This window comes from Drosophila teissieri, chromosome 3L (genome assembly GCF_016746235.2).
Source record: "Drosophila teissieri strain GT53w chromosome 3L, Prin_Dtei_1.1, whole genome shotgun sequence".
NCBI lineage: Eukaryota > Metazoa > Arthropoda > Insecta > Diptera > Drosophilidae > Drosophila > Drosophila teissieri.
Window position 1 is genome coordinate 3,401,345 of NC_053031.1, and position 115,902 is coordinate 3,517,246.

At 44.2% G+C, this 115,902-nt stretch overlaps 25 protein-coding genes and 2 non-coding genes across 45 annotated transcripts; 13 read left to right on the forward strand and 14 right to left on the reverse strand.

The window, feature by feature from the left end:
• Positions 1-1,147: 1,147 nt before the first annotated feature.
• On the reverse strand, positions 1,148-4,616 carry LOC122616874 (homeotic protein antennapedia). Its single transcript, XM_043792452.1, has 3 exons — positions 3,494-4,616; positions 2,249-2,519; positions 1,148-2,088 (listed from the first exon to the last, which is right to left on the reverse strand). The coding sequence occupies exons 1-3, from the start codon at positions 4,453-4,455 to the stop codon at positions 1,705-1,707; spliced, it is 1,617 nt and encodes a 538-aa protein (XP_043648387.1). The 5' UTR covers positions 4,456-4,616; the 3' UTR covers positions 1,148-1,704.
• Positions 4,617-6,608: 1,992 nt separating this feature from the next.
• On the forward strand, positions 6,609-7,232 carry LOC122617823. The gene is made up of 2 exons (XM_043793813.1): positions 6,609-6,890; positions 6,943-7,232. Exons 1-2 carry the CDS (start codon positions 6,653-6,655, stop codon positions 7,191-7,193), a joined length of 489 nt encoding a protein of 162 aa, XP_043649748.1. The 5' UTR covers positions 6,609-6,652; the 3' UTR covers positions 7,194-7,232.
• Positions 7,233-15,420: 8,188 nt separating this feature from the next.
• On the reverse strand, positions 15,421-16,296 carry LOC122617388 (signal recognition particle 9 kDa protein). The gene is made up of 2 exons (XM_043793232.1): positions 16,076-16,296; positions 15,421-16,011 (listed from the first exon to the last, which is right to left on the reverse strand). The coding sequence occupies exons 1-2, from the start codon at positions 16,214-16,216 to the stop codon at positions 15,919-15,921; spliced, it is 234 nt and encodes a 77-aa protein (XP_043649167.1). The 5' UTR covers positions 16,217-16,296; the 3' UTR covers positions 15,421-15,918.
• A 286-nt stretch (positions 16,297-16,582) lies between these two features.
• LOC122615994 (JNK-interacting protein 3) lies at positions 16,583-26,744 on the forward strand. Of its 13 annotated transcripts, XR_006325889.1 has the most exons (17): positions 16,583-17,322; positions 19,059-19,079; positions 19,660-19,896; positions 19,950-20,105; positions 20,176-20,572; positions 20,742-20,846; positions 21,083-21,118; positions 21,618-21,635; positions 22,134-22,191; positions 22,271-22,449; positions 22,519-22,741; positions 22,806-24,416; positions 24,477-24,697; positions 24,768-24,968; positions 25,060-25,120; positions 25,296-25,385; positions 26,023-26,744. XR_006325889.1 is itself a non-coding variant. In XM_043791211.1 (16 exons), the coding sequence occupies exons 1-16, from the start codon at positions 17,221-17,223 to the stop codon at positions 26,027-26,029; spliced, it is 3,633 nt and encodes a 1,210-aa protein (XP_043647146.1). In that variant the 5' UTR covers positions 16,583-17,220; the 3' UTR covers positions 26,030-26,744. The 13 variants fall into 13 exon arrangements, 10 of the variants coding, with proteins under 10 accessions (XP_043647146.1, XP_043647142.1, XP_043647143.1 ...); XR_006325890.1 differs by lacking the exon at positions 19,059-19,079; XM_043791211.1 differs by lacking the exon at positions 25,296-25,385.
• Positions 26,745-27,466: 722 nt separating this feature from the next.
• Positions 27,467-31,663, reverse strand: LOC122615654 (serine/arginine repetitive matrix protein 1). Its single transcript, XM_043790695.1, has 4 exons — positions 31,209-31,663; positions 29,812-31,049; positions 29,131-29,741; positions 27,467-29,066 (listed from the first exon to the last, which is right to left on the reverse strand). The coding sequence occupies exons 1-4, from the start codon at positions 31,218-31,220 to the stop codon at positions 28,063-28,065; spliced, it is 2,865 nt and encodes a 954-aa protein (XP_043646630.1). The 5' UTR covers positions 31,221-31,663; the 3' UTR covers positions 27,467-28,062.
• A 537-nt stretch (positions 31,664-32,200) lies between these two features.
• Positions 32,201-39,654, reverse strand: LOC122615543. Of its 2 annotated transcripts, none has more exons than XM_043790500.1 (5): positions 39,553-39,654; positions 33,255-33,442; positions 33,012-33,169; positions 32,707-32,890; positions 32,201-32,556 (listed from the first exon to the last, which is right to left on the reverse strand). In XM_043790500.1, exons 1-5 carry the CDS (start codon positions 39,586-39,588, stop codon positions 32,373-32,375), a joined length of 750 nt encoding a protein of 249 aa, XP_043646435.1. In that variant the 5' UTR covers positions 39,589-39,654; the 3' UTR covers positions 32,201-32,372. The 2 variants fall into 2 exon arrangements, with proteins under 2 accessions (XP_043646435.1, XP_043646434.1); XM_043790499.1 differs by lacking the exon at positions 39,553-39,654 and adding an exon at positions 35,682-35,855 and having other exon boundaries at positions 32,202-32,556.
• Positions 39,655-42,347: 2,693 nt separating this feature from the next.
• On the forward strand, positions 42,348-44,052 carry LOC122615542 (zinc finger MYND domain-containing protein 10 homolog). The gene is made up of 4 exons (XM_043790498.1): positions 42,348-43,113; positions 43,174-43,363; positions 43,435-43,874; positions 43,931-44,052. The coding sequence occupies exons 1-4, from the start codon at positions 42,443-42,445 to the stop codon at positions 43,983-43,985; spliced, it is 1,356 nt and encodes a 451-aa protein (XP_043646433.1). The 5' UTR covers positions 42,348-42,442; the 3' UTR covers positions 43,986-44,052.
• LOC122615544 (40S ribosomal protein S12) lies at positions 44,047-45,454 on the reverse strand. The gene is made up of 4 exons (XM_043790502.1): positions 45,430-45,454; positions 45,298-45,340; positions 44,954-45,088; positions 44,047-44,441 (listed from the first exon to the last, which is right to left on the reverse strand). Exons 2-4 carry the CDS (start codon positions 45,312-45,314, stop codon positions 44,174-44,176), a joined length of 420 nt encoding a protein of 139 aa, XP_043646437.1. The 5' UTR covers positions 45,315-45,340; positions 45,430-45,454; the 3' UTR covers positions 44,047-44,173.
• On the reverse strand, positions 44,511-44,581 carry LOC122618686. The gene has a single exon (XR_006326056.1). It is a non-coding gene; the product is annotated as a small nucleolar RNA U18 (small nucleolar RNA).
• On the reverse strand, positions 45,171-45,241 carry LOC122618688. Its single transcript, XR_006326058.1, has one exon. It is a non-coding gene; the product is annotated as a small nucleolar RNA U18 (small nucleolar RNA).
• An 805-nt stretch (positions 45,455-46,259) lies between the features above and the next one.
• Positions 46,260-49,069, forward strand: LOC122615824 (adenosine kinase). 2 transcript variants are annotated; one of them, XM_043790966.1, is made up of 3 exons: positions 46,260-46,515; positions 47,344-47,827; positions 48,217-49,069. In XM_043790966.1, the coding sequence occupies exons 1-3, from the start codon at positions 46,499-46,501 to the stop codon at positions 48,751-48,753; spliced, it is 1,038 nt and encodes a 345-aa protein (XP_043646901.1). In that variant the 5' UTR covers positions 46,260-46,498; the 3' UTR covers positions 48,754-49,069. The 2 variants fall into 2 exon arrangements, with proteins under 2 accessions (XP_043646901.1, XP_043646900.1); XM_043790965.1 differs by lacking the exon at positions 46,260-46,515 and adding an exon at positions 47,178-47,285.
• Positions 49,070-49,170: 101 nt separating this feature from the next.
• Positions 49,171-50,998, reverse strand: LOC122615825 (protein-S-isoprenylcysteine O-methyltransferase). The gene is made up of 3 exons (XM_043790967.1): positions 50,636-50,998; positions 50,202-50,573; positions 49,171-49,978 (listed from the first exon to the last, which is right to left on the reverse strand). Exons 1-3 carry the CDS (start codon positions 50,873-50,875, stop codon positions 49,691-49,693), a joined length of 900 nt encoding a protein of 299 aa, XP_043646902.1. The 5' UTR covers positions 50,876-50,998; the 3' UTR covers positions 49,171-49,690.
• Positions 50,999-51,376: 378 nt separating this feature from the next.
• On the forward strand, positions 51,377-52,100 carry LOC122616333 (39S ribosomal protein L20, mitochondrial). The gene is made up of 3 exons (XM_043791748.1): positions 51,377-51,567; positions 51,631-51,839; positions 51,894-52,100. The coding sequence occupies exons 1-3, from the start codon at positions 51,481-51,483 to the stop codon at positions 52,048-52,050; spliced, it is 453 nt and encodes a 150-aa protein (XP_043647683.1). The 5' UTR covers positions 51,377-51,480; the 3' UTR covers positions 52,051-52,100.
• A 264-nt stretch (positions 52,101-52,364) lies between these two features.
• Positions 52,365-53,256, reverse strand: LOC122616334 (10 kDa heat shock protein, mitochondrial). The gene is made up of 3 exons (XM_043791749.1): positions 53,097-53,256; positions 52,753-52,914; positions 52,365-52,684 (listed from the first exon to the last, which is right to left on the reverse strand). Exons 1-3 carry the CDS (start codon positions 53,097-53,099, stop codon positions 52,538-52,540), a joined length of 312 nt encoding a protein of 103 aa, XP_043647684.1. The 5' UTR covers positions 53,100-53,256; the 3' UTR covers positions 52,365-52,537.
• A 641-nt stretch (positions 53,257-53,897) lies between these two features.
• LOC122615900 (MICAL-like protein 1) lies at positions 53,898-57,216 on the forward strand. The gene has a single exon (XM_043791075.1). It carries the CDS (start codon positions 54,097-54,099, stop codon positions 57,142-57,144), a length of 3,048 nt encoding a protein of 1,015 aa, XP_043647010.1. The 5' UTR covers positions 53,898-54,096; the 3' UTR covers positions 57,145-57,216.
• Positions 57,217-57,443: 227 nt separating this feature from the next.
• LOC122616855 (cullin homolog 1) lies at positions 57,444-59,879 on the forward strand. Its single transcript, XM_043792428.1, has 3 exons — positions 57,444-57,585; positions 57,650-59,331; positions 59,391-59,879. Exons 2-3 carry the CDS (start codon positions 57,679-57,681, stop codon positions 59,763-59,765), a joined length of 2,028 nt encoding a protein of 675 aa, XP_043648363.1. The 5' UTR covers positions 57,444-57,585; positions 57,650-57,678; the 3' UTR covers positions 59,766-59,879.
• A 715-nt stretch (positions 59,880-60,594) lies between these two features.
• On the forward strand, positions 60,595-64,044 carry LOC122615582 (major facilitator superfamily domain-containing protein 8). 2 transcript variants are annotated; one of them, XM_043790583.1, is made up of 6 exons: positions 60,595-60,744; positions 61,973-62,261; positions 62,322-62,828; positions 62,898-63,049; positions 63,116-63,712; positions 63,777-64,044. In XM_043790583.1, the coding sequence occupies exons 2-6, from the start codon at positions 62,070-62,072 to the stop codon at positions 63,964-63,966; spliced, it is 1,638 nt and encodes a 545-aa protein (XP_043646518.1). In that variant the 5' UTR covers positions 60,595-60,744; positions 61,973-62,069; the 3' UTR covers positions 63,967-64,044. The 2 variants fall into 2 exon arrangements, with proteins under 2 accessions (XP_043646518.1, XP_043646519.1); XM_043790584.1 differs by having other exon boundaries at positions 60,612-60,715.
• On the reverse strand, positions 64,038-66,341 carry LOC122615583 (RNA-binding protein lark). Of its 2 annotated transcripts, none has more exons than XM_043790586.1 (4): positions 66,188-66,341; positions 65,016-65,830; positions 64,673-64,911; positions 64,038-64,584 (listed from the first exon to the last, which is right to left on the reverse strand). In XM_043790586.1, the coding sequence occupies exons 2-4, from the start codon at positions 65,715-65,717 to the stop codon at positions 64,467-64,469; spliced, it is 1,059 nt and encodes a 352-aa protein (XP_043646521.1). In that variant the 5' UTR covers positions 65,718-65,830; positions 66,188-66,341; the 3' UTR covers positions 64,038-64,466. The 2 variants fall into 2 exon arrangements, with proteins under 2 accessions (XP_043646521.1, XP_043646520.1); XM_043790585.1 differs by having other exon boundaries at positions 65,016-65,924.
• Positions 66,342-66,984: 643 nt separating this feature from the next.
• LOC122615915 (N-acetyltransferase eco) lies at positions 66,985-70,488 on the forward strand. Its single transcript, XM_043791092.1, has 2 exons — positions 66,985-70,046; positions 70,109-70,488. The coding sequence occupies exons 1-2, from the start codon at positions 67,078-67,080 to the stop codon at positions 70,311-70,313; spliced, it is 3,174 nt and encodes a 1,057-aa protein (XP_043647027.1). The 5' UTR covers positions 66,985-67,077; the 3' UTR covers positions 70,314-70,488.
• A 313-nt stretch (positions 70,489-70,801) lies between these two features.
• Positions 70,802-71,771, forward strand: LOC122617136. Its single transcript, XM_043792852.1, has 3 exons — positions 70,802-70,936; positions 71,132-71,487; positions 71,577-71,771. The coding sequence occupies exons 2-3, from the start codon at positions 71,194-71,196 to the stop codon at positions 71,769-71,771; spliced, it is 489 nt and encodes a 162-aa protein (XP_043648787.1). The 5' UTR covers positions 70,802-70,936; positions 71,132-71,193.
• Positions 71,772-71,777: 6 nt separating this feature from the next.
• LOC122617137 lies at positions 71,778-72,534 on the forward strand. Its single transcript, XM_043792853.1, has one exon. It carries the CDS (start codon positions 71,778-71,780, stop codon positions 71,949-71,951), a length of 174 nt encoding a protein of 57 aa, XP_043648788.1. The 3' UTR covers positions 71,952-72,534.
• Positions 72,535-72,592: 58 nt separating this feature from the next.
• Positions 72,593-76,596, reverse strand: LOC122618552 (structure-specific endonuclease subunit SLX4). 3 transcript variants are annotated; one of them, XM_043795078.1, is made up of 5 exons: positions 76,456-76,596; positions 75,854-76,377; positions 74,857-75,795; positions 74,751-74,795; positions 72,595-74,695 (listed from the first exon to the last, which is right to left on the reverse strand). In XM_043795078.1, the coding sequence occupies exons 1-5, from the start codon at positions 76,500-76,502 to the stop codon at positions 72,792-72,794; spliced, it is 3,459 nt and encodes a 1,152-aa protein (XP_043651013.1). In that variant the 5' UTR covers positions 76,503-76,596; the 3' UTR covers positions 72,595-72,791. The 3 variants fall into 3 exon arrangements, with proteins under 3 accessions (XP_043651014.1, XP_043651013.1, XP_043651015.1); XM_043795080.1 differs by having other exon boundaries at positions 74,554-74,695; positions 74,751-74,790; XM_043795079.1 differs by lacking the exons at positions 75,854-76,377; positions 76,456-76,596 and having other exon boundaries at positions 72,593-74,695; positions 74,751-74,790; positions 74,857-75,034.
• LOC122618556 lies at positions 76,502-76,963 on the reverse strand. Its single transcript, XM_043795083.1, has 2 exons — positions 76,729-76,963; positions 76,502-76,664 (listed from the first exon to the last, which is right to left on the reverse strand). Exons 1-2 carry the CDS (start codon positions 76,851-76,853, stop codon positions 76,502-76,504), a joined length of 288 nt encoding a protein of 95 aa, XP_043651018.1. The 5' UTR covers positions 76,854-76,963.
• Positions 76,964-77,292: 329 nt separating this feature from the next.
• LOC122618555 (major facilitator superfamily domain-containing protein 1) lies at positions 77,293-79,892 on the forward strand. The gene is made up of 2 exons (XM_043795082.1): positions 77,293-77,436; positions 77,649-79,892. Exon 2 carries the CDS (start codon positions 77,816-77,818, stop codon positions 79,256-79,258), a length of 1,443 nt encoding a protein of 480 aa, XP_043651017.1. The 5' UTR covers positions 77,293-77,436; positions 77,649-77,815; the 3' UTR covers positions 79,259-79,892.
• LOC122618554 (RINT1-like protein) lies at positions 79,578-82,521 on the reverse strand. Its single transcript, XM_043795081.1, has 5 exons — positions 82,303-82,521; positions 81,420-82,247; positions 81,137-81,362; positions 80,290-81,082; positions 79,578-80,217 (listed from the first exon to the last, which is right to left on the reverse strand). Exons 1-5 carry the CDS (start codon positions 82,441-82,443, stop codon positions 80,031-80,033), a joined length of 2,175 nt encoding a protein of 724 aa, XP_043651016.1. The 5' UTR covers positions 82,444-82,521; the 3' UTR covers positions 79,578-80,030.
• A 263-nt stretch (positions 82,522-82,784) lies between these two features.
• LOC122616476 (guanine nucleotide exchange factor DBS) lies at positions 82,785-85,039 on the forward strand. The gene is made up of 4 exons (XM_043791939.1): positions 82,785-82,991; positions 83,053-83,610; positions 83,667-84,220; positions 84,277-85,039. Exons 1-4 carry the CDS (start codon positions 82,859-82,861, stop codon positions 84,955-84,957), a joined length of 1,926 nt encoding a protein of 641 aa, XP_043647874.1. The 5' UTR covers positions 82,785-82,858; the 3' UTR covers positions 84,958-85,039.
• On the reverse strand, positions 85,022-86,057 carry LOC122616477 (uncharacterized protein F13E9.13, mitochondrial). Its single transcript, XM_043791940.1, has 3 exons — positions 85,936-86,057; positions 85,781-85,863; positions 85,022-85,711 (listed from the first exon to the last, which is right to left on the reverse strand). Exons 1-3 carry the CDS (start codon positions 86,009-86,011, stop codon positions 85,043-85,045), a joined length of 828 nt encoding a protein of 275 aa, XP_043647875.1. The 5' UTR covers positions 86,012-86,057; the 3' UTR covers positions 85,022-85,042.
• Between the last annotated feature and the right edge of the window lie 29,845 nt (positions 86,058-115,902).

Below are 115,902 nucleotides of genomic sequence, written 5' to 3' on the forward strand. Positions count from 1 at the left end.
AAGCATACTTCAAGGCAAACCAACAGCGTCGATAAAACCCGTAAAGTCCGTCGTGTGCGAGTCCATGAAATACTTGAGAACTACGTGATAAAGTGGACGGACGAGTTCTCTTCACGAGATTGGAAGTGGAAATGGTACTGGGCATGGGAAATGGGAAATGGGAAATGCAATCGAAAGTGGCAAGAACAATACTAGGTGATTTCATACTTTATGTCATCTTTTGTGAGCAAAATGCTAGTAAAGGTTGTTGTAGTAATTAGGAAACTGTTTTAGAAGTTATGAAAGAAATTAATATTGAAAATCGTTTAGTTAGGAAATCAATATATATAAATATAAAATGATCTTTTATGTAAATACTTAGCACTCGCGTTAAACTGAATTCAAGCGGTTATCAAACCTGTTGTACTGAGTTCCTTGATAATAGCACTTTATATGGCTCTTCTTCTGGCGGAAATCGAAGCTCACCATGATTTTTTCAATTTGCCACACAAACAAACACAAAATCGATATGAACAAGCCAAGAAACTAAGAAGTGCTTTCGTTGTTCGCCCTAAGTTGGCTACATTTTAATTAGCGAAATAATTTTGAAGTGATACTATAAATTTAGTCATAATTATTGTCTCAGCAATTAACTTGATTATCTGCGCACATTTTGATTTATTTGCAGCGATAAGCACTATCGCAATGGCGAGAAGTTCAGAATTCAGAAATTGAGTAGAATTTTGATTGGTAGTAACGAATATGTGGCTAATAGCTCTTTCTTTATGGTCGTCGTGTATTTATAAATTCCAGCCACAGACAGCTCTCAAAGCCAGCCAGATTAGATATTTGCTTGAATATATATAAATTATATATTTATTTTTACCTTTTTTTTCGTTCTAAACATTTTTTTGGTCATCGTAATCATTGCTTTGCTTTTTCTGGTTTAAATTAGTTTATGGTTTTATTTAAACTTTAATTTAAACTTCCTTTTTCTTACCTTTCCCACATTTATGATTCACTTTTCCATTTTTTAGTTTACCCCAATTATTAAAATGCATGTAAGTTTATGTTTCTCGTGATTTATTTTTTCCATTTTTGATTTCGAAAATAAAATCCAGAAAATTAACTAATTCAATCGCAATGCGTTATTATACATTTTATATATATGTTATTTTTTCTCAATGGCTCTTGTTGTTTCTGCTAATATTAAATACTACAATTACATAATTACAATTATTTACACAAATTACACAAGCAAATTGCAAATTACCAACTAAACTAATCGCATTTAACGTAATTTATTTACTTAGGCATTACTCATTTAGTTTAGATTTATGTTTATGTTGTTATTTATGTTCGTGTTCCTATTTAGATTTATGTTTATGTACATACAGTGTCTAGAGAGGGGGGTGGGGGGCAAGGGGTAATGAATTTAATTTATATTTCTTGTTTACATATATCACACAGTGACCAGTGGTTGTGGCACACGAAAAATAATAAAAATAATAAAGCGAAATCAATGTGAAAAAACCCAAAAAAGATTTCGACCGATTGCGCGTATGAAACTGGGTGCTAGAAAACAGGGTGTCTCGTTTTGATGGTAGGACGGCGGTTTGATCGCGGCATGACTAGATTGGAGACCACTCCTCCAGATCTCACAGATCGTGCAGAGTCTACAGATCCTCTAGATCCTGCAGATGCTCCTCCTTAATGCTACTCCTCCTAACTGGCTGCACTGGGCGTGGGCTGCTGCTGCTGCTGCTGATTGGCCTTTGCCCGCTCCTTGGCCTCCTGCTGCGCCTTCTTGGAGCGCTTCCACTTCATGCGGCGATTCTGGAACCAGATCTTCACCTGCGTCTCGGACAGCATCAGACCGCTGGCCACCTCGAATCGCTTGGGCCGACTGAGATACTTGTTCTGCTTGAATTGCTTCTCCAGCTCGAGCAACTGCTGCGATGTGAAGGCGGTTCGCGGTCTCCTCGTCTTGCCCAGAATCGCATGATGCGGATAGGCGGCCAGTTCGGGTATCCGATGGTGCAGCATGCCGGCGCGGGCCAGGAACTCAAATTGCAGCTGCGAGGGCATGAAATTGTGACCCATGGGTATCTGCAAGGAGGAGCAAGAAACAAAATATGATTATTATACCATAAGAAAGCGGTGTCACTTTAGCTACTTTTAAATAACATATGAAGGTATCTTTTGATCTATTTCTTATACATTGCACTAGCTACTTTGTAATATTTAGATATATTTTAGTTTTACTTACGGGAATGGGTTTGCCTGAGGGATCCAGCGGTCGGTGGAACGCGGATCCGCCCTGGGCCAGCAGCTGGTAAGGATGGCCGCCGGCGTAGAGGGGGAAATCCTGTGGCCTGATGGGACTGTGGGGTGGAATTGGCTTCTTGAACTCGTCGTGGAAGTCGGACATGCGCATGGACAGATGCTGGGGATGCATGCCACCGTGGGGCTGCTGCTGATCCTCGCAGCCGGGACTGATGGGCGGACTGGAGCGGTGCGACGAAGTGGGCGATTCCGATCTGCAAAAAGAGCACAAGTTGAAGACAGAAACTTAATGGGGGGGTTGGGGCACCCTATATGCTGAATTATCTAACCCATCGATGGCAATCGAAATTACGCGACACATTTTGAAAACAATTAATATTACCGCCACCCGCCCTCTCATTTGTTTGCCTCTTTCTACACAATTCCCACTTCAAATTAGCCACTCACTCACACACTTGTGACGGCAGACACATGGCGTATACGTAATCTCTGCGGCTGATGACCAAACTGGAATTGACCAATTGAATTGGCTTTGTTTTCATGCCATGTTTTCGAGTGCCAGCAAAGCTGCTTTGGAGCTTCACTGGGGCTTCGCTGTGGCTTTCAGAATGGTTTTCCAGCAAGTGCCACGGTTTTGTTTGGTAGCCAGCCAAGGGATTACGACCAGAAGTTGAGGGACTTTTCGGTAAGAGCTGCATTTTTATCCGAATCGTTTTTAAATTCTGGTATTAGCGCACAATTAATGCAAACGAGTAATAACGTCAGACAAGTATTTGTATTGCGGAAAGTCAGGTATCATTTAACTATTGAGTTTACCTAATTTTGTGAAGCAACCTAAAGCCGTTGGTAGTACTTTTTAACAAGTGACTAATTAAGTTGTCAGGACAGATAGTATAGGCTATCAAATAAATACTTTTGAATCATTCACTCCCCTAACCAATTGAAATTTATTATGAGTGTTAGTTAAGTGATTACATTACAATGTTTTTAATGTATTTCACCATAAAAAACTGTTTGAATTAAGGAGGAATTAACAATTCTTTTCGGTAACCAACAATTAGCGATGATTAACTTTTCTTAACAAATTTAATGGTATAAAGGTTCTATCCATTTTAAGGATATTAATATCACTCATTACACATTTTGAAAGCCTTATTCATATGTTTTTCTCTTTAAACCCCCTTCGAAATATTCGTACTAGTGAACCCATCTAGATCTCTTCACTCACCTTGACATGCCGTCGGGACTGGGTGAGTCGTACTCCCTGGAGTCCCGGATGCGCTGCAGTGCCTCCTGCTCGCTGATGCCGCCGGCGGCCGTGGCAGCCGCCTGAGCAGCTGCCGCCGCATTGGAGGCGGTCACGAAGGCATGATTGAGTTCCGCCTGATCCCGGGCATAGTGCAGGGCGGCCAGGCGATCGTCCACGATGATGGGCTGTGGCTCACCCGACTGGTGCTGACTCTTGGCCAGCAGGGCATCGATGCAGAAGGATTTCTTCGGCTGACTTTGGGCGGGTGGCAGGAGTGTGGTTGTGGCCATGGTTGTGGCACCACTGTGGCTCAGCTGATTGGCCGCGGGCTGTGGCGAAACGGGCGGTGGTGCAGCTGCTCCTGATGGCACACCTGGCGGATTGGCCGGCATCATGAGGGGCAGTCGTGGCAGGGGATAGGCGCCCAGGGCGGGATGTGGATGCGGCACGTGATGCGGTGGCGGGAAACCCTCCACATAAAGACGAGGATGCGGCGGCGCGGCATGTGGATGTGGCGGACCCACTGTGCCCACGGGCATGGGCGCCACTAGCAGAGGCATCTGTGACTGACTACAGTGACTGTGGCTACTCTCCGTTTGGCTGCTATCCTGGGCGGCACCGGGACTCAAGGCCGGAGCGTAGGTGCTAACTGGTGATCCTGTGGTGGCCGCCGAGTGCGTGGGACTCGCTGCCGGCGGACTGGGCGTCAATTGGGATCTGGGCGAGAGCGTGGACTGATTGCTGCCCTGATCGTAGTCCTGGGCAGGTGGCGAGGATCGCTGATGGCTGCGCTGGTGCTGCTGCTGGTGCTGGTGCTGCTGGTGCAGACTGCTGCTGTGGTGCTGTATGTGGCTTAGCAGCAATTGCGACGGCATTGAGTTGCTGCTGCTGGCGGTCAGCGGCGGTGGTGGCGGCTGTTGCGACACTTGGGCACTGGACATGCTTCACTCGGTTCACCAATATGTTCAGTTTCTCTATACTCTTCGAAATACAATATATATTTTCCTCTTCAAATTTCCAAACACTTTCCAACACGTTTCGAAATCGAACCTTTGCGAACGCGTGCGCAACCGAGCTGTGATTTCCTGCGAAGCGAACTCGACGAGCGCTCATTAACGACTGTGCGCTGCTGGCGGGCAAACGTGGTATATCATATCACAGACGCGCTACGGAATGGAATGCCAGTATAAAGCACCACCGGTGGTGCAATCAGCACCGCTCTGCCTCTCTCTCTCTCTCTCTGTCTCTCTTGCTCTCTGAAAAACCTGAAAAGCCGCTTTCAAGATGGAGTATCTGGCAGTGGCCGCTGACAGTGCGACAGAGATGGCCTGCTGGCATGGGGCGTGGCCAAGTGGCTGAAAATGTCCAACGAGGGGGCGTGGCTTGGCCGAAAAAAAGAGAGAGTGTGGACAGCAGGGGAGTGAGGGGGTGAGGGGGGTGATGGGTGAGCTGGGGAGCAGCAAATTTCATATAAATTGTTGGAAAAACGAGGCTATAATTGCCATCATTATGGAGTGTTGAGCAACTAGCAAGTTCAACGGCAAAAGACGAAAGAATCTTCATAATCAACTTGAGTGGAGCGTGGAGGGAGAGGGAGTGCTGGGCGGAAGGTCATTAATGGCTCCTAAAGGGAGTGCGGGCAGGGGGCGGTGGGATGGAGGGGCAATAGGTTATAGGACGTCTGGCGGATGATTAGGCCAGCAATTAAGGCACTCGAGCAGCGATCCAAACACTTTAAGCGGCCCAAAGGCAGCTTTAAGCCGGGGCCAGAAATCAATAATCCCGATAACGTCTCGTTTCATTGGACTTTTATAACTCGGTTGGCAGTTTGACGCTACCCGCCGTAATGCCCGTATAATGCATTTTCTTTACGACCCACGCTCAGCCCGATGAGACGATGATATTAATGTTCCCTTGATGATGGATTACTAAGTGGACATGAATGGCGGCCACCAAGTGGCTCAGACTACAGGAGGGTAGCGCGCTATAAATGGATTGAATGCGGAAGCAAAGGACATCAAATCGAATGGAAGTCCAAGGAATACATTAACATAAGCTTTATTACGTTGTGAGGTATAATCGATTTTGTGCATTTCAGCTTGATAACTTGATATTGGGTAGATTAACTAGGGATGACTAAATGGGAAATAATGTTTAAGGTGTTATTACTTTTCTTGTTAACTCAATCCTAATCTCCTTAACTTAATCAAAGTAACTCATTCCCAATTTAAAGCCACAATCCCTGCCCAAAGCAAAGGCAAACGAAAGCAGCTGGCAGAAAGACAAAGAAGTTGAAAAGGTGCAGACTTTAGAACCCGAATAAATAGAACCCATAATATGTAGTACATACATATATAGAATGCAATGTCCAGACAGGAAGAGAGTTAAAAGTAGCCGAGGAAATGGGGAAAACTGTTCGCTAACAAGAAACGTGCCAAAGTGTATTTTCCTTGGCCACGTACAAAAATTCAGCCCCCCCCACCTCACTCCCAATTTTCCGGGGAGAAAAAACCCAAAACTCAAGCCGAAAATGTTTTCCCAACAACTAACTCAAAATTAGTGCGATGTCTGCAATGACGACTGATTGCTGTTGTTTCTATCGCCCCGCCCCGCGATCCCCGCTCCTCCAGCAAGTTTCTATCTGGTTCTTATTTTATTTTCATTATACCATATTTATCTACTCATCCACGTGCATTTAACTAACATTTATGGGTGGGGTGGTGCTCAGCAGTTATGGTGGAGCATGACCTGGCAATGGTCCAGCCTCGTTTGTTCTGGCCCAGTATGATTTGTGTTATTCCAGAATAGTTTATTTTATATAACAACACAAACACAGATAGAGGGATGGGATTGTATGGATGGTTCGGTAGGTTGGGGCTTTTATGTGGAAAGGGTGCGGATTTGGATTGGGTTTCAGTTTTAGTTGGCATTTTGTCTATCCGATTCCATTTTGATTTTGGCCAAATGGCTACGTAAATATGCAATTAGAGCTAAAATGTTGTAAAGGAAAGCGTTGTGGGTAAACTTGATTTCATTCATCAATATATTATCAATTTAAGCTTATTATATTAAGTAAAAATCTTGTATATAAACCGATCGCAGCAGTCGCTGAAGAAAAACACACTTTTGACAGCCGAGATGTTTGGAAAACTCGTTTGGATGATAGCCGCTTATACCAGCACCGCCCAAAGTTTCTATGATAAGATGCAATGTGCGAATTGCTCGAAGATAAACCGCAATTGCGAAGTTAAGACAACCGGATGGAGTTGTGAATTTGAAGTTGATGCCCGCAAGTTTGGTACTAATGTAAATTCGTCCGAAGTACCGCCATTTCTACAGACTTGCATGCCTGCCGGATTGGCTTTTGTAAAAGAAAGTGAGTGTTTACTATTTACTTATTTACTCATTAACTATTTACCAATTTATAGAGCCAATTATCGGGTATTGCTGTTTCTGGTCGCCGGAAACGGGATGTCAAAAGATCATAAGAAAAGGCGTAGATATTGAAAACAACAAACGTTGTCACATGTGCAGTCGGGCGATTTGGTCATCTTTGATGGAAAATAAGACGTGTCCCTGCGGAAAATGGTTTGTCGACGGAGAAGAAAAAGGCACCAATCAAAGGATTTCAAATTTAATAGTGTTCTGGACATTAGTGTGTACATTACTATTTTTGTAAGCCAAATAAATATTAAAATACATTTTTGTAATCACTAAACACAATGATCTCTTCAATCGAAATTCGAATTGATAAACCCTTTTTAGAATTTACAGCAGCAGCACCATAAATTCTGCCTTAGATCAATGATAAATTGTCTGACATATTAGGCTAATCAGGCGTTAAATTTGCCAGCAAATATCACTAATAGAAATCACCAAATCACCAATAAAAATAAATCGTCACATATGCCACTGCAATTTAGCTGATGTGGTCAGCATATAAACCGGGAAAGAGAGGGATGAGCCGAGTTGGAAAGAGACGGGTAACACATATCCTGAACCTGCCATTTCTCCCTTTTTGTCGTGTTAATTCAGCCGATAAGTGAACAATAATGCCAGAAAATTTCAACAGATTTCCAGCGCCTTAGTTAGCTAAGTAAACAGAAAGTTGCAAGGCTGGCAAAAAAAAAGGGATGAAGGCGGAGGGTTGATTGAGTTGACTTTGCCACTTGTGTTCGATGCCTCAATGCCAATAGATAAATCAAAAAGGTCAAAGACTTTGCAAAACATTTTAAAACAATAACCGCAAAAAAGTGAAAAACAAACCAGCACCCTTCATCGTCATCATCATCATCAATATCATTGGATGTGCTCATTAATCACAACATCACAACCGCACCCAAGTGAATTGCAGTTGATAATTGAGCAAATATTGATGTGCAAATAATTGGCATTAAATTGCGTTATCAATAAATAATTTTTACATATCAGCAGCAACAAAGATACACAGATACGGATACTTCGCTGAGTTGTATCTGCAAAGTGCCTGCCATTCCAATTGGCTCATTATGTTGACAGAGTTGTGGGCACAGCGAGTTCACTATACAAATGTGTGAATGCAACTTATTACTGCACTTTGATATAATATTTATTATTTGCATGTTTTTTTTATTCAGGATTTTCTCCTCTTTCGTGCAATGTTTTAAACAAACCCAGACGGGTCATCTTTGCCTGCCCCCAAATGATTACCAAATGATTGCCACACTTTCCAAGGAGGTCAATTAATATGTTTGCCTTTCAATTGCAAATTGAATATTTCTTAACTGGTTTACAGACACCTAAGACTCAGCTGCTGATTTTTCCATAATCCCAATCGTTAAATCATTCTTAACCAAACCCATTTTTCACAAAATTATCCATTGTAAATCAACGTAAGTACACAGACGAAATGGGATAAATATTTTATGTTATTTTATTTATTTACACACAATTTGTAATGGAATTTTCGCATTGAGAAAATGACTTTTAAATGACTGCGAGAGTCCAGGCGAGAGACCAGCCCAAAACTCCGCCCCAAAAACCACTGATAAAGTTTATAATTGAGTTGTGTTTTTTCATTAAGTGCGCGAATTGATTTGCTTTTGTTATTGGCTCGCCAACGAAGCAAACTTATTAAAAACTGATAAACTCATTTCTGTTACTCGCTTCCTCGTATTTCTTTATTATTTTTAATTGCCATATACAGAACGTCAGAATTATGGGCATCGTTAATGAGATAATACCGATACTGATAATCCTTAGAGAGGAAATGGTTTACTGAACGATTGCAAATTATTATTTTTATTAAAACACGTTAGAATACCATTTAGATTAGCGCTTTAGGTTTTAGGGCCGTTTGATAACAATCAATGCATCGTAAATCTTGCTGATAGTGCTGATGAAAATAAGATTTAAAGAGGTGCAAAGGGTAAAAGGTACTTTTGAATGAACTCACTTAACCGTAAGAGACGATTGCAGCTTAAGTATATCTCAGTAATCGCGCAATCTTAAAGAAACATGTGATATCTGTATATTTATATATACAGCTACATATGTGGATATAGCTTCTGTATCTGCATTGCCTCATTAGCCACAGCGCAAACAAATTTCCAAGCCGTTGCAGACCGAAAACCAGAGCCAAAACCGAAACCGAAACCAAAACCCAACCAAGTCGAGTTTCCAGAGGTGAGGAGTTGTGTGGAGTTGTGTGGATTGGAGTGGGTTCTGTAGGTTCTGTTTGCACACAGTTGAGATACATTTAGCTGCCGTGGCGACATCGCAGTTTTTTAACCTCTGCAGGGAGTACTTCCTGATATATACATATACATATATACAATGTACATACATATTATTATATGGGACCATATAGTGAGTGCGTTGAAGCGCCAGACGATTGGAAGCGAAAGGTAAACGTGCACTTTCCGATAAGAAGGACGCACGAAAATCGCATTTTGATTTGTGCTCCTTATTTGTTCAGATACTCGGCTTGAGATACAGATACACATACAGCTACAGATACAGATACACGGCAGTGCTGTTTGCCTGGCAGTTTGTAATTGTTTGCATAAGTGCATTCAATTGCCAGATAATGATGCCACCTCTGCCATCCTGCTTACAATATCAATTCATTTGTATTTATAAAATATACGATTCCTTTTTCATTTTTTCATTTTGGGCCTATTTACCTTACCTTTTTCCTGGTCTTGTTTGTGGCCACATAATTTACTATCTCCGCTTATCGATTCATATTTTATTTGCTCCCTTTCTCCGGTGATTTTCTTAAGGGTTCGAAACGGAGGGTCGTACTTCAGTTTTAATTTCTGCGCTGACGTCTATTATGATGGATTAATTTTCAATTATGAAAGAGTGTTCGAAATAAAAGAAATCGCTTATCTTTAGCTGCCTTCAATTTCGGACGTTCTTATCGGCACGCTCATATATCGCTAATAATCAATTTTCAATTAATTCAAAATCCCTTATCAGACGTCGCGCCCTCCGCCCCGCACTTTTTCGTATACCCCTGATATTTATGAAGATGGAAAAAATTATAAAAATTTGTTTAAAGCCGCTTAAATGGTCGTCACATCACTCGAAAAGTTAAGAATTTGAAGTTTTTGGAAAGAAGAAGTGTCGTCGTAATCTAATCGCTGACGGGGCAGCGATTTAATTTATATAATCAACTTGTTTTCATAATTAAAAATATTAAAATTGTTTATTGAACACACACACAATCGGACTGATAGCGCGACCATTGGCCCATTTGATTGGATTGAATTGAATGCCTCTGCCTCTGCCTCTGCCTCTGCCTCCTTAGCGCTTATCTTGGCCTAATTGAAATTGCATTGAAATTGATTGATTTGCCCATAAACGTTTGACAAAATATCAAAGTTTCTTTCTTTCTTTCCTCTACACTCACACTTGCACCAAGCCACTCACTTCTTCACGTTTCCCTAATCGTTTTATTTGGTCTGGTTGATTTGTGGTAATAAAACACGGGCCATTCCTGTCCAGATGCCAGCTCAATGGGGCAAAGACTTCCTCCGGGGGTGTTGTAAATCATTAAAAACCGAATCCGCCTGCCAATTGTGAATTTTATTTAAATGCGTCAGAAGGGTTCGATTAATCTGAAGAGGTGTGATTGGAGCAATAGAATGCTGAACTTGAGACCGTCTGGGGGGAAAGTGGCGAAGCTCTTGAGAAGAATAGCTGTGGTAAATAGTTTGTATTGATGGATCGCCATTGCTTGTGAAGTTCTCTTATAACTAAAATAACTTAAATATCAATTGGATAATCAGAAATTGGATAAATACGATGTTAGGAACCCCCATCAATCCGCAATCACTCCACCCATCGCAAAATGTCAAATGCCCTTAGACATTCCCACGTTCCTAATTAGCCGCTTGGCCATATAGATAAGTAATGCCAAATAGCAATGAAATGAAAACTGAGCAAATATCAAAAGTTGTTCAAAAACATTCAGCAAAGTCAACAAATCGCCGCAGATCTGGAGATGCGGAGCTAAAGGAGCTAAGAGGCGCCTGGGGACAAACGTATTAATCTCCATTAAAGGGGAATTTCTGTGAATTTATGATGGCGCCACCTAGCTTTCAGATGTCTGTGCCACGCCCCCTGCCAACGCACCGACTACCTTACTTACGCATTGCGTATTTAACATTTTGCCAAAACCAAAATAATTCGAAAGTAAACAAAAATGCCAAAAAAAACCCCACAAAAAGACGATTGTATACCTTGGCATGCCCCTCCCAGAAATTCCACCTTCCCCTCACTGCTCACAAACAGCAACAGCGTCTTCGGCGGCGAGCCGAGTAAACATTTTAAGCTGCCAGCCCGAAAAACGCTAATGGGTAAACACAGATGCGGTTAAAGCGACGCCGGAGATTTGAACTTTGCGGAGGAGTCTGGAAAGCGCGATTTAAGGCGCGAAAATCCTTCAGAAATGAGTCTGCAACTTATCATTTCCGGTTAACTGTAGAGTACTAACTGCCGGTTAAAGTAAGTATAGGTTAGCTATGGCTTACTGACTTTTTGTAAGCCTTTTAAAGTCAAGATGGGCTCATAAGGGTTCATCAGCTGACCCGCCCGGCGGAGTCACGGAAATGGCCACTTGAACCGACCAAATCTCTCGATTAGCCATTAGCTGTGTAATCAGCCAAATTGGGGGATTAATCAAGAGCGAGAGAGTTGCCAAGTGAAGCAAATGAGCCAGAAGAAGACGAGGTAGTGGCATTTTTGATTTATCAATAATTTGTATTGCGAGTTCAACCTTATAGCTGCCTCCATTTATGGCCGCCCACCTTATCAAGATGTATTAAGCTCTAATCATAGACGTTGATTTACCAGGCCAAAAGCAGGCCCAGTTCGCGCAACCCAAACCCTATAAATAAGCCATTACCAAGCCCATCGTATATTAGTAATAACAATTGCCATTTATCAACGGTTTTGAAATCGCCCTCTCGCACCATTGCTATACATATGTTTGATTTGTGCACCCCGATAAGTCGTGAATCGCAGAGATATTGGTAGTATTGGTAGTATTGGTAGTATTGATAGTATTGTTATATTGGTAGTATGTGGTTGTTAAGGAGCGGCCCATGACAAATCTGCGGCTCCCAAAACTTGAGTGGGCAATTGCTTCCGTATCTGGAACGCAACTCGTATTTTGTCATCGATTCCGGGGCATTGCGAAATTTCCGGCTAACTCCTTGTGATTCAATTATAATGAAAGTGATATAATTTGTACACTTAGTTTCTTATAGACATGCTGTCACCGCTTCGATTCGATTGTGGCCTCTTTGATGATTATGATATATGCCGAATTACTAGGCCCATTGACGTAGGTTCTGTACTTCCGGTTCGGACAACTCATTTCTTTATTGCATTTAACTGGAAAACTTTATTGTATTGACAATGAAATCATGGTTGTAATTATGAATGGGTGTAATCTTAATTGTGATTCAAAAGTTCTATGAGTGTGGCAAGAAAACCTTAAACCTTAAAAATTACTTGCAATTTTCGGGGTAACTTCCTTGATAAGCCAGGTGAAGTGATGCAATTATTGATTATTATATTTCTTTTATCAAAGCTAACATACCTTCGGCGAAGGGTATGCCATGCAAAATGGAATCGAATCGACTGGGAAAAGAGGAAGCGGCTTCTTTTGGAGTTCTTCAAAGCGATTTCCCTTCACCTGCAACACCTTAAGGCCTCCATTACCACTCACTCACCTCAGCGCGCCGGCCAGGTGAACATAACTCACCACTTGATTTATGCAAATAAGCCACGTTTAATTATGACCATTAGCCACTGTTGAGCGGCTACCGTTTTGAGTCAATAGAGCGGCCCAGGGGGCGGCAAAGGGGTGGCAAGTGGCTTTTAGTCGGTTTGCATTTCAATTTCGCTTTGTTGTGACCCCCTCCCCCCTCAGTTGGGGGGAAAGGAGGGGGGAGAGATGGTGGGGTTTGGGGGGTCTGAGACAATGATACCTGCCTTTAATGAGTTTTTTATTGACCCAAGCTGTTGACCGAGTTATAAGACGAAGCGGCTGAAATGTGTGACTAATATCAAAGGGAATTCGCGGGATAAATCCATTTATTCTGCCATATGTGGCAAACTATGTATAATAAAATAGATATTCTACTTTTATTTAAGTAAACAAATCAACTTTTATGTAAAAACTTTAGAGGATGCAACTAATGCATCATGTTTAGGTTCCAAAAGCAGGCTATGATATTTTTCTTAGGTAAGTAGTTATACTCATAATATGTAAAGTACTAGAGAACCTTTTAAGATCATAAGCCCTCTATTCAACATCCATATCTACATATATAGCTCTACTTCTTGTCTTAGAGAAAATCCACAACATGCGCTGGTTTTAGATTGTGCAAGAAATCGGTGGTCTTAATTTATAACTAATTGTCATATGACCAACTAGTTATGGCAATCAATGGGACTTAGTTATATGGCCCTGCCCGGCCGATACTATATAAAAGTATATACATATGTATATATATTAAATCAGAGGGATTTTCATGGCGGTCTGACCATGGCGATAGAGTCAACTGTGGGCCGTCTAATTGCATGCTAACTGTACTTAAATATCTTTATAATTGACGCCACAGTGGGTGTCGTAAAAAGCACGTACCGCCATGCTTCGCGTAATACTAGTAGGTCTATTTGAGAAGGTCTTACGCCTGGAGACACCGAACCCCCAATCAGACCCGCACCCCAGCCAAATCGACCCCACATCCAAACCACCCGCAATAAAAGGTATTTATGTTATTTGTCAAGTTTATCGCAACACTTTGAGTAGGGGGCGGCCAAGAATCGCTGGGGCCTAATTAAACCATGAGCTTTATCGTCTTGTAAAGATCGAAATTATTGCCACCGTTCTCGCGCTGCCATGCTTCCAGTTTACGACCCCCATTTTCCAACACCAGTAGCCCCCCACAATCGCCCACCCATCTATATAAAAATATATGTTTTTCCAATGCATATATACATATGTATATGTATATGTATAGGGTGTATATATGAAAGCGTTACAGATTGCCGGTCGTGGTTTCTGTCTTTTGATTTGTTGATTTTGATAACTGCAACTTGTTGGGCTGCCTATAAAATTTATAGCGTTTTTATTGCACTGTGCAGGCCCCTTGGACGGATTGAAAATGGAGATCTATATGTAAGCATTATAGTTTTGCTTCGATTTTTAATACCATCTCGAGTTCTACTCTACCCAAATGTATACCCTTTCCCCAGCATTTGAAAACCTAAAGTGATTGTGATTGCAATGCAATGCGCTGGGCAAACAAAGCCAAACAAAAATCGAGTAAAGCACAGAGCCGGGCAAACACAAACACAAACATCCGATGGGATGGGCAGAGGATCGCCAACGATCCCCGCCAGCCAACATCAGCATCGCCTCCTTCAAACAGAAGCCAAATGAGCTTGTCGTGGAGCTATGCATCTTGCTGCCGGAAACTGACGGTTTCTTCAATAGATTGGCCAGAATGGCCAAGTGAGATGGAGTCCGCTTGAGCTGCAACTGTAGGGTTGGAGGGCTGATCAAAAGGTCCGCTCGAGCGGATCTCTGTGGGTCAAGCAAACGCTTCGACTTAATCCAAAGTGGCTACTGAGTTGCCTCCCCGTTCAACAGGTAGATCCCACCTCAAACGGAGTCAGAATGCACTCATTCTCAGCAAACACTTGTGGGCTACCGATCTTCCAGTGTCCCAATGTCCCAATGTCCGATTGTCCAATCCGGTGGCCATTGGCCATTGGGCAGCGGTTGCAGTGGTTCCATCAATCTTTTGCGGCGAACTGCTGTCAATCTCCTGCGGCAAATAAACTCGAGTGCCTCTCGCAGGCAAATAACCAATATTTGCTCTCGGATTATTAAGTGAGCCAGCAGCATCCCATCCCATTCCGCTTGTCCATTTCCAGTTCCCATCGGTGGTTCTTCGGTTGCTCCTCCTGCTTTCAGGTGGCTTGTTAACTGTTTGCTCGGGCTGTTTAATCGCTTTAATGGTTAGGCAATTAAGAGTTCTTCGGAAAGCGTCTCCAAATGCCAGCTACTTCCTCTCCTCGTGCTGGAAATTCAAAAAAATTCTTTTGATATGCTCCGAAAGAAATTCAATTCATTCCTTGTACCGTGAGTTATGCTAAGGATAACTCAGACCACTAAATTACTATTTTGAACAAATAATATGATTATTCTATGAAAAGGCTTACATATTATTTACAAAATAGCTTTTTTTTGTATTAGATAACTGGAAAAATGTGGCAAATTTCTTTGCATTTCCTATGTACAGCTTGAAAATTTGAAACAGTTTGATGGAGTTACATTGAAGTTTACTTAAAGAAGTATGAAATCACCGCATTATATAAACATACACCAAAAGATTCATCAATTTCATTGCATTTATCATTTCTCCCTTGATTTATTTCATGCTGATCATTTCATGGAAATGTGTGGAACGACCAATTGACTCTTACAATAAATACAAAACCGTATGGTTAACTTTATGAAAAACATTTTGCACCGCCGCCGCTGCCTGCAGATGGGATTTGGACCACCAGAAGAGGATTATGATGATATTGATTCCATCCGCAGCTCATTCGCAACGTGTACAGAGCAGACATTTATGAAATGTCGTTTAAAAGCAGGCTAAATGCAGCAGCTACTCTGATCGCCACATTCGAATTTCAAACACTGGGCGGTTTTTTTGTTGGCGCTTAATAACTAAATTCAATGCGGGTGTTGATGGCACACACACACGCACACACCTGCTCCGATCAGACAACAACACTTGTGGCCAATTTACATGTGCATGCATGTGCTGTGTTTTTTGTTGTTTTTTCTGGGCAGAAGTGTCGCCGTGGCCAAATAGTTTCGGTTTTTCTGCGTTTTATTCCTTGGAGGCCATGTGTCCTACCAAATTGCTGGTGATCTTCTCGATTTTCTTTAGGTCCGGCATATTCTCCGCTTTGTACTGCACACACTGTGGTTTTATAAAACTACAAGTTAATAATGTAATTGAAATGATAATGGAATTGGGTGCAAACCTTTACGTTGTCCGTCATTTTCAGCAGTATGTGGCCCTTGGAGTGCACGTATTTCATGGTATATCGACAGTTCTGGGGATTGGCCAAATACATGTTCTCGGCGGCAATCTCGAAGTCTTCCCAGTTCTTTACAAAAACCATTTTTTATTTAAACTAATGGAAATCCAGGCGAAATTATTAAAAACAACAACAGCAACTGGACGGCGTGACGTTGAAGCTATCGAAAAAATACTAACTCTCATTTCGATAACGATAGGCTCAACAGCTGCTATAGGAAGACCTATTGTGAATGGCTTAGTATATTTTAAAACATATATTTAAGGTCTTCAACGTAGTGTGCTTAAAACCGTTGTTTGATTTTAACTTCGCAAATTGATAAAATTCTGGAAATAAATATGATACAATGTAATAACATGTAAGAGGTAGTATTTGGCAAGCATTACTTAAGTGTGACCATAAAATACATGATTAAGAATACCACTTCGTTACTGCAAGGAGATTGGTATTTTACGGTTAACATTGTCACACCCACACCCACACATCGTAGCTCCGCTGCAAAGTGTTTCAATATTTATTGCAAAAATGCTGTGAAAATCCACTGATTCGTTTAAATTTAGTGCTCAATCATACGCAACGGATGGCCGCGAAGGCGTGGGCAGTGAAATTCGCGAGTAACACTCCTGAAAAGGCAGCGAAAAACAAACGCGAAAAACGATGAAATCTAGTCAATCAAATATTGTGAATGGAAGGGAAAGAGAAGAAAGAGGGGCGCAAAAGGAAAACGCAAATAAAAAGTGACACGCAGAAGCCAGCTAAAGTGCAGTTTATTTAAATATACTAGAGATTTGTTCAAAATATAAATATAATCACAAATCATCGAAAAGTCAAGTGTCTGTGTGTGGTGTGTGCGTGTGTGTGGGAGTCTCTCTCTCTTTCTCTCTCTCCCCTCATTTTCTCCCCCAACTACATTGTTGTTGTTCTGGTGGGGTTGAAAAGCCATTGCCTGCATAACGGTTAACGCGTGACGTACGACCCACCAACAGCAGTCAAGTGCAGGCCCCTCCCCACCCCTCGCCCAAAAAGGGAGAGAGCACACGTCCTTTATAAAGAGAGGGATCTTGCGATCCACCCAAACACGATTCATCATGATGGACAACGATGATGCACTGCTCAACAATGGAGGGCCACAGTCCGGAGCAGAAACGGTCTACGGCACCGAGGACAACAACATGGTCATGTCGGAGAAGGTAATAATGCATCCACAAAAGACCCCTTTCATCTTAGTCTACTGATGAAAGACCAGATCACTTGGAATGGGAATAGCATAAGCTCACCGTTTCAAAGCCATTTGTTAACTTGAGGTTTTTTTCAATAAATCTGTTCTTATTCTGCAAAGTTTCAATAGCAGTCCATTGATTCTGGATTCTTAAAACAGCTTGCTTAAATAATTGGTATTGTAGTTTTTAGTTAGGAAAATTCAATGTGAAACCATTGAGCACTGACTAATTTATACTATTCACTGAATCATACGGGCGTCTCTGATTCTCCCTTAATTTTGATAACGCACAATAAGTAGGTTTAATCTGTTCTGGGTCTCTGCTCCTTAACATCCACATTCCGACCCACTCATATCGTACCAGCAAGACAAACACGAGATAATGAGGCTATAAAAGTGTTCCAAGCGGAAATACAATCGGAGGAATATGCTTTCTTTGCACATCATTCTTACTCTCTTCATATCTCTATCTCTATTTCATGTTTATAGACGTCTAATTATGTAAAAAAACGCATCCAACAATTGTTTATTATGCATCAGCTGACTTCTCTGGTCATTGACATTAAAACTGGCGAAAAATATCAGCCAAAAATGGGTAGAAAAAGAGAGTTAGAGAGAGGAAAAGAGGGTAAAGAGCCGGGAACCAGAAATCAATAAAGTCAGTCAGCCGGCCCACACATTTTATGACCACCTCACGCAATATTCTGCAGAGAAAGAAATTATGGGAACACCACATGCCATGTTGTTATGAATTTGTTTAATATTTATTATCTGATAAGCTACCGAAATGTCACAACATAGGCCACTTTAATTGTAACTTTAGAATTTATACTTATATGCATCTGAGATTTAAGAACCAGAGATGTAAGAACCCTTTTCATAAAATTAGTTCAATAAAATGGTATGACACCATAAAAGCTTATCGATTCTTATAGCCATAAACCCAATATATTGTATATGTACATATACACATATATATTATTGGATTCCCCAAGTGCCCCATCTGCAGTCTGGTCTATTTTTATTGCTCACCCCAATTCCCCGATTGATTTTGCACTTTATCAGCTTCGCCAGCTTTAATCGGTCTATGCAAATCAAATCAGAGGGCCTTCCCTCGCAATTTTGCACTCATATACATAGGTGTTATTTCGAACCCCTCCCCCTGCAATGAGCTCATCAGGTTCCCCAATTCATGGTTCTTGGCTGATAAGCTACCTGCTAATTGAGTAATTAGTTCACAGCCACTTTCAAGCGGGAAGCATTGCTGGCACACAGAAAGAAACTTGTTTTTTTTTTGCCCAACAAGCGCCAGAAACCATTTGTGAAACAAGTCTGGCCAAAAATGTTTGAATACCTTAGCTAGTTGGCCTTATAAGTATGCCCAACCTTGGGCTGCTGACGGGTTTTTATTAGAGAAGTGCCCTCTTGCGCTGTAAATGCCAAGAAACGCTGTGTAAAAACATAAAAATGCAATGAAACCCCAGTTAAAATCATTTAAATAAGTCCAAACGCATGGGTTTTCGTATATCTTTTTATTTTAATTTCCTATTTTGCACATTTACCGTTAATAATTTGCACACAACTCACCGATTCATCATGCACTTATTCATAAGATGGGTTTTATTTCCACATTTTCATTTAATTTGTTAAAATTTTGTTTTTATGTGTCCTTTACACCATGTTTTTGTTCTTTTCTTTCTCTTTCAGAATGAACAGGTTGTCAGCATCGTGAGTTATCAAAATTTTTCGTTTGTGGTCTATTTAATTTCTCCTATAATCTTTTGTTGTTACACACATTTCGATACGTAAATGCACGATATATTATTGTTTAAACCATTTAGTTGAGTAGCATTTTGCACGCTTTCCACTTGTTTTTGCTTTTAATTTTTGTTTGTTTTTAACTAACAGATGAAAGCTGAGAAGGTGTCAACCTTAACCTTTCTCGGTTCTATTATTTACCGGAAATAATCAAGTTTTCTCACCCAGTTTTATAACCAAATGCACGCGTTTTTCATTCATTTAAACGGCGGCCACAAACCGCAATTATGTTAACTGATTTAATGAAGTCATTATATGGCAGTTCCTTACTATCTCTACTTGATGCTCTCTTTGTTTGTGTGATTATGTTGGTTCTTGCGTAAATGAAAGACTTTATAAGAATGAAATACCCTAGAAAAGTGAAACTAATGCTTTTATAAAGGTTCCTACGGTTTTTTGTGCCACCTCTACTAATCAATTGCACTTTGTTGTCCCTGTGACGCGCCCAAAAAGACGAAGCTCAAATGAACTGATGCAAATCCTCTTGCAGGTCCAACAACTGGCGGGCAGTATTTATCAGGAATTCGAGCGGATGATCAATCGCTATGACGAGGATGTGGTGAAGAACCTGATGCCGCTGCTCGTGAACGTGCTGGAGTGCCTGGATGCCTCTTATCGCATCAATCAGGAGCAGGATGTGGAGGTGGAGCTGCTGCGCGAGGACAACGAGCAGCTAGTCACACAATATGAGCGGGAAAAGAGCGCCCGCAAACAGTCCGAACAGAAGGTGAGTGCATTGGGAGCCCAATATGAATCATATATTAAATCATATGCCCACAGCTATTGGAAGCGGAGGATCTGGCCGAGCAGGAGAACAAGGAGCTGGCCACGCGCTTGGAATCGGTGGAGAGCATTGTGCGAATGCTGGAACTGAAGCACAAGAACAGCTTGGAGCACGCCAGTCGTTTGGAAGAGCGGGAGGCGGATCTCAAAAAGGTGGAGCCCAAAGAGTTAAAACCAATAATACAGACAGTAAATGTTTTGCTTATGTATTCAACTATCCTAGGAGTATAACAAACTGCACGAGCGGTACACTGAGCTGTTCAAGAACCATGTGGACTACATGGAGCGCACTAAGATGCTGATGGGCTCAACGCATTCCCAAATGAGCACCGCCTCCGAACGCATGGATGTGAGCCGAGCGAGACTGAATCCCGTGGCTCGCAGCTCGGGACCCGTTTCCTATGGTTTCGCCTCGCTGGAGAATTCGGTGATGCTGGACACCGAGACCATTTGCAGTGTGGGCAGCCAGTCGGATGACTCCGGTCCGCCTTCACTGCAGAACGAGCTGGACAATCTCGGTGGGACGGCGGAACGTGGAGCTGCCAACGTGGAACAGCACCAGGCCACCTCGCCCCAGAGTCCCGACAGCAGTCCCGTTGTGCCAAATGTGCCTCCAAATGGTAGGTGCTGGGTGTTTATAAATCACTATCGTCTGCTTACTACTCATCCGCTGACCGTACTAATTCTTCCTCTCTTCTTTTGATTTTTGTGTTAACTCAACTAAATACAAAACACCAAAACACCGCAACTCCGAACAACCCAATCCAATCCAACCAACCCATACCCCAGTTGGTCGCTCGACTACCAAAAAGGAGCAGCGCTCGGATAACAATCTCTACCAAGAGCTGTCCTTCCAGGACAATGAGGAGAGTGAAGAGAATGAGATTGTCACAGGTGAGATGTTCGGCTCTATTGCACCATATACGTTGCTAATCAGAAGGGTATGGGTATTCGAACGTTTTTTGAGGATACGCAAAGCGGGGGATTAACTATTTTCCATTCAAAGCCAAAAACAACTCAACCAAGCTGTACTAATTGTCAATATCCCTCTTCTTCCTATAATGATTTGCTTGCCCGCGCACAAAACAACACTCTCGTGGAACTAAACTCCTTGTGGCCGAACCCTTTAGGCAGCTGGGTCCATCCCGGAGAGTATGCGTCCTCAGGTAGGTACCACTCAAGCACTCAAGACCATCAACCACAGCAGCGCGAGCAAAGACAAGTACAAGAAACTCAGCCACAAACGCCATATAATTCCTACATATATGGATTCATCTATATAACCTGTAAATACATCAAATATCATGCGAGATTCGACTGAACAATCTCAAAAAGAGAAACAAAGATTTTAGGATCTTCACTAGCCGCGTATTGTGTGTGTTTGTATTCCATTGTGATATCTGTTGGAAATTATGAGCTCGAAAGTGTATCAGTCATGCTAAAGAGCATTAGCAAATTAGAAACATTTAATCAAATTTAGAAAAAAGCAAATAAAATTTTATAACATCAACTCTAATTAAATTTCTCTTTCTTTTATGCCGAATTCTACTTGCCCAATTCCAAAACCATTTCGTTTCCTCCCACAACACAAAAATCAAATTCCACTTGCAATTACTAAACACACTCCACAAACAACAATATTTGCATTGTATTGATCCTTTGAAGCTAACGACAACTATTTTGGTAAGTCTAAAACAACGCGCTGCAAACATCCACATATCTATCGATAAAGTAGCTCCCAGTTATTACAAACGTAGAATTAGTTCATTACTCTTTAACCCTCGTAAGTAGATATATCCCAAATCGCTAAGCATATGAAAAATGTATCTCTACAATATTTTTGGTGCTTGTGTGTACTGAAAACATCCTTCTCCGTTTGGATTTTGCCATATCATTTGGTTTTAGCTCTTCCATGAGTTTGGTAGTTTTTAGTTTGTTTTTTGATCTGGTTCTGGATTTTTAACGAATGCAAAAATGTGGAGGTTGCCTTCATCTGACCATTGATTTTAATTGGCTTGATTTCACTTATTTCATTTGTAACATCTATGAATTAACTCCTAATTGAGTTCCATTACTTACACTTGAGTTTCACTTGAATTTCCCAAACGCTTTTACACTTGTTTTGTCAATAAAACCTATACAAATTGCCAATTATTGATTATGCTCTCAACCATTTTGCAGGCATGGGCAAAGAAGTTGAGAATCTTATCATGGAGAACAATGAGTTGCTGGCCACCAAGTGAGTGTCACTAATGATGTCCCCAAGCGGGGAATCAATTTGCTTAAAACCAATTATACCCATTTTCCACATCTTACAGAAATGCGCTCAATATTGTCAAGGATGATTTAATTGTCAAAGTGGATGAGCTCACTGGTGAGGTCGAAATCGTTCGCGAGGAGCTCAATGCCATGCAGCAATCGAGGACCAAGTTGCGGCAGCGCATCAGTGAGCTGGAGGACGAGCTCAAGAAGGCCAAGGAGCAGGTCAAGCAGCAAAGTATGTACTCGCAGACATTTAGGGAATGTTGCCGTTTGATAATTCTGTATGTATTATGCCTCATTTTAGACACTGAGCAAGAGGAGAACGATGTGCCGCTGGCACAGCGCAAGAGATTCACCCGTGTGGAAATGGCCATGGTGCTAATGGAGCGCAATCAGTACAAGGAGCGTTTAATGGAGCTGCAGGAGGCAGTGCGTCTGACAGAAATACTCCGCGCCTCGCGTACCGTAGATAATTTAGACAGAAAGTCCAAACAGAGCATTTGGAAGTACTTTAGTAATCTTTTTACGTGAGTCCTATCAGTATCTTTTAGAAAGCATTGTATTAACATGTTAACCCCTCTATATGGACAGCCCCTCCAACCGCCCAACGGAACGCGTTGCGGATGGTCTCGGAGGGGGGCCGATGTTTCGTCACACCGGCGGAGGAAGTCCTGCCCACAGTCACGGATCCCCCAGTCGAGGAAGTGGAAGTGGCGACAATCGCCTGGCCCTAACCAGCGGCCAACCGCCCGTGCATCCGGCCAGCGCTGGTCTTGCCAACGCACTCATTATGCCGAAAGACTATGCCGAGGAGGGCAGTTCGGAGAGGATCAGTGCGAGGAGAAGGGAGCAGTACCGCCAGCTACGTGCTCATGTCCAAAAGGAGGATGGCCGGCTGCATGCCTACGGTTGGAGTTTGCCGATTAACAAGGCCAGCCAGGAGGCGAATCCCAACCGCCATTCGGGAGGTGTACCAGTTCCCGTATATTGTAATCCCCTGGCGGAGGCATCGCCCCACATGAAGGTATTTTGTGCGGCAGGCGTTAATCTACACGGCGGCTTCACCAAGAATGGGCAATCACTGATACCTGCCAACTCACCATATGCTCCGAAATCTACGCTCAAAATAGCTGAGATAACCAGTCCCACAGCGGATCAGAGCATGGAGGCCTTGGACAGGCAGATGGCGAGGGTCAGCCTGGAGACACTGGAGCCCGAGACGCAACTCAGTTCGTTTGTGTGGATATGCACAAGCACACATGCTGCCAGTACGGTCAGTGTGGTCGATGCCAATCAATCGGCCACTGTGCTGGACGCCTTTCCCATTTGCGCATCGCATTTGCTTTGCATTGCCTCCGTGCAAGGAGCGATGGAGAGTGACTACGCGTTGCTGGAGCAATCGGAAGTGGTCAAGGCGGGCGAGATGCTGCAGCGGCCGGGCGAGGGAGTTGAGCTATTGGGCAAAGTGGAGTTTGTACGTGTAAAACCAAAGTCGGACGATGAGCAGAACAGCAATGCAAAGCAACAGCAGGAGGAGGAGGAGGCCAAGGAAGCCACTGAGAAATCCAACGAGCAGCTCCCGGCCGTAAACGCCGAAGAGCCACTTGGCAATGTGGAGGCCATCAAAATACGCCAGCCACTGCCAGGAGCTCCCCAGCGATTGGCCACAGATGGCAACCAGACTAACAACAACAATAACACCAGCAGCAATCTTTTGTTTACCACGAAGTCGTTGAACCCCATACTGGAGACCAAGGATCGTGATGAACCGGCAATGAGCTCGGTGGGTCCCACAATGTGGCTGGGCGCCCAGGACGGCTGGCTGTATGTGCACAGCAGCGTGGGAAGGTGGCACGAGTGCCTGCACCGAGTTCTCCTGCCGGATGCTGTGCTAGCGATTGTACACGTAGAGGCGAGGGTCGTTGTGGCGCTGGCCAATGCCCAACTGGCTGTGTTCCGCCGCCAGACAGACGGCCAATGGGATCTGAATAGCTATCACCTGGTGACGCTCGGTGATCGCAACCATTCGATACGTTGCCTCTGTGTGGCTGGCGAGCGCATTTGGGCCGCTCACCGCAACAAGATCTTTATCGTGGACCCCGTATCGCTCAACATTGTGCACTCGCTGGACGCGCATCCGCGAAAGGAGAGCCAGGTGCGTCAGATGGCGGCCACGGGAGCTGGTGTCTGGGTATCGATCAGGTGTGTTTCTTCACCATTCATTTGAGTGCTTGTTACTATATGGCTTCTTATACCTTTAAGACTGGACTCCACGCTGCGGCTGTACAACACGCACACGTTCGAGCACAAGCAGGACGTGGACATTGAGCCGTACGTCTCCAAAATGCTCGGCACCGGCAAGCTGGGCTTTAGCTTCGTCCGCATCACCGCTCTAATGGTGTCCTGCAACCGACTGTGGATCGGCACCAGCAACGGCGTGATCATCTCAGTGCCACTGGCCGAAGTGCAGCCCAAGTCATCATGTAAGTGAAATAAAAAACGTTTTGTTTTAAAGCCTCCGGATGTTATTACTTGTATATTTCATTTGGACAGCCGATCCCCATGGCCAGATGCCGCTGTGCTGCATGGCCAACGCTCAACTTTCCTTCCACGGCCACCGGGATGCGGTGAAATTCTTCGTATCGGTGCCCATGCTGCAGCAGCCCAATCTGAACGGTGGACTGACCTTCACCAACAAGCGACCCGATATGCTGGTCATGTGCGGCGGCGAGGGCTACATCGATTTTCGCATAAGTAAGTGGCCACCGCGTCCGCCGGATGAAACGGATTGGGCAGCGAAGCTGTGAGCCGTGTATAACCATTCCATATTCCATCCCATCTGCAGGACATGATAAGTTTGATGCTAGTGATAATGCAGCGCACTTGATAGTTTGGAAAGTCGATACGTAAGCTTTGATTTCTTATCATTTTGATTTTCCTTCGTTTTTTGCTTTGCTCTTTTAGTTCTCTTTTTATTTTGTTAAATGCTTAGTTTTTGATTATTTTGTTTGTGTCCTTACCTAATTTGTTTTGTTTTGCCTTCAATGCGATTAAATTGTGTGATTTCTGCCCCACACCTAGAACGTTCAATCTGTAGCAGGATGGGATCCCAAAAGTGGATTGCAGCATTTCTCTCAGCCGTGACCTGATCTGAACTAGCCCACTAAGCAGGTTTACGCAAGTCACCATTTTAATTTCATTTATGTTTTTCTGTATGTTCCAATCGGCACCAGTTTTACTGCCCTTGCAGTGCGTTTCAAGGCCAGAAGACTGTTTAAATAAGCATACCCATCGGTATTTCGAATTTGAAGCACTTTATCTATGGTTCAAGCTCACACGATATTATTTTCCCGCACAAAAACCACGCACACAAAAATGAATTTATTGGCGTACGATGTCCCTTGTCCTAAACATTATCTGTATTCACCATATTTTTTTGTTCAGGGTTGGCCATATGTGGAAATTCTGTAAAATACTCTTGAATCGTGTATATGAATCAATTTAAACTATGCCTAATTTTCTTAACAGTATTATTTAACTTATTTTAATTATATTAAAATTAAAATGTATTTTTATTTGCAAAAGACTTATAAATAAGTTGTGCAAAGTTCACCAAAACGCTTACTAAAACCCTAAACCAAAGACTTACCAACTGTATTGTGACCTGTATAAGCTTTGTAAATGATCGAAATCTAGTAATACCCTGTAGTCTTACATTTCTGCACTAATCCATCTTTCACATAGGTCATTCTTGTGCACAACACTTGAAAACTTGAAAAACTAATGCAAATTAATGGACTCTTTACAGACGATAACGACATGGAAAACAGTATTCAACTGGAACCAAACCAAACGATCGAGAATCGAGGCGATAAGAGTTACTTGATCGTGTGGCACGTTAGTCAACGTTAAAACCAATTAATTGGTTAAAGTGCAAATGAATATTAATAGCAGTTATATAAATGCATACATGTATAATCTAATAATTGGATGTGTAACTACACAACTGCAGGCTAGCGAAAAGATTACCTTAAACTTTAGTATTTATCTAACTAATCTACCTTAACAAAAAACTACCACGATGACAAAATGGGTTCTATAAAATAATTTAGTTAAACAATTTTTTAAATTTAAGCCGCGAGGCTGCTCCAATTCATTCTTATTGCTTCAGTTAAACCAAAAAAGATAACCTGCACATTTATTTGTCAGTGATAGCCAGCTAAATATTTCAAGGTATATAAAAAAATATATATATAATACGAGTGTAATAAGATTGAAATTTGTAAATTTTATGCGCTCTCCTGGCAGCAAGTTATGTATTTTGCATAGACACAACAACACCACATTTACATATAAATATAGATATATCTAAATCAGATATAAGAAAGTGCGCCTTGTCAAGGGAATTTCTGCGTGATTCTTTGTCCAAAAATGTAGTAGAATCCTAATTTCATGTATCTATATTTTTGATTTTATTGTAAAGTGCGATCATGATGAGCAATTTATTTTTAGTTATTTTGTTAAATAATTTTAAACGTTAGCAGAAAAATTTTCAACCTTAACTTTGATTGTTATTCATTTGTTCTGTAAGCCTATGTTTAGTAATAAAACAAATCTGACCAAAATTCACGCTTGTCCATCACATACAAAATTAAATCGCTGCGATTTTGAAAGAATTCTTATGGCGCATGTTCAGTGATATTTTCTGTTTTGCAATGGTGTGACATGAAAAACAAGTTAATAAATTATGCGTATGTAATAGCTTTGGCTTCACTTGTAAACGCAAATCATAACAACAACAACAAAATAATTTAAAAAAATGTCGAAAGTTATTTACTGTAAATAAAGACTCATAAAATAGCAAATATATTAAAGTTATATGAATCAGGCACGCAAATTTGGGTGTTTTAAAAACAATAACAGCGCTTATTATTATTTTCCTAAATCTTTATTTTTGCGATTTACAAACGTTGGTTTCCTTAAAAAATGATTTCTCAGATAATTTGAACGTTCAAAAAGTAACTTTAAAATTAATGTGTATTTTATTTTCCAAGCAGTTTGTTTTTAATGTTCAAAGTGGGAAAATACCGCATCGGACATACCGACTTTATCGTGTCTTCACCACTTGGGCACACTTAAAATTAGGTACAACAACCCGCAATAAAAAAATACCAGAATTGGCAAGGCTGCATTTGGCGCCAGCAATCGATTTACAAAAGACGTAAGCAATCGAAATTTGAACGAAGCATCAGTTAGACTTTTGGTAATTTTACAATTGTTTATTTTCTCATTTAGTTAATGCCCCTCAGACACACAATTCGCGCTCTAGGCATTATTAATTACATTCTGTAAAACCTACTTATAAATTAAACTGCGGCAACAATACAATTTGCCAAACGGATTTACGTTTGTTTAGGTGTATCCTTGCTTTGTTTTTTTTTTGTTTTTATGTTTTTAATGTTTTTTGTTATGCTTGTATATGGGAATCTATGCATTTAATTTAAAACCACTGGGGGCTAAATAGTTATGTTGGTTAATTCAGTTTCTCATTTTTTTTGTACATAATACAAATTGTATTCATTCGCTTAATGTTGGCTCGCTAATTTAATCGCTACTATTTTTGTTAGGCGAAAGAACTTAACGGTATGTGAAATACACTTTTAGAAATACAATGTATGCAATTGATGAATGTTTAGTTGGTTTAAATGTATACTTCTATTTTACTGGCTACGTACGTCTGTCTGTGAGGGCGAGCAATTCACGATTCAAGATGAGTGGATGATTTGGGGGTCAGTATGGGGGAGTAATGTGGGCAATCATTCACGCACAACAGTCGCTCATGTCTCGTTCAGTCCAGCTTCTTCATCGATTTGAGGGCCCGTTCCCGCAGCTGCTTTTCGAGGTCCTCGTTGATGACACCGGGTCCGGAGGCGCCCGGCAGCAGAATGGGCAGCTTGCCTGCGTTTCCATTCCGCTTTACCGCACTCGACGGCGGCTGCTCATCCTCATCGCTGCTGCCCTGGGAACTGCTGTCCGCCCGCGACTTGCCGGCACTGCTCTTCCGCTTGTGCTTCTTATGCTTCTTGCTCTTCTTGCTGTGCTTCTTGTGTTTCTTATGCTTCTTGCGCTTGGAAGAGGCCTCTGAATCGCTGTCGCTGGATTCCGCCGCCTTCTTCGCCTTCTTGCGCTTCTTCTTGGGCACATGCTCGTCCTCGGAATCGCTGTTGTCGCCGGCCTCATCCCGACGCGTCTTCTTGTGACCACGCTTGCGACTGCTCGTCGACTCCTCATCGCCACTGGACGTTGCACCCCGCTTGGACTTCTTGTCCGAGCGCCGCTTGTCCTTTTCCTTCTCACGCTCCTTCTCCTTTCCCTTCAAAGCCGCCACCTCCTTGCCCTTCTGTTGCTGCAGCTTTTTCTTGAGCCTCTCATCCCCACTGGAGTTTTCCTCGTCGTCACTCTGTTCGCTGCTGGTTGAGCTTTCCGAGCTGCGCCGCGCCTTCTCTTTCCTGCCCTTGGAAGTCTCCTGGTTGGGTGCCTTTTTCTTACGACGCGGTTGCTCCTCGCTCTCATCACTCTCGGCGCTGCTGTCCGAACTGCTGCTCTGGCTCTGATCGCGGGATTTCTTTGGTACCGCCGCCGACGCAGCAGCAGCTGCCTTGGCTGCGGCTAAACGCTCGTGGGGCTTAAGGAACGGTGAGGGCGTGCGGGACAGACTGGCGTAGCTGCTGCGCACGGCTGGACCCTCGTCCAACACAATGATGGTTTCTGGCTTGTTTTTGCGCTGCTGCTCCTCGCGACAGAGATCGATGGTGTTTACCGCCGGACCAGCATATTCCACCGAAGAGCGCCCTGTTAAAAATGGAGTCGACACTTGATTACCCATTCTAAATTCAATCATTTTCTTGTCACTTACCAACTGGACTCTCCCGCTTGCGACTGCGTCGTGAACTGGAGCGACTACGGCTTCGTTGGCGGCTCAGGCTGCGACTGCGACTATGGCTACGACCCCGTTTCTCCGGCGGACTGGCGCTGCGCTGTCGCTGCTGCCGTCCACCTGCCGAGCTTCCCGATGATGAGCGCCGGTTTCGGGCAGGCGGCTGGTTGTCCCACCGATTCATGTGACCGCCACCACCCGGTGAGCTGCGCCGTTCCCTTGAGTTCGGACGACGATCCCTTGAGTTTCGACGCTGCTGCGGCGACGAGAAGCGACGTCCCGGTCCCTGATGCGGGGAGAATTGCTTGCGGAACGGCTGGTTTTGCTGCATTGGCGACTGGTGGCGGTGGTCGCGATTATAACGATTCTGTTGCGGCGACTGGCGTCTGTCAAAGCGACCCATTCCGCCGCCACCTCCACGTCCACCGCCGCCAGGACTGTGCCTGGCCTGCCAGTGGATGCGCCCGCCACCACGGAAGTTGGGCGATCCGCCGCGATGCTGCCACATCTGGCGATGTCCGCCGCCACGTCCGCCACCACGCCCTCCACCCCTAAAGTTCATCATGGGCGAACGCCGACGGTTGTTGAAGCTGCATGGAACGAAGTTAATATGATTTAATTAGCTAAGGTATTGGCCATGATGTGATAGAGTCTACTAACCGTCTGGGAGAGCGAGAATACCGCATGGGTGAGCGTGATAGCCGCCGGGATCTCGACCTGCGACGCGAATTGGATCGCTGAAAGCGATTGCCTCCACCGCCGCCGCCACCTCCCCCATTATCCTGTCGCATGGGACTGCGTCCGCGCGGTGAGAAACGTCTGCCACCTCGGCGACCACCTCCTCCACCGCCAAACTGCCTGCCTCGATCGTTACCGCGCTCCATAGAACTAACCGAGTCACCGCGATTGTTGCGATATTGCCGCTTGTTCTGCACACTGTTCTTGTTGCGCCGGTGCTCAAAGTGATCCTGGTTGCGCTCCGGCGACAGCGATATGCTGCTGGAGCGTCCTCGTCGGCGACTACGTCGCGAGGAACTGCGGGAACGTGAACGCTTGGCGCTGGGCGATCGAGATCGACTGCGCGGCGACCGAGAACGCGAGCGCGACTTGTTCTTTGAGGCCGGCGGTACCGGTGAGGACTTGTCCGTCGAATGGCGGCCGTTAACAGTCTTGGCGGGTGCGGGCTCCACCGAGCCCGTCTTTTTGCCGGAGGTTCGCGAGCGGGAACGGGATCGCTGATTAGAGCGCGAACGTGGTCGTCGGCTGGATCTCCGCTCCCTGGAGCCGGGACGCGCAGCCGAGGAGGAGCCGCGTTTACGGATTTTGGCAGCCGCATTAGCGGCCGCTTCTCGTGCGGCACTGGGCACCGAACCGTTGTTGTTGGCCGGCTTCAGTGATCGGGATCTGGAGCGGGACTTGGATTTTGAGCGGTCACGCTGGCGATCTCGCCTTGAACTGCCCCGCTGTGAACGGGAACGCGATCTCGATCGATCCCGCTGTCGCTGCTCCTCCTCCCTTTTGAGTATCTCGTCCTTTTTCTGCTGTATAAACTCCGCCGGTATACCCGAATCGCTTTCCTGGGCAGAAAGCAGCAGGGCCCAAAGTTCGCCCATAAACTGGCGGGCATTCCGCCCGTTCAAGAAGCCCGTCATATTGATCTGCATCTTCTTGGGACACGGATACTTCTCCTCCTCCAGCTGATTGTAGACAAACTCGACGACCACGTCGTCCTCGATGTGCAGAATGTCGGTGATTTTCTTGCTGATCCACGGACGCAGTACGTCCAGCTTGACTTTCGACATATCCACCCTCTTGTTCAGGCAATCACCAAACTTCATTTGCTTCATCAGTTTCTTCTCCTTGTCGCTGAACCGCGTGTCCTGCTGCTGGTTGGTGCCCTATTTTTGTGTTTTTTTTTTATTTTTCGTTGGGGGAGAAGGGGGGAAAAAGCACATTTGCAGGACATTACAAGAAGAAAATCAAGAACGAATTTGTAATAATGTATGAAAAAGCATTTATCGATTAGTTTGCGGGGGGTGTCGACGCTTTTGACTTACCGTGAACATCATCTTGGCTGCGTTTTGGTGATTAGAGTCCTGCGGGAATTTCGGTGCACTGCCGCCAATTTGTGGCCCGACTTTAGGCCAGGCACATTTGTTTTCTAGCGCAGCGAGGGCGAGTCAGAAATCCAATAAAAATATGTAACCCGGCACCACGCAAGTCGATTGTCTACAGGAGCGCACACACACACTCGCGCAGCGTCTTTTCGCCGTGTGTGTGTGTATGTATGTGAAATGGCCGGGGAGATGCGCTGCCTTTACCCGATTTAATCGCTATTTTAGCACTCTAATAGCGCGTTTATTACTCTTGTGCACCTGTCGTCTTCGCGAACAGCTTTTATAGCAATTTTCTGATTAATTTGCAGCACTTTACCTTCGCAAAATAAAAAATATATTCGTGAAAACGGTCTGCGCCAGTGATGGCAGCAGCGGCCCAAAACACGAGTAATCGGCACGAACGCAAAACTATCGACTCTTGTAATCGGCGGGCATCTGGCAACGGTGCCCACAGGGTGCCAGCAGCCTTTTTCATTTAAAATGCGACCGTTACATTTTAAATTTGTATTATACTTAAAACAAACGATTATTATTTACTACAAAATTATGTATTCTTATTAGTATTATAACTTTCTTTTTATAATGAAATTATGATTATTTCTTATAATTTTCCAGTCAAATGTCGGCTTGTGTGTAACCAAGCAACTACAGTCTATTCCAAAAATGAATACTAATATTTATTCCACCCTTTTTTAATAAAACACCTGCAATCACATTTCGAAACGAATGTTTTTATTTAGCATTTTCGAATGCCGTAATTAGGGGTTCTAATAAATACACACTACAAACGCACAGAGGCATTTAATCAATTTTGTTTAAATTTAGACTTAAAATTAGGATTTGATTATTTTTCGAGCAAAATTGCATTTCAATTTTATACAGCTGAGAAGGAATGAAAGTAAAGAATGAGAGATGGGGGAAAACATTAAATAACATTGCAAAATTGATTTCGCTACAAAAAATAATTCCTTTTAATTAAGCCAGCCAGCCAGCCAGCTCAGCCCAGCTCGGCTTGGCTCCGATCTGCTCCGACCCAAAGCTCGCTCAGTTCTTTTGGTTGCTGTTGGTGTTCCTGGTGGTTACCGCCTCCTCCCTCTCCTTCCCCTACGGTATCATGTTGGGCTCCTGGGCGGCACCCGTCGAATACTTGGGCTTGCACACGCATCCGCTTTCCACTAGCACGTAATCCTGGCCAGTCAGCGTCACCGGGCCGAGGGGAATGACCAGGAACAGGTAGGGCACATAGGTTTGCGTACACTCGCCGCGCACCACGTCGCACTCAGAGGATCTGCAATGGATCACAAAATTGAGTTTCAGAAGATGAATGATGATGTTTGGCATGCGAAAATTTGGAATAAAACCAGTACGTTAAGAAAATGTATATAAGCTATTTCCTCATTTCTTAGACCGAACTTTGGGACTCTAGATCGTTACTCACTCGCACACTTCGAAGACCACCTGCTGGAGGAGATCGGGGAACTTCTGGACGATGGTCACCGGCTGACCGGAGGTCAGACTCACTCCGTACATGGGCGCCGTGGTGTTGTAGCGCGTCTTGCAGAGGCGCGCCGGCGTCTCGCTCTTGCACTGCTGCGCCGGCGTGGCATTCTTCAGCGAACGACCTGTTAAGTTGCGATGCGATGCGATTGATTAATCAATCAAACAATCAATCAATCAATCAATCAATCCATCAATCAGGCGTTGATGGTTTGGTCAATCAGGCAGTGGTGGTGACCGACTTACCATAGCGACTGCTTCCGACGGCCTCGTTGTTCACCTCGTCGTAGGCCCTCAGCAGAGCACTGGTGGTTATGGCGGGGTCCAGTGTGCTGGGCAATTTGCTCTGGCGGCCACGTCGCGAGTTTCCGTTCCAGTTGGAGAATGTGCGCGCCACGGCCGCGCTGCAGAGATCCCAATTGGGTGGTCATATGGTCAGATGGGCGTTAGAAAAGAAAGTTACTGCCATATCATCACCAGCTGACTCACCTTGGATATGGCGCATTATTGGGCCCCAGGCAATCGAGCGAGTCCGTCAGCGCGTCACCCGACAGGTACTTCAGGCCACGCCCACCGCTGCAGCGGCTGGGGGGCGCATCGTCGCTGCTGTAACTTGGCCACAATGCCGCGTTTGCGCAGGTGAGTGCGATGCTGATGACGCAGAGAGCCGTTAGGTGCTGCAACGGATACGAAGCGACACGGATATGGGTTATGAAACGGGCCAAAAGAGATTATTCACACGGCTAACTGTGGCTCTTTTGTTGGCTCAATTATGGTTAGCTATTGTTAGACTGTAAAGTACTTCATCGAATTTATGTTGTGGATGTTTGTATTTTAAAGTTTAATACAATAGGAACGACATCAACAATATCAAGGAGAAATGATTTACTCTATCTACTGGCATAATAGTTTATGTTTCTATTATTATATTTCTTAACCATGATTAACTTTAACAACACGGAAAGACTTGTCTTAATTTCAAAGAATAACAACTTCTTGGAAAAAACAAATACTTAAAAGTCGAGTGACAAGCCCTTAAAAATGACTTAATTCGAAATAGGAATTTGTAGTACTTTTCATTTTTACTGCGGGTTTCTATTTCACTTTGATTAAAGTTGCCGAAATGTACTTTCTAAAATTGTCCCACGAATGCGAAACAAAGACATAATTAAGTGATGAAAATACCGAAAATAATTTAGATTAAAAATAACAATTAGTAACTTGCGTGGAAGAGATAAATTAAAAATCAAATTTCAATGATCACGTAGTAACGAAACGCACCCACAGAGTGTGAGAATAGTCTACAGAAACAAACACAGGAGCGTAACTATATTAAAGCCATATAATATCTTTTTCGCTAGCAATACAATAGTATTCAAGCATTTATAAAGACAACTGTACTTTAAAAATCATTTCTTGAAGTGCTGAATATGCTATGTTGTGATTAGTGGAAATATCAGTGACTTTAGAAATGTTGTATTTCTGTTGTTTGGTAGACTCATGACTTTAGGCCCGTGCTGATAACGGGTAATCGGCGGTAGAAGGAAAATTTCTGCCTCATGCACAAAGTACAACTAGTCTTACTGAACTGGGGTTCCGTAAGAGTTGTAACGTGTTTTATGGCCTGTCGTTGAACCGACGACCCTGACCATGGCCCAGCTATATACATATGTACATACTTGTCTAGTAGTTCGTTTTGGCTGGGGACTCTACGGAGTTCTGGGAAAAGGTTTAAAAGTACGCCACTGCAGACGATGGCGATTACGCGTTACAAGGGCTACTCTATTTGGTTTTGAAGAATGAGGGGATGTGGCCGATGAAAAGTTTCTATTTTCACATGCTTGACCCGCTTAGCCACGAAATCCATAAACAAATTAATTAAGCTCATAAATAATCATCTTGCGGGGGGGCAGCGCACGTGAAAGTAAAAACAGAGACGAAAACCCACATCGACTAGGAATGTTGGAAGTAATACATACGGACATACAGACATACGGACATACAGACATACGGACACTTTTCAGTGGCTTGGCATGCAAAGCTGACTTCTAATATGGTCTGAACTTTTTATTGCCTCTTCTCGCGGTTTTTATCCATCAGCTCGCATGTAGATATTTTCTTTCACTTTCTCCGTGCAGATTTGGCTGCTGATCAAGTGTCTGATTCGTGCCGAAAAACCCGTTTCGATTGAATTAAAATTGCAGCACAAATTTTGCCATTTTTTCTGCTTTTTTCTTACTTCTGTTTTTGGAAATTTTTGCATTTGACTTTCTGTCGAGAAAATCGCTGCACGTATGTACGATAATCGTTGCTTTTCTTCAAGCCTTTGTGCGAATGTCAATGGCGAAATACCGCAAATATTTCTTAATTGATATAAATATTTTCTTTCTGCTATTATTGTTTTGTTTGGTTCGCACACTTGGTAAGTTTGCTAGCCAACTTTCTTTTCAGTTAGACATTTGACAAAAAAAAAAATTACTGAAGAAAAACGAAGGGGCCATAATGGTCATTGCATGTGCGCTGCGGTGGTGGGAAAACAAAAACGAAAGCGAAATTCTATTATTTAATTCTTTTCCCATTCATTACACGAATTTAATGGGTCTGTGCGAGCGGAATAGGGGGCCTACACACGTGCAGACCAGTTGGGTCTTCAGGTTTGATGGTGCAACTATGGCCACAAGCACTTCCACTCTCACCGCGTCTTTTGTCGAATTCTTCTGAGAGGGGGCGGGGGGCTCATTAAACGCGCTTTTCTCGACATTGTCATTTCGTTGGTCGGACTTTCCGTTTTTTATGAGTCTTCAGCAATTTCGTTTAATAAATGCTCGCTGTCCCCTCTTAATTTAACATTAAAGCACTTGGGACCAGGAGAAGCCATTGCCATTTGAACCTGTCACTCACTAGACGCATTTCTACCTGGTAATTGCCCTCTTGATTGGGCCTTCGTTGTCTCCTAATGAGGCGACTTTCTTGGCTCTGTGGAGGGTTCATTGTAGTGATTGCGGCATGACTGTACCGAATGCAAATAATTTCGAACATAATTGGGCTTTGGAAATCGGCAAATCACGCATTAATCAAAAACCCATTGACTATCCGATGACAATTTCAGTTTGCCTTGTCATTAGGCTTACATAACAAAAACAACAATAACAACAGGGTGCACTACAACGATTTTCTATGCTCTGCTTTGTATTTGCCCGCGAGGAAAAGAAAAAAGAGACGAACTAAGCAAGGCTTGAAAGAACTTAGAGATGGCAGCGTGATTAATATCGCATAAACAGCAAGAAGAGCATAGACAAAAAGAGCAGACACACAAAATAATTAAAAAGGTATAAATACCAAATGTAGGGTTACAAAATAACAAGCAATTGGAAATACGTACTTGTGTGGTTATAAAAACATGATTTTTAAACAATGAAATAACGCTTTGATTAATAGTAATCACTATAACCATACTCATTAAAAGAATTGAATTAAAACAAAGTTGTGAAGATTTTATCCTGCGTTAAAGTATTGTGGAATTTGTTAGTATTTATATTTGTCAAGTGGCGTAATCCATCCTTGCAATTTAAGGAGTCTATAATACAGATTAAGTCGGCTTTAATCTAGTCGACTTCGTGTCACGAGGTAAGCACGACTTATACCATCCCTATAAAGAACCGATGGCAAAGAGACGCCACAACAGCAACAAACGGCAAAAAGAGACAAAGCGACGGGCAAAACTGTCAAGAGCAGCGGCTCTGTTCGTGGATCAGGTGCCGTTATAACGAGGTTAACGACCCACATCGCCATCTCCCTCTGATGCCATCTCTCTATCTCGCTTTCTCACTCGCTGGCATAAACAAACATTGGCGTTTAATAACAAATGAAATAAAATTCTAACAGCTCAGCTGCACGGGTGAAAATTGGTTTTGGGAAAGCATGACAATGTCGACAGATTATTGACAGCCAACAAATAGCCGCCGGTGACTGTGACTTTGCCTGTGACTGTGACTTTGACTTTGACTGCGACTTCGATAGCTGGCGTTGCACGCGATGTTGTTACTGGTTGAAACTAGGAACTGGTTTATTGATAAGCGTAGCCCATAGCCCCGGGCATTCCCCCTCCCTCGGAGTTCCATATTCTCAATGGATGTCAGTGATAATGCATTGTGATTGAAACGAATCGAAAGAGAGAACTGTGCTTGGCCGTTGGCTTTGACTTCGCTTGACTGACACAATTTCCCAAAGGCCTTTGTTCGCCGATTGTGGATCAGTTGGTCAGGAAAAGCCGATGAAAAGCAAAGGCCAATTGTTATTGTTTGGAAGAAGCTGTCAACAGCGAGGCGTGTCGAAGAACAGGTATAAATTGATGCTAAATGATGTATGAGGTTTCAACTCTTCAACCGAAAACTCGGTGTGTGCCATGTTGACTTAATGCGTGATTGGTTATCCATCCATAGGATAAGATAGGATTATCTACAGAAAACATCCTAGTAAAACATTGAAACTATTGATTGGAACACCTTGATTATGCAGAAGTGATTTTACCATTTATCGATCAATTACATCGCCTCAAGAACAGTTTCTGTGCAACTCTGTATCTTTTTTTTTTTTTTTTGCTACTTTCCAGCACCGTTGCGCATTAGACCGTTGTTTTATGTTGTGTTTTTCATTATTTTTTTTCGTTCCGCGACAGACAACAAAGCTCGATGCCGTGATAACCCCGAAGCGACAAAACTTTCAATGGGTTTTTTCCCTGAAGAAGCAGCCGCTATGCAGATCACGTTTTCCCAGACCAATACCAATACCCAGAGCAAGACCAAGACCAGAAAAGGCCAGGCCAGACCGCAAAGTTAGAGCGGGACAGGTGCAATGGACCTGGCTTATTGCGCCTTTGGCCATCGCCGCTCCGTTTCACTCCCCCGCACTTGGGACTTGGTCGACGACAGCGGCGCTTTCATTTTTGGACCGCGTCCATTGTCCAGATGGTGGGATTCGAATCGAGGAATCCATGGAATCCATGACGTCCGTGGAAACGGGGCTAACTATGAGGCCGGGCTGACCAAAACTAGAACCGATGTATCTCAATGACAATGGGCAACACTTTTACTCATTACGCTCTCGGTTTTAATGCCACGGATCTAGATACATATCTGGGCAGAAGTTTCACTGGATGATTCGCATCATTATCTTCTGGGCAACCCAGTAATGTTAGCTTTTGGCGCTACATTCAAGTCGGCAATTAACACAATGGTATGACAATACTCTCCTGACAATCAGAACAAAGCTGTTGTAATGTTGGAAATATTTGACCCAGAACGCCGTTGTGACTAACAGTTTATAACTTCGTTTCGCAAATAGTTATAGGCACCTAAGAATCCCCGTGTTAAACCAAAAAGACCAAGAATACCGGAACATGAGACGCTCGAGTGGGAATCTTTTACCTGTAGGGCAGAATCAGAGACTCCGACGGCCGCAACCCATAAAAATCAAAGTATGAATATATTTAGCCTACTTTTTATAAAATTTTTATTTTGCTTTTGCCCACGGCGTGCTCGGCACTCGAGCATTTAGGCGACGCTTTGAATCATCGCTACACTGTCCACAAATGCACACTTTTTTTTATTCCCAAATAAGCAGTTTTTTTTTTGAGCGTTCACTGGCAGAATGAATCACTTATCGTAATCATATGTTAAATGAACACATGTTCATGAAGTAAAATGTACAGAGTATCACACATTTTGAACAACTAACAGTGCTTGTCAGAGATATATCCATTTGTTTCTGTGTGGATTATGGGTTAAATCGTTAAATTTGCTGGGCAAGCAGAGAAAACAACCGATCGAAAACCAAAACTCCTCCATTCAAGGGAAATCGTTGACCAAGCGATTTGATCGAGTGGGCGTGCTTTTGGCTTTCTCGCCATCTGCCTGATTAGCATTCTCATGAATCCAAAGTCGGTCAAGTTCACAGGGATTGCTTTGGCCCCTACGGGCTCATACCCAACATACCCTGCAACTTAGGGCTCACAAGCGGTGGTAGTAAAAAGAAAAGTATTTTTCCCACAGGAATGCAGCTGCATTCCGCACTCCACCGTGCCCAATCGCAGGGTCAGATCTCCTGCCGCATTCCTCGACCTGCCGAGAGGGCCATATATCATTGGAATGTATGTACATACATATGTATGTAACCATAACCGCGAGAGATCTCTAACTCGAACTTTTGCCAATTCAAGTGGCAGGGCCTAGACGTGAGTCGAATACCCGAGTATACCCATAGATACACAATTTGGGGGGTAACGCTGCCTAGTAAAAGTTATTTGGCCATGGTAAATTCATTAAAAATGCGTCAAGACCGGCCAAAAAGAAAGTCCAAGAAAGGTGCTAATTCATGCCATCGGCATCGATCGGGGCTACACAGAAATGGGTCGAAGTGGGCGAAACGCCGGAGCACCGAAGAGCTGCCCAATGTGGAGTGCCATCCCATCAGAACCCAACCCATGCCATTACTCCGCGCTCCAGGCAGGCACTTAGTGGACCACCGAAGGTGTTGCCTGGCTGCGGGATGCACACACATGTGTGTATATAGCCATATTATATGCGTTCTTTATGCCATACTATACTGCTATACTGGTTTCCAAAAGGAACACGACGTCGCAGACGAGAACAATGCCAAGTTCAGGCAAAAACATATAGAAAGAATGAAAAAGAAAATCCAAGACGTGTAAGAGATCTTGCAGCTGCCACTCCTTGTGGGCGCTACGGCTTTGGTGTCTTTATTTTTTGTGCTTATTGGGGTCACTTACTTTGACAGAACTTCTACTTAAGCACCGGTATTCCATTTTGTAGCTGCGTGTGTTGCCTGGATGGTTGCTTGGATGGATGGTTGGTTGGTTGGTTGATTGTTGGCTTATTGGCTGTACTTGGGGCACTTGAGGTGTTCTGTCGAACGTCTTGTCTCGTATATCGTGTCTTCTGCCGGCGACTTGTCCGATTCGAATTGCCTTTTCACTACACTTCACGAAACGAAACGAATAAACTCGCACACGGAACGTATCGCCCAAGCCGCTGATTTCACTTGAATGCCCCTGTTCGGAAACTCTTTGTGGAGGTAACGCGCGTCCAACAACCGAACAACTCGAGCGCTCAACCTGAACTGACGGCCCAGGTAACGTTTACCATTCCTTAAGCACTTGGTGTCTCGCTGCTGCTAATGGGATCTTCGGATTCGGCTACATCGCACTCGTAACCTGTTGCTGTCGTGCCAAGTGTTGCTGCTGCTGCTGCTGCAGATGTTGCTGCTGTTGCTGCTGCTGCTGCTGCTGCAGATGTTGCTTCTGCCGCTGCTGCTGCGACTGGAGAGGATCGGGTTGCCCGCTGGCATTGTGGGTGCCGATCTGGATACATGTGCATGCTCCGCAAGAAACAATCGAGGCAGAAGCAAGCCAGGAACATCAGGCTGTAGCAGAGGCACACGAAAAGCACAAACCCGACCAGAAATGACAGGATTATGGAAAGGAAACTCATTATGCTGCCACAGCTCAATAAATCAAATCAATACTTTATTTACTTTTTGAATTTCAACGAGTTAGTTAATTTGTAAACCATCTGAAGATCATTGGATCCACAGCATTCTAGGGATGCTACGTCCAACAAGACTAAGCTGCCTTCAAGAAAGTGTCTTCACATTTTTTTTCAAACATATTACGTTCTTTTTGATTGTTGGAAATAGATCTCACACAATTGGTTAAGTTAGCAATGTAAAGAGGATCAAGGAGGCTGCCATCGTAGACTTTAATGTTTGACATTCATAAAAGATTGTTTTAGTGTACTATACACATGGGATTTTGCTTTGGCTGGCATTTTGAACACATCCTCTTGGCTCTATACTATCTTCTATGGTTGCCACTGCTTGCTGAGTCATGGGTGATCCAACTGCCATCATTTGTCGAGGCTGAGGATTCTCCCGGGGCACACGTGGTTCCAGATGAAGGGCTCGCATCAGTAACGCGCAGCACCCGCAACAGATGAGGCAAACGAAGCAGACACAGCACAATATAAGAAAGGTTGCTATAATGATCGGAATGAATGCCAGTCGAATGCCTTTAAACATGTTTTTTTAACGATTTTTTCTACTAAAATCTGTCTCAAAATATGCTATTTGAAGTTAAAATATCAGCAATACAAATAAAACTTGCTGAACTTTCAGAATGTAAAGATGCCATGATTATCAGGGGGAGCAAATGAATACCGCGTTTTGAATGATTCAAAGTGGATCTGGTGTTACATGGCTGTTTCAATCAGAAAAATCACAGAAAGCAAAAAAGGTTGAAAAATTGTATTTTGTTTTTAACTTAAATATGCATGTTTACATCTTAATGCAGCTATAGTATTTCGTGTTAGCGCATCATTTAATTTTTTAGGTTTTTGAAAGTGTAAATAGTAATAATGACGTGAGAAAATAAATTTTAAACGGATAAGACAATACTGGCGGGAAAGGGTTTCCACCTTCACACGAATCTGAAAGCATTGCAAACAGACTTATCGGTTAATTGGTTATCGATTAATGGCATTACGCAATCGCGCATTTTGTAAATGCCCATCGCTCCATTTCTTTCACCGCGTCTGGCAATTAAAAGGCGCTTTTCATTTTCTTTTGGGAAAGTTATCATGCCATGGGTACATATATATTCGTTTCAATTCGCTTCGGTTATTATCGAAAAATGAAGAAAACGCCGAAAGGCCACAGAAACTTTCATAGTGGTCGTATGTAACTTTTTCCCCATCGGCCAAACGACATTTGAAGTCAATTGTCGTCGCGTCGTGCAGAAAAAGCGCTCGACCGCTGCTAGGGGTATATAAATAAAATTCAATTAAATGAATACTAACAATTGAAACAAACGCACTGCCACAAAGCGGCGAAAGAAACATGAGACCCCCGCCCCGCTGCCTCGCTGCCCCCCCATCCACACATCTCTTTTCTCAAATGACACGCTACGCATGCGCAGTGTCAACGCAACTTTTCAGCGAAAGTGACTGAACGAGTTCCAATTGTCCACGGCCGACGCGCCAAACGCCTTTATCGGCGCGGTGGCCAACAATTAAGTGGCCTGCCGTAATATGTGGCTGCCAAAATAAATGAAAACTGCCCAAGTGCCAAGTGCCTGCGGGACTGCTGCCGAAGAGCACGTTTATTTTTTAAAAAAGTTTACTAACTTTATGCGTCTAGACGCCCATACTTGATTCTGCAGTTGGTTCGTCTTCTACGTCCCCAAATCTAACTTATTACCATCCTTTGTACATTATGATGATAAATACATATGCATATGTTTGGTTGTCAATAGTAGAAGCTATTTTCAGGATTCCTAAACGTTTAACTGTTTCTATACCACCCAATAGTTTCCTTCCATGTTTCAAAGACCTTAAACAAATGTTTAATTTGCATTCATGATTTCTGTACAAAAAGATTGATATTCAAATTTAATGCATTAAATGCAACTTTCAGAAATGCTCAATGTTCCCGCAGATACATATGTACATAGCTTTTTAGAATCCTAGCAACCGCTGCCTGCCATGGCAACCGAATATGTTTATTTAACTCTGTCAATCTGTAGTTGTCATTAACAAAACGAGCCGGAAAAAACGTGTATTGAAATTTTCCAGAATTATTGAAAACTATACAAAAAAGAAACGAAAATGGTGAACTTTGTGTATCCGGAGGAAATGTATCTCTTTGTGGAGAGCATTCGTCCGTTTGAGGTGCGCGAGGTGGGCAGCTCGAAGTGGCTGGAGGTGCACGAGATGATCATCAGGCTCAGTCAGCAGGCCGCCTTGGAGCTGACCCAGAATCGCGAGGAGGAGGTGAAGGAGTTCCTCATCTCGCGCGACAAGTTGCGCGTGCTGATCCACGAAGCCTATTGCGTAACCCTGTGGAAGACCCGTGTTCTGCCGCATCTGCTGGAGATCGATCCCAATCCGCAGGCCACGTTTCTTATCTACACGGTGCTCTATCATGAGGCTGCTTTGGTGGCCCTCCTGGATGTGTGCCTCTACCATCCGAGTGGCTGTGAGACGCTGCAGGAGTCCGTGCTGGATTTGATTGACTATTGCGCCCAGGCCGTTTCCCAGGTCATTGGCTTGGTCAGCATGGGTTACCACGAGAATGAGACAAAGCTGGACGTGGACGAGGCAGTGCTCACGGAGCTGGAGCGCCAAAAGCGCGACTTTATCTATAAGATTGGGCTGCGCTGCATCTCAGTGCTGAATTACATAGCGGACAATGTGTCACTGTTTCATCTAAGCGCCGCACGCCGTTTACTGGTGACCCATGATATTCCGTGGCTCATGGTCGATGTGCTCTGCTTTCGGTGAGCAGCAAGGATCATTGAGCTGTTGTTCTTAATTCACATACTTTCTTATCATCTTAGTCCGTGGCAGAGGAAGACCAGCAAGGGAATTCAGAAGTTCATCGAGGAGAAGTGGACCAATGTGGACGACGTCACCAAGATTGTCAAGCCAGAGGCGCAGGCCTGGTTTTGTGTGCGCCAGCTGCTCCTAAACGCCCAGATCATGGAGAACTATGCATTCAACGAAGCACGCTGCAAGCAGTTGGCCAAGGTTAGTGACGACCTAGTTCTCTGACCAGAGCGCTGACTTACCAAGATGATAACTCACCGCATTTTCCTTAGCTTTTGGGTCTCATGCACGAGACTTTGCTGGACCAGCTGCCACCGCTAATAGAGCTGAAGGTGTTCCTCAGCCGGATGACGCTTAGCGGCAATACGGCCAAGTCGCAGCCGCTATTGCTGGAGGACATTCCGCAGATACAGGAGGATCTGCTTAAGGATGTCGATGAATGCGGCGGCTTCTATCAGATTGCCCAGGATCAGGACGCTGTGTTTCTTAGCAAGAACAAGGAAAACATCTGCGCTTTGGCCACTCGTCTGAGCAAAGCATACGGCACTGACTTGCTCTGTGAGCTGGAGCAGAATTTAGATGATCTTAAGGTGGGCGAAGAAAAGGATGACGACGCTGGTGGCGATGGAGACGCCGACCACACTTGCGCCACTTGCCAGGCGAAGGCCAAAAAGAAGTGTGCCGGTTGCAAGAAAGTGCACTACTGCACCCGGTGGGTTAGACGCAACTTTTATGGAGTTCGCTTTATCTATAACTTCTTTCTTTCAGTGATTGTCAGCTCAAGGACTGGCCGCAGCACAAGCTCGTCTGCCTTAAAAACTAATTGTAGCCCAGCTAATATACAGACAAAAATCGTTTCATTAGAATAGAACATTCCAAAAATGTAAAAAGGTCAACTTTCTTTTATTTTTTCATCTGGATTCAGGTGCATTACGTTTTATTTTCAATTAGCGAATAGCTTAAAAAAAAACTTTCACGTAGTCTCTCATTCAGCAAGCAGGGTACAGCTGTTTAGCTGTTCTGCCTGAGATGGTCCTTAACCACGTCCAAAGCGGGTGTCTCCTCACCGAAATCCTTGATCACGACCACGGAGCAGCCGCACACCTTGCGGGGCTTGCCCTCCTTGTCGATCTTGCACAGACCGGACCATTCGCCCAGCTTCTTGTGCGAGTCCACGCGGATCAGGGGGATCTGGTGCTCGTTGCACAGGGCGGTGACCAGCTTCTTGTAGTTGGGCTCGTCGAAGGACTCGGCCAGGATGCACAGGACAGCCTGACGCCTGTTGGGAACACAAGAAATTAAAATTAGTAATGGTTCTTTTCATCTAATGCAACTCTATTCGCTTTCATTTGCTCAGTAATTGGAAGGTTTTTAATCAATATAAATTCATAAACACGGACCAATTAATTTCATCATAGGCAGATCAGCAAAAACAATTTGATTTCACGTGGAAACACTTCTTGGGATTTAGTGTTAAGAATCTTAGAATATAATAAATGCTAAATAGTTTTACAATTGATAAACGATATAAAAAGTCAAGGAAATATAATCTATTTGCAGTAAATAGGTTAAGTTGAATGAAGACCGGTACTTTTTAAAACGTGGTCTATGCATTTTAAGAGATTTCAATTTAATTATTTATATATTCCCATCTATCAATCATTTAAGTCGTTTAAAACTACAGATTAGTTGACTTTGATATGTATTGCTCCCATTTCAACCCTCTGCAAACGCATCGACAACCCCAAGAAGTGAAAACCACATTGATGTCCAGATTGTGGGATTACTTACTTGTCCAGGGCCTTGCAGGCCTGGTGGATGCCATGGACGAGTCCATCGGCGATCAGGGACTTCTTCAGGACCTCCTGGAGGGCAGTGTTAATGTCCATGGCGCCATCGAGCACGGGGGCGGCGGAGGGAACATCACTAGATGGGAAAACATATACTATTAGTAATCAATAGCACCAAATGCCATGTTGCATCGCACAAAAAATTCGATTTAGCCTTGCTTGTTCAGTAATTGGAGAATTTATAATCAATGGAAATTCATAAACACGGACCAATTAATTTCATCAACAAGAGGTTTGCCGAGCAAGGCGAAAAATGCATTTTTCGTATATGAAACATCCACTTACACATCAACGTCGGCCATTGTTCTGCGGTAAAGGATGCACTGCACTGGAAATGAAAGTTAAAAGTTTATATTTATTACATTTTCGATGAGAAAACCTCTTTATGTTGGCGAAATAAATTTCACACATCTGTACCTTTTGACAACCGGAAAGAAAGAGACCAAAATCGGCATGGCTTTGGAGATGTGACTTTCCTGCTATCGATAGTTTAAGCAGGGCTGCACTTTAAAGCGATCGATAATGGTCTAAATGGAAATTGATGCCAAGTTCGCACTGCAGTCAACATAACTATCGCAACATATTTATTTATTTAAAACTAACTTAAAGTATAAAACTATAAGGCAACTGAGCATTTGCAACAAAGGCCTTCCGCTCGTCTAGGGTGACAATGGATTAAACAGAGCGAGCGGAAAATATATTTTTATATTTTTCGCCTGTGCGGTTATTGGTTGGGTCGCAACATATTAGTTACACTATTATTTACATTGATGACTCAAAAAAGTGGCTTTGTTAGTTTAATTAATTTGGCTGGGTTTTCAAGCCTTCTGGTAAGTCAAATTATTTATGTTTCATATATATATTTCTAAAATTAACTTGTTTGCTACAGTAATCTATTTAATTCCAGGCGACATTTTCACAAAATCCTAAAACTAAAACTAAAAAACTAATTTGACGGGTTTTCAGACCGTCTGATAAGTCAAATCGTTAAATTAAATATTTATATATATGTATAAATAGTGCACAGAAATAAATCTGTTTTATCTTAACCCTTTGTTTTTGCATGATTTATCTTTTGGTAAGTAAAGTTGGTACATTTAAAAATGTATATTTGTGCTACTCAGATTTTTGCTCAGAAATCTTGTTCAATCCAGGGAATTTTCTCGAAGTGCACAGAAATATCACTGTTTCGCGTGTGGCCACGCGTTAGTCACAGATACTTGACCCGTGGCACCTGGTAACACCGAGATAAACAATCCCGATTTCCCAAACGCCCGCAACTCGCGCTTCCGACGACGGCAGCCCGTGCTAAAACGCCTATAAATACACGCGACTATATCGCCCGATTCGATTCTCCGCCAGATAGCGATTTGAACCAGTTGAGCGCGCACCCGGAGATCTGAAGTGCAATAGCTTGTTTATGTTTACATAAGAAGCCAGCCGAGCCAGCAGCAGCAACAGTAACAGCAACAACAACGCGAGAAGAATGACGAGCACGCTACAGTAAGTTGCAAGTGTAGTTGTGGTGTTTTATCATTAACAAAATAAAAAAGAATATGAAGAAAATAGAAAATAGCCGCCATGTGCTCCCGATTCTCGTGTCGCACACACGCACCATACACACAATATAATTGCCGAAAATTTACAGCGGCATGTGAAAATCGTGTGCCTTGCGTGTCTGTGTGCGCGTGTTTGCCTTCGTTATCTGGAACTCAGAAACTACGATCTCCAAATGTTGATTCGTAAGATACAAAAAATAGCAGGGGTGTGCCGGGGAGCGTGTGAATGAATTAGTACATATATCATCCGGCCGGGTTCTTCGACGCCAGAATCTCTCGAATCCGAAATATGCGACTGATAAGCAGGTCGAATTCTTGCCAACAACTATAAGCATTATCGTAAACAAGAGCACACTGGCGTCCCGCAAATTGATGTTGCCTAGTTAAGCTGCGATAATTTGATAAGCCCTTCATATATTTATGCCTATCCGAACATTTATAAGTTTGTAAGATTAATATTAATGAGGAGATGGAATAAGCTTTAAGTTTTAAGTTAAAGATTTTCCGTGCACTACATACCGGGCGTATACGGAATATTTCAACAGCCAGTCATCTTCCACTGGGGGTAGGGCTATCTCTGAGGTTCATCGCCAGCTGATTGCGCTGAAAGCTCTGACTGAACACTAGTATTGTTGAGTGGCATTGTTAATTGGGCGCATTAGCGTCAGGCCCTCAGACGAGTAACATGTGCGATCGTATCAGCAGTAACATTAGGTTTGGGGAAAGTGCTATGTACTGATCGAAATAATACAAATGATTTTCTGTTCCACAGAGAAGGAATCCTGGTCGGATGCGGCAATCCGCTGCTGGACATCTCCGCCGTTGTTCCCCTGGACTTCCTGCAGAGGTACTCTATGAACGAGGATGATGCGATCCTGGCCGAGGACCGACACATGCCCATTTACGGGGAGCTGGTCGAAGGCTACCAGGCGGAGTTCCTGGCAGGCGGATCCGTGCAAAATTCTCTAAGGATTGCCCAATGGATTCTGCGTCAACCCAGGGTTGCAGTGTTCTTCGGCTGTGTCGGCGAGGATAGGTACGCCGGTATCTTGAAGGAGAAGGCGCAAGCCGCCGGACTAGATGTCCACTACCAGGTGAAGCAGGACGTGCCCACGGGTACCTGCGCTGTACTGATCACCGGCACTCACCGATCGCTCTGCGCTAATCTGGCGGCGGCCAACAACTTTACCATCGATCACCTGGAGGAGCCCAGCAACAAGGCTCTGGTGGATAACGCCCAGTACTACTACATTTCGGTGAGTACATGGCTTCTGCTTTGAGATTTGGGAATGCAATCGATGCAGGAAGTAATAACTAAATGGCACAACGGGATGTGAGTTGTTATAGCGATTGCAAACGAGTGAGAGATATGCCATATATGTATATGATAACAGTCGAGTTCATTAATTGCACATTAGTGTAGTTCTTACCCTTCCAAAATAACTTTCCTCATTTATTACTTATAACTTCTTAACCTTATCAAGCCTTACTAAAACTGTTCATGAATAAATATGCATAGTAATGTGGAAAATGTTTTTAGAACAATTCATATCCTAACCACATATAAGGATACGAAGTATATGAAATGTTCTCATTCCAACATAAAGATCAAATGTATAATACTTAACCTATTCCATTTCCCCAGGGCTTCTTCCTCACTGTGAACCCGCCCAGCATTATGCAGGTGGCGGCCACCGCCCACGCCAAACAGCGACCGTTCCTAATGAACCTCAGCGCACCATTCATATCGCAATTCTACATGGCACCGCTGCTGGCCGCCCTGCCATACGTGGACATCATCTTTGGCAACGAGGCGGAGGCTCAAGCCTTCGCCGAGGCCCAGCAGTGGCCCAGCGGGGACCTGCGCGAGATTGGCAAGCGACTGGTGGCGATGGAGAAGAAAAACCCGACGCGGCCGCGCATTGCCATCCTCACGCAGGGCTGCGATCCTGTGCTGCTCATCCAGCAGGATTCGGTGCAGGAGTTCCCGGTCACGAAATTGGCGGTGCATGAGATTGTCGATACCAATGGCGCTGGGGATGCATTCGTTGGAGGTTTCCTCTCGCAGTTTGTGCAGGGCAAGTCGCTGGACGTCTGCATCAGGTGCGGAAACTATGCAGCCGGGCACATTATCAAGAATCCGGGATGCACATACACCGGCGAACCGGAGTTCGTCGAGTAAATCCGGATGCGGAAGCTACAGAAACCTTACACACACGATGACATAGAAGGAGGCAGGCAAAGCGCAGCAAGATTTGCTATTGTTAATTAAGTAAATGAGAGTGACTAAGACATTTTGTTAACACTGATAATTGTTTGTACATATAACCCACACTCAGACACATACAAAAGCATACACATGTGGAATGACATGGACAAATAGCGAGAGTGAGGCTTGTGTCTTATAGATAGAGCAATATTCGAATTTAAATTGATAATAAAACAAAAGTGACACACGCGAGCGAAACACAAAAGTCAACAGTTTGCACAACTTGAAATCGTTGTTTTCTATTTCAGATAAGAGGTGGTTGTCCCAAAAGGAGGCACATTTCTTCATCCCTTTATTAATGGGGTTTTTTATCAAATCGTAATTGAAATGATTCATTAACTGATTAGCCCTTTCTATTCTAGATCTGATAATATTATATAGCTGACGTAAAAGTGCTATTGTGCGATTCCTGAAAAAGTTATTTAGCAAATTCTTGTATAACGACCTTTACACATTGTATATAAAACAAGATACAAAGATCTATTGATGTTCAAAGTTACAAGCAGACTCATCAGCAGATAAGATTATCAGCAACATTAGATAGAAAAGTTAAACATCAAATAATCTCTGAAACACGCAGCTGTTACATTTCGTTGCTAATACGACCCATAAATTCACAATCAACCTAAAAATGATAAGATTATGAGCAACATGCTTTGACTAGTTTATGAATACAAAACAACATGCTAAATATTAGAAAACTTATTTTGAAAAACAATGTGCTCGTAAATCTTTCTTTTTTTTTCGCTATACAAAAGAGAACTGTTGTGTACCTTGTATACCTAAACCTAAAATAGAATTCTGTTGTTTGCCATGGCGACTTGTGACATTGAACCTCAGATCGGTGGCACTAATCGATCAGATAGCCCCGGATGAAGGGCAGGCCCGTTGGTACCCGCTTCTGATAGCGCACATAGTCGGACTGGAAGAAGTTGAGCAGGGAGTACTCCTCGACGTAGATGCGATCGTGGAAGAACAGCCAGCTGACCAGTGTGTAAATGCAGATGCATATGGGATTCAACAGCACAATCTGGGTGCCGATGGACCACCAAAACCAACCGACATATGACGGGTGACGGCAGTGTGCGTAGATCCCGCTTGTTATCAGCCTGTGATCCGAGTGTTTCTCGTTTTGGACCTGTAGAAAATTAGGAAGTTTGTAAATTAGATTTATGTGGTAAGAAGTTTAAAAGCTACTTTCCATATTAGGTACTAACTTCTCTAATATGCATTTTAGTTAATTTAAATTAGTCTTTATATAGACATTTCTGTCGTGGAAACGCCATTGCTGAATAATAATGTTATTATTTCTTAAGTGCAATATTTAATTGTCCCTGTTGTGAAAAAGTAACCCAACTAACCAAGTGAGTGAAGCTGCGACCAGCTGTGATGATGGCTGCCTTGCGAACCACTTCGCCCAGCGCGCACAGGACCACGCCCGCCAGCCATATGTATCCGTATCTCTTGAACTGCGGAAGGAAGTACACCTCTAGTGAGAACTCAATCCAGCTGGCTGCCGCAGCCAGTCCGTAGTGCACGGAGTGATTCAGCATGAAGGAGTCGAGACTAAGAGTGCGAGGATTAGCGAAGGCGATAACGAGGAACTCCGAGTAGTGGAAGAGGGACATGAAGCAGCCGTAGACGCCAAACTGCTGCCATTCGGTGGGAGCAAAACAGATGACCAGCACACTCACGGCCATGGCAAAGCCTAGGAAGGATGCCCTAATGGCCACCTATGGGGCAAGAATAGTTAATACCACTGATAATGTTTATCAGGTTTCATCGAGTGACTCACCTGGTAGTCATGGTTCCTCAGCACAAACCGTATTATCATGTTAATCAGGGCGTAGTAAAGAAAAGGACCCCAGAGCACGGCGCCCCACACTTGTGGCACCATCCCATAAAGGATCTGAGGCACCGAGGGGATCAGGACTAGAGCTGCGGTGATCACAAAACAATATAAACTGATGCGGCCTTCGGAACACAGGCTGGATCCTCCGGTCCCAGGAGCAGGGACTCGGCTTTTTGCACACATGGCTGAGGAATCAGGACACTTTTTGTGCTGCTGCTGTGCGCAAAAACACTGAAATTGAAGTTTTTCAAAACATTTGCTTGGTTCAATGCGTCGAAATGTAAATAAACCGGCAAAGCTTTCGATAACGATAGGCAGCACAGTGAATGTCCGCTAAGGCATACGACTCGTGGACATCATATAAATTAAAAATATAATTTTTACAGCCTTTGTATCCTATTAAAAGTAATAAATATTGCACATTAAGCTTAGCACAAAATTAAAAAAAAAAACATAATTAATAAATAAAATAACTGTAATTTTAACCTATACCCACTGTACCAATAAACGATAGTTATCATAACTGTAATGGGTCTTAATAATTTAAAATTGTTCCCCAACATTTAGAATTTACTTAAATTCTAGAGTATTTTAAAATATATATTTTTTAATATCCTATTTATATTTATTAGCTGTGTTTTGACTGCATGCAGTTAATCGATATATTATCGATAACATGATAAGCGGCTGTTAACAGCGCCGTGCAGGTTATGTAAAATAAAAAGTAGAATCGTTAAGATCAATTAAATATCCAACGAGTTAGCCCAATATTCTGCTTATATCAAGCCATGGTCTTCCTGAATCTGCCCCTTCTGGTGCGAGCCCGTGGTCCGGATGAATTCTGGCGGAAGAGGCGCATCTTCAAGCTGGCAGCGGTATGTTCCCGAAACTCGCGGCCAAAATAACAATAATAAGCAAGTAGTGTTTCATTCCTGCAGCATTATAGGAGCCGCACCCGCAATGTCTACTCCTTCGCCATCAGGAGTGTCCATAGGGCACTGGCCTACGCCACCAAGGGGCGAAAGCTGAAAAAACTGGACATGGCGCAACTGTGGAGCACACGCGTGGAGGCGGGTTGTCAGCAGTATGGAGTGGGACTGGAAACCTTTAAGGATGGCCTCGCGCGTTCCGATATCCTGCTCAACAAGTGGGTACCATCGGAAGATTCCAATATCCGCTAACCACCTATAACATTTTTTAGAAAAGTCCTATCCGACCTGGCAATTTGGGAGCCGCGTTCTTTCGAAGCTCTAGTAAAGATCTCCCGCGAGCGGGCAGCTGTCGAGGGAATGCCGGACATCAAGCGCAGATCGGCATTTAACCAGGTTTACGGACTGAGCAACCTGAAGTTGGATTAACTTAGCCTTAAGTAGGAGTTCAAATATAGATATTTGTATGTTTTAAACAAGTTATTTTTTTTATACACTTTGAAAGATAGTTATATCTTTAGGGATTTATTTAATACGTTGAAAGAGCTTAAATTGCTTATATTTCAAATCAAAATGTTGTTGCCTATTTACACTGAGAGTTACATAATTCGTAATTTCTGATTGCAAAAAGATCCTGATTCATATAAACTAATTTACTAAAGGTACCTTTTCAGAATAAGAATCCAATATTTTTCAACAAAAACACCCACTCACTTAGAATCTCTGACAAAATATCTGTGCTGTTAGTTTTAACAAGTAACTCGAAATTTATTCAATGGCGGTCCATGCGCAATGCAAACTAAAATATTGCATCAGCGTTTATTGTAGTTCTGTAGTTTCGGGTTTGTGGGTGTGTTACATACTAATAAAAAACATAGAATTCATAGAATTATGAGACAGGGTCCGGCGACGAGATCTACTCCAGTTTGGCCAGGATGTCAGACTCGCGGAAGAGGAACAGCTCCTTCTGGTCACCTTCCAGGTTCACCTTGGTGCCACCGAATTCGGGCAGCAGGACACGGTCGCCCTCCTTCACGCCAATGGGAATGTGGTTGCCAGTGGACTGCGGTTCAAGTGGGATGTTCAATGATTAGATGACTCTCTCCGCATAGATAATGGCGAAATACTCACGGCATTGCGGGTGCCAGGGCCAACGGCCAGAACGGTGCCCTCAAGCACTTTGCCCACCGATTTCTCTGGCAAAACGATGCCGCCTTTCGTCTTGGTCAGCGCCTCGGCCCGCTGGATCAGAATGCGGTCCAGCATGGGTATGATCTTCTTGATAGCGGTGGCCTGGTGATCATTAAATAAGACCCAACAATTAACCCATGTTTCATGTTTCTCTCATTGATTACACAACAGCCCGGCGAATGGGAGGTGGGCCGAAAGATGTGGAATCTTCTCGAAGAACCTACCTCCCTTCGATTTCCAACTTCTTTCTAAATGGCATATGGGACAATGCACTTTTTACTCACCATTTTAATTCTTAAATGCAAACTGGAGCGCTTGAGAAAAGTTAATGAGTGAACTTTTTACTCAACTACACGTGCCGGCGTAACTTCTCGATAGATGCGGGATTGCTTATCGTCGGTGTGACCAGCCTATTTTATGGATATCGCCAAAAAGCCAAATTCTGTTCGACTACACTGAGAAAAGTCAAAGCAACAAAAAAGTCTTAGTTTTGTAAGTACTATAAAGAACTTTGAGTGAAGAATGTTGATCGATTTGTTAGGATCAAAAAGAAAGTAAAGCGGCAGCTTGAGCACTTTCCTTTGGAATTTCCAAACCTAAGTTAAGGAATATCTGCTTTTATGAGCATTTAAGCTCTCGATTTATAATAGACGTGATATCCTACATACCGTTCATATGTTTGCTAAGCTGAAGATTTCTCATTTGATAAAACCAATAACTCTTTGTTGCAATTGTTTTGTTTTCAAAAGCTTAACATTAAATAATATTTAAATTCACATAAACATAAATGAGAATTGTTTGTTTACTTCCTTAAAACTAGGTATGTACAAAAAGCGAGTTGCTATCGGTACTACCCAACAATATCGATTGACTCTGGTATCGGATGGTTCACACTACCACCTGTTGCAAAGATTTAACCAAAGATTTTAGCCATGGGTATGGCAACTTAGTTATGACAAACAACCAATTGATTCGGTAATCTTGTATACCCGATCAGACTTTAGTACTTACGATTTTAAAACGTTATGTTTTTAAGTAGTGAAGAGTACACGATACAACTATCGATTGTTTTGGATAGTCTCACCACCAGTCTGATTGGGAGATTTTTTTGAGTCACCGTTTTGCCTTGTTTACATTTAATGTAATTTGTGCCAGATAAATCTCATTTGATTTTACCCAACTCAAGTGGCAAGATGTGCTTTTGTTGTTCACTTAGTCTATAGTTTGTCCACGTTCTTTTCGTTTAGTTATATTCAAAAATAAGCCAGCAATTAACCCACTAAAATGTCTGATCGTCGTGGCATAAAAGTTGGAACTGGTACGAAGGCTTTGGAGTACTGGTGCCGAGTGGTGACCCAAGGATATAAAGGAGTCAAGGTGGAGAACATGACCACTTCCTGGCGAAATGGACTTGCCTTCTGCGCCATTATACATCACTTTCGACCGGACCTGATAGACTTCGACCGACTGAGGGCAGATGATATCTATGAGAACAATGATTTGGCCTTTACAACGGCCGAGAAATACTTGGGAATTCCCGCACTGCTGGATGCAGCTGACATGGTTTCGTATGAAGTACCTGACAGACTCTCCATACTAACGTATTTATCCCAGTTTTACAAGGTGCTGGGCAAGAGCCTGAAGCATCCGAAGCCAGAGGAGCCACTTGGCGAGGAGAGTGAGCCTCCGCAGAAGGTGATGCACATTGTTGGAATGCCCCGACGTGATAAGTGCCAGAAATGCGACCTTCCCGTTTTTCTCGCCGAAAGGGTCCTCGTTGGCAAACGGGCTTATCATCGCACATGCTTGAAATGTGCGAGATGTTCCTCATTACTCACACCCGGGAGTTTTTATGAAACGGAAGTCAATAATATATACTGTTGCGAGACTTGCCCCGATGAAGAAAGTGAACCGGAATCTGACATTATTAAATTAAAGACAACCACGGCTGATTCTACTAATGATCAGCAAATGGTGGCAACAAATTCTGATTACTCTGAAGATAAACAAGAAGAAGTGGAAGATAACGATATACGTACTGCTGATAAGCCTGAAATCAGTCAACCGCCGTCCAACAAAGATGAACAAAATAATGAAATAACTATTAGTCCAGTAAAGCCTATCTTATCAGAGGAACCCAAAATCTCTTCTGCTCCACTAGACGAAGAAGATGGTGGCCTTCTTGAGCAAAATGATCAACCAACAAATAGTCCTGTTAAGCCCGCTATACCAGAGAAACCAAAAATTTTTACTCTTCCGCTTGGCGCACAACATGGTGACCTTGAACAAAACAATGAACTGGCTGTTAGTCCTGAAAAGCCTGTGCCACAAGCGGAAGCTAAGGTTTCTACGATTTCAGTAGATCTAAAAGATGACAGCCTTGTTGTAGATGCAATACCCCCCGATAGTTTAGATAAACCAGAACCTATTAGTTCCAACAATACACCAGATGTACTCATTCCACAATCACAAGAAGATACAATTCCCGAAATGGACACTGAAGAAGCCATTAAACCAGAAGACATTATAAGCCCTCCTACAGAAAATGAAATTTTCTCAGAAACAGAAAGCTGCTCTAAGCAGGAAGGTGATATCGCAAAAGAAACGGATCTCGGGTCTCCCAAGGAGAAAGTTAATGAGACAAAAGCAGCTGAAGCTGACTACCCAGAGGACTTAAATCCTTTTAAAGATGATGATGATTTATCCAAAGGTGCAAATCCATTTGACAGCTCCGACGATGAAGTGGAGCTTCTAAAATCCATTCCATCCCAACAAAGCAGAGGCACAATATTAAAAAGAGACAAAGTCGTACCGCCCCGTCCACCGCCACCTAAAATTGGCCTAGCCATTCCCAAACCGTCAGAGGAACCACATTCCAGCCCCACACTTTCGCAAGGAAAAAAAATGCCAATGCCAACACCTAGAATATCTATATCAAAAGCCCAGACTCCAGCAAAACCAATGCATCAAGGCCAGAAAAGTAATATTTCCTCTTCATCTTCGGAGCATTTGGATAACATGAGAACGTTCGATCGCGGAGCAGATGATCGTGGCTCAAGCATCTCCTTGCCATCTACAAATGGGCCTCGCAAGCCACTTCGTGCCTCAATGGGGAGTCCACTCCGAAGCGAAGAATCGAGTCCCACCACCAGTCTTAGCTCTATTACTTCCCCGATGCGGAAGAAACGCCAGGCACCTTTGCCCCCAAAACAGACGGACTTTGAGAGTGATCCTGGATTTTCAAAGTTATCGGACGAACAAAAGGCACGACTGCACACTCAGCACAAGGCACCAAGTCTTGGCGATTCAACTAGAAGATTAATACCACTTGACCAGAGTTTGCTATCCGATGAGGCAACCGAGTCGAGTAATTACGAAGAGAGCTTAAGCACATCCAATGCCGACGAGGAGGTAAATGTGGTATACCGGCGCATTTTGGTGCCGCCAACTCAGCCCGAAAGCACTATTGAACGAAGCAAAGAGGATCAAAAGTCGCCTATTGTTTATAACGACTTTGATATAAACGTAAGCCCCTTGGGGCACAATAAATCCACTCATGGGAAATGGAAGAGGCGAAAGGGACCAGCTCCTGCGGTTCCAATACCACCACGCAAAGTCTTACAAAGGCTTCCGCTGCAAGAAATTCGCCACGAATTCGAAATTATTGCCGTACAACAGCTGGGTCTGGAGAAACAAGGCGTTATTCTGGAGAAAATGATTAGGGATCGCTGTGAGCGTTCCTTGGACGCCGCCGAAGCTGATGGTCCCGAATCCGCAGAAGTACTGACCAACTCAAAGGAAGTGGAAGATCTTATATTGCAACTGTTTGAGCTGGTCAACGAGAAAAACGAATTGTTCCGCAGGCAAGCGGAGCTGATGTACCTTCGCCGCCAGCATCGCTTGGAACAGGAGCAAGCGGACATAGAGCATGAAATACGAGTATTAATGGGGCAACCGGAGCACAACAAAACGGATTCGGATAAAGCCCATGAGGAAGTATTAATTAATCGCCTTGTGAAGGTGGTTGAAATGCGTAACGAAGTAATTGATAGCCTAGAGACTGACCGGGTTCGCGAGGCGCGAGAGGATATGAGCATCAAGAATCGACTCCATATCTACAATTCCGAGCGCGAGGAACCACAAGGCGATCCGAAAAGCGCTGATAAATCATCCAAAAAGTTGTCCAAAAAGGAGCGAAAAAAACTTAAGGAGGAAAATAAGTTGGGCAAGGGCAAAAAGTCAGATCTCGATAAGGACGTCGATGAGTCTGAACAGGCACCAGCTTTGGAAAAAGTTAAAAAGAAGCGAAACTTGTTCTTTCTGAAAATGTAGGGGGAAAAGTTTGTGCGTGTCGAACAATTTAAATTTATTTTATATACATTTGTAACATATTAAGTTTATATTGCCATATGTGAGCATTTCAATAAATAAAATATATTTTCCTTTAGAAACAGCATTTTTGATTGAGAAGGGCAGTTGCAAATGGTTTTACTTAATAATTATAGGATAATATATTTTCAAATGGAACGAAGCAAAATAGTATCGAAGCGTTATTTTCGGGTTGCTATCGATATTTGAAATGAACCATTTCGGACTGTCGAAATTATAACATCTCTAACTGATAAGAACGATCGCAAAATAAGGAATATTATTCATCAAAGACTAGCAAATTCTTATAATTTAATATTCTGTCACATTTTAGCATTTTTAAAAACAATACAATGACTCAACGGAAATCGTTCCGTTGGCAAAACATTAACACTTAAAGTCGAGGTAAGTTGAAATTTTAAATTTCCGGGACTTCCCGTAAAAAAGCTTTCGGTTGTCTTTGCTGTAGAACTATAAGTTACAACGCCATTATCGACAATGAACCGCCAGAAAAGAGAGCGCCATCACTACGAATCTATGTGGGACAACATGGATACGACGCGCGAGTTACTAAAGCAGATCTTCGATGAAAACATTTTTGATAGCCAGCAGATATTGAAATTCCACGCCCACGTCTACGATTTTTGCTCGGGCTTGGTGCGCAACACGAATTTTCCTTACCAAGATGCCGGAGGCCATCTTTACGAAGGGCTGACCAACTACCTGGATATACGGCTGCAGAACATAGCGAAGGATATGGAGAACCAAGTGTACGACGACGACCTGATCGCCAAATATGCAGAGCACTGGGTGCATTACCAGAAGTCATGCGAGATACTGGACCACGGTTGCCTCTACCTCAACCGCAACTGGGTGAAACGGGAGCGGTTTGAGGGAAAGAAATATATTCAACCGGTGTATCGCTTGGCCATGATTCGCTGGAAGGAACTGGTCTTTGGTCCCATTGACACGTCTCTGGTCAATGCCATTACGCTGCTTTTGAGGCAAAAGCCCAGTGATAACACTAAGTCATTGGTGTACCAGGTGCTCCAATCCATTGTAGAGCTGTACGCCAACGATGAGAATCAACGCGTTCCAGTGCATTCCAAGCTCGACAACGTTTTCATTGAGGAGGTGGTGGGTTTCTACAAGTCAACGACCATGGCCGAATTCCAAAGGATCATCGTATCCAATTACTACGCCAATTTTAAGCACTTCCTTAAGTACGCATGTCTAGCCATGCCAGAAATTGTGGATGGAGTTCAATTTAAGGCAATACTAAAAAGACACCTCGTTTCACAGGTGCAGGAGGCCATTGCGAAATCATTAACAGGCAAGGATTATATCCAAGCCATCTTGGGATTTTGTCATAGTACTTTGGCGCGGGCAATGCATGACCACAAAACCCTCGTGGCTATAGTGGATATGGTGTGCAAGGATGCCATCAACAAAATGGATCAGAAAATTAATCCCATTCGTCTGATTGTCGAATATGCCAACGAACTTATGACGAAAAAACCGGTTTCCGAGAAAGCATTTATTGATGAGCTTAGGCGGATCGCTGAAATCGTGGAGTTCCTGAACGAAAAGGACATATTCATACACTGGTATTGTAACGCACTTCGAACTCGACAAATCAAGGAGACATCCACCTCCGATGGCTATGAGTCCACAATGATTTCGCTTTTGAACAAAAGATTTGGAGAAAAATTTACTGAACCTCTAAGGAACCAGTTAAACGAACTAGAAAAGTCAAGGATATATCAACGTCAGTTTAAAGATCACTTGAATAGCAAGGGGGTCCAGCTAGGATTCGATTTTCGTCCAAAGTGCTTCATGTTAAAAGGTGGTATACAGAATTTTAAGTTCACTTTGCCTGACGAACTACAGCAAGCTTGGGGAGAGTTTTGCCTGTTTTTTGAACATCGCAATGAGCATGATGAGCGCAATGAGAACCATAGGCGCAAAAAAATTGAATTTAATAACACATTGTCCTCTGGGGTGATATACTGTCATTTAAATAAGTCGGTCCATACTCTTGAGGTGAGCACTTTGCAGATGGCAGTTTTGCTGCTATTCAATCGGCATGAACGAATCACGGAGGAGGACATGGCAATTAGTTTGGGTGTCGAGATGGAAACCCTCAAAGCGGTGAGTGATATGAATTGCCATTACTCTTGACTTATCTATTAAAAAATAATTATATTTAGGCACTGGAGCACCTGAAAAGGAGAGAGTTTCTGATTTATAGTGGAACCCTTGTGGAAGTAAACATGAACTTTACAAACAGGAAACGGCGCCTTAACTTCAACATCGACACGATCAAAACTAGGAAGATCGAAGTCAACAGCGGCGAATTAAAAATAAAGCGAAGCCATATAATGGATGCTGCAATAGTACGCATTTTGAAGAAGAACAAGGAACTTAAACATTCGCAACTAATTATAGCCGTTTTTGAGGAGCTTAAAAATCAGTTTACGCCACAAAAGTGTTTTATAGAGGAAAGACTTGAAGCCTTGCTTAAGAAGGGGGTTCCAGACATTGAACGGTGTGGACCTGAAAATATGTCCTACAGATATGTGTAGTTTAAAAGTTCGACGCAATTAATGTCATATGTATATAAAAAAAATGTAGGGAATCGATTTTAATAATTTGTGTTATCAACTAAGCCCCAAATGTATTTAAAAATATAATTTCCTTAGCAGTGTTAATAAATTGGAATCACATTTAAGCATATATTTCCCTATCTTTAATTAAAAGGGAAGTGGAACATTTCGTTGATTACTTAATATCTAAAATACAGATATGAGGATACCCCTTGATAAAACCTTGTGCGTTAATACATTAACATTAATATGTATGCTTTATATAGTTTCTTCGTCCTCTAACTTGACACAGATCCGTTCTGAGCCATCAGTTTCGAAATCTGGCCTTATTAATTCGCTTGAATATAAGTGCTCAGCTTGGTGATCCTTTAGGTGCTTCTCCAGATGGGATTCTTTTATTTTAATCCTTTGTTGTATATTTATAAGGCGTTTTGGGCTCTCAAAAAATAAAGTTGCACAGTAATGTGTTCTGCCGTAGCAGCGCATCTCGTATCGTTTTCAAGTAAAGTATAGAATCTCAAAGATACATCTACGCTCATTATAATGATAATTTTAAGAAGCCGTTTCCTAATCCATTCGAAATAGTCCATAGATTGTGCATTAATTACAAGTTACAATACTATGCTTACGACTTATACTCTGAATAGATCGCACTTACGATTTATCTATAGATGCTATAGCCACCAGATCATCTCAGTAGCATACTTTCGGGCGCGGGCGTTATCTACCGCGGGCTCCTCTCTCTGGTCAGCTCCATGCCGCTCTGTGGCGACGCGTCGTCCGGTTTGTTGGCAACAGGCGGTGCCGCGTCTTCAGTTCAGTCCTACGCGACCGTTCATCTGCAGTGGTTGTCGCTGCTCCGCTGCAACAGGTAGTTGGCCGAACTGAAGTCGCGGAACCACTGAACCACCGAGCTCGATTGGTAAAAGGTGCATTACCCGCTGGAAGCCCCACAAAGGTATTGCGAGGAGAGGATGCGCGGTGGGGGGTGACTTTGAGTTCTAGCCGCACAAAAAGATACATGTACATAGACACAGATACAGATACAGATGTAGCCATTGGCATCGGAGAGATTGGGGAGAAAAGCGCCTACTGTGCGGTTGGTTAAACATTACAAAAATCGAGGGAGAGCGAGTGAGTGAGTGAGAGTGTGACAAAGAAAGAGTCATTTTAAAAACAATGAGTGCCTGTTTTACTACAAGTATGTGCTACAATTGTGTGAATAAAAACAAAAAACAACTTAGTCAACTTTAGAAGGCGGGCCAAATAATTATTTCGAATGCGATATAATGAGAAATCAAAGAGAAGAGTGCATAGGCAAAGTAGCTTAACGAAAAAACAAAAGGCAGCCAAAGATCAACGGTCGCTATCTTGTATCTAGTATCTTGTATGTGAAAGATGAGTGTGTGCGTACTTGGAGAACGAGAATCTGGCTCTCCACAAAGTAAAAACCAAACAAGCTTGTGCATCAATTGGCAATTGGTATATTCAATCAGAAATTGATTTACGAAGGCGTGACTTTCCATTGAGAACTGATGTGGGAAGTAGACAAGTCTGATTGATATGGCTAATCGCTGCACTTGTTGCACTATCAAAAACTAAAGTTCAAGCCAAGTGGTTTTATTTCGGACCCTGTGTGCTGGCGAATTAATTTCCAGCGCTCTCTCTGATAAATGAAATCATGTAATAAACTGACGTTCTGTTCGAGCCTTATCATGCCATATAAACAAAAACAACGGCGTGCTCACAGTGATAGTGGCTTTTACTAAAGAAAAACGCCCTACAAACACCCTCACATGGCAACGGATAGCTACAAACAGCTGAATATGACTTAATTTCGGCACCGATTGCCTTTATCTTCCGCAATTTCTGTGATAAGTTCAACCAAGAGTTTTCCATATCTTTGGTTTTTCTGAGGAGGATAATCACGCGACGGCTGGCAGATAATCCATCCACTCCATATTCAAGTGGTCGGAGGCACCGACTAGGGACATACTCTGCTCTACTCTGATCAGTGGTTCATTTAGCTTGGTTATCTAAGGTTACTCCTCGATAGAATTACTACTCAGTGGTTGACTCATTTATGTTGGTCAGTTTGTAACAGTTTTTAATAGTATTCAGAGATGAAATGAAACTGACACATTCATTCACAAAAGCCCCTAAAACTCATTCAAATTCATTTACAGAATGACTCAGTGGAGGTGAAATCCAGCAAACGCATCCATCGCAATCAACCCACCTCCACCCACCAAACAGCACACAAATCAGCCAAGCAAACCAACCATGGAGTTTGCCCGCCGAGTGTCCGCTCGCTTTGAAACCAAAAGACTGCCGGAGGATGTGGACGACGGCCTGGAGACGCTGGAGGAGTACAAGCAGCGCTGGCGCTCCGTTCGCATCATCTACTTTACCATGTTTCTAATGGCGCTGGGCTTCAGCATCATTCTCACTGGCATTTGGCCCTACCTCAACAAGGTGCGTTCCCCTTATCATGGTCACATTATCCAGCTGTTTTTCAATCCAATCTCTCTTCAGCTAGATCCGGATGCGGGCAAGGAGTTCATGGGTCTGATTGTGGCCGCCAATCCGCTGGGACAAATGATCTTCAGCCCGATCTTCGGCTGGTGGGGCAACAAGCTAGGCAAGATTCGTCTGCCTCTGCTGCTTTCGCTGTCGCTATTCACGCTGGCCAGTGGAATATACTCCTCGCTGGAACTGCGTCCAAACAATGTGAAGTACTGGATGCTCTCCTCGCGATTCCTCATCGGTGTCAGCTCGGCGAATATTGCCTTGTGCCGCTCGTATTTGTCCGCCGCGACGCGAATCAGCGAACGCACCCATGCCGTTGCCATGGTTTCGCTGGCTCAGGTGCTGGGCTTCATCATTGGACCCACCCTGCAGGCGGCGGTCACGCCGCTAGGCGATCAGGGACACGTTTGGCTGTGGGGCAAGATGCACTTCAACATGTACACGGCATCCGGATGGATCAATGTGCTGATGAGCATTGGAAACTTCATGATGTTTCTGCCCGGTGTGTTTGAGGTGAGTAGCCAAGTTACTATGTTGCACTTAAAAGTGGTATCAAATCAAAGTGGTATAACATTCCTGCAGGAGCACAAAATTGCAGCTCGCGAGGTGATGGTGATGCAGGGCGGCACGTCCGAGAAGGAGACTTGGAAAGGCATCAAGCCAAGCTATCTCTCCGCGTGGACTTTGATCGTCGCCTTCTTTGTTCTGGTCTTCAACTTTGTACTGCTGGAGACGTGAGTATTCTACAGAGCGGGATTTTGGGAGCTTAATGGTTTATGCATTGACTTCTCGCTTTGCAGACTGGGCACATCCCTGACAATGGATATGTTCGCTTGGTCCAATGACGAGGCGCTCTGGTACATGGGCATCATGATGACCATCGCAGCTATTGTCTCCCTGATCACGTTCGTTCTGATTGAGCCCATGTGCAAGATTATTGCGGAGCGTTATGTGCTCATCTGGGGCGGATTCTCGCTCATGTTTCTCGGGCGCGTGCTCTTCGTGCCTTGGGGTCCGGATCCGCCAAAGCTGGCGCAGCCTTTCAATGCCAGCTGGAATCTGAGCGAAAGCGATCCCATCTTCTTGGGCTGCCCCACAACGCAGGAATGGTGCGGCGAACTGCCGGCATTGACCCTGACGCAGTTCATCATTGGATTTGCCTTCACCTCGATAGGATATCCCATTGGGGTGACTCTCATCCAGACCATATTCTCCAAAGTTCTAGGTCCCCGGCCGCAGGGCGTCTGGATGGGCTGGATGACCGGCTCAGGCTGTCTGTCCCGCGTCCTTGGTCCTGTCTTCGTGGGATCCATCTACACGCGCCTGGGCACATTCTGGACCTTTGGCGTTACTTCGGCCATGATGCTGGTCTCCATGTTCTGGCTACAGTGCAGCAAGTAAGCTGACATACTTCTTCTTCTTTGGTGGTTCCCCATAATAATGAACTTGTTATCTTTGCAGTCGATTACTAATCCCACCAACATTTGAGAAGGCCACACCTGTGGAGCTGCAAGAACTGAATAAGCACAATGGCAGCAAACTGGACGACTCACCCGAAAACAAGCACAATGGCAGCCCACCGGAAGATCTTTCACCCGATCAGCCCATTTTGGGCAAGCACGGCAGCCACCACTCCATTTCGCATGCGTAACGAATGGAGCGCCAGTAGATTTAAGACACCTCGTTGCAATACTGCCCCTTAAACTAGCTTTAAAATACATGTTTATTTTTGCATAGTTTCGACTGCTTATGCGTTTATTGGTACTACGGATGAATGTGTGGGGGCATGTCGTTGTCTAGTCTTTTAGGCATGTTTTGCATATAAGGAGGATGCTTCGACACGTGTTTCCGTTTTCTTGTTTAAGTGTACGAATTATGGTTAGTATGGTTTAGGCTTAGTAAAATACGTGTGGTTCACCAAGGCGGCAGCCACAGTTGTGAATATGTCGTCGGCATCAGCATGTGCTGTTGGTGTGCTTGATGGTAGTAGGCCGCTGGCGACCAGCAGAGCAGCCAGCAGTCCCCAGGCGCCGTCCTTTGGTTGCTGGGTGTGTGGTAGACAGTGTGGCCCATGGCTAGGGACACGGACATTGGCAGGGGCATGGGTAGTCCAACCGCTACTCAGCTGCTGCCGTGATAGTAAAACTCATCTCAGTAGGGCGCATATCGGCGACCCGGAGGCGATGGACCACGCATTCCGCGCGACGAAATCATGCGTTCGTCGAAGGCATCGCGACTGAAGTCCTCGTAAACGTGTGAAGTGGGCGAGCTATAAGAAAGAACACAACTCATTAAATACTAATTTCAAAATTCGTTCGGTGAAGTGGTTCACTCCAGCCACTTCATGTGTTACTTACCCGTAGCGACTCATTCCATTGCTGCTACGCGGCGGAGGCGGCGAGCGTCGACTGAACATAGTGTCGTATCCACGAGAAACGCTGCAGGAGCGCAGGCTACCGCTTAAGGGGGGCGGTAGAGGCATTGGTTCGCGGCGAGAGATGGGCGGCGGTGGGAAGTCGCGCATTCGCGACGTCTGATAGCGACGCTCGTACAGATCGCGCGAGTCCTCGAAGCGGCGATCATAGTAGTCATAGTCCTGCGGGTGGGAAGGCAAAGGATTAGATTGGTAGCAGCACAAAAATGGGATGGTATGTGGACAGTGGATGATTTGATCGGGGGGCAAATGGATGCTGAATTTACCCTAAAGCCATCCATGATGCGGTCACGCAGGAACGGCGGCGGCGGTGGTGGCGGCGGATACGGGTCACGACCGTACATGCGATCTCTGTAGCCGCCGGCGCTGAGGGGCGATGGCGGCTCGCGTCCGCCTCCGGCACTGCCGTACAGTCGCGGACACTCTTTCGACCAATGCCCGGATCTTCCGCACCGATAGCACTGCTCCGGATCGCCCATGCCCGGCTTGGGCCGGACCCGACTGGTCGACACTTGAACCTTGAGCGGCTGGCCATCGACGACGCGACCGTTCAGCTCCTTAATGGCGTCCTGCACATCACCGACACAGTCCAGATGGACAAAACCATAGTTGCGCACAATGTCGCACTCGACGACGGTGCCGTATTTCTGAAACAGTTCCCGCACCTCCGGCGCCCGCGTCTTGTCCGTTAGATTTCCCACGAAGATTTTCGTGGTCGGTGTATTGGGCGCCCGCCGGCTCTTGGCCGCCTCCACCTTGATGGCGAACTCGTTCAGCGTATAACCGTTCAGATTCTGTATGGCATCGCGACCCTGCTGCTCCGTCTCCATGTGAACGAAGCCATAGTTCTTCACCACGTCGCACTCGACGACGGTACCGTACTTCTCGAAGAGTGCCCGCAGCTCGGTGGCCTGCGTCTTCTCGTCGAGATTCCCGATGAATAACTTGAACGTGCCGGCTCCGGGCATGGCGGCAGCGGGTTCCGCAGCGTGGTCGTCCACGGTTATTTCGTTTCTATCACTCTGGGTGGGGGATTCCCGGAAAATGGATATCTACGCGGCGGCGGCGTCGTCGGCGGCGGCTGCGTCGGTAATATATATATATATGTATGTCTATATGTTTGTATGCATATACCGCGGTTGGGCGACGACGGCGGCGGCGAACAAACGCGATACCTCAAGAGAAGAGAGAAGACAGTGCAATTTTTTCTAATTTAACCATTACGAGCAAAGGGTAAACATTCAGGCAGCAGCACAAGGAGCGCGATTAACCAGTAATCTCTATAAATTCGGTTTTATTTCTCATTATTGGCGTTGGCCTAATGCATACATAAAAAAAAAGATGGCGGCGGCTAAAGTTCACATTTTCTCACGGTTCTCGTTGCTTTCGTCGGCGTGGCTTTCAGATGCGGTACGGATAATGCAGGGGTCTGACTTACCTGATCGGCGGCGGGGCTGGGCTGCAAATTAAAATTTTAATGCACAGCTCTATACTTTTTGTATTCCAGGCCGTTCAGCTGAATTTTCCAAATCGATTTGGTTCCTTGTCCGCAGTGAGACCGTTTGACAGCTGGTGAAGTGTGACCCTAGATCACTTCGCTAATAATACCAACGAAAGTTGGTCCGCTTTACTCTGTAAACTCTTTGACTCTGTAAAAAGATCGGTTAGTTAACATAAAAATAAAATCTTTCAAAAATATGAAGATTGGGAAAATACACTTAAAATGAAACGATTATGATTGTACCATATTAAATGGTAAAGTAATTTGGAATACATATATATATATAAATATGACCATATACAATAATTGGTTACATGGTCTCGGTAAAAAGATCGCTTAATTAACACAAAGATAAAATCTAAAAAAAAATTCATATAAAGTCAAGCGATTATGAAGGTAACTCATTAAATGGTTCTAAATTGAATACATTTTTTTGGATCAACAAATTGGTTTAATTTCTTTTCTTAATTCAGCAGAAATATCGACGTCACTCTACAAATAAATGTTTTACTAAATATTGCAACCGAATTTGATCCCTTTAAGAAAAAAATTGCGGTAGCAAAAATCATATATTTTTTTTAAATATTTCGATTACAAAGTGTTTTATATCTATGTGGTGTATTTATTATAATATTAATAACAATAATTAAAAAAAAAAAAAAAATAAGGGTGACCGTATGGATCTCCAAGCAGCTGATAAGTGTTGACAAACGACCGCAGAAACCCCGATCGATCCAACCGCCCCCAACACTAGGCAGCTACAAAAAAGCGCGAAGGAGTCACAATTTGGACAAAGTTAATGCGAAATAAAAGATTTGCGCGCGATCATGGAGACCCCAACGGGTAGTGGGCGTCCCGGTCGCATGGCCACCCCGCGTCTCTCCGAGCGCAAGCGACAACTCTTCGGCAGTCCGGTATCCAGGCTGCGCCAGATTAACGACGACGAGGATGATGGGGACGTAGACAGTCTTGGTGTCTTGCCCCTGAAGACTCATGTGGCGTCCAACAGGCAGAGGAGGAGTCTATTCGCTGCGGGCGCCCGCAAGTCGAGCAGCAGTGCCAACAGCAGCCCGGAAACCAACAAGGAGAATAAGAAATCCCGCGGAGGAGTCGTTACAGCCGCCGCGGAGCAACTGCCCCAATTGTTTACAGCCACCATGCGGCTGAATAGCAACAGCAGCAGCAACAGTCGCACCAGCAGCCCCCGCACGCCGAAGGTCCAACGAAAGCGAGCGGATTCTTCTATGTCATCGCCCACATGCTCCTCCGAAGGAACTCCTTCTCCAAGGCCCAGAACCAGCCTAAGACGCAGTCCACGAACCTCCAGTGCGCAGAAGGATCCGGATGCGCTTTCCCCGTCAGACTCATTTCAGACTAGACTAAGCAAGGTGGCAGCTATGTTAATGAAGGGCCAGGATCCAAGATCTGTGTTAGAAAAATCAAAGAAAAAACACAACCACAACCTAAGAACCACCGCCCAAGTGCATATAACTAAACTCAAGAAAACGAGCCCAGCTGATTACACTCAGTCGGAGGACGAGAAACCCTCTAGTAGTAAAAACTCCAGGAAGAGAACAGAAGTACGCGAAGCAAAGGGATCGCAAATCATCAGTCCAAAAACAAGGAATAGACGAAGAAGCTGCACGTCGGTGGAAATAAACAGCAACAGTCTGAAGGCTGCTGCCAATGTACCTGTTATTAAAACAGATAAGAAGAACATAACGTCGGGTGACGAGGAAAACCGAGTAACTAAAACCGCAGCAGTGAAACTAGAAAACAACAGAAGAAGAACCAAATCCCCAGTAGAGGTGTTCAAGTCGAATGTCGATGAAACCACACAACAAAACCCAGGAAATACCATCTGTAAAAAATCGAAATCTCCAGGTGAAGACACAGCAAAGAGCTTAGAGAACCCAAGAGACAGTATGAAGGTTGATGTCGAAGTGCCCGAGTCGGACGAGGAAGCACCCAATCGTAAGCCCCAAAAGCGACTGCACTCTGAAACGTCCAGCCAGACTGCTCCCTCAACGGAGTCCGACTCCGGATCGCCGCAGAGCAAGATGCGCAAGGTGGGTAGCAGTATTCCCACCATGGCCTTCTATTCCCCCAGTGGTGGCACTGCCAGAAAGTCGAGAGGAAGGCCGCCCGGATCCAAGAACAAGCTTAAGCAACCGACGAAAATCTCTCCAAACTCCCGTTCACCATTGGGCATTAATAAAGGTGTTCGCCACAAGATACGAAAGCGCCACGGATTCGCCGCCCGACTGCCAGCCACCGACTTGGACAACATTCTCAACTCGTTGAGCAACGAACGGCTAAAGAACCTGATTACCACCAAGCGGCAAGAGCGCGCCAAAGTGGAGGAAGTCCATCAGATCCTGCGTAGTGCCAAGGACCCGATCAAAATGGCCAAACCATTGAGTGTGATTGAAGCCGATGATGCCAACAATAATAACAGTGTGCCAGCAACGGCATGGCAAGAAACCTCAGCCGACTTCTCCGACCTTAGTGAGGATGAGGATATTGAGCCCGTCATCGAGATGGAGCCCATCATACCGATAATTCGCCACGAGCCGGTCCAGAAATCGCCTACCGCCGAGCCAGCCGATCTCAGCAAGCGAAAGTTCTTTAAATCGGGCCGGCGAAGTAGCACCTGCATGGAGGTGAGAATCACGGACAACATCCGGGCCAGTGTCACCCAGGGAAAGATTGCCCTCGTCCAAACTCCACGCCGTAAGCCGCGGCAAGTGCGCGTCAGATCGGCCACTATATTTTCAGCCGAGCAAGCCACTGTGGATGCAATTCTGAAGAACCTGGACGACACGGTGGTTGATGAGATTGTTGAAGCGAATCCGGTGGCACAGGCAACGCCTAAGGCTGCGGAAGAAACAGCCATGGAAACGGAGCCGCTGCCGGATATAATTGAATATGCACCAGAAACGAACGATGTGGAAATTGATCCCTTTGCTGAATTCCGCCAACGTTTGCCATACGAAACCAATGATCCCGAAGTCGTGGAGCAGCAGCAAGTCTTGCTGGAGTTTCTCATCAGCAACAATATTTGCACCGAAAAGAACTTTGAGATCTTTATTGCCAATCCGGACAACTACAAGGACGAGGCCAATCAAATTGTGGACAACGTGTACATGGTGGTAAACAGCGAGGAGGCTGCGCAGCTTGCTGAGATGGAAGCGGCGGTGGTTGTTGCACCACAACAGGATCCTCCAGCAACCGAGGAAGTTCAGCCAAAGCTATTCCCCATCTTCACGCAACGCCTACAGCCCGTTGTCCAGAAATCGATGCGTCGTCGTCCGGATACATCGATGAGATTGCTATCGGCGGCTGGAGGATCGAATCAGTACCAGATCGATGCGGGTCAAAAGGCCTTTGGAGCGCGACAGTGCCAGCAGTGCGGACTGGTGTACACCGTTCACGAACCGGAGGAGGAGCTGCTGCATCGAGAGTACCACAACTCAATACATGTGCTGAGATTCAAGGGCTGGATCGACGAGGACATTGTGTCCGTTTTTCCGGAGTGGGCCAGCGACGGTCGTATCATACGTATCAACGAACGCGCTCCGGCAGCTCGACTCGACAGACTGCGGGATCTCATTGGTGTGGTGGACAAGGAGCTGGGCTACTCCTCGTACATTGTGCCAAAGATCTTTGTGGCCTTCATAGCGGTGCGAAAGCAGCAGATCGTGGGTTTCTGCCTGGTGCAGCCCCTGTCGCAGGCCCATCGTTTCATCCAGGTCGATGGCACGGACTACTTCAGTGAGGAAAGCTACCCGGCCAGGTGAGCATCCCTTTCTATATGCCTCCATCCATTGTCAACAGCTAAACTATGCCTTCTTTCAGCTGCGGCGTGTCGCGCATCTGGGTTTCTCCGTTGCAGCGGCGCAGCGGGATCGCCAGCAAGCTGCTGCGCGTAGTCCAGTGTCACACGATCCTCGGTCAGGAGATCGCCAAGGAGTGCATTGCCTTCAGCACGCCCACCGACGATGGTCGAACACTGGCGCGCCAGTTTACCGGGTTGGATAACTTCCTGACCTACGACCAGTGATCGGGAAAAATGGAATCGGCTATTGAATAGCTGGATTGTTTTTTGAGTTAGGATTGCTTCGGAACCTGTAATAGTTGATAAGGAAATGCGATTTTGTTACAAAGCGGCACGAAGACGCGGCATTTAATTTGTTTACAATGGTGGTTTTTAATATGCCTGTTCTTATGCAATGAACTTGATTTCCTCTTTGGATCGCATTTATTTTGAAAATATAGAATAATATTGTTTATCATACCCGTCTGGTGTTTAATACGATATATTGTTTTAGCTGTGTAAATTTCGTATTAGAACAATATGATTTACTTTCAAGTGCTATACTAAAATTAAATAAATAAATTAAAATAATAAAATTGTTGAATTTTACTTATAAGAAACTTAATGCCTAAATGAATGCAATAAACAATGTACATAACTCGCATTGGCGATCGATAAACTGCTATCGATCGCTTGCAACCATGCGGCGAAACCACTGAGTGCCATCACTAACTTACTGAGCCTGGCTTTTGGGCGTTGTTTTCGTAGCAGCAAATTGGCTGAAATTGAATACTTTTACGACCGTAAGTGGGTAAAACACCTGAATGGGACTTGTGCCAATCTCAGTGACCATCAATCGCGCGCAAATGGTAAGTGCACTTCACGTCTAAGCTGGAAAGTCGGCAACTGCAGGTGCTGCTATGTAGTTTGATTACTTTGGTGACGCCACGCCCAATGTGACAAATTGGAATCGGTGGCAAGTGGTTTTTGGGGTGCAAGCGGCTTGCAGCGTGGTGGTTGAACCGCTTTCTCATTGCGCACCCACTTCTTCTCCCGCCTTCCAGACCATTAAGTATTGTGCAGCAGGCTATTGAGGCTCTTTCAAGTACCACACCCCTAAAAGACTATGTCCACAATCGAAGAGGAACGCAAGGCGTACGAAAAGAATCCATACTTCACCGGCCACATCTACGGCAACTTCTCGCCGTTTTATGTGACCATTGCCATCTGCACGGTTGTCCTGGGCACGATCATTATACTGAACATTATCTTGGGCTGCTGTTCCAAGCATCGCAAGTACTGGCAGAACAGGCACACGGGTAATCGCTGGCTGGTCTCCATTTGGTCCGCCACGCCCCACAATCAGCCGCCACTGGACTTCACTGAACTGAAGGACGCCTCCTACTTCCAGCGTTTCCATGTGAGTTTTAGTTTTTTTTTAGTTAGAGCTCAAAACATCGACGCTTATTGTTTGGCTCTTTTGACTTATCGTATGTATATTTCTTCTAGCCTACAACTCATCAGCAAGTGTTCCCCGACGACGTTGTCATTGGCGTTGACGATTTGGAGCCCGTGCATTCGGCGCATCATCACCACCACCAGCAGCAGCACCAGCGTCCCCCACGCCCAGAGGGTCGCACTCTGCACCAGCAGCGCCAGCGCGAGGAATACGTGGAGTTGCAGAAGCGCGAGAGCGACATCTAAGTAGCAATGGCTCTTTACTTCCTTTATCCCGCCGTGGCCGCCGTCGCCCTTTTCATCGTGGGCGTTATCATTGTCATGCTGCGCTACGGACCGCGTTTGTGCGGTTTGCGCCACCATGCGCTGCCGGATGATGAAGACCTGCGGGGAAAGACGTACGAGCATGAGATTAGCTATGCCTAATCTTCTTTAGGGATGTCCTAGCAATTTCTTTCAACCAATATTCATTCCCCTTTAGCTTTCAGTAACCAATGCCAGAGTGAACATTGAAGAAGTAGTTTAAAGATTTCTTGGACATCCCTGTCTTTAATTTACATACTTACCACATGCCGGCAATGCTTTGAATTGCTACTTATATATCTCCCTAAAACTAATCCTAGCTGCAGTAAGAGCCCACTAACCCGTCTGCACCCACCAACCATATCAATTTTGCATGCAGTACAAATAGTTTCATTAGCAACTAGTTTCGTTTGAGCCGTTTCCATTCCATTAATCACAATCTGACAATGTGCCTTCAACGTAGAGACTCGTGAGAAAATTATACCGTCCAAGTGTCTTTCTAGCGCCGTAAGATCGTACTGTATTTACATTTAATACCCTTTCTGGTAGTCTGTCCACAGATGCTGCATTTAATGTTGTCCAATATTCTATTCGTATGAACATATCAGTGTCTTGTATCTACAATAGTGTATGCAAACTCTCTACATTTGTATTCGTCCATTAGTTTTGTAATATTGTATTTTGAAGTTGCAGCAAATAAATCTACGGCCCAAGAATAATGCAGGTTGGTTTTTTATTCAATGAATAGATGCCAGAGGGTAACTGAAAATGCCAAATAAGGCTATTTCGGTTTTATAAATTTCACATATGTATAATAATTTTAATTCGCAAAATGCCAAATAACAATTTCTTTTTCAATAATACATTCTAAGGTAATACTAGAACATAATTCAATGCATTCGAAGTAGAGTATAACTACAAAGAAATTCCATAACTTGACTTACAAATAATGGATAATAGAACCTAACTTCTCTTAGAAGGCTTTTTGTGGTGCCTCCGCACATGGCGCTCCGCCTGCTTGTCGGGAGCAGCCAATTCATAGCGAAAGATAATGCAACGCCGGTCAAAGAAGGTCTTCAAGTCCTTTGGATCGTATCGGTGACCCAGGTGCTTAAAGTGCAAGTAGACCGCCTGCAAATCAATGGGCTCGTACCTGAGCAGACTTTCGTGCAGCTGCGGATTGGCGCAGAGGAGATTGTGCCAGGCGATGTGCAGTGGCATCAGCGGCTGTGGAGTCTTCTTGGTAACATTCGTTTGCATGACAAAGGTCTCGAAGTCGTCACAAAGACCCGGGATCAGGATTTGGGAAAAGCGCAGCAGTTCCTCTCCAGTGCCATCATTGAACTTGAAATCCTTTTTCGGCTTAGTTGCCGTCGGAGGAGTCTTAGTGGTCAACTTGGTTACCTTCGAATGTGGCCGCTCCATAACCACAGGGCTTGATTTGGAACGGACAATTGGCTCTGATCTGGGTGGCAAGTCCCGGACAGCAGCAGTCTTCATTATGGGATGCGTTTGATTGTAGATGAATTCTAACATTTTCACGGCCTGCTTGCGTTTCAGTGGCTTAATACCGTACTTGTATAGCTGCTGCAGGATCTCCGATTCCGAAAGGGTCGCGAAATCTGGCTTAGGTGTGTGGCAAACACGCACGGTGTACACATTACCATCTACATCTACTTGCTCTGGCACAATAGGAGATTGGTTGCTGGGAGCACTTGGCACTGGGATCGCTGTGGTTTTTATCTCTCCCTTTAACAAAAGGTCCAGTCCGCGAGGCATGTCATTTGTTTCACCAACACTGGAGGCTTCCTTTGTGCTTTGGAAAACCATCTGATCGAATTCGTCAAAGTCATCATCGGAATTATGCCCAGGGTTGCTTACTTTCGCCAAGAGTTCATTAAATTTGTGACTGCTCCTGCGAGCCAACGGCTTTACGGGTGCATCCAGAAATGAAGCTTCGGCCCAGTTGATTTCGTTATCCGACGACTGCTCTTTGCTGACGGGACTCTGCAACTCGGAGAGGCTAAACGGTTGAGATGGAGCAGCATCCAGTATTCCAAACTCTGCACGCTCCTTGCTAAGGGCACTTTTGTTGAGTGAATGCGAACTTTGCGATCCATTGCCAGTCGTTGAAAAGCCCTTCAAAAAGGCATCTAGATCCTCCTCAGTTTGGAACTGTGGGACAGCTCGTTTTTTCGGTACCGGAGATGCAAAGCAACTGTCTGAGCTATCGTCGTCTATATCCAAGTCTCTTGCGGTCCTATTGGACTTCCATATGGAGTAATTGATTTCCTCGTCGGAAAGCAGAATAGCGTCGTCTTCATCATCGCTGCTGCTGTTCTGTGTTAGATCCACACTTGCATCCGACTCTTTATAAGGTGAAGTTGCAAGCGATACCATCTTCTCAGCCGATAAGTTTGTTTTCCAGTTTAGCGGACTTTTAAAACCGAGTTCCGTTGATAGACTAACGCTCCTTTGAAAAGAGTTTCTTGAGAAATTCAACTCACTGAAGCTTGAACTCCGTTCAGTGTCGTTTGGAGTGGTTAATATGCCGAGATGGATCGACGACTGCTCGGAACTCTTCAAATCTCTCTCCAAGCTTAATGAAAACTCGAATTTATTCTCCTCCTCTGCTGCACTCCACTCAGGAAATGTATCTACCTTTGCATACTTTTGGTACAATTCTTTGGAGATGGGACAACTAACCTCCTGGGGACTGAAATCTAGAAGTGTGTTGCCATTTAGGTTGTCCAAATTGGTATCTGTTTCAGATGATTCATTTAAATTTGGCGTTCTAGGCCTCGACTCATTAAATACCGCCATTTCGAACTCTTGTGTTAGGTCTATAAAGTCGTCTATCGGTTTGTCTGTAAATAAAATACGAATAAGTTTTCTGTTGCGAACATTTCATTGCTTACTCACCATCAAAAGGAATCTTCTCCTGCGTAGCGTTGGAAACAGTCTTTACTGAAAGCAAGTTGAAATACTCTTTTAGAGTTCTGCTGCCTACATAATTGAAGATGCTCACCTTCGTCGCTGGAACTGGAAAACACTTCATACGTGGTTATACGAGAAGGCTCATCGTTGCTGGATATAATGTCTATTTCTTGGACCGGAGATGATCGTTCGAATGTGCTTACATTCTTGTAGACCCTTATTGAAAGATTCCTAACATCTTCGGGCTCGGTCGAGCTAGCAGTAGTTACTATATCCGGCTCATCTTCGGAATCAGCAAAGAGATCGGGCGAGGTACAGCGGGTTAACTGAGTGGGTACGGTTAAGCTGGCTTTTGAGGTTGTGGGCTGCAGGTTTTCTTTATCTTCCACTGACATTTTTGGTCGCTTATCCGGCGGCTCCTTAGATGGACTACTACTAGTTGAGGATGTTTCTGCCTCCACTTTATTTATCACCAGGGAGTCATCTTCAATCATGTTCTCTGCCACCAGTTTTTCCAATTCATCCAGCTCCTCCATCACCTCTTGTTCCAATTTCGGCGGATCTCCGAAGTGCCTTTCCAACTCAGCGTAGACAAGTTCATGTTGTTGCCTCAATTGGCGGAACTTTTGGGTTTCACGCTCTGGAGAAAAATCCCTTCCCTGTATCGCAGCCCAATTCTTCAAAAGATGGTGTGCTGGCGTTTCACTAACTTCAAACAAGTCAGTTACGTAGTATAATCTAAGGTCATCTATGGGTCCTTCGCTTGGTTCTCGAAGGATTCGAGATTCACTTGTAGATCTGAGTTCCTGAAGGGCTGCAGTGATCACAGTGTAAGGTGGTAACAAACAGTCATTGGCCTTCGGCTCCTTGGTGCGCCTTTTTTGGGCCAGCAATGCGGATACTTTCTCCTCGAGCTTCTTCTGTTGCACCTCCGGATTTCTTAAGGTTAGGGCAGTAAACTTATTGGCCCACTTTCCGCGCCTGCCTCCTTTTCCGGCCATCACAGGCAGGACCGCCAGAGATTTATAATCTAAATGGAGATAAACGAAGGTGAAGCCGTACTGTCTAAACTTTATCTCTGCACTTACCTTCCTTGGCGGCTGTGCGAAAGCCATACTTCTGCAGTTTCCGCCGTATTTTATCCGTGGACTGCTCTTCATCATCCATTAGGTCCACCACTGCATCGTCATCGTCGTGCAAGCGGAGGCGTCCCTGCTTCTCACACTCCGATTTGGACAGCGCCAGCGCCATTTCAATGTCATCCGGACTGAAGTTGTCCGCCATGCAATGCTGGGCAGTCACCTCTGCGAAGATCTGCTCATTGCGTAGGAAGTTGCTGATGCTGGGCTGCTGTTTACTCTTTCCGCGTCCGCGACGTGCGCCACTCGACGATGGCCCAGAGCTGCCCTTGAGTTTGGGCGCCTTTTTGGGCTTGGGCCCAGGTTTCTCGAACACATTGCTGGCGCGAATTGGTTTAATTTTGGGTGCAGGCGGATCGAGCTCCACGGGAATGTCTGTGAGACTTGGCGGAGCTTCTTCAGCACTTTCGGGTGTGGCAAAGTAGGTGGATAACGATAATGTTTCTGCGGTTGCTTTGGTGCTTCGCGTCGATCTTTGGATGAAAGGAAAACGAAGTGTTTGGTTAGATAATGACATTCATTTTATTGGCCTCAATTTCAATTAAAATTACCGAGGCTGCAGGTTTTTGAAGTTCGCCCGCCGCGTCTTGCGATCCATTATTTGTTCCTCTGCTCCTCGCTCTCCTCGATGGCCTGCTTGATGAACTGCGAAGTCCTTGGAGCGCCGAACTGGAAGAGTCCTTTTCTATCGCGCTCCTGTTCCGTTTGGGCCACCGCCTGGGACAGTTTCTCGTTGGCAATGCGCTGGATGGGAGTCACGCTGTAAACGAAGCGGGAGACACATTAAAACCACATTTATCCGTTGAATTCGAAGATATAGTCACCTCCAAATGCCGAAAAGCACAGTTCCGGCAGCCAGGAGTGCGTAGGCGAATCGATTGCGGTATGTATAGGATGGTGTGCCGTGGGTGCGTCTGGGCTTCCGCTGGGTGGTGTCCGTGGGATCCATTGCTGCAGGTGCCGCTGAATTATATAATTAAGTACATTTTGCCCGGTAAAAAGTATGAAAACATGCTTCGACTCGGCGTTGCTGGATTGGGGTTGCCAGGCTATGTTAAACAAAGCAAAACAAAATGAAAGGTATTTGTGCGCTTTTGAGTTCTCGAAATGTTAAAGAATCTTTAATTATGATTATCTGGTTTTATTAATTTGTCTCTAGCTTTCTTATGTTTGCTTAAAGATTGTTTCTTCTATTTGCTAAATGGTTCGAAAGTAAATGGAAACCATTTCCATTAAATTATCGTAGCTTACTTCAGTTTGTATTTTCAATTAGATCAAATTTTAAGTGTTATGGAAGTCAAACCGGAATACCCCTATTGTTTGAGATCGTTATCGCGTTCCAGCTGCTTGAATGCACCTGCAGCAGCGTCGACAACCCTGCCATAGGAGGAGTTGGCAGCCCCGCCATTGTATATGCGTAATTAACGCTAATTAGGCAGAGAAAACAATTTAGTTTCATTCGATCAGCAATAAAGTGCGGTTGCACACGACACTGCAGAATTTTGCCTAACACCGCAGAACGAACTTCAGCTGTAAGTGGGAAGAGTGGGAGAACTGCTGATAACCGATGAACTCAGAGACAACTAACTAGCCCACGAAGCCAACAACAACAACAACTATTGTTATTAGACAAAGGGGTACTAGTACAGTAAACAAAAACAAAAGCAGCGAGATAAGCAAAGACAAAAGCAGAAGAGTTCAACTCGCTCGTTCGTTCGCTTAAATTGATACAAATATTTTGCAGAAACGGCAAAAAGGAAAAGAGAAAAGCGAAAACGAAAGAAAAAACAACTGCGGCAGGAAATCAGAAGCCCGATTAATCATATCACATAGTTTTGCATACGCCCATATTCAGCGGGAATCGGCTCGCAGCCAACTGGTCAGTGCGGATTGTGGCAGCGGTGAGTGGAGATGGCGCGCGAGGACGAGGAACGCATCGTGGACAATGAGGAGGTGTCGCAACCAACGGAGGAGGACCAAGTGGTCGGTCGGCGTGACAATGGACGGCGTGACAATGAACTGAGCCTTCCATCCGGCGGCTGCTGTATGCCCTCGAGCACGAGCCATCGGTTAATGGCTCTGGTGTTCATGTGCCTGCTGGGATTCGGATCGTATTTCTGTTACGATGCACCCGGCGCCCTGCAGAACCATTTTAAGCAGGATCTTAACCTGACCTCCTCACAGTTTACGCTCATCTACTCCATTTACTCGTGGCCCAATGTCGTTCTGTGCTTCGTCGGCGGTTTCCTGATCGATCGCCTGTTTGGCATTCGACTGGGCACGATTATCTACATGATGATCCTGCTGGTGGGTCAGCTGGTCTTTGCCTGCGGCGGCATACTGGACGCCTTCTGGATGATGATCCTTGGACGATTCATCTTCGGCATTGGCGCCGAATCACTGGCCGTGGCCCAGAACAGCTATGCGGTGCTCTGGTTCAAGGGCAAGGAACTGAACATGGTATTTGGCCTGCAGCTGTCGGTTGCCCGATTCGGCAGCACCGTCAACTTCTGGGTGATGCAGCCCATTTATGACTATGTGAGCAACTTTTACCAGGGTCATACCGCTCTGGGCGTCGTCTTGCTGCTGGCTACCCTCACCTGTGTGATGTCTATGACCTGTGCCCTTATTCTCGGCTGGATGGACAAGAGGGCCGAGCGGATTTTGCAGCGTAACAACAACCCGGCTGGACAGATTCCAAAGCTCACTGATGTCTTCTCGTTCAAGCCACCCTTTTGGATGGTTTCCATCATATGCGTAGCCTACTATGTGGCCATCTTTCCATTTATTGCCCTCGGACAGAAATTCTTCGTCGACCGCTTTGGGTTTTCCCCCGCAGAGGCCAACACTGTGGACTCGCTGGTGTATCTTATTGCAGCAGTATCGTCCCCTGTCTTCGGTTTCATCATCGACAAATTGGGAAGGAATGTGACCTGGGTGTTTACCGCGACACTAACCACCATTGGAGCCCATGCCCTGCTTACGTTCACTCAAATGACACCCTATGTGGGCATGGTCATCATGGGACTTTCGTATTCCATGCTGGCCGCTAGCCTGTGGCCGCTGGTGGCGCTCATCATTCCGGAATACCAATTGGGCACGGCCTACGGCTTCTGCCAGTCGATACAGAACCTTGGCTTGGCGGTCATCACTATCGTGGCTGGAATCATCTCAGATCACAGCGGCGGTGAGCACATGTGGCTACAGTTGTTCTTCATGGGCTGGCTGACCATTGCCCTGATCTCCACTGGTATCATCTGGGCCTACAATACCAAGCACCGCGGTAATCTCAACATGACTCCCCAGCAACGAGCACAGTTTGTCAGCGCCGAGAATTATCAGAACTTTGAATAGAAGGGGATACAAAGGGGATACAATGGCACCCGCAGATCGGATTATTATCGGTTATTTAGGGTAGACATAAAGTTACTCTCTGCGGGCATTATGCCTTAATCTGTTCCACGATGTGATGATGATGTGTGATGTGCGTCTCGAGTCGCAAATTGGTATTTACTAACTGCAATTGTTTGTCATCCGACGACTGGGATATAGAATACGCCCTGATCTGCCGTGAATCGAAATGAATCAGTATTGATGTGTCAAATGCAATATCTGCGATTCGTGGTCGATCAGACCGATTTATATTCTATTTTACGCTATGTATTTTTAGAGCAATTTATTATTAAAGTTACCGCATGTTTTTGTGTAAACGTTTTACAAATTAAACTAAACATTGAACCCCGATTCCAACTAAATGTTTAATTATCACAACACATTCAAGACTTTTGTGCCAAGGGCAAGGAATCGCAATTTAATTGTAAATACATACTCGAAACTATATGTCATGCATACAACTTGGTCGTTACTAGCATTCTCACGATTTGGAAACTGTGTCCTGGTTAAATACAAAATAGCTAAATATCCGTCATGATAACTATGTTTATACACATGCCTTTCTTCAAATAAAATAAATGTAAATTACGATAAACATCTTTTCGCTTTCATTCCAGGTGTTAATGATTTTATTTCGCAAAAAGTCGGTGTCTGAACGTTGTATATCATTGCATAAGTTCCTAGGGCCCAATAAAAAAACAGAGTAGTTAACTAGCTTAAAGATTTGCATCGGCTAAAACATCTTTATGTCCGTCCTCCGCTCCAGAACCTCAATGCACTGTTTGCTGTCCATGCTGAGCACATGCAGTTCCCTCAGCGGCTTCGTTTTCTCCTCCACCGATTGATTACTGCGCAGCGTTTCCAGCAGCAACAAAGCTGTTCCCCGTGCCGCCGCCAGCAGCTTGCAGGCATCGTGAATTCTGAGGAATCGAATGTGAATAAAAGGTGTCAGGTTTATGTTTATTGCCATGGCATATGCAGAGGTGACTCACCGCTTGAACAGCAGCTCGGGACGACGCGTATACTGTCCAAAGAGTGCGAATAAATTGCGCGTCATGTCATAATTGAATTGCGCTGCCCCAGCGGGTGCGAACTTCGTGTTCATGACCATGCTCTCGAGCATGAAGTCATCAATTTGATGGGCTATCAAACGAAGCGTCTGATTGAACAGATTGGCGGACAGTTCTCGGTCCAGATTGTGTAGCAGCGTGACCAGCACCTGGAACATTTCGCCACCACTGGGCGAGAGGATAAATGGCTCCCGGCTGTTTTGTTCTGGCATTGTTGGCCACGCATCATGACGATAGCTCATCGATTTAGCTTTCATTTCATTGGTGGCCTTGGTAGCCAGATTTCGCATTAGTTGTCTGGTCCAATGCTCCAGCTCAGCGACCGCATGCTCGAACACTGAGTTAATCTCCGTTGCATTTGGACCGGCAAGTGCCGCATGCAGGTGAAGATAGTGCACGTTTTCGCCCCATTCGCGCAACACCATTACCAAATAGTTGATGGCATTCAGAACGGGAATGCTTGGCACCGCTCCACTGCTGTGCAGCTGCACCAGGCGTCGTCGGAAGCTATCGATCAGCTCCAGTTGCAGGTGCAGGAACTGCAGTTGGTGGCCAGGTTGAATCAGCCCATAGTAACGATCCTTAATGGCGTCCAGCAGTCGCATGAACTGATCCGCACACTTGGGAATTTTCAGATCGTCCTCGAATGTGTTGGGATCAATTAGCTGGAATGGCGTCTCCGCTTGCAGAATGTCATCCATTTTTTCCGCACAAACTATGAGAGCACATTATTAAGTAACAGCAATCGAGTGCAGCGACCTTATCTCACATCGTTCTTCCAGTGAAATCCAGCGAAGCAGATACATGGGCTGTGTGATTACGGATATAGCGCTGGGAAAACTCGCTGGATACCCAAATGTTTCCCGTAACTCCGATTCAAAGGCCAGCGTCTCGTCAAGCAGATGGGCAAATAGTAGCTCGTCCTGGGCAATCTGTTCTATATCCACCGCTAACTTTTCAATGGCTAACTGCACCAGACCTCGCATAAACTCCAGCTGAAAGAGGATAACAATTAGAACCTTGGGTGGTATAGTAAGCCACCAAGTACTTACCCTGAGATTGTAGTCCAGTTTGCCCGCTTTGATGGCAGATGGTTGAAATGTTTTGCCCACAAAGAAATGCGTCTCCTTGCCCCAGTTCAGAATTTGCGTATAGAACCACTCGGGCTTGTCTAATCTATTTGTTTGCCTGGTGCCTGTGAAGTGAAATGTAAAACGCTGGCGATATGGCGCTAAAAGAAGCTGCACCACCTGGTTGATGGGCTCGCACACGATGCTGGGCGTGATGCTTTGCAGCGGCGCATGCTCTTCGGCCGGAGATTTGATGAGGAACATGTACTCGGCAAGCAGTTGCGCCTTGGCAGTGTCTCGTGTGGGTGAATAGTTGAGGGTCTGCTGTTCCAAATGCGCCCAGCGCATACTCTTCAGGACCGCCTCGAATTCGCTGGACAGCCGCTTGAGGAGCAGTTTGTGCCAGTATATGGCAGTGCGTTCGGCAAAGGATTTCAGGGACTGTGCCTGCACGGCCTGCAGGCGACCCACTACGCTGTGCTCGCAGTCGTTGCCCTCGTAGAGGGTTAGGTAGATATTGACCAGTTTGTCCTCGTCCTTGCCATCGATGGCATTGCCCAGGGCAGCGCTTATCTCCTGGATGTCCTGGACCAGTCGCAGATACTGCTGCAAACGCTGCAATTGTCGCACTTTGTCCAAGTCCTCGGCCACGCCCTCAAGGGCAGGCTGGCACTCCTTGAGCTTCTTTTTCAGCTTGGCTTCGAACTGGGCCAGCTTTTCCAGCTCGAAGTCGATGCTCTCGCAGACCTGTTGCTGGCACTGGAAGGCGGATTTGTAGCAGGACACGTTTTGGGCATCTTCGTAGTCCAGCTGAAGGATTATATGCATTAAAAACATGATCTAGATAGATAAATATTCGTACTACCGTTTGTGACAAAACTTGGAGGCGCTCTTTATAGTGGCTAACGAGGTGACTGGCCCGATGCAGCTGGCTGGCATCCTTTCCAATCTCCTCATTTAGACGCGCCACTATGCGCAACTCCGCTTCACTGAGCTTTGCATGCATTTCGGTGCAGCAATAGCTAAAACACCATTAAATTAGGAGCTAAACGGGCAACGTACCACGTATAAAAAATAAATAATTAAGCTAGTGTGACCATGTGGCCAGACAGTAAACAAGCTAGTGCAACTATTTCGCGGGCCCGAAATTTTTAAGTTAAATTATATTGATAATATCAATTTGATATTACAATAATAAAAATATAAATAATAATTTTAGTCCAATGACTGCTATAACCAATAGGCGGCTACCAAAAAATGACTTCATTTATTCTTCAAACTCCCCTCGCCAGTGCGGTCACACACTTGCCAGTGTGGCTGCCACCGATAAACGGTAACACTGCAGAAGCGGCATTGTTCAAATTGAACAGGTGTGGCGTCGTTTTCGTTTGTGATCTTCTTTGCAGAAAGTTGGTTGGAAAATGTTTACGCCCAGGCAGAAAGGATACGGTAATGGCTTCATCCCCTCGCCGCAAACACCTCTCAGCTTCAGCCGGGAACTGCGGCAGGTGCTGCAGGAGAGGAATCTCCTAACCGCCAAATCGCGCAGGAAAGGTGAGCGGCATAAAAAAGCGTCGCCAGGTGTTCAATCACTAATTGTGGTTTTTTCATGCAGTTTGCTCCATGCTGGACAGCAACAACAGCAGTCCCATTGGGTCACCTAATCCAGAGTCGGGAAAACGATTGGGATTCCGGCGCCAGGCCATCCAGGAGATCATCTCGTCGGAAAAGTCGTATCTGGAGCAGCTGGAGCTGTTGATGAACTTCTTTGTGCGTCCCTTAAAGGAACAGGCTATCATTGATTGCTCCAATCACACGCTGCTCTTTGGTCAAATCGAGATGATCCACAATCTGAACGGAGAATTCCTGCGGGAACTAGAGGCGAGCATGGAGAATGTTGCGCACGCATTCCTGAAAATGGCACCTTTCTTCAAGCTGTACTCGGTGTACGCCTTTGACTACCGCGGAGCTCTGTTCATCATCCAGGACTTGATCAGCAAGAATCCGGTGTTCCGAAAGTTTTTGGAGCAGACTGAGTGTCGTCCAGAGGTGCAACGCAAACTAAACTCACTGATGATAGTGCCCATCCAGCGGGTTCCGCGGTATAAGCTTCTTTTGGAGCAGGTTCTGCTCTACACGAGTCCCGCCGATGCTGACTATAAGTTGTTGAAAGGTATGATCTGAAAGTAAAGGTAATCCGATATCCAATAAAGATGGTCATCCTTTCAGAATCCGTCAAGGAGATCGAGGCCACCGCCAGTCACATAAACACCTGTGTGGAGGAGCAAGAAATCACCCAGTATCTGATTCATTTGCAGAACTCCTTGGTGAATCGCACACCGAATATTGTGAAGCCCTCGCGGCGGGTAATCAAGGAGGGCGTTCTCCAGAAGATCACTCACAAGGGCACGGAAATCAAGCGCTATTGTGTACTTATGTCCGACATTTTCATGTACTGCAAGATGATCAAGGAACGAGCGCCCAACACCGTTGTGGAAAACTCACTGGAGTGTTGCTGCATTTTCCCTTTGAAAAAGTGCAAGGTGTATGAAATGCTGCCGGGCAACTTTAAGCTAACTTGCCAGAGCGATGGCATAATCTTCGGGAGCGGCGATGTTCAGCTGTCGCGCACTTGGGTGGGCTTCATCCGCGATGCTATCGATTTGCACGTTCAGTGCCGCAAAACCCTACGAAAGGACTCGAGTAAAAGAACGCCCATTCGCAAGAAGGACATGAAGAAGTTTGGAGCTGATTATGTATTAAGTCCCAATAAGCGCAAATGCGTGAGTACCAAATAATTGAAATTACAAGATAAGTAATAATGTTTTCAATACCCTAGGAATATGAGACGGTATTCCGCAATAAGAACCGCAGCACAGATTCCGAGGAAGAGACCGAGGATAGTGCTTGCTTTTCTCGAAAGCGAAAGGTGCCTAGTGCGATTTTGAGGACTCCAAATTCCAATCTTTTGGGAAAGGGCTCCTCCTCAGTTTCCACGAAACGTGTTGCACCACCACCACCAGCTCCTCCTCCGCCTCCGGCAGTGCAGATGCGTGCCCAGCCGGGAAGAACAGGAGAGTCGGTCAGCAAGGAGAACCGCATCTCAAAATTGTACAAAAAGATTGCCGCCGGGGACAAGGTAGCAAATGTTCGCGGAATCCTCAAACGCAGCAATGTGCCGGCGCCCAACAATGATCACGATCCAAGCTATGGCTTCGCCAGTCGCTACTCCGACTCCAAATCTTATTTTAGGGCTCACAATGTGGACAACACCATACCAACATTTGTGAAGCGAGAGGATCTGTTCAACGGGGAAAACATGTTCCCCGTACATTTGAGGAGCCACGAGGAGATCAGCACGCCGCCGCAGAAAAAGCGGGTCAAGTTCGATGACACCTTGGATGCAGTGTCGCCGGTTTTGGTCGAGAAGCCCTTTGCTTTCACAAGCGAGGCTTCTACTGCCCTAAAACCCACATCTTTGCGTGAGCGAATTTATGATTTCTTTGCTAATCTATTCTAGAACTAGATGACTTCAAACTAAATCGTATACATATTTCATCGTTTACAACATTTATATACATTAATAAATTCATTAACAATTATCATCATTTCGAGTGCCGTAGCTGGCAAATCTTTTGCATGAATTCATCCACAGCTGGCTCACTGATCTCCTCAAGCCAGTTGCCATTGCGCTTAAAATGCGAACCAATTATCACTGCATGGGCATCTTTGTAGTAACTGGCTATATTATCTTTGGTCACCCCAGAGCCAATTATCAGGGGAACATTCACCCGGCCGGATAGCTGCTGCAGATCTTCGGGACTGGCTGCATGACCCGTTGCTGTTCCAGTGATGATGATGCCATCGGTTAAAAAGAACTCGGCCGCATGAGCAGTTTCCAGGAGACTGACATCGGCGGTTATGGCATGTGAGCTGTGCTTCTTCTTCAGATCTGTGAAGATGAGCACATCCTCTGCATCGATGAGCTTCCGGTAGCGCAGCAAATCGCCCGCACAGGCATCCGTGAAACCCTCATCCGCCACATGGCCAAAGACGAATCCCTCGGCGCGTATGAACTGCAGCTGGCTGGCTTTGGCAATGGCCAGTGCTTGTTTATTGCCGCAGGCGAGCACTTGGACACCACACGGAGTCTCCTTGGGGAGCACATCGCGCACTGCCCGGCCCAGGCGAGTCATGCAGGCCACTATCTCGGCGCCAAGAAGACGCTCTGGCACATAGGGAATATCGTGCATATTCTCTATGAGCACGGCATCCTGCAACAGGACATACAAACAACGTACATATACAGAATGGAATATTACCCATGTACATATATATCCTACCAGTTGGTGTTTCTTGTACAGATTCGCCTCGTAGATGGCCTTCTCAATCGTCTGCTTCCAGTTGCCGGTGTATCGTGGCGTTCCTGATGTTGTGTTTCCGGATTAGAAGCAATCGGATTTCGTTGGTTCTGTAGCTCTGGTGTAGCTTCTCTCACCTGGCAGCGCATCCACGTGTATCATGCCGATTACTTTGCATGTTTGCTGGTTGAATACCTTCAGGAATCGTTGCATATTTGATGTTAAAGACTTTAAAGCCAAACAGATGGTGGGAAAGCCAAAACAGTTTGCCGGCAAACAGCTGATAAGCGAACCAGGGATGGATGACATTTGTTTATGTTTTTTGGGGTAATTAAAATAATAATAAAATCAAATAATTAAATAAAAAATTAAAAAATATTATCTTTTAAAAAATGTTTTTTAATATTTTTCTAAACTTTTTTATCAAATCTAAACATAAAATTTTTAACAAATAAGAAATAACCCTAATTCCGTTTAAAGTAAGCTGAATTTTTACATGAAATTTGCTATTTTAATTAAACGTAATTATATGATAATTTTTCTCTTTTTGGGTGATACGCTTTGAAAGCTTTAAGTACTCCAAATCATTTAAAATCTTTTTTCTTTGACACAAAACAAAAGCATCACGAAGTAGCACTTTAAATAAACGGCCAGTGGAAACGAAAACAATTATGACTGTTTGGCGGAACAATGAGGACCGCTATCGACGGCAGGGAAACCGGAACAGGACTGAAAGCAGCCGGGGGAACAGCAGCTGGGACTAGGAACTGGAGAAATCCGCCTACAAAGTCGCGCCGACTGAAAGGCTTCCCCATTTGGGCGGTGGAACAGCTTCTGTTTTGTTCCTGTCGCCACTCAATTACATTGTTTCAGGCGCCGGGAGCCCGTCGTCCTTGAGTTTGATTTGGTTTGGTTTGGAATGGGGTGGGCTAGGATGGTGGGGGGGTATGGTACGAGTGTGGTATATAGGATGTGCTCCTAACTGGGCTGGGCTCAGCGGAAACGACTGTGCGCGACAGAATTTCAATTACCAATGCGTGCGTATTTCTCCCTTCGCACTCACCTACGATTTGCATAACGCATACCCTGTAACCCACACCCATTTCATACTCGCCATTTGTTTGTTTGCGCGGCATTGTTTTCCTCGCTGTCGATGTGTGCGATGTCCTTTGTGCAAGTAACAATTGCGCTTTGTCCTGTTTACAATATGTACAAACGATTGTTGAAATGGACTCCACTACTGCGGTTCCATTTGCGCCATAAAAATATGCAATCTAATTGAATTTGGTTTAGCACCTGATTGGCCGGCAAGGTTGAGCACGAACAATCAGGATATGCCAACTTAATTGATATCGAGAAGAAATGTGTTTGCTCCTTGCTGCAACACAATGGAAATTACGAGTATTTCCAAGTACCTGGCTTGCTGATTAAATCGAGTTTCGCTCTCGAATTCCAGCTCGTTTCACCGCTCTGCAAAGGACCTGTGCAAATATCCTGGGCCAAGTGGAAACTCTTTACCTGTTTGGCAAACAGTATAAATAATTTATAATCTGAGCCGAGTGTCCCTTCGCACTTCCAGCCCACTTCCGCCGCAGCATTTCCCATTTCGCAGCTAGTCCGCAGGATCCGTGTCCTTTGGCGTCGCCTCACATATGTATGTTTGTATGTATGTGCACCCACTTTGTTCGGCTTGTAGTTGCAACAAGTTGTTTCCGTGTTTGCCTTTTGTGCCCCCGCCCCTGATTATGCGAGCTGCTGGCAACCTTCATCTGTATGTTTGTCTGCACCGCACAGCATGGTAAACAGAAAACATAATGTCCAGGATATCCCCCCATCACGTCCCCCAGCAGGACCCTCTTTTTCTAATTGGCTTGCCGAGCGGACACAGGATACAGGATAAAAGCACTATACGAAAATCAAAACTAGGATTTATCACCCCTCACGGCTAGGAAAAGAAGCAGGAAACTTAAAAGTTTTGTGGCCTAAAGATCTTGAATATTTATTAATAAAAGTTAATCTGTTATTTTTAATTTCATTGGAATATATAATATTTCTAACATTTTCTTTAGTGCCGAGTTTGAGCCAATTTTATGCTGACGAGGCCAAAGAACCAATTACTGACCAACTGATGAAAGTTGGCCACAAGCGAAAGCTTCTCGAACTCGCACTAATTAAGCTGGGCTACAAGTGCATCAAATATTACACAGTGTGCAATAACAAAAGGCTCTTCAAAAGTGAAGAACAAGCAGTTGATAGCCGACATGTGGACATGGCCAAAACAATTGAATTATTTAGCATGCAGCAGGGTGAACTTTTTATAGTCTCTAATTGAAAAGTTGCCGTCAGTTTTTGGATTGCCAGTTTCCTTCACCTGCATTCCTGCTCCTGCTCCTTCCTCCTCCGAGTTTTCCCTGAACTGTCAACTGCAGAAGATTGGGCGAAACAGGTGGGGCAGGCAGTCCATTTTCCTGACCGCCAAAACTTGCCGACATTCATTTGACAGGAGACAGTCGTCCCTGCGAAACTAAATCGCTGCGCCCCAAAAGAAAAATCAACTCGGAAGTCGGCCTAACGAGTTTTCCATTAATCTCCGCGTAAATTACATTTTCACACCTAATGCCGCTCAACGTGGGCGAAGCTCTTTATCAGCGGAGACCATTTTACAAATTAGCATTTCAAATATTTGGCCAACAGTGCGACGTTGATTTGCCAAGCTATCGAAGAACGAAGGACTTTGGAGCGTGAGAGAATTTGATAAATTGGCCATTTTATTTGGCATTTGAGCGTTTTCATTAGCCAGTGTAAATGCAATTAGTCAATAAATTGAGTGAATATTACCAATTTTCATGCGAGCCACGTTGGCCAAATGCTGAAGGGCAAGGACACCCGCTGTCCTGCGAAATGTGCGTGCTGTCGCTATCGGTGGCCATAATTCCTGGACGCCACCGACGGCGCATCGATCATCATTGGCCAAGGGGTGGGGGCAATATAGCCAACACGCAACCAGGCTGCGCTGCAAATTGGTAAATGAGCGAAAACATGGCCAAAATGTGTGCACAGCGGGCGGCCTGTAAGCGGCTGATTTATTAGAGCTTATCTTGTTAAGTTGCCATAGCCAAGCACTCATGTTTTCAATTTAAAATCTGTGGTGTTTCTCAGAATATTTACACATATTTTAAAGTAAACAAAAGTTAGTTATTAAGCAATTTTCATTACTTAGCAATTTTATTATTCACTTTTCATTTTTCCGACACCTTTGAATCCTTTAGTTGCCAAGCTTTATAGCCATATTTTTTCCAGACTAAAGGACTTGCATCTCCACAGTTTAACCCACTTTATGGCACTTTCCATAATGAGCAGTGCTGAATTTTCACCATTTCTCAGCGGTTGGTGCTTACCAGGCACTTCGTTAAATGTTGACTGGTTTACAGCCCCAGCAATATTCCACTAAATGATTTAGGTGACAAAAGTTTGCAGACGACGAGAGAGACAACTTTTTACTTTTTTTTTTTGTTGGCTATAAAAGTATAAATATGCCACACCGCGAAGGAGTACTGCAAATGATGCCATAAAGGTGAAATTGCAAGCGCTGCATGAACAATTAAAGGCGTACAACACGTATACGCCACGTGTGCACAATTGGCTGCAGCTGCCGAGGGAGAAATAAATTACTCAATTCGCCGTTTCAGCTGACAGGCAGCCCAGACAGGCCAACCGAAAAGGCCATAATACCAAACAACGTCGAATTTTCAAGAGAACTTTAATTAAACTAAGCCACAGCCAGAAAGTAAGCGACGTTTTCGTGACCTCAGGTGGCAAATATACGTTGGCGCACCCAGTCGCCACTTGGACAGCCAGTGGTTGACCAAGAAAGACGAAAAAAACCCGAAGAGCAGACAGCTAGATTCAGGGAGTGGCCACAGCTCCAGACATGGCTAGTTGGGCTATCGACTCGCTTTATCTTGGTCAGCCAAAAACAAATTGTCGCACCTTGAACTGCGCGCAGAAGTATGCTATGCTTTTTCATTTCACTTTTATTTATTGGATTTCGTTGCAGAGCGAAACGAGAATTGAGATACTGTATCTGTATCTGAAGAGTCGAAACCTTTTTCTGCCAACTAGAACATAGCACATAGAAAGCGAGAAGAACTTAATACACCAGCTGCGACTTTCAGTTTAGTTTTTCTGCGTGTCCTTTTACTTTTAAGCCGGATTACATAGATAACTGGGCGGTCATCAGTGGGAGGATATAATTAGTGAAAGTGATTTGTGTCGGTTGACTTGAACGTTCTGAAAATCACTGGCACTTCAAGAGCATTTTCCCGTCCATTTAATTTGCATTCCACCCATCCGTCAGTCGACTCCTTTTACAACATCCTTAAGTCCCGCTTAATGCTGCGCTTAAAAGGCAAGCTGGTATTAAAATGGCGCTGCTATGCACCTGGCTTTTGTCTTCCCCAGCCGCCTAATGAAGCTGGGCAAATGCATTCTGCTGAAATTCCTAGAGGATATAATTTGCATTCCATTCAAGTGGGTCGGGCATTTCAGGCATTTGCTTCGTTATTTAGATTTTTAATCAAGCAACATTCTGTTTGCCTTGCTTTGCATGTTGCACAGCAATGTAATGCCAGCAACTGTGTGGCATAATATGGCTGCTTTTCTGTAAACTAAACGCACAATTTTGTCCAATCTAATGAACTAATTCTTTAAGCTCCTTATGGATTTTTGGGCCAAGTGAGATATCCCTTTAAATAATTACACGGTTTGCTGTGTTGGCATTTTAATTATTGTGATTTAATCTCGGCTTTATATCTAAACTAATTACACAATATTCTGGCATGGCTTTGAAAAGCCAAACTAAAAGCTGGTAAAGCCTAAAATTAAAGCGCTTGAAGGTGTGCAATCCCAGCTGCCTCTGTGTGTGTGTATTTGGGGCAACCAATCAAAGTTCAAAAGTTCACATCATTGACAGCGAACAACTTTGGCTGCTTTGGCCCAACTCAAATTAAGAAAAGATAGCTGGCAAGCGGGAGAGACGCACAAAACTTTTATCATTTTCACAGTCCAAGAGAGCAACGAGAATAGTTAGTTACGAAGTACTTGCCTCCCTGAAAACCCCCGCAATCCCTCGACAAGGACTCTTGTTCAACTCCTTGATATTGTCGCTTATTTAAGCTGCTTAATTTCGTTGCCAATAGCATCCGTTTTTCCCTTCGGCCCTTCAGCATGCAGAATGTTAGCCAGCAATCAATCACTGCACGGCTGACGTCTGTTGACTCCTGCCAACAATGCATGATGCAGAAAGGCGTCGCATTCGCACCTCCATTCCGAGCACCTCCATCCTCCCATCCCATCCCATCCCCCAACCAAATGCCAAAGCCCCAAGCCAATCAGGCGGAAGGTATGGGTGCGACTGCAGATCTGTGCCTTCGAAGCCCGGACACTGCCTCCCAGTGTTACAAGCGCCACCACCATCCACCTCGCTGGATGAATCTCCGTTCTCAGTTCGCCATTTCTGTGCGCCGTGTACGTGGAGGCACGAAATTGGGTCGCCCTGCGAAAGGCGGGGTTCTGGGTCATCTTCGTGGAGGAGCGTTCCGCACGGATTCGGCCTCGGATTCGGGCAGCCGCAGAAAGAACAGGAAAATAACTAAGATTGCGGAACTAAATTCCTTAATAGTATGGACCTCCATTTTGCCATGGAAGAGGAATGTGTAACCCTACAGTTGCAATTTCACAATTGACAATTTTCGGTTCCTATAGTTATACACTTTCAGAATCATGTTAAATGAATTGAATGAAATGAATTTTCTGAGAAGAAATTAAGAACTGAAGCTTGGCCAAATGCATTTCGCCTACTATACGATTTTAGTAACAATACATTTTAAATGATTTATTACTAAATTTGTTAAATAAGCAATCTATAAATTGGATCAAAGTAAAATACATTCTTTAACGTGTTTCTATTCTGGATTATTGAGTTTGTTATACATTTTTTACATGTTGTTTAATTACCTTAGAATTATTTAATAAAATATAAAAAATCCTTACAAATTTCATAGTAAAAAGTTTATAATATTTTTGCTGAATTTTTCTTGTGTGTAATCTTTGGTGGCAGGATGCGAGTGGTTCGGATTGTGGCGAGCTGGCGTGGGTGGCGTTCAGTGGGTGGCCTTAGGTGGGTGGCGAGTGGCCAAGGAAGGAAGCCAACGCGCGCTAAGCGCCGTCGCTTGATGGAGCTCATCATAATTTTTGGGGCGCCATGGTGGAAAGCAAAAAGGAAACAAAACAAATCGAAGTTGAGCGGACAAGAGCAACATGTTGACGCGTGAGAGGCAAAAGAGAGAACGGAGAGAGAGACAATAAGTAAGAGCGAAAGCTTTTCCGCAGCTTTTCGAGTTTTCGGCGCTAACCTTCATCTTGAACTTCACGGAGAGGGGAGCCATATGTTTGTGTGTGTGTGTGTGCGTGTGCGTGAGTGGGTGGGTGGCTTGGTTGGTTGTATGCTCCATTTCTAGGCCAAGTCTCGACCCCCTTTTACCATCCTTGGCCATAAAAACATATGCAACAGGAGGGAATTCATTCATGACCAACCCACACCATTAAGCAGAGGATAATCGTAGTAACAGACGGAGCTTTCGTAGAGCAAGTTTCATATTACCCAAGAATGTGACTTTATGTTATGGTTGCCTATATTTTTCTAAATTATAGTCTACTTGAAAGTGCAACATGTTGATATCTACAGTACGTTTACTTACAGATTGTAAAAACATAAGTTTTATTTAATAAACCCACTCAAGAAGCACTTATCGTACCAAAATTTAAATATTACATTTTATTAAATTAATTGTTAAGGTTTAAAAATGTACTAACACATTTTAGTTTTTGAAATATTTCAGTAACAAAATGTTTATAGCTCTTTGATTTATGCTCAAGCACACTCAATAGTACTTTAAATTCGTAACTTAGATCAACTTTATGCAATATATTCAGAAGTCATTAAATAAAATATGTCAGATTTTGTAGATAACATAATATAACATTTGAAATTCAAATGTCTCTAACGGTAAACTCCCGGTTGAGCTTTGTTCGAAGAGAGTCGGGATGATGGGAACCGAGCTTTCCACACACACTCTCGCTCTCTGCGGCGCTCGCTCTCTCTCACGCACACCAATGCCAGCTCTTATCAAAGGACAATGGCTGGCTGGAAGGCAAGCCAGCCAGCAGGACTCGCATTGAGGATAGAACAGGAGCAGGAGCAGGAGCAGCAGCAGCAGGAGCAGCAGCAACAGTGCGATGGATGCACGGCTTATAAGGTGAAGCCCGAAAGTGGAGCAGCTCAGTTCGCTGTGGGCAGGCGTCGCAGAAGGTAGTAGCTCTAACCACCCAGCGGCACCTGAGGAAGTCCAGTCGGCAGCCGAGGGACCAGTCTCCTAGTTGGTCTCCCCCACGCAGGAGTCAATCAAATCAAACAGAAAAAAAGAGAGATCCTAGAGCAAAACCGACGGCGGTGTGAAAGTGAGTGCGCGAGTGTCAAATGAAATGAAATGAAACGTAACGAAATGAAATGAAATGAATAAGCCAAGCAAAGCAAACTCGACCCAACTAAAACAAATTCAATTGAATTAAATTGAGGGAGAGGTGGAGCAGCAGCAGCAATTAAAAGCAAATTGCTTGCAGCTAAACGACGAAGGATAAAAGGGGCCAACCGACGGGATCCGCCCGTTTATGTCACGCTGCATTTGCACATAATTGCAAACTGTTGCGCGGCCTGCAGTTTCGCTTTTTATTGCCAGGCAATAAAATAAAAATCCATTTGCCCGCAACCATTACACTAGCCTGAAAAAAAACGCCACGACAACTGTTGCACACACAGGACGCAGGATACACCACATAGGACTTAGGACGGACCAACGGACACATGGACACACGGACACACGGACACACGGACACTGAACGCCATACTACACCGCACTGCACTTGGGGGCCACAGGACATAACCATTTATTTTACGATCTCAGCCTTGGTCATGCCCCATTAAGTATGCTTCTGAATGTTTTGTTCAAGTTGAAACGGAAAGCGAGAAACGAAAAGCGAAAACCGAAAAACGAAAAACGACATGCAAAATACGAAATACGAAAAGTGCACAACCGAAAATGATGCTAAAATAAATATTACAAGAGAGATCCGCGCATAAAAGCAAAGTAGACTTTAAAATAAATGTAAAAAATATCCTGAAAGGAGCAATTTGCATCAGAAATTCCGAGTTCTGGTCAAAACGGAGCAGCGTGTCAATTTATGCAGCCATAGAAGTTGAAGGCGAACTCGAGAGCAACGGCAACGGCAACGGCAAAGGAAAAGGATTCCCATTCACCTGGTGAGTCCTTGAAAAAAAGTTTGCACTATTCTCTGCAAATGGTTAATAAATCGGCAGTCTGCCAGCGACATTCGCAGTGCAATTAATGATAACAACCAAAGCATTCATGGGTCATTAATTATTCATGTCAGTCTTCATTATTATTTTAATCCTTGTAACTTCCACGCACGACTAACATATGTACATACGTGCGATATAGTGCATATATTATTAACACCTGAGGGCCCATTGGGATTGTGAATGTCCGGCTGAAAGTTGATTCATGGCTAATAACATCAGACAGAAAGGGCGAACTCGAAATTGCGAATCGGTGATATAAAATCCGTTTTATTATTGCAATAAAGTACTCACGTAATTTTTGCAAATCAATATTTATGCTCGCACACAGTCAGCGGTGCATTTGTTTTGTTTTGTGCGAAAAATCATGGAAAGTCGAAGCGGCATACATGGCGTATACGTAATGCGTATTTTCCTTAATCATGGCAAACAAATATTGACGCAAAGCGAGCGAGCTGGCCATAATATTTTGATGATGTGACTGCCTCGGGCGCATTTAATGACCGCTTCCTTATCGCGGCAAACTATTATGGCCACGTACACGAGTATTACGCGTATTATATGTGGAATACGAATATGTCGTCTAATTTGCTGCCGTATATCAGTTGTCCATGGTCTCTGCGAAATGTGCAGCTGTTGTTTTTATGGCCTTTAGTCGGATGGCTTGGCGGGATATAGAATAACAAATGTCTGCTAAAATGCTAAAATGTAAACAAAAACAGCAACAGGCCGATGGAATCGGGATCGGGATCGGTACATCCGCAGTTAATTAAAACTCAACTCCAATTTGGCAACCGTTCATTCGTGGCGGACTAATTAAATTTATGCAAAATCCGTGTCAATAGCACACACACACCCACACACACACACACACAAGGCCACGTGCAGCTGTAGCGAAATGCAAATTTCAAATCAAATTAACCAAGTAATTCCACGGTGGGCCACCTGGCGTATGAGTGTTGTGGCTCAAGTGGTGCCATCTGCTTAGCTTTGCTCCGTGGCAAAGGCAAACAATTAGGAGGCAAGCTAAGGCTGAAGGACTCTGAAAGAGGCCGATTCAATTGCTTACCCTTAAAATTGATTAAATTCCTGTCCAATAATATCGCTCAATCAGCTCTGAAAATAATCGTGAAACTTTTCCCGGCAGACACCAACAATTGATTCCAAATATAGCCTTCAAAAGGTGGACTCACTTACCAGCTAAGGATGTGACCTTTGATAAGTTAGGGTATTGATAAAAGGCGGCACCGCGCTTTCATGTCAACTTTGTTAATTAAATGAAGCACTTAACATCGGGACATATTTCACCCTTTTTGGGTGAGCTGCGTTTTGTTTTCCCTGTTAATGTTTTCGGTTTTTTTTTCGTTTGTATTTCGCTGACTACATAATTCGGTGTGCCAGTTCCTTTTTAATGACTGTCCAGTTCCGTAGTTCTTATCATAATTTCCATTTTGACTTCCGTTCGCCGTGCTGGCACTTCTGTGCTTTATTGCTCTTCCTGGCACCGCCCACCCAAAAAAAAAAAAAACCCTCAGATTTACCGAAATATCGTCCTTAGACTGAATGTGGACAACTTCAAAGGATTTCATTGAAATCGCTCTCGGTCACTGCGACTTTTGCCTTTTCCGCCGCTGTTTTGCATAATGGTCACAAACAAGTTGTTTTTCAATTTCATTCTTCCGACGTTAATTGCAAGAAAAATGTTTAGTTTCGTTGGCAGCACAACTTTGACTACTCGTTATTATTTGCAGTTTATTGCTGTTCGACAATCTGTGCTATTTTTTCTGGCTATTTCCATTGTTTTTGACATTCCCTATTTGTTTGCCAGCTGCAATTGTTGTGGTTTCTGTGGTAAGTTGGTTAGGGAATGGCTTAGAGGCAGTGAAAAAACAAATGCAGATTGTTTGCAGCACAAACCACAACTTTATTGCATTCAAATTAGTTTGTATTTCAAAAAATAAATTGAATAAGAACAAAGCGAAAGCAAATAAAAAACAATTATATGCAAAATACAAGTTTCAAAACTAAGGATGTTTTTATTATTTCTTGAAGAATTTCTTTTGTTTTTAGGGATAATTGTAGCATGATTATGTGCCGAAAATTGGTAAGAATTTGTGTTCTTAGTCTAGATAAGCTAGCAAAAATTGTGCTCACAAATTTTGCATATGAAAGATGAAAATAATTTGAGTTGGTTGTGTATGTCTGCATAGTAACTTCTGAAATGTAATCCTACAAGGTTTAAACTCGCCTTCGCTCGGCCATTCATATAACATGATAAGTAATAGGATCTAATTTGGCTTTGTTAAGTTGGGAAACTACGAACATTATGGGTCCTTTTTGGGCAGAGCTTCTCTGCAAGGTTGCCATGTCAATGAGCTCACTTACATTCAGTATTCCATTCATATTGCTCTAATATGCGACAACAAGTATCCTTCATTAGCTTGATATTCCCATATCGAGTTTCCCCCCTTCGAACCGACTCCTCCCAATTTCCGCTGACCTCTGGCAGAAATGTCGCAAAATATTGTCGCCTGCTGTGTTCCCAAATATTTGTGTTATGTCGCCGACGAGGAGCGTCAAATCAGAATTCGATATGTTCAACAGCCAAAAGACGGTTAGCTATGTGCTAAAATCAAATGGAATTCACCGTCGAATCGAATCGAATCGAAAATACCCTCATCGCAGCAAACGAAGCATGTGCGGGACATCAAAGAGTCGTTGAAGGAGTTATTAGCATGCCCATTGAGTTATGAAGGGTATGGCAAAAATGGGCAATTAACCTTATCAAGACGCAGCTTGGCAGTAAAAACAAAAAATGCCAGCAAAGATGTGTCCTCAACATCGTTAAGATTTGGCAGTGAGGAAAAGCGACACGGCGAAATGAAAGGGAAAAAACAAATAAAACAGGACGAAACGGGACGAAACCGAAACCAGAAGCAGCTACCGTAGCCTAAAATATACGCCATTAGACAGACGGAATGCCAAAGTAAAGGCAAAAGAAAAAAAATATAACCAACACAAGGAGTGGGCGAAGAGTCCTTCAACGGGGTGGCAAAGGCAAAAAGCAATTTCAAATATTTTCGTTACCTGCTTGTAGAAATTTTTACGTTTTTCTGATTACGGAGCAAAGCTTTCGTTGCCTGCTGCTTTTTTTTTTATTTTTATTGTTGTTGTGTAATTGTGCGCACCGGAAAAAAAAAGTCGGGAAAGTGGGGGACTTTCCCCAAAAGAAGACGATGAAATGGGTTAAGGGGACAGGCAGGTGGAGGCAGAGAAGGAGAACCTGGAACAGCTGGGTGGGTGGTAGCACTTAAGGTCCGACTCTAAGGCTCCGTTCTAGACATTTGAAATGCAAATAAGCATTGCATACTTTTCCACATCCACAGCGAAACAGCATGGAGGCCAAAACAGTGCATATTATAGCCAAATGCAGGTGCACTGGCATTGCGATGCAGCACAACAACAAAACGGGCCAAGAATGGCAGCGAAAGTTCCTTTCAAGGACCGGATTTGTCAACCAAACAAACAGGACTTATTAACCATAGCGTACTTAGCAGCTGCATGGCAATTCTGGCCAAAGAATGCTGAGGAAGTCAAGAGTTGTCGTGGGAGAACTGCAAATATAATTGAGATTTGTCTTAAAGTTGTGTAATGTTTAGGGAATTTGCGTACTGCATACACACGTCAATTGCGTTGAAGGAGCTTGTTTGCAGTCATCAAAGGATTGAAGGAAAAGTTGATGAGAACTTTATGAAGAATATTCAAGCATTTGCTGTATGAAGAATGGGTGATAAAGTTAAAGCTTAATAAAGCATTCAATTAAATGAGTGTTGTGCAAGAGCTGTCACATGAATGTTCATAATTGAATGCATTTTGATTTCAGTCAACATTCAAAGCATACTTTTAAACACTTTTAAAAGTGTCAAAGTGTATAGTTTTTTAAGCTGAATATTGTACAGTGACCATGTATTTTCAATTTAAATCGAGTTCCATCCGCATGTCTGGCGTGTTTATATTTGGCTCTGTGGCTTAATAGCCTCATGTTCATGCAAAACCGGAGTTATCCTGCGGAAAAGCTGTTCGCCTACTGCTCTTTTCGGACTATAAATAGATTCAGCTCCAGCTTCAACTGTTGCGCAGTAACGGATAACTAAAAATAGCAGCCAGCTGTGCTGCTTCGCAAAGAGCGGCATAAAATCCAATAAAGTGTGCTGCGGACAAAGCCGAATTACTCGACACGTCCTCCTGCGTCCTCCACGAAATGTTGACGTGTTTTAGTGTAAACACACAAGCACGGGGATACCGCTTCGCTTTGGCACTCGAATACATATTTGTTTAGCTGTTGGATGTTTATCAGCTTGTCGCATGATTGATTTATATGCCCTCTGGATTATTAATGGACGGGGCCAAGTCAATTGAAACGACTCCGCAGGGCTCTACTCATTCATTATTGATACCCTGCATGAAAGTGACACACACACACATCCATTTGCTTTTTTATCATATCCAAATGCTATCCATTACTTTTTCGACCTCCTTCATGTTCAAATGTTTCGAGTGACCCAAGACTGCGGATATGAAATTCATATGTCATATCGAAATGGTGTTCAGTACCATATAAATCCTTCTGGGAAATGATGATGAACACTTCCGCAACGTCTAAAAATAGTTAATGAAATGATAGGGTCCACTACGCTTTTGTTTTAAAATATACTAATGCTATTACCCCGTTAAATGGAAGTGCACACGGCAGGATGCCACTGGCATTGTTATGTTTTTCCCTCAGCACACACACCCACACACACACAAACAAAAAAATGGGTAGAAAACAAAGGGGAAAATTGTAGGTAACTCGTCGCTTAATTGCTACTCCACTGGGAGCAAGCATCGCCCGGTTAACTTTGTTTGCTCAAGCAGAGCTGGGAAATGAAAATGGGAAATGCCATGGAGGCGGTGGGCAGGGCAGAAGACGATGCAAGCAGCGGCAAAGGGACAAAGTGAAAATGTCCTTTTGTTTCTGCTAGCAGAATTCACCCAGCTCACCTTCAACCGAAAATAAAGAAAAACTTTCAGAGAAACACACGCATGTGACAATTCTCTAGGGGAATTCTCCTGTAGGAAACCTGGTGGGCGCAGCTGACTGTTTTATGGCTCAATCATAATTTTTCACACTGTTAATGTGCAAATGCGCCGCCAGACAAAAAGTTCCGCGGGGGGTGGGGGGTAGGAAGTGGAGCTGGCGGGGGAAGGCCACTTGGAAAAGCGGCAAACACTCAGACAGAGCAAACACGCACACACACCCACGAGCATGTGTATGTGTGTGTGTGTGGAAAAGTTTTTCAAGTGTTAAATGAGATAACGTAAACATTGTGAGGTTCTCTGCTCACAGGACGTGGATTCCAGGACAATGGCTGGCAGTCCTCATCTCTTTGCAACACGCTGACAGACTGACAGCTCCCCTCAGCTGCCCTCCCCCCCCTGCACTCCAAGGTCATAATAATTATTAAAAATAGCTCGCGCTTCTCGAAAGTTCTTAGGCAAAATGAGCATTTTGATGGCCTCAGGACACAGGACTCAGTTGCAAAGAGTTCTCCTTTCGTTCTTTCGTTTGGGCATAATTTATTGTTCGAGTGACGTTTTGATGGCGCTTTTTTTGCTGTGTGTGGCAAGTATCTGCAAATATTTGCGAGCCTCCTTTGACATTCGCAGGCGCAACACTTTCGGTCCTTCAAGTTAATTGAGTTTCAACAAGTGGCCGTGTCTTCAGGCGGCTGGAAAGTGCACAAATCGTTGTGGATTAAGCTCTTCAAGTGGCTGGGGGCCTAATGAATTGCCCTGGCATGCAATCGGTTTCAGTTGGTTAATGAAGTGCTCGGCTGGTGGATTTGATTGCAGTTCATTGCAATCTGAAAGGATCAGGTAGATGGCTCAGTTGGCTCAGGGCAGACAGACTGACATGGTTTCATCGATTTCTATTTGCCGATTACTATTTGCTGACTATGCTAATGGCAAATATTGATAGCAATGGAGTGTTACACTGGGCAAAATGAAGGGTTATACCCTTTATGAAATGTATTTAGATATTATTAGTATTTCACATTAATATTCCTTATTAATTTACTATCAGATGCTATTCAAGTGAATAGTTAATAGTTAATAAATGTATTTTCAAAAAGTCAAGACTTTCATTGGTGCCAACATGGTATTACTTTTATTATTTCGCCTTTATCCCATTTTATTTTATTGCATTTCCATTTTTCATGATTTCGACACTGCGGAATGAATGATTTCGCCGGGTGATGGATATTCTCCTGTCTCGAATGCCTTCTGTGTTGCGTATTCATATGTGTTTGGTTACAACAGGATATACGTCAGAACGCAGCCCCCTGCAACGCCAAATGTCAATTTCAATTTATTGAATATGTAAAGAGATCGGGCGCTGAAGGAGAGGGAAAAACTGAAATAAATGGGCGTCAGGATGAAAATTGAAAACGATGCCAGCTGCGAGGACCTCGACTGCGTTCGCCTTGTCAGCTGCCGTTGGCTGCTTATTAGTTTAAATTGTAAACAGGAAGTGTTGCGGCACCGGATATAAGGCCAAGACGCTTTTAGGCCAAGGAAATGCCAGGCAAGATGAGGCAAGGAATGGGGAGGCATTTTGATATTTAGATGGAACAGCAACGAGGCGACTGGCGACTTGCGACTGGATTCAACTTGCCTTTCGCCTGTCAGCGGCAGGCGAGGAATAAACTTTTAAGCGAATGACAACAGCGGAAGCACTGCGCCAAGAGATGCCTCTTCACTTGGCCTTGGCTTCCTCCCCACTCCCCCTTCCACTGCCACTGCCACTGCCACTCCCACTTCCTCATCCAAAGCCCACATTTCCCGCACTCTGCCATCCGTTTTGTTTGCCGTTTGTTGCAACTGTCGAGCATTTAGTTAACTCTTGGCGGTGTCCTTGTCGTTCCCAGTCAGCCGGTCGTCAGTCAGTCAGCTGGAGGAAGTCTTGAGCAGTCAGTTAGCCACGCCACGCCCCGCCGGCGGCTTAAGGCTCAATGGGGTCTTTAATTCGCTTCTGGAGCAGCTGCCGCTACCACTACCACTACTACTACCCTCCTGGCCGATTCCCCTGATTTATTCAGCACTCTCTTGCATTTTGCATGAGCTGTTCATTGTTGTTGCTGATGTTATGGTGATACTCGTAGTGTTCGTGTATGAGTTTGTACAGAATTGCAGAAAAAATCTTTAAATTAAGTGGTGCTTTAAAAGTGTAGTTGCAGTGCAATAAATGAGGGAAATGGGGTTATACAAATTAAATACTGAAACCAAAGTTACCCTTACCATTTACAAAATATTGTATATCTGCTTTAAATGGATGGGTATGGTTTCTCCCAGTGCACTTGCTTCCTCCTTTTTTGGAATAGTGAAACGCAGAAACGTTTCCATTTATTTCGAACAGCGCTTGAACAGTCAGGCCAACGGGGCGGATGGATAATATACGAGCAGTCGCGAAAAGAAACGTGGGGGGCAGGGGGAATTAAGACCAACAAGACAACAGAAATTAATTTAAAAATCCTTGAGTGAAGTGAAGGAGCTCCAAATCGCTTAATTATATTAGCAAACATTAAGTTTAAAGCTTAAGTGGGTGGCAGGAGATTTGTTCGCTGGGGCTCAAAGTCAAGCTTCCGCCGCCCGTTTTCATTTCGCTTTCATGGCGAATTCACAAAAGTAAATTGTTGCTATAACAATGACAGAGCACCTCCTACCCCCCTCCCCCATCACCTCCCCCCGGGACGCCTGTGGGGCCTATTGTCTCGCTTTTATTCGTCACAATCCAAGCGCAACAATGCGACATTTTGGGCATTTATGGTGTTCCAAAGTTGTTGGCAAAGCCCGCTGATATAGACGTTATACCCACAATGGCCCACCACCACGCCCCTAGCTTACCAATGCGATGGTAATTGAAGTTGTTTTTGCCGTGGGAAAGCTACAGGGTCCTGGCCATCGGGCCGATATCAATCATATTTATGCAGTTACACGTACGACAGGACAGGCGGCACCTTTTGTCCCCAGTACACCACGTGATTTATGCGTCCCATTCCTGGAAAATCCAGCAGATCCCCATGCCCACCCAAAATCCTGCTTATTTCATTTCTTTTCTTGCCAAGCTGATAACCAAATTTTGAACAACATAAAAGTTGCAAACAATGCGCATAATGCATGAGCAAAAGGCCCCCATCCACCCATCCGAGCATGGCACCAATCTCGACCTCGGGCCACACCTACTGGCCAAAATTTGAATGCTTCTGTTGGCACGAACATGTCGAGGAATAATGGACAGCTTACATGCGCATTAAGCTGCTTTCAATAACGTTGCTCCAAGTACAAGTTTGATTGGAAAACTCTCGATGGCGAATGGCGAATGGCGATGGTGATTGCGATGGTCAAATGCTGTGCTGGTCAGCAACTGAAGCGGCAGCCATTGTCCGTCAATTTGTTGTCACCATATTTTGGCCATTTTTGTTGCTCTTTGGCGGCGATCCTTGTCAAATCAATTTGCAGGCACGGCACCATGGAATGGCATTAATAAAAGGCAAACGAAGAGGGCTTTGTTTATTCACCAGTCTTCGAAAAGGGCATTGTCATTTAAGTAAAGTGTCACTATTTTTACAAATAATGGGCTAAGGTATTTTCCTTAAATTTACATTATTAACTTGGGCAAGTGCTGCGTTGCAATAACTTTCCTCTCGTCTAGACTGCGGTGGGCAAATAAATCTTTTCTTCAGACCTAATGGTATCATTTTCTGTATCATAACTTCCTTGGCCGACTTAATCTGACTTTCTGCCGGTTTATGGCTGAAATTCAGTTTGCTTATGAGGCTTAGGCATATGTACTCCTATACTCTGGCCTGCATATTTATGTACTATATGTTGGTCACGCTCAGCACTCCATAAAGGTTAAAACTTTATAACTGACAAAAGCAAGCGCCAGACAAATGGCCAACTTTTTTCCCATTTTACCTCCATTCTGCCCTGTTCCGTTTATTTTTTCCCTTTGTCCTTGTTTTGGGCCCAGGGGCTGAGTGGGCTAAGGGGGCTGAGGGGGCCAAAAGGACTAAGGGACTAAAGGACCAACACGAAGACAGTTTAATGGGCTTTGACAACAAAAACATAAAAATTTAACTGACATAGACGAGCAACGACAGCGTTGCTAGAAGGAGATAAACAAACACACATAATATTATTTATTTTCCCTCGATTGTGTTTTTGTTTGTGTAGCCGAATTGTTTGTAGCTTTGGTAATTTGTAAATCTGAATGTGGAGTGCGGGAGATTTTAGCAGGCATATTTCAGAGTAGGCAAATGGTTGCCCATTAAAGAGCATGTGTTTTTCGAGATGTTTGTGCGGCTCACCTATTAATGTTCATTGGCCACATTCGGAATGAAAAAGATACTTGAAAAAAGTGTATGACAAAACACGAAATCATAGTACAAATTCAAACGTAGAGATACAAATGTCATTCTTAGTTAGAATCATCTAATCATATCATATCATATCAAACCATTGATGTTGCAAAGCATATATTTGCATTTTATCGAACAGATCTCAATGCTCTTTTTTTAGTACGAATAATTAAGGCAGTTTAGAAGCAAGTGCTTTTTCCCCAAAAATGCGAGATGTCCTGTGGCACTAGAAGCACTTCCAGACCGTTTAAGCCATTATCGTAAAGCAGCTTCCGCATAAACGAGTCGCGAGTGCTGCGTCCTTGGCTGTCTGCCTGCCAGTCTGTTGCTTACCATTTTTTGATAGAGCCTGTCTGTCAGTCGTCCTTTCACTGAACCAGCCCCCCTCTCACCGCCCGCCACTCCGTTGCCTTTGTCCTTTTCATTTTCTCTGTTTGTCTAGGCAGCCATTTTGAGTGTTGTTTTTGTTTCTGCTGTTGCTACCGCATTTCTAATTGAATTGCTCGCTACGTAAACGTTGCCATTGCCATTGCCATTGCCGGTGCTCCTGACACGAACAGGCTGCCACCAGGATCTCCGACCAGGACCTGCCGACACACAGACACACAGCCACCAACACACACACACACACACAGACACACAAACAGGAGGGCACACAGCAACACCCGCTCACGGCCATAATCGAATTAGATAAGTTAATAACTTGATAAAAAGTTACAACGTGCTGGTGCTATTCGGCTGCCTGAATTTGCCTTTGTTGGGCGACCGTTTGTCATTCATTGTTTGTCAGTTGTCGCTGTCAATAAGCGGTACGCACTGAAGTTGCCAAACAAAATTTGTTTCCAAAAAAATCGGCAGAAACAAACATTAAATTTGCAAGTTTTCACGTTGCCGACGGCTTGGTCCAGTCGAACTGAGCGCGTAAATAAATAAACATAATAATAATAGTACTTATCAAGAAAAAAGGTCTATTTCGGGAAAAATATGATGAAATTTGTGTAAAAGGGTTTGGTTAGACCCAAATGCAAAGTGCTTCCTCTCCCTGCATAAACCCTCTGGTCTTTAGGCTTCAAAACATCAACAAGAAAATAATCATGCAGAGAAAGCAACAAACAACAAGAACCAACAAACAAACAAGCAAAAAGAGAAATCAGAAGGGAAAATGTGGCGGGAATTATTCCCAGAATTATTAGCCTCGTTATGGCAGGGGCGTGGCATAATTTACGAGCCATCACCCTACAACCCTCCAACCCTCTAACCCCTGAATCCGGCAGGACCGCAATGTCCTTATCGATTTTGTTGCCGAATTTATGCATGATATCGTCTGAAATCTGCCTGTGCGCGGACATATGGCTTAAAGAGACGTGATGAGGCTGGCCAAAAACTTCAGAAAACCGCCGAGTGCTGGCCGCTTAAAGGCAAGAGCCCTTGATCAGGTTGTGGCCAGGAAACTGGTTGTGGGGCCACTGCCACTAGACTGACACTAATCAGTTCACAGCGCATTGACCCACTTTTCCACGGGGGGGAAAAACGACGACGATGACGACGGCGACGGCGACGCTTTGAGCCCATCAAATGTAAACACAACGGCTGAAAGGGGAGACATGTGGCTGGTTGTGGATGGCCTGCAGTACAGGAATGGCCGATGGCCACCATATGGACTGGACCATGGCCACGACTTTATTGACAGCTCTCCAGCTCAGCAGTTCAGCAGCGCACCAAGTGTCCGGCCCGGTGCATTTTAATGAGTTTATTATGCCCATAATAGCGAGCAGCCGAAGGGCAGCCGATGCGGTGGAGCCAAAGGAGCGGACAAAGCAAACATATTTAGCCGCTTGGGCGATAAATTAAACAGCAAGGAACCAGCTCCACCTCCACCTCCACCTTCATCCCCATCGCCATCACCACTGGGCAGCTCAAACTGGGGCACATAATAATAATGATGTGTGCATAGGTGGACTCCGCCCGCGTTAACTCCACTGCCAAGTTTCCCTAAGTCCCATTGTGGATACAGTGGTAGAAAATGTTGGCTAAAACTTAAGTGATGACAAGATATTTCCGCTTAAATGATTATACTTCAGGTTGGAGATATTTGGTTCAGTTATATTTGCTAAATATATACATAACCATCGGCAGTACTTAAGAATTGGTAAAGTGATTTTGAGTTATTGTTAATCTAACATTAATCACTATTGATTTATCTGATATTTTCTGATTTATGCTCATATTTTCACCACATTTGTTTAAGTGTATATTCCTGCTCAAAGTCCAGCCTGGAGCCGCTGACAAAACACTAAGCTCACCTGCACTGTCTGACTGCCAAAGCTCCTGGGCGTTTCCTGAGCTCATTAAAGTCACGTCGTCAACAAGCAAAACTCATTTAAAGGTGTTGCTAGTAGTTGCGATTCGTGAAATATTCATGAAAGTTGTAGAAACTAATATTATTAAATTCAGTAGAATTAAACGCAAACGCACTGCGAATGACCGTGAATCCCATTTTGCGGGCCAGACAAAAGTAATATTTATGTATTGTACGTATTGTGCGGGTGAAAGTAGGCCAAGTTTTTAATAAACACCCGACACGCAAAAGTTTTTTGGCACGCACTCACATGCACATACACATACACATAAACATCGCTACACCAACGCACTTACAAAGGAATATTTATATGATTACTCTGACGAACAAGTTTAGAGAGGCAACAAAAGAACTCGCCGAAGAATAGAGTGGCAATTTGGGGGCTGTGGGGTGTAACCTGCACATGTGCCCCGAATACACAGAACAAAAACTGGTGTCGTTTCTGCTTAAGCATAATAAGTATAAGCCTTGGGCAATTGTATGACTAAAAGCCGATAAAATGATAAAGTATTTTCTTAGAAGAAAGGTTTGCATACTGTATAGATCCTATTTTAATGGCACAACTTTCGCTTGAGGCTAATTTTTTGCGCTGCTTATTGCTGTTGGTTAAAAGTGGCCACGTCCCGTTGCCTTATTAAATTAGTAAGCGCACTCTACTCGAAAGCAGCTGAAACGGAAGTCGAGCATATACAAGTTTTTCAATTTCCTGCGGCAAGTGGGTGTGTGTGTGTGTGTGCGCGTTTGAGTAACGTGTGTTACCACACCATTTTTAGTGGCATTTACCAAGCTGCGGAGAACTTAACATGGGGCCAAGCCCCTCCCTTAATCGCTGTTCCTGCTGCCAGGTCAACTAGTCGGGCTTATCCTGTCCCGCGTTTGGCTTGGCTAAATCAAAATGGGAAAACAAGGAAAATAGGGAAAAAGATGGAAACACCCAGCTGCCAGTTGGCTAATATACCAACTGAACTGCTGACCAGACCAGCTCACCTGGGCACCGCCCCGCCATTTTCAGGTAGCACAAGCCCGCCGTACACATATTTTATCTCATTTATTTCTGGTAATTTACTTTGATTCATCGATTTTGTAATATATACGTGGTGTGGACGAAGGAGAGCCGAGGAAACACGCTTTTATTACACTAACTGTGGGTAGTATAGCGTTTTTACGATGTTTGTTATTCGCTGGGAAGAGTCGTGTTTACACCAAAATGGTCTTAAAGTTTCTGAGACACTGGCGAACGAGGTTGTAAAAGTTTTTAAGTTTAAACTCCTCGAAATGTGTTAAATTAAAGGGGCAAGTTTGCCAAAGGACTCTTGTTCAACAACTTCAGAGTTACATAATTAACTGGATATATACGAGAATCAGATATAGCCACTTTTAAATGTTTACATTTTGGCTGCTTCGTTAAGGGTATTAGATAACACATCCTCCATCGCCTTTAGTCTCTATAATATATCAATTGGTTGTTGTTTTTCTTCGTTTGGCTTGGGCAATGCATCAAAATGTTTCTATCCTCCTGTTTTCGATACACACATGTGTGTGTGTGAGTGTGTGTATCTCGTGTGTCGAAATCTGATTGAGTTATTGAGCGAGAATTCCCTTTGGCTTGCAGACATTTTCGTTGCTCGCAATTGTGCACATCACAATCGTAATAATAATCGTATCATTTTATGCGGCAGATAGAAGTTCAGAGTCCATAAAAAGCCAGCAGTGGATTAGGTTATACTGGTGGGTCTGCGAAAGGCTTTAACGCGATTTGTGCACATTAATCATACGCCATGATGCACAGTATTGAAACCAATAACAGGGACTTATACAAACATTATTCGATGGGCATGGCAATGCTGGGAAAACTTATGACGGTCATTTGGGCGAGTGCGTTAGTGTGGCAGACAATGAAATCGAATTTCATTAAATTAGCAGAGGCGACTCGAACAAGGACACGACTCTGGATGCTCGAATCAATGAACAAAACAACAAGAACGGACGCCATTAACAAAAGCAAATACGAAGAACTTTGCTAAAGGTAAGAACAATCGATTGAGGTGGAATGAACAACATCCTTCCCAGAGGGCGATTCATTGACAATTTGCCAGGCGCCTCTCAAGGCGACTCTCGAGTTTTTGGCACCTGATTGGGGAGTTGGGAAGGGACGTGTGTGGGTGGACCTTATGCCTGTCGCTTTATTGTTTGCAATTTGTTTCTAGCTGCCCCAAACAAAACTTTATCTTTATGGCTAAGCCTTGAGGCCAGGACACGCCCCAAAGGCTAAAAATAAGCAGAACGTGCCGCTCTATTTATAGCCCCCCCCAGCATATGTATATAGTGACTATAACACTTGGTGGCAACAACTAATACCGATTGCCATAACCGAGAAATCGTGGATGAATGCCATTGACATTTAAGCTGCCACAAAATTGGTTTTCTGCGGCACCAACTCCTTGGCCTCTGCCACACCTCATCCATGTCATTGGCCAGGTCATGTGTTGTTCTCTGCTTTTATTCTACTCTTCCCACAGACGAACTGTGGCTTATCGAGCGCATTTACATAACGAAAAATGAAATTTTCAAATTATAACAAATTGAATTCCCCAAAGCGTAGCAAGCAGAAAACCGAAATGGAAATGAAAATGAAAATGGAAGGAAAAGCCGGCAAAAGAGGATAACCCACAATCCGAAGGCTCTAAATATTGACATATGCCATAGGCCTGCCTGCAAAGGAGAAAGTAAAACAGGTGGAAGGCAAAATGTCTAAGGGGATTTACCAGGGGATTTTATCGGCCATAGTTTAGCAAGGGAAATTGACAAACTAATAAAATTCGTGACGGCTTTTCTTCAGGGGAAGTTACCTTTATTGTGTAAAACTTATAAAATACTTGAAATTAATAAACTTTAGACAAATGCATATATACTTTCTTTCAAATGAAAGTAGGCTGATGAAACTTTAGGTGCTGCACTTTCAATCTGTGCTCCAGTTCAATGAATCCTCAAACGCTCGCTGTCTGGAGCAGCGAACCAGTTCCAATCGGATGCACTCCGCATCCTTGTATATCCTTGTATCCTTGTAGTCCAATCAGTCACCCGCCTACGTGTTCGATTCGAATTCAACATGTTGTGGAGCCGCCTTGGCGTCGCATTTGCGGCACATTGTGTTGTCTTTTGATCGGCGGGCGCCATTTCTTTGCCGTCTGTTCGACAGGCTCAACTTCCTTGGTGAGCGGAGTCCTTGTTTGCTTTTTTTTTGTTGTATTTATGCGTTGATGTTTTACGTGCCCGAAATGCCAATATCCTGGCCATCGGGCTGGCCATCTAAAATGTATGCGCGACTACTGACGATTCGTATGTGCGATGATTGTACGTGCAAAGTTTATATTGTGTAAATGCTGGAAAGGCTGGAAAAGTGAAAAAAGGCTGCGAGTAGCAAGTTGGTTAGATGTGGCCAAAAATTGTATGTATGACCCTGGGAAAAAGGGGTTAGCATGCCAAATGAATTTATGTGGTTTTTTGCCTTTTGCCGCTTCTCCCCTTTTCGACTCCGGTTACATTCATATTTGTATTCGATTCCATTCGTCAAATGCTGAAAATGAATTTAGCGATCTTTGTGGCTTTCATTTCGTATTGCGTATTGCGTATTTCTTGTTCGTTTTCGTTTTCGATTTTATTTCTCATTTTCTGATTTCCGTTTTTGGGCTCTCCGGTTTCGCAGCCAGTTTCCACTGTTATTAAAGCGTGGCACAATATTGACGCAACCATTAACAAAAGCTTTTAGTGCAAATACAGCTGACAGTGGCACATGCCATGGCCGTCGTGGAAAAAGCCAGTGCCGGTGAAAGTCCAGTGAAAGTCCAGTTAAAAGGGCGGTCGTCACTTTGACAGTCCTGTCGTTTTGCAGCCCGACTTTGTATGCCGCGCTGCGTTGCACATTTCCATTTGCATTGTCCTGCTGCTGCTATCCCCCTTCTCTCTCCCCCTCTGCGTCCAGGGCCAAGTGAGCTGGTCAACGGGCTATCTATTTTTGCTGCCCTGCAGCCTCGCTGTCCTGCAGAGCACTTTCAGCCGTTCCAAATTCGCTTCGGCATGTGCAATTGCCTGGGACAAGAGCCACATACCGAGTTGCAGCAACGGCAACATCCATGCAGCAGCAACATCCTTGCAACAGCAACGGCAACAGCAACAGCAACACACATTGTGTTCCCGCATTTGTGTTTTGTGTCATGCCGGCTCTGCCTGTGGCATTGATTTGACTTTTCAGTGGCCCATGCAAAGCGTTTCTCGCCAAGGATAAAACAGCTTTAAATCCGAACACTGACAGTATTGTGATGGGCCATATGAAAAGGATATTCAGACAGCGCAGTTTGCCCATAAATATTCACAGTGCGAGCTGCTTGATTTGATTTGCAAAAGGAAATTAATTACTCGGACTTATTTTGATCATCAGAATTCTCCCAGTCCTTGAGCCAATCTTCTTCAATTATGTAATTTAAACAATTATGTAATTTGAACTGAACAGTGAATAAAATAAATTCCAGATTTCGTTTTTGGGGCCCTGGGGTAACTAACAATCATATCAATTTATTGGTGCTTGAATAATTCAATTACAATTTGATTTAGACTCGCTAAGCATGTATAATTAAAAGTAAACAATATTTTTATATATACATACTAATATTGCATGTATAATATATAAATATAAAAGCTTTGTTTTAATGCAACTGGCAATTTCGCAGAAAACAAACTGGTTGATTAAAGCAGCTTAATTATTTACAAAAAGTCGAAATCATAATGGATGCAATTCCATTTGCAGATTAAATTTCTATTTCTATTCTATCCATTTGCGCCTAGATTGGATTTTAAAAATGGAAATGAAAACATTTAAAAAATATTTGAAATATTAAATTTCCCCCAATTACTTAAAAAATATAATGGAAATGTAGGAATCTCGATTGCATGGCTTTTTCGGTGTGCAATTGAACAATTTGCCTGTAGTCCAATTCCAATCATCTAACCACCAAATTCCAAACTCGCCATAACACCAATCCCATTCCAGCCACTTTCCGCTGTCAAGGCAATCAAACATGGATTTTGGGTGCCCTTCAAGGAGCAGCCGCAATCTAAAACAGGCAAACGCAATTAATGGGATAAAAAACGAACTCGAACTTGAACTGGAGTCGCGCACTCTAATTTACTTTATTTTTGGACACGAATGGCGGACCGAGCTAAGTGCGTGGCCTCAGCAAAACGGAAACGGAAACTCATGCAACCGAAAGCGGAAATGTTACGCTGACGACAACGAATACGCTGGTGTGTGTGTGTGTGTGTGCGAGTAAGGACGCTGGGCAAAAAAAAGGACGAAGACGAAAATAACACCCAGCAAGAAGGGATCCACAGACACACAGGGTCGAGGCGAGGCGAGTCGAGTCGTGTCGAGCGAAGCATTTCTAGCATTAAATTTATGTACATGTCATTGGGGGCGTATACGTAACGTGCCCGCTGGGTATCACGGTATTTTCGGCCCGGTCGTCCATAAAGTGTTGCGAATTCCTTACCTGCACTGCGCCTTTGTCTGTGGCGCCTGGAACGCGGCGCCGATTTGATGGCTGGGCTTAAAAAAATATTTGCTGCCGCACCGCGCCTTAAATCCACACAAATTAAGCCCTAAATTAGAAAGCCATCACTTGAAGTAATTGCCGGGCCGATTTTTATGCTTTATATCTTGGTTTTTATCTTTGCAGTCGTGGCATTAGCGGACGTGCCCCGCATGCCAACATGTTGTGATGGTAGACTTGTCGACTTTTAGACTTGGCAGTTCGCCCAGCAAGGACAACTCAAGTCATCTCAATACTGTGACTGTTGCTCTCGATTCGTTTGCGCCAACAGCATGTGTTTAAAATTTCATTTTTACTGCACGGGTTTTTATTTCTCATTTAATGGGCCAGTCCTTATCGTGTTTTTTTTTTGTTTTCATCTTGGCACAACCCCGAAACCCAGTAAACTTGTTTGGCTGCCCACATGAAACTTTAATTTATTTTTGCATAATTTTCAAGGTGTGTGTGTGTGGCAATGTTCATTAAACACCCGCAGGAATTTGCCTCTGCTGCGTCAAAATGTTTTTGTTTTAAATTGAGGTAGCCGCCGCATGGGTGCGATGGTCCCACGACTTCGATGTCCTTGTCTGCTGGGACATGAGTGGGATGCCAGTCAGGCAGTCCGGGTGACAGTGACACCAATTATGCATAATTTTGATGGCAGACCCGGGCCGAAAGCGGGCCAAACAACCATAGCGAGTGTCAACTTTATTAATCATGCATATCGCTAGCCTATGAGGGGATAATAAACAGCGGAGTTATTGCTATAATAATGATTGCTGGTAATGGGCGGGAAAATGAGGAAGTCCGGTGGAATTATCTCATTAGTAGTGGTGAATTAAAAGATTATGGTTAATTCGACGTTACTTTTGTGAAGCACACAATATACAGCATTTATATACAACAAATTACTATACCTAAAAAATATATTGCTTTATGATGTAATGAAATAACTACTGTGTTTTGGCTTCGAGAAATGTTGATACTAATAATAAGCAAACTTGATACTTGAAACAAATAATAAGCAAACATGATACTTGATACTAATAATAAGCAAACTTGCTACTTCATTTTTAATAGGAATTAACTTTTGTAGGTATATTACATTTATATTTGATGATTCTATTTTTAAATGCTCCCCTGTGGTCTTTTCCACTTTTTCGACCTGCGCCATTAAAACAACACCTAACTTCGTTAGCTCCACTGGCCTTAGTTGTGTTTATTATTATATCCAACTGCCACGCCCACAAGCACAGGCCATAACATGCACCACAAGGACGCCCCCATGTGGCACATCATCCCGGCAGGAGTGATAATATTTTCCCTCGGTCCGACCGCAGTTTTAATGCCTTTTTCATTGTCTTTTCATCGTCATCGCCATGGTCGAGGCCCATGTCGCTGGTCACGCCCCTGGCTGGCCACATTGGGTCCTGGATCCTGGATCCCAGGATCCCTTTGCATACACGGAGCACCGAGACTGAGTGGCTCTGGCAAATTGACGTCATGTCATCAATCAATCTTGCTGCAGAGCTGCGAGCCGCACGCCAACGCATCATCACGCTTTTCCTTTTCCTTTTTCTCCCCTGACAAGCTGAGCATTTTTTTCCGCCTCACTTTGCTTAAATCCAAGTTTCAATTTACTATGGAATACTGTTTTTCGCTCGGAAAATTTTCATTATGCATTGGGATATATGTATGTAGCTTTTAACTGCAGGCCGGTCGGTGCGCTTGATTTATGTTTTTTTAATGAGCACCCAATGGCGGTTTAGCTATTGTCTGACCAAGCGTGAAGCCCTCGCAAATAGTAGACCTTCAAGAGTGGTCTCTTTGAGCGCGGATGGGGATGAGGATGCGAGGGTAAAGGGTTCAAGGCCATAGCATTGACCTTTGCCACAATAAATATTCAGAGAACGTACTGTTGAATACAAAACAAAGCAAGAAATAGGCAACGAAATGCGTCGGGTGTCGTTAAATTTTAATTGCGTCGCAGGACACGGCCATCATGGCGTATACGTTATGCATGTGACCAGGGGAAATTGTCGCTGCTAATTTCCCATTTAACATGGCTCCCTTTTCTGTGTGCGTATGTGTGCTTGTGTGTGTTTGTTGCGCTGTTTTATTGCTCGGTTATTTTAATTAAAAACTTTGCTCAGCTGACAGTAGCAATTGCTTCAGCCGCCCGCCCATCCTTAACCCATTTTGCCTGCCTACTCAGCAACTTCCACCGCCTTCTTGGGCTTTCTTGGGCCGAAGTTTCCTGCGCATTTTGGCTGCCTCGAGCCTGGAGCCTCGAACAGCGTGGCATCCAGACAACAAAGCTGTCGCTACAAGAGCCACTTTTGTGCGAGAGCATCTTTCTTTGTCTTGGCCTTGTTTTCGCCACCACCCACACACACACACAAATCCGAACAACAGGCATTCAACGTTTTAGCGACTTTTGCTATTTTTACGCTGCTAAGCCGCCATTAAAGCCATATGCAAAATATGGCCACGTTAAGAGCGTTAGGATGTGAGGCACAATCTTGTGAATTTCTTTTTTTGTTGTATTTTATTTGTTCACTGCTCTTATGTCACCTTGTTGATGATGTCGGCGACATTCGGAAAAACAAAAGCGCAAAGCGGCGGTCCTAATCCCGCTTAACGTTCTGTTGACATCGCCGTGCCAACCGAATGCCAACAGGCATTTCGTCACATAAAAATACATGGCCAATATATATACTATATATGTATGTATATGTATGCGGGAAACAGAATAATGAAAAATGTATATGAGGGCCAAACCAAAGGCAAAGAAAAAATATAAAGGGTCCTTAACGAAAATAAATCATAAAAAACGAATGAAATGAAATACAGATTACTTGTGCACGAACCCAGCCGCTCTTTAAGCGGAATTTCGCAGCCAATCGGCTAATGGTTTGTCACAGAAATGGCCAAGGATATTTCACCAAGGGAATTACAGCCTCCTTTGGTTAAATTCAGAGAAACTTTATTGCAGTTTTTGAAGTGTAACTCTTACGTTTGAATAAGCAGAATGATAACTATTATGCTGCTGGAATAATTGCATTTCAAAGTTGGTTGGGTATAATGAAATAATTTAGCATAAAGCAAACATTGTTCCAAATTAGTTTCCCATTTAAGACTGCCTGGCATTTCGAGTGGCAGAATGCACCTGACCTTAACAAAAAATCCCACATCGTTTGCGAAAATTCCACTCCGCACTCTGGCGGAGCAACTGGCAGCAACACGTTTTAATTACCGAGCATTTAAGCAAACAAAAGCCCGAAAGTGCAGTGCAAAAATATATGTATTTTCATTGCTCCGCACGCCGTGTGTGCATTGCGCATACGCCGCGTACGCCGAACAAGTTCGTAAATAAGCTGCGGCGCCCTTAATTGCAGACTTTGTAAAAGGGGAAGGGCGGAACGGGAATGGGTTAATACAAAACGCAATGAGAAAGCAAACAATAAACCCGGTCGGCATAAAGGCCAATGCAGAAAAAATCCAGCACAGTACAAGCACAGAGCACAGAGCGGAGCAGAAGCTGAAAAGCAATTTTTATGATGGTCCTTTGCTAACCCAGTAAAAATGAACTTAAAGCCGAGCTCAACGAGTTGGAAACATTGAACGTCTGGCGGAGCCATAACCCATCCTCGTCCCATTCCCCTCAGTCTGTCACCCCCCCCTCCCGCCACACAACCCTCTTTTACCCCGCAGGAGATGTTGTGCATTGAGCCGTTTTGGATTTTCTTGTAATTTGCAACAATGTAGAAGCTGTAGAAGCTGCTGGTGCCCCACTGCAACATCTTCGTTCGTTTGGCCCCCCCTCCTTTTGTTGTGCGCCGTTTGACATGTCAAAGCCAAACAAAGCGCTGCTCTAGACCCATACACACACATTTATTTGGGGGGATTGAGGGATGGCCCCATCTTAACCATTAGCACTCCCCATGGCGTTGATTGGCGTCAAAAAACGCATCAAACAAAGGCAAGGTGACTTTCAAGTTCAGCGCACATGGTCAAAAGGTGGGGGGAAATTAAAAGGGGCGAGATGGTTTAAGGCTACTAAACGCTTAAAGGCCAATTAGTTTAAAATACAAATAAATCGAACTGCACAATGAAATTTAAAGGGTTCTTTAAATGGTTATGACACCAAACCTTAAAAAAGGGTTATCGCTGCAATCGAAAATGGTATTTTAGGAACTTTTTCATGTAACATGTTCAAAATGTATAACTTGTACAATATTCTCATTAACATTTTATAGTAA

Excerpts from the sequence above, each read along its gene's own strand:
- LOC122616855 (XM_043792428.1), top strand. The coding sequence starts at position 57,679 with ATGAACCGCCAGAAAAGAGAGCGCCATCACTACGAATCTATGTGGGAC. Across the intron at positions 59,332-59,390 it reads AGATGGAAACCCTCAAAGCG|GCACTGGAGCACCTGAAAAG; the intron begins GTGAGTGATATG and ends AATTATATTTAG.
- LOC122615543 (XM_043790499.1), bottom strand. The coding sequence starts at position 35,804 with ATGTTCGAAATTATTTGCATTCGGTACAGTCATGCCGCAATCACTACA. Across the intron at positions 33,170-33,254 it reads AATAATGCGCCATATCCAAG|CGCGGCCGTGGCGCGCACAT; the intron begins GTGAGTCAGCTG and ends GGATCTCTGCAG. Across the intron at positions 32,891-33,011 it reads CGTCGGAAGCAGTCGCTATG|GTCGTTCGCTGAAGAATGCC; the intron begins GTAAGTCGGTCA and ends GCAACTTAACAG.
- LOC122618556 (XM_043795083.1), bottom strand. The coding sequence starts at position 76,853 with ATGGATCCCACGGACACCACCCAGCGGAAGCCCAGACGCACCCACGGC. Across the intron at positions 76,665-76,728 it reads GTGCTTTTCGGCATTTGGAG|CGTGACTCCCATCCAGCGCA; the intron begins GTGACTATATCT and ends CTTCGTTTACAG.
- LOC122615583 (XM_043790586.1), bottom strand. The coding sequence starts at position 65,717 with ATGCCCGGAGCCGGCACGTTCAAGTTATTCATCGGGAATCTCGACGAG. Across the intron at positions 64,912-65,015 it reads GCATCATGGATGGCTTTAGG|GACTATGACTACTATGATCG; the intron begins GTAAATTCAGCA and ends TCCCACCCGCAG. Across the intron at positions 64,585-64,672 it reads AATGGAATGAGTCGCTACGG|CTCGCCCACTTCACACGTTT; the intron begins GTAAGTAACACA and ends TCTTTCTTATAG.
- LOC122615824 (XM_043790965.1), top strand. The coding sequence starts at position 47,257 with ATGTGCGATCGTATCAGCAGTAACATTAG. Across the intron at positions 47,286-47,343 it reads CGTATCAGCAGTAACATTAG|AGAAGGAATCCTGGTCGGAT; the intron begins GTTTGGGGAAAG and ends TCTGTTCCACAG. Across the intron at positions 47,828-48,216 it reads CCCAGTACTACTACATTTCG|GGCTTCTTCCTCACTGTGAA; the intron begins GTGAGTACATGG and ends CCATTTCCCCAG.
- LOC122617136 (XM_043792852.1), top strand. The coding sequence starts at position 71,194 with ATGTCCACAATCGAAGAGGAACGCAAGGCGTACGAAAAGAATCCATAC. Across the intron at positions 71,488-71,576 it reads CCTACTTCCAGCGTTTCCAT|CCTACAACTCATCAGCAAGT; the intron begins GTGAGTTTTAGT and ends TATTTCTTCTAG.
- LOC122617137 (XM_043792853.1), top strand. The coding sequence starts at position 71,778 with ATGGCTCTTTACTTCCTTTATCCCGCCGTGGCCGCCGTCGCCCTTTTC.
- LOC122616333 (XM_043791748.1), top strand. The coding sequence starts at position 51,481 with ATGGTCTTCCTGAATCTGCCCCTTCTGGTGCGAGCCCGTGGTCCGGAT. Across the intron at positions 51,568-51,630 it reads GCATCTTCAAGCTGGCAGCG|CATTATAGGAGCCGCACCCG; the intron begins GTATGTTCCCGA and ends TCATTCCTGCAG. Across the intron at positions 51,840-51,893 it reads TCCGATATCCTGCTCAACAA|AAAAGTCCTATCCGACCTGG; the intron begins GTGGGTACCATC and ends AACATTTTTTAG.
- LOC122616476 (XM_043791939.1), top strand. The coding sequence starts at position 82,859 with ATGTTTACGCCCAGGCAGAAAGGATACGGTAATGGCTTCATCCCCTCG. Across the intron at positions 82,992-83,052 it reads CGCCAAATCGCGCAGGAAAG|TTTGCTCCATGCTGGACAGC; the intron begins GTGAGCGGCATA and ends TTTTTCATGCAG. Across the intron at positions 84,221-84,276 it reads GTCCCAATAAGCGCAAATGC|GAATATGAGACGGTATTCCG; the intron begins GTGAGTACCAAA and ends TCAATACCCTAG.
- LOC122618555 (XM_043795082.1), top strand. The coding sequence starts at position 77,816 with ATGGCGCGCGAGGACGAGGAACGCATCGTGGACAATGAGGAGGTGTCG.
- LOC122615900 (XM_043791075.1), top strand. The coding sequence starts at position 54,097 with ATGTCTGATCGTCGTGGCATAAAAGTTGGAACTGGTACGAAGGCTTTG.
- LOC122618552 (XM_043795078.1), bottom strand. The coding sequence starts at position 76,502 with ATGGATCGCAAGACGCGGCGGGCGAACTTCAAAAACCTGCAGCCTCG. Across the intron at positions 75,796-75,853 it reads TCGCACAGCCGCCAAGGAAG|ATTATAAATCTCTGGCGGTC; the intron begins GTAAGTGCAGAG and ends ATCTCCATTTAG. Across the intron at positions 74,796-74,856 it reads TTCCAGTTCCAGCGACGAAG|TAAAGACTGTTTCCAACGCT; the intron begins GTGAGCATCTTC and ends ACTTGCTTTCAG.
- LOC122618554 (XM_043795081.1), bottom strand. The coding sequence starts at position 82,443 with ATGCATGCAAAGCTCAGTGAAGCGGAGTTGCGCATAGTGGCGCGTCTA. Across the intron at positions 82,248-82,302 it reads TCCAAGTTTTGTCACAAACG|CTGGACTACGAAGATGCCCA; the intron begins GTAGTACGAATA and ends ATAATCCTTCAG. Across the intron at positions 80,218-80,289 it reads CCCGAGCTGCTGTTCAAGCG|AATTCACGATGCCTGCAAGC; the intron begins GTGAGTCACCTC and ends TCGATTCCTCAG.
- LOC122615544 (XM_043790502.1), bottom strand. Across the intron at positions 44,442-44,953 it reads GCCTGCAAGGCCCTGGACAA|GCGTCAGGCTGTCCTGTGCA; the intron begins GTAAGTAATCCC and ends TGTTCCCAACAG.
- LOC122617388 (XM_043793232.1), bottom strand. The coding sequence starts at position 16,216 with ATGGTTTTTGTAAAGAACTGGGAAGACTTCGAGATTGCCGCCGAGAAC. Across the intron at positions 16,012-16,075 it reads AAATGACGGACAACGTAAAG|TGTGTGCAGTACAAAGCGGA; the intron begins GTTTGCACCCAA and ends ATAAAACCACAG.
- LOC122615915 (XM_043791092.1), top strand. The coding sequence starts at position 67,078 with ATGGAGACCCCAACGGGTAGTGGGCGTCCCGGTCGCATGGCCACCCCG. Across the intron at positions 70,047-70,108 it reads GAGGAAAGCTACCCGGCCAG|CTGCGGCGTGTCGCGCATCT; the intron begins GTGAGCATCCCT and ends GCCTTCTTTCAG.
- LOC122617823 (XM_043793813.1), top strand. The coding sequence starts at position 6,653 with ATGTTTGGAAAACTCGTTTGGATGATAGCCGCTTATACCAGCACCGCC. Across the intron at positions 6,891-6,942 it reads ATTGGCTTTTGTAAAAGAAA|AGCCAATTATCGGGTATTGC; the intron begins GTGAGTGTTTAC and ends ACCAATTTATAG.
- LOC122615825 (XM_043790967.1), bottom strand. The coding sequence starts at position 50,875 with ATGTGTGCAAAAAGCCGAGTCCCTGCTCCTGGGACCGGAGGATCCAGC. Across the intron at positions 50,574-50,635 it reads TGAGGAACCATGACTACCAG|GTGGCCATTAGGGCATCCTT; the intron begins GTGAGTCACTCG and ends CTTGCCCCATAG. Across the intron at positions 49,979-50,201 it reads GTCGCAGCTTCACTCACTTG|GTCCAAAACGAGAAACACTC; the intron begins GTTAGTTGGGTT and ends AATTTTCTACAG.
- LOC122615542 (XM_043790498.1), top strand. The coding sequence starts at position 42,443 with ATGGTGAACTTTGTGTATCCGGAGGAAATGTATCTCTTTGTGGAGAGC. Across the intron at positions 43,364-43,434 it reads GCTGCAAGCAGTTGGCCAAG|CTTTTGGGTCTCATGCACGA; the intron begins GTTAGTGACGAC and ends CATTTTCCTTAG. Across the intron at positions 43,875-43,930 it reads AAAGTGCACTACTGCACCCG|TGATTGTCAGCTCAAGGACT; the intron begins GTGGGTTAGACG and ends TCTTTCTTTCAG.
- LOC122616334 (XM_043791749.1), bottom strand. Across the intron at positions 52,685-52,752 it reads GCCCTGGCACCCGCAATGCC|TCCACTGGCAACCACATTCC; the intron begins GTGAGTATTTCG and ends CTTGAACCGCAG.
- LOC122616477 (XM_043791940.1), bottom strand. The coding sequence starts at position 86,011 with ATGCAACGATTCCTGAAGGTATTCAACCAGCAAACATGCAAAGTAATC. Across the intron at positions 85,864-85,935 it reads ACACGTGGATGCGCTGCCAG|GAACGCCACGATACACCGGC; the intron begins GTGAGAGAAGCT and ends ACACAACATCAG. Across the intron at positions 85,712-85,780 it reads TGTACAAGAAACACCAACTG|GATGCCGTGCTCATAGAGAA; the intron begins GTAGGATATATA and ends GTCCTGTTGCAG.
- LOC122616874 (XM_043792452.1), bottom strand. The coding sequence starts at position 4,455 with ATGTCCAGTGCCCAAGTGTCGCAACAGCCGCCACCACCGCCGCTGACC. Across the intron at positions 2,520-3,493 it reads AGTCCCGACGGCATGTCAAG|ATCGGAATCGCCCACTTCGT; the intron begins GTGAGTGAAGAG and ends CTCTTTTTGCAG. Across the intron at positions 2,089-2,248 it reads CCTCAGGCAAACCCATTCCC|ATACCCATGGGTCACAATTT; the intron begins GTAAGTAAAACT and ends TCCTCCTTGCAG.
- LOC122615582 (XM_043790583.1), top strand. The coding sequence starts at position 62,070 with ATGGAGTTTGCCCGCCGAGTGTCCGCTCGCTTTGAAACCAAAAGACTG. Across the intron at positions 63,050-63,115 it reads AACTTTGTACTGCTGGAGAC|ACTGGGCACATCCCTGACAA; the intron begins GTGAGTATTCTA and ends CTCGCTTTGCAG. Across the intron at positions 63,713-63,776 it reads TTCTGGCTACAGTGCAGCAA|TCGATTACTAATCCCACCAA; the intron begins GTAAGCTGACAT and ends TTATCTTTGCAG.
- LOC122615654 (XM_043790695.1), bottom strand. Across the intron at positions 29,742-29,811 it reads TATTCTCGCTCTCCCAGACG|CTTCAACAACCGTCGGCGTT; the intron begins GTTAGTAGACTC and ends CGTTCCATGCAG. Across the intron at positions 29,067-29,130 it reads CAAGCGGGAGAGTCCAGTTG|GGCGCTCTTCGGTGGAATAT; the intron begins GTAAGTGACAAG and ends CATTTTTAACAG.
- LOC122615994 (XM_043791207.1), top strand. The coding sequence starts at position 17,221 with ATGATGGACAACGATGATGCACTGCTCAACAATGGAGGGCCACAGTCC. Across the intron at positions 20,573-20,741 it reads GCCAAATGTGCCTCCAAATG|TTGGTCGCTCGACTACCAAA; the intron begins GTAGGTGCTGGG and ends CCCATACCCCAG. Across the intron at positions 20,847-21,082 it reads AGAGAATGAGATTGTCACAG|GCAGCTGGGTCCATCCCGGA; the intron begins GTGAGATGTTCG and ends CGAACCCTTTAG.